The 144,179-nt window shown below is 41.9% G+C and overlaps 3 protein-coding genes across 6 annotated transcripts; all 3 read left to right on the plus strand.

Annotated features, from left to right (window-relative positions):
• The first annotated feature begins 11,500 nt into the window (after window positions 1–11,500).
• Window positions 11,501–94,744, plus strand: FLT3 (fms related receptor tyrosine kinase 3). 3 transcript variants are annotated; one of them, XM_004435287.3, is made up of 24 exons: window positions 11,501–11,574; window positions 36,261–36,382; window positions 48,888–49,090; window positions 52,494–52,609; window positions 57,146–57,275; window positions 59,314–59,441; window positions 59,760–59,899; window positions 59,997–60,150; window positions 61,423–61,591; window positions 69,878–69,981; window positions 70,667–70,775; window positions 71,040–71,218; window positions 72,008–72,111; window positions 72,198–72,330; window positions 72,420–72,524; window positions 76,078–76,188; window positions 77,090–77,243; window positions 79,102–79,184; window positions 80,020–80,147; window positions 83,216–83,338; window positions 85,692–85,803; window positions 87,472–87,571; window positions 88,048–88,153; window positions 94,192–94,744. In XM_004435287.3, the coding sequence occupies exons 1-24, from the start codon at window positions 11,532–11,534 to the stop codon at window positions 94,312–94,314; spliced, it is 2,979 nt and encodes a 992-aa protein (XP_004435344.2). In that variant the 5' UTR covers window positions 11,501–11,531; the 3' UTR covers window positions 94,315–94,744. The 3 variants fall into 3 exon arrangements, with proteins under 3 accessions (XP_004435344.2, XP_087292373.1, XP_087292374.1); XM_087436247.1 differs by lacking the exons at window positions 11,501–11,574; window positions 36,261–36,382; window positions 48,888–49,090 and adding an exon at window positions 51,270–51,464; XM_087436248.1 differs by lacking the exons at window positions 11,501–11,574; window positions 36,261–36,382; window positions 48,888–49,090 and having other exon boundaries at window positions 52,537–52,596.
• A 9,961-nt stretch (window positions 94,745–104,705) lies between these two features.
• On the plus strand, window positions 104,706–112,756 carry URAD (ureidoimidazoline (2-oxo-4-hydroxy-4-carboxy-5-) decarboxylase). Its single transcript, XM_004435286.3, has 2 exons — window positions 104,706–104,883; window positions 112,410–112,756. Exons 1-2 carry the CDS (start codon window positions 104,709–104,711, stop codon window positions 112,754–112,756), a joined length of 522 nt encoding a protein of 173 aa, XP_004435343.1. The 5' UTR covers window positions 104,706–104,708.
• Window positions 112,757–121,124: 8,368 nt separating this feature from the next.
• On the plus strand, window positions 121,125–130,090 carry CDX2 (caudal type homeobox 2). Of its 2 annotated transcripts, none has more exons than XM_004435285.2 (3): window positions 121,125–121,804; window positions 125,334–125,479; window positions 126,335–130,090. In XM_004435285.2, exons 1-3 carry the CDS (start codon window positions 121,270–121,272, stop codon window positions 126,587–126,589), a joined length of 936 nt encoding a protein of 311 aa, XP_004435342.1. In that variant the 5' UTR covers window positions 121,125–121,269; the 3' UTR covers window positions 126,590–130,090. The 2 variants fall into 2 exon arrangements, with proteins under 2 accessions (XP_004435342.1, XP_087292375.1); XM_087436249.1 differs by having other exon boundaries at window positions 125,334–125,475.
• Window positions 130,091–144,179: the final 14,089 nt, after the last annotated feature.

A 144,179-nucleotide genomic window follows, 5' to 3' on the forward strand; every position in this document is an offset into this window, starting at 1 on the left:
GCAGTTTCCCTGAGGTAAAGCTAGGGTTCTCAGGCCCAGAGGTGGAGGGAATGTCTTGTGAGGAATAGACCACACTTTCCTTCGTGACCCTGTTAGGCCTGGCATTTGTTTCTATCAAAGGCCCTATCACACTTCTGGTGCAAGTATTTGCTTATGTGTCTGTCAAGCCACATTAGATTACACGCCTCTTTGAATATAGGAATGGTCTTCCTCACCTATGTAACCCCAGGGCCTAGCACATAGCAGGCATTTAATAAATACTGGTTGAAAGAGGGAATGAAAGATAACTTTTTATTTCTCTTATCACCTCTCCACTTGAAAATGCAGGCTCTAATTTGAAGACTCGCTCCTGCCGCAAAAACCAACCTGCTCCAAAATATCTCCTTACCAGCTTGCCACAGTGGTTGAAATTCTCCCCACTGAAGTAACCTTTTTTAGTTAAAGCACTATATCCAAAGACTCTACTCTTGAAACTCTATGCATTCCCAAGAATGTCAAAATGATCATGATTTTTGAAACTGAGTGATAGATAACGTCCATGATTATATTGTTCCCTCTACTTTCGTGTATGTTTGAAAATTTCTATGTTAAAAAGTGTTTTAGAAACCTGTCAAAAAATTCAACAAGTCCTGCAGCAAATATTTAATGATTTATGAGAGCATACCATATGCTAGTCATTGTGTTAAGGTCTAGGAATACAAGTGTGAATAAATGTTAGGGGTGTGAGTAGGAGTGGGACAAACATACAGTGCTCTGTACACACATGAGAAACAAGAGGATAGGGCCGGCCCCGTGGCTTAGCGGTTAAGGGCACGCGCTCCGCTACTGGCGGACGGGGTTCGGATCCCGGACGCACACTGACGCACCACTTCTCTGGCCGTGCTGCTTCGCTGGCCGTGCTGAGGCTGCGTCTCACATGCAGCAACTAGAAGGATGTGCAACTACAACATACAACTATCTACTGGGGCTTTGGGGAAAAAAAGGAGGAGGATTGGCAATAGATGTTAGCTCAGAGCAGGTCTTCCTCAGCAAAAAGAGGATTAGCATGGATGTTAGCTCAGGGCTTATCTTCCTCACAAAAAAAAAAAAAAAGAAACGAGGATATAGCTAACTCACAGTTGGGGCACTGATACAGTGGTCCAGGACAAATCTAGAAAGTAATAAGAGTTAGGCCCACTGGAACGAGCAAGAGAAATGGTGAGAAGGGAGAATGGGTCATTCCAGACACAAACAACATCAAGTATCAAAACATGGAAACTAGGTAGAACACAATGAGTTTGGAGTTCTAGTTCACTATGACTCTAACTTTGAATTTATATGGAGAAGTCATGGGAATAAAAACAGTCAGGGTACAGGCTAAGCTATTTTTACAAAGAGACCCCAAGTTACAATGGATTAAATAGGATCCAAGTTTATTTCTCTCAAGTAGCAGTCTAGAGGTAAGGGTAGTCCAGGCTTTTGGGATTGCTCGTTTAAATCCTAAGTGCCTTCCATATTATTGCTCCACCATACCCTAGGATATTGTCCTTGTCTGCATCATCAAAAGAGGATTACTGTCATGTCCATCTTACAGCTCAGAGGAAAGAAAAAGCGTAGATGGAAGGCAAGAAATTTCCTTTAAAAAATATTTTTTTTGAAATAATTTCAAATTTACAGAAACATTTTCCAAACAGTAAAAAAAAAAAATCCCATATCTCTATTACCTAGATTTTCCAATTAACATTTTATTTTATTTTATTGCATTTCTTCTCTTATATTCATGCTCTCATTATATATACACACACATAGAGACAGACATGTCCCTAAACACTCTGGTTTGTATTTCCCCCGAGCAAAGATACTCTACCATATAAATAGGATACAAACTCTCCAAATGAGGAAATCAACATTAGTACAAACACTATCTAGTTCACAGATATCATTCAAATTTTGTCTACAACAATGTCTCTTTTCCTTCCTGGTCTAGGATCCTATTCAGGAATATGTGTTACATTTCATTGTTATATTTCTTCAGACTATTTAGTTGTGGAACAATTCCTCAGTCTTTGACAGTTAAGAGTACAGGCCTTACATTGTGTAGAATGACCCTCAACTTTAGTCTGTCTCATGTTTGCTCATAACCAGACTCTGGTAATGCATTCTTGGAAGGAATACCACAGAAATGACACTGTGCTCTTCTTAGTGCATACTATCAAGAGACATTCCACGTTGTTTGGTCCTGTGGGTGATATTAACTTTGATCACCTGGTCAAGTTAGTGTCTGCTGGTTTACTCTAGTATAGAGTTATCATTTTCCACTTTGTAATTGATTAGTATATTGTAGGGAGGTATTCCGAGATTGCACCAATATTCCATTCTTCATCAAACATCCACTACCTGCCTTAGACATTCATTGATGACTTCTGTCTGAATCAACCACCTCTATGAAGGGTGCCAAATATAGCACTTTATAGCATGAAATGTGGCATCATTATAGGCTTTACTGAAAAACTGTTGTGATCCGACTTGTGTTTTAGAGAGGCCATTCTACTCTCAGTGTGAAGTGGACAGTGATGATGGTAGTGTAATAATCTAGGCAAGACAGCTGGCAATTGAGGGTAGAATAGAAGGAGGGAGTATATTAAAAAGATATTTAAGATATAGTTCCTAATCTAGACCTGATGAAGAATTGAATGTGGAAATTTAAGAGAAGGAGAAGTTAATAAGAGGGTGAATAGTGACCAGGACAGTGTGCTTCAGGAGGAGCACGTTTTGGTTATTTTAGAGAAAATGAGTGTGTAGTTGGTGAGAGAGGTATAAACTGTAGATAGAGAACTTGGAATCTGTGGCATCGAGATGGTACTGGGAGTAGATGAGATCACTAGAAGGGCTAAAAGGAGAGGAAACAGCAGAATTTAACCACGGAGAATGCCAGTGTTTTAGGAGAGGAAGAGGAGGTGGAGCCAGCAAAGAAGAATGAGAAGGTATGATTAGAGAGGTAGGACAGGACAATTAGAAGAGGACGGTTGTAGTTAACAAGACATTAGCAAATTAGCTGGCTACCACCTAAGAGAAATCTGAAGGAATATAAACATAAGACTTAAAAGCTTTGCTGGGAGCGGAGAGGAGTAGACAAAGATAAATCCACAAAAGCCCTGGGTAGTCAAGAAACAGCATGAAGACCCTAAGTGAACAGGTTTGTGCAGGAAGAATGTGCAACCTATAGCTAACTAGCATTCCCTTTTCCTCCATCAACTTCTTGGTCCTGAGCTGGGGCCACTCTATTTTTATTCCTCCATAGGCCCTAAAGATTGTTTCCTTTCTTTCATCATGGTTTACTCTCCCCACTCACCACCCAGATCCACTGAGAAACAGAAAACATTACCAGCTTTACTTTTATTATCCTGTTACCAAACACAAACACATTTTTATATTTTTAAATATTTTACTTTAAGAAACTGTAAGAGAAATAAAGAGAACAAAACAAAAAGTGAGTGAAATAGAATCACAAGAACTCTGCAAAAATAGTAGTAGAGCAGTTCTTTAGTTACTGTTTCCTTGAAATGTAAGTGGGTCTAGGACAGCTCTCTCTCAGCCCTCTTCTCTGAGGACCCTATGAGATGCCTGGGGTAGTTTCCTTAGGTTGGGTCCTGAATCAAATGATTCCTTTTTTAAACCCAAAGTTACTTCTGCTGCTGAGTCTTGAACGTATACAATTCTCAGTTTCTTTCTTCCTTTTTTTTTTTTTTTGTTGAAACATATATTTATTGAGACATAATTCACATACCACCAAAGGTACCCATTTAAAATGTAAAATTCAGTAGTTATAGTATATACATAGAGTTGTGCAACCATCACCATGATCTAAGTTAAGAAAATTTTATCACCCCAAAAAGAAACCTCAGACCCATTAGCAGTCACTCCTCATATGCACCCCCCTCCACATCCACCAGCCCTAGGAAACCACTAATCTACTTTCTGTCTCTATTGATTTGCTTATTCTGGACATTTCCTATAAATGGAATCATATTATATGTGGTCTTTTGTGACTGACTTCTTTCACTTATCAGAATATTTTTAAGGTTCACCATGTTATAGCATCTTTCTTTCCTTTTTATGGCCAAATAATATTTCATTGTATGGATATGCCAAATTTTGTTTTTCCATTCATCAGTTGATGGTTATTGGGTTGTTTCCACTTTTTGGCTATTATGAATAAAGTTGCTAAGAACATTCCTGTACAAGTTTTTGTGTGGTCGTATGTTTTCATTTCTCTTGGGTATATACCTAGGAGTGGAACTGCTGGGTCATTTTAAGTTAAGGTTTAACCTTGTGAGGAACTGCCAGCCTGTTTTCCAAAGCAGCTGCACCATTTTACATTCGCACCAGCAAAGTATGAGGGTTGTGATTTCCCTACAACCTCACCAACACATCATCTGTCTTTTTGATTTTCAGTTTCTTTTGATCAGTACTTTCTGCTCCTCTCTCTGGGTAGGGTATAGTCCCCAGCTAAACTGCCCTTCTACGCTTTAGCAGCCTCTGGTACTTTTGAGCCCTGTGGACAAGAAAAGCAAGTCCTTTTTTAGTCCCTAAAAATTCCACTCCTAGGCTTTGGGCCAAGCTGCACTGACCTGGCATGCCTGACTTCACCCTTCCTGAAGTCCTCTTTCTCTGGCTCCCTGTGGGAATAAGAGGCTAGGATGCTATGTTACCCCACCACCTTCCCCATCAGTCTTCTTATTTCCCTTGCCCCCTCAGTGCTGTGGCTCCTCCAAGTCCTTTCCCCTTTGCTGGATTCCAGGATAGTAAGTGTCACTTATGGTCTTCCTTTAAATGTAAATGGGTGTAGGTTGGTTCTCTCAATCCGCTTATCATAGGCCCACTCTTTCTCTTCCATTTGAATGGTGTATTAATTAGCTGGGTGTTAAGGCTTTCTTGATTTGCTAAAACTCTACCCTTTCCTTTCAGTTTTGTTTTTATTTTCATTGTTTTATATGTTGCTAGTAACTGAATTCATGATTTCTTCCTTGAGCCCAATATTAGCAGAATGTTTATAAGCTTCCAAGATTTTGGATTTAAATTTATGTTTTTAATTTTTGGCTTTACTCTAGTGTGATATGCTTTCTGAGATTTATTTCTGTGGCCCAGTATATGACCAATATTTATAAAGTGTCCTAGAAGTCCAAAAAGGAGATATTTTCTCTGTTTGTAGGATACAAATTCAATACAGACATGTTAACTGTTTCCTTGTTAATTATGTAGTTCAAATCCTCTATGTCCACAGTTTCTTTTAACAATTTAAGATGGGTCAAGTAGTTGTTACAACAGATGCCACCATCTTCATGTCTTCCTTTTGTGAACTCCTTCCTTTGCCTCTTGGATCATCTATCTCTCTCTGCTTCAAAGTTTATGCTCTGATCACACTTCTTTGGGATGGGAATAATAATACCTAATCTATAGGATTATTATTAGGATTAAATGAGATAATAGTTGTAAAGTGATTAGTATAATGTTTGGCACATTGTAGGCACTCAAATGGTAGCAATTATTATGCTGAGGCATCATGGTCAAAAGCATAGGCTATGGATGCAAGCTGATAGGAATTCCAATCCCATTCAGACTCTGCCAGCTGAAAGACCTCGGGTGTGCCACCTCACAGCTGTAAGCCTTAGATTTCTAAGTGGAGGAAACAGTTCCATCTCACTGCTAAGGCCACAAATCAGAGATAACCAGTTTGCATTTTGGTGTACATGTGCTGCTTTTCAGTCATTTTGGTATGCATATATATATATAATTTTTAAAAATCTAAACAGGTCATACTACATAGTTCTGTTTCTTTTTTTACCTTAAACTCTTTGAAAGCATAATTTTCAATGGCCCCCATTTTTGTGTTAACTTCTAAAAGTTACCCATATTATATTTCTTTGTAAAAACAAAATATCAAATTGAAATCTATTATATAGCAATTAACAACTTTTTTCTAGAGGAATCATATGGATTAATTTCTTGTTACTTATTTTGAAACCTATCTGTTACGGGTTGAATTGTGTCCTCCTCCAAAAAAAGATATTTTAGAATCCTAACCCCCTGTACCTCAGAATGTGAACTTATATGGAGACAGGGTCTTTACAAAGGTAATCAAGTTACAATGAGGTCATTAAGGTGGGCCCTAATCCAATATGACTGGTGTCCTTGTAAAAAGGTGAAATTTGGACACGGAAACAGCACACTCACAGGGAGAACGCCATGTGAAGATGAAGACGGAGATCTGGGTGAACAGCAGAAGCTGAGGAATGCCAAAGATTGCCAGCAAACCACCAGAAGCTAGGAGTGAGGCACGGAACAGGTTCTCCTGCACAGCTCTTAGAAAGAAAGAACCCTCACCTAGATCTCGAATTTCTAGCCTCCAGAACTGTGAGACAATAAATTTCTGTTGTTTAAGCCTCTCAGTTTGTGGTACTTGGTTATAGCAGCCTTAACAAACTAATACGCTATCTGTTGCCAAGAATTCTAAGGAGATGATTATTTTGAAATCATCTTAGACATACACAAAGAACTGTCAGTTGTCACAAAGTTCTGCAGTAGGTGTTTTGCAGTTCACCTGTGTGCCACCGAGTTTGCATCTTGGAGACAGTTTCCAGGGTCATGCTATAGTTCATCTCATTTAGGTAGGTTAGTAAAACGACAGTAAAGAGCAGCTGATGATGTCTAAGGGAGGATAGTTATCTTCCGCAATTCAGGATGACTTCACTAATTCACTATTTCGGTCTTTTGTTTCTGAAAATCTTTTTATTATAGAAAATTTCTAAGAAAAATACAATGAGGTTATTTAACTATGGCTCAAGTTCAATACTAGTCACACATGGTCAATTTTGATTCTTCCACTCAAACCTCCCACATCAAATTATTTTGAAGACAGTCTCAGACTTTATATGATTTTGTAACAGCTTTATTGAGATCTAATTTACATGCCATATAGTTCACCTATTTAGTGTACAATTTAATGGTTTTTAGTACATTTATAGAGTTTTGAAACCATCACCATAATCTAATTTTAGAACATTTTCTTCATTCCAAACAGAAACATTGTACTCATTGGCTGTCATTCCGTATTCCCCTCTCAACCTTCCCATTTCATATCATTTTATCTGTAAATATTTCATATGCGCTTCTAGAAAGATAGGAACTATTTAAAAAATACATAACAATATCCTTAAACACATAATTTTTTAAAATAATAATTATTTAATGTCAGAGATAAAATTAGTGGTCACATTTCCCAATTCTTTTATATAGTATTTTTTTTCAGTATGTTTGCTTGCATCAGGACCCAAATAAAATCCTTACATTGCACATTGCAATTTCTTGATATATCTGTTAGGTTTCTTTTACTCTCTCTGTTATCCCTCCAACTGTCTCTCTTTTTTTTTTTTTCTTTTTGAGGAAGATTAGCCCTGAGCTAACATCTGTTGCCAATTCTCCTCTTTTTTGCTGAGGAAGATTGGCCCTGGGCTAACATCTATGCCTGTCTTCCTCTACTTTATATGGGACACCACCACAGCATGGCTTGATAAATGGTGTGTGGGTCCATGCCTGGGATCTGAACCTGCAAACCCCAGGCTGGCGAAGTGGAGCATGCAAACTTAACTGCTATGCCACCAGGCTGGCCCTTCTCTTTTTTTTCTTACAAATTTTTGTTGAAGAAATTAGGTATATGTTCTATGCAGTTTCTTAGGGTCTGGAATTTATGATTGTATTCTTGTGTCATTGTTTACCATGTTCTACTGTCTCATATATTTCCTATAAATTGATAGTTGGATCTGGGATCTTAATCAGATTAAATGTTGTTTGTTTGGATTAGACTACTTCATAGGTGGAAGTGTTGTGTCACCTTCCTTTTCTTTTACTGTGAAATACATCATTTAGCAGTGTATAAAAATAATTATATTTTTTAAAGAATAATAATAAAATGAACATCCAGCACTCACCTCACAGGTTAAAAAACAATAGAGTATTGCCAATACCTTAGAAATCCTGTTTGCCTTCTCCAAGTAAATCTCCTTCTCTTCCCACCCAATACTAGATATAAGCACTAAGCTGAGTATCGTGATAATTATTCCTTCACTTTCTTTATACCCCTTATGAATATTTTCCTAAAGAGAATATTGTTTGGTTTTGCCTCTATGTCTACTACTCTATGCCTTTTTTTTTCCACCACCACATTATGTTTTTGAGATTCTTCCATGTTGTTTCAGGTAACTGCAGCTCATTCATTTTCACTGTTATACTGTATAGTATTTCATTGTATGAATATACTACAGTTTATCTATTTTGTTAGTGAACATTTAGATTGTCCTCAGTTTTTTAATATTACAAATGATAATGCTATGTACATTCTTGTATGTGTCTTATGGTGCATATGTGTAGAGTTTCTCTAAGGTATATATATATATCTATATCTATCTATCTATCTATCTAGGGGTGAAACCGCTGAATGCAGGGTATGCACATGTTCAACTTCAGTAAGTAATTTCAAATTATTTTCCAAAGTGCTTATACCTATTTAGATTCCCACTAGCAGGAGATGAGAGTTATTCATTGCTCTGAATTCTTGCAACACTTAGTATTGGCAGATTTTGCCAGTTGGTGGGTTCAAACTCTCTATTAATAAAAGATGTGTAAAATTGCACTAATAGTTGATATTTAAACTGAATTTACAGGAATCTTATTCAAATATTCCTTTTGCTTCTCTCTTATTTTCAGGAAAACTTAAAGCTTTGTATTTTAAAAATGAGATTAAAGCATTTCACCTATAGGTTGTCATTGAAAATACGTCACAATGTTTGAAGTGGGAGGGGGGATATTTATGTAATTTAAGGTCTAGAAAGATGTTCATAAGATGCATGACCACTTACAGCTATGTAGCAGCTAAGCATTATGGTGGTAAAAATCTAGATAAAATATATCCTTTGTAGGGCCGGCCCCGTGGCTTGGCGGTTAAGTGCGTGCGCTCTGCTGCTGGCGGCCCGGGTTCGGATCCCGGGCGTGCACTGACGCACCGCTTGTCCGGCCATGCTGAGGCCGCGTCCCACATACAGCAACTGGAAGGATGTGCAACTATGACGTACAACTATCTACTGGGGCTTTGGGGGAAAAAATAAATAAATAAAATTATTAAAAAAATATATATATATCCTTTGTAGAGTTAATGCAAGACACTCCATTCAACCCAAAAACAAACACAGTAGCTCTACATTATCTAGAGCTAATAATGTAGAGATAATGTGTTGCCTGGAGGAATAAATTAGGTATCATATTATCATATTAGATATGACTCTTGGCACACTTTAAAGAATGATGGGCATTATCTCACCTTCTAAATGTTAGCCTATACCTTATAGTTCAAAATATTTCAGTCCATAAAGTTTGCTCTTTCTAGAATTATTTTTATCCACCATTTTCCAGGGAAAATCAAATGTACGTAGAAACCATTCCTAATTTCTCCCTTCTTACCGCCTCTTCTCCCAGAGATTTCTGCCTTGTGTCTAAGATTTTCTCAAAAAGCAGCAATATCTTCATGATTTTGTGTCCTTGAACAGTGCTCCATGCAAGCTGATATTTTGCAAACTTGTAATCATCGGTTTCTTTTAAAGCTTGCAGTCATCAAGCTATACATAAAAGGTAATGCATTAGATCTTAGCAATTGGAAGGCTTACTAGCCCCCTTTTCCCCCCATTACCAGCCTGCTCCACTGCTTTTATCTCTTCATGTCTCACTTAATTCAGGCCTCATCCTCTAGTTCTGTGGCTGACCTAAGGCAGACACTTAAAAATTTTTAAAACTTTTAATTGTGGTAAAATGCACATAACATAAACTTTACCATCTTAACCATTTCTAAGTGTACAGTTCAGTAGCGTTAAGTACATGCACATTGTTGTGCAACCAATCTCCAGAACTCTTTTCATCTTGCAAAACTGAAACTCTGTGCCCATTAAACTACAATTCGCCGTTCCCCATTCCCCAAACCCAAGGCAACCACCACTCTACTTTCTCTCTCGTTGAATTTGACTACTCTAAGTCAGTCACATAAGTGGAATCATACAGTATTTCTTTTTTTGTTCACTTAGCATGTCCTCAAGGTTCATCTATGTTGTAGCATGTGTCAGAATTTCCTTCCTTTTTAAGGCTGAATAATAGTCCATTGTATGTATATACCATACTTTGTTTATGCATTCTTCTGTGAATGGACATGTGGATTGCTTCTACCTTTTAGCTATTGTGATTAATGCTGCTACGAATGTGGGTGTACAAATATCTCTTCATGACCCTGCTTTCAATTCTTTTGGGTATATATCCAGAAGTGGAACTGCTGGATCATGAAATAATTTTTTAAAAAAATTTTTGAGAAACTGCCCTACTGTTTTCCATAGTGGCTGCATCATGGTAGACAATTTTACAGTTTCTGTCATGCTCTGGAGGGGAAAAATGATTGTACTATAGACTATAGCCAAGGAAAAGGATTGTATGGCCAAGAATGAACACTGTCAATTATCATGCTTTATTAGAAAATTATTAAAAATAATTGAAAGAACGGAATTCCTAGAATTTGGAGACATTACAAACCATTTGATCCACTCCTTTCATTTACTTGTGAGGGCAAGTGGCTTGTGGCTTGTGAAGGTCAACGGGCTAGTTAAGGGAAGAATCAGAACAGGCATCCAGGGCTTTCCAATCTTCAACTTATCGCAAAGAAAATAATTTTCAACTTGAAATATTATGTGATGAAGAACAAGGATTATGGAGTGTGTAATTCAAAAGATCCTCTGGGATGCACTGTTTTGCTTTTGTTTCTATGGCTGGTTTTTCGCCTCCCAAATTGCCTTGGTTGACATCGAAACCGGGCCTGTTTTTCTTGCTAGCGCTGCAGACTGGGTGCTGGGCCTCCTAGGAGATGGAGGGGGAGACAAAGAAATCTAGTCCGCAATTAGGATCCACCGAGCGTGGAATGCGACCCTCTGCTCGCCCGCGCGCTGGCCAGAGCCGCCGGTCTGTAGCGCGGATTTAGCTCCCATCATAGGGCCTCAAAGACCCCCGCGCGCGAGGAGGACGGTTTCTGGCTCTCTGCTGTCCCTACACTGGATCCAAACGAGAGAGTTCGGGGACTCCCGGAGGCAAGGCAGCTCCTCTCCTCAGCCAGAGCTGCGGAACCCATGCGACTTCCCCCGCGGAACCGCGCCCAGTCTCCCCCGCCACAGTCGGGGAGCCCCGGGCGCCGCGGAGCGCGGGCTGCGGACCACGGCGGGCACGTGGGCTCGGCCGCAGCGCTGCGCCAGGCACCGGCTCCCCGGCTCGGCCCAACCTCTCCGCTCCCGCCTCGGCCCCTGGCGGTGGGGAGAGGGATCCTCCCCCCTTCCACTTTGCACCAGTCCGAGGGAATTTGCGGTCGGTGACGCGCATCCTTAAGCGAGCCACCTGCAGCGCGGGGCGCGCCGCTCTGGGCGGCATCGCAGGGCTGGGCCGGCGCGGCCTGGGGACCCCGGGCTCCGGAGGCCATGCCGGCGTTGGCGCGCCGTGGCGGCCGGCTGCCGCTGCTCGGTAAGGCCCTGCTCGCCCGCTCGCAGCCCCGCAGCCCCCGGCGCGGCCCTCGGCCCCCATCCCGCACTGTGGACCCGGGCGCGCGCCTTCTCCGTCCCCGCCGCCTCGCTCCTCCCCGCGCTCGCTCCTTCCCTCGCTCCCGCGCCCCTCCCCTCATTCGCGCCCTCCCGACTCGCCCAGAACTTGCCCGAGGCCCCTGCTCGTCCCACCCCACGTCCTGCTAGCCTGGTTCTCTATCGTTGCTGTTCGGGCTCGGGCCGCGGTCCCGAACGGCGGCCCGGACTCCGCGGGCGGCCTCGCCGAAGCGGGGCCCGGGGCCCGGGGCGGCACCGCCCGCCTGCCGTCCCCGCTCACTCGGCCCGCGCGCTCTGCGCCCCGAGGTTGGCGCCAGGTGCCGGACCTCGCCTCGCCCGACCCTGCATACCGTAGACTCCTGGGTGGCGTCTAGAACTCTTCTTTTGAGGTTTTGATTTATGGAGTGAACTTTGATGGGGAAATGCGCCCGCGTTCTCCCCCAAAGCGAGTCATCCTGAATAACGACCCTCACCCCGGCCGAATTTCGCTTGGATCAAAGAAAAGTTACTTTGGAAATGTTATGCAAACAGGATTTACATATTAAAATACTGGCTGCCCCTTCCGCCTAGACTCGATTTTTATCCTGGCATTAAATCCCAAGAGATTTTGCAAGGACTCGGAGGACTGTACCCAAATAATCTACTGGGTACCATAGTTGTTACTGCAAAAAAAAAAAAAAAAAAAAAAAAAAGGATCTCTATTAGATCCAGTTCTTTTATTGGAAAGATGAAAGGGTTGATTAGAATTTGGGGTGAAGGAGACAAAGTTCAGGGAGCCCGGGAGTCTCAGGTCCCTGTCCTAGTTCTGCAACCTTGGGACCGGCACTCACTGCCCCTGCCTCGGTGTCCTCCTCTGTCCAGTGAGGGCATCCGGCTGTGTCTCCACCAGCTCCAAAATTCCTGTGGTAAATAGAGAAAATATTTGCAATATCGATGTGCGGGAATTATTTCCAATAGTTTTTGTTACAAATAGTTCGGAAATATAGAGTAAGAAATGTAGGGGGAAAATGAGTGGGAAAACAAGACATTTTGCATTTCTTAAACTTTATCTTTACTAGTTGGTAAATAGGTCCATTTCAAATGTATGGTACAATATGTTTTTCAGAGTCTATTAATACAATAAAGTTAGCTTTCTGTTATGTATGACATTAAGTAGTAAGTGAATTTTTCAGTAGCATACAAAAGCTTTCTAAAAGTATAAAAATCAGTACTTGCAACTATATTTAAGCTGCATTTGAATTCTTTTATATTTAGGAATGATGTCAGAAATTTCTACATCTCTTCAGATTTTTCTTGAAGTATAATTTGTATACAGCAAATATGCACACATCTTAATACAACTCCATTACTTTTTACATATGTGTATACCCACATAACCATTATCAGATCAAGATATAGAGCAATTCTAGCTACACTCCCCCTTAGTCGATACCCGCCAAAGGTAGCCACCATTCTGACTTCTATTACCATAGTTTTGCCTGTTTTTGAACTTCATGTAAACCAGACCATCACTATGTACTCTTTTATGTCCATCTTCTTTCACTCAATGTTGTGATTATGAGATTCAACCTTGTTCTCAGCAGCAGTGGTTTTTTTTTTTTAATTGTTGGGTGCTATTCTTTAGTATGAATATACTATTCAATTTTTCCATTCTATTGTTGAAGAACATATAGGTTGCATCCAATTTTGTGTCATTATGAATAATACTGCTGTGAACATTCTTTTACATGTTTTTTTGGCAGACATAACCACCCATTTCTCTTAGGATTATACCCATGAGTACAATTCCTGGATCACAGGGGAAGGCATATGTTCAGTTTTGATAGATCCTGTCAGTTTTCCAAAGTGGTTATACCAATTTACATTCCCGCTGGCAGTGTATGGAAGTTCCAGTTCCTCACATCTTTGCCAATACTTGGTATTACTGATTTTCTTGAGTAAACAAGCATAAAGCGAGAAGCTTAAGAATGAGGACTTTAAAATGTTTAAAAGCTTTAAATTCCTTGAATTATAAGATGCAAGCCCCATTTCCCTTATATTGTGAGCTCTACCTTTCATGAATAATGATGAAGCGTTCTGAGTAGTATTTAAAGAGTGGAAACATATTCTCCATGGCCTTAATTGCATTCAGTGATGATATTGGCTAGGAGGAGGAGAATTTCAATATTTCCGTAACTATGATAATACCTCGTTCACTGGTGTCAGAAAATTCATATTCAGAGCCTTGGATTACACATTTCAGTTGCCATCCTTTGCCCTGTTGCTTATCTTACTTTATTTACCTTCTTGTATACTGCTAGACTAAGGGGGAATGGTTCAGGAGGAGGTGGAGGGAAGGGATGCTAGGTAAAGATTGTTTTGGATTGAATAGGACACTAGACCTGGTGACCTGATGTTAAGGTCTCCTTCGATTTTAAAAGTCTAGTTCTAATCTTTGCCATCATCCAAGTATAGATTGCCTATTCATTTCTTCTTAGGTACTTCACGTCTATCTATAGCAAATTATCCTCCTAGGCTTGCTTGTGAACTACTTGCCTTCCATTAAAGAATAACTCTACTTTTTATAACTAAAAAGGCACTTTCAGTAACTTAGTTATCAGTAAAGATTTTGTTGTTATTGAATTCTTCTGTTGTTTAACTAAAAAAATACCAGGTAATGAGACATTAAATGTGGGAGAGAAGATCTGCCCATATTCCAGGGAAGACTTCAGATAAGAAAAATGAAGAGGAAGCATATATGAGAAAGAAAAAAATTTTTATTTGAAAAACTGTGGTTGAATATTTATTTCTGTGCTAGACACAGGGGTACAAAGATGAAAGAGATGGGGATGGGGGAACTTACATATAAATAGCTAATTACATTGTGTTTAAGAAATCCAAGCTCATGGTCTTTGCCTTTCCCCAGGAAAAGCATTTCAACACAAAGCTTGCTTTCAGTTAAACCTTCCAACACAGTTATTATAATCACTAAATATCTATAGATGAAAAATAGCATGCTTCAATGAAGGGAGCTTCAACCAGGTCAGAATAGGAATCCCAGATTTTTTGTCCCCTAAAACTGCTTAAACATGGATATACTGAATTTAATAGTTGTGGGAAAGAAACTGCTCTTCTATTTAAAATAAAACAAACAGACTGTTTCAGAGTTAAATATGACCATCTTTTATGTCTTGTGAAGAAGTAATTTTCTACATGGTTCTTTGAACAAACTTGTTGACTACATTTTCCTCCCAAAGAGCATTCCTGCTCACCTGAGAAGCCCACAGGATGGCTCAGCTTCATCCCTTTCTTCACAGTTCTTTTTGTTTCTCTCCTCTTGTCATTCTCTAATGAAACTCAGAAAGCAGTGCGACAAGAGCCCTTATCGATAAATTCAATGTTCTAGATTACAATCTTGCTGACTTCCCGAATACCCACCAGATATTGCCTTAATCTTTGGGTAAAGATTCTGATTTGACAAAAAGCAGATAATCTCAGAAGTATTGTATTTTATCATTTTTCTTGATTTTAAGAGGAGCTTGCAGAGAATAAGAGTAAGAATTTGGAGAGAGGAAGTTGAAGGGCTGAAAATTAGCTTAGCTGCTTTATAATTTGCTTCGGTTGGTCTTGGTACTGTGCTCTATCCTTCATCTACTCTGAAATAGCACATTCTTATGAATCTCACAGTAGGTGTTTGAGTAGAGCTTTTTGGTTTTCATCAGATGACTTTGTGATCTTAAGATTTTTAGCCTGACTTCCAACAAAAGTTTAGCCACTTCTCAGGTAGCCATAGTTATGTGGCTGAAGATTTTTCTGTCTTTTTGGGGTCTATGAGCTTTATATCTAGATGGTTTAATTACCTTTGGTTGATACCTTCTATTTCTATATCATCAGTGGTCCTCAAGTGATGAAAGCTTTTGTTGAACTCGCTGATGGTCGTTAATTTGAATCATGCAACTCTGTTTTATGGGTACCAACACATGTGGAGGAAATTTAAAAATAATATAAAGTGCACACACACACTGTTCTTTTGTGGCTAGAGGAATTGCATAAGATCTTAAAAGAGGAACTATTGTTATTTTTTAGGTTAAACAGTAAAAATATTTTTTCACTGCTGTCATTATAAGGTCAATTGGTAGCCAAGAATCCTCTAAGGAATTATTTACAGTCTACACTAAAACTGGATATTGTCATTATTTCTTTAAATGACTGTGTTTTGATTAAGATATCCACTGAATTCAGTCTTCAAATACTTTGCTATTTGAGTTACGATGTTCCTAATGTTAGAGATTCAGTTCTTGGGGGCAATGTGGAGAGATATGTTAGGGCTAACAACACAGTCAGGAAACATGTGTTCTCTACTCTGGCATGGAATTTCTCTGCACTCAAGTTCCTCATTTGTAAAAAGGAGATAAGCAGTATCTTACCCCTTCATCAGATAATACCTGTAAAGTACAGCTGCATTTCTTGTTAGGTGCTTTGCAGAAAGAGCTGTCTAAAATCTGAAGAAATCATTAGGATTTAGAGTCACAGGACTTTTCTCCCTCTCTCCCGCCCGTCCTAGACACTTGTGAGCGCTGTCTATGTCCAAGACTTGTGTGACGTGCCACATAGTGCTGGCTCCTGCCCTCTAAGAGCTCAAAGTCTAATGTTGGGGGTGTCAGCAAGAAAGGGTCAGGCATACAAAAGGAAAATTGCATTGCAATTTATAAATATGCACAGAGGTTGAGCCTCTAGCCCTCACAGAAAATAAGACAAGGCTTCCAAGAGGAGGTGAAGCCAGAGCCATGACTAGAAAGATAAGTAAGAGTTGACAGGGAAAGGAGAGGATCAGAACATTCCAGGCAAAAAGGACAGCAAAGAACAAGGTACAGAGATAGAAACATGGAAGAGATGGAAAACTCTTACATTCCGGGTTGCTAGAGCACAGTGGATAAGGCCTCCAGGATTAGAGTAACTATCATTTAAAAAGTTGTAACTCAGAAAGTTGTTTGAAGACTGTTCAATAGAGAGTTTTAAAAAATTCAAGGTTGCCAGAGGCACAGTGTGTAATGTGTAAGGAGTGTTTTGGTGATGTGGTAAGGGACTTCGACTTGATCATGTAGACCAGGAGACTCTGGATGGAATTCAGGGGGTCCATGGTATCCCTTAGGGTGCATGTGCATTGTGCACACGCACATGCATGGTATTTTTATTTTTTTGGAGAGAGGATTAATTGTGTTCATCAGATTTTCTTTTTTTTTTTTTTAATTTTTTGTTTATTGCAGTAACATTGGTTTATAACATTGTAAAAATTTCAGGTGTACATCATTGTACTTCTATTTCTGCATAGATTACATCATGTTCACCACCAAAATACTAATTACAACCCATCACCACGCACGTGTACCCAATTATCCCTTTCACCCTCCTCCCTCCCCCCTTCCCCTCTGGTAACCACCAATCCAATCTCTGTCTCTATGTGTTTGTTTATTGTTGTTATTATCTACTACTTAATGAAGGAAATCATGCGGTATTTGACCTTCTCCCTCTGACTTATTTCACTTTGCATTATACCCTCAATGTCCATCCATGATGTCACAAATGGCTGCATTTCATCGTTTCTTATGGCTGAGTAGTATTCCATTGTGTATATATACCACATCTTCTTTATCCATTCGTCCCTTGATGGGCACTTAAGTTGCTTCCAAGTCTTGGCTATTGTGAATAACGCTGCAATGAACACATGGGTGCATGTACCTTTACAAATTGGTGTTTTCAAGTTCTTTGGATAAATACCCAGCAGTGGGATGGCTGGATCATATGGTAGTTCTATCCTTGATTTTTTGAGGAATCTCCATACTGTTTTCCATAGTGGCTGCACCAGTTTGCACTCTCACCAGCAGTGTATGAGAGTTCCCTTCTCTCCACATCCTCTCCAACACATGTTGTTTCCTGTCTTGTTAATTATAGCCATTCTGACGGGCGTCAGGTGATATCTCATTGTAGTTTTGATTTGCATTTCCCTGATAGTTAATGATTTTGAACATCTTTTCATGTGTCTGTTGGCCATCTGTATATCTTCTTTGGAGAAATGTCTGTTCAGGTCCTTTGCCCATTTTTTAATTGGGTTGGTAGTTTTTTTGTTGGTAAGATGCATGAGTTCTTTATATATTTTGGAGATTAAGCCCTTATCAGAAGTATGGTTTGCAAATATCTTCTCCCAATTGTTAGGTTGTCTTTTCGTTTTGTTGATGATTTCCTTTGCTGTGCAGAAGCTTTTTAGTTTGATGTAGTCCCATTTGTTTATTTTTTCTATTGTTTCTCTTGCCCGGTCAGACGTGGCGTTTGAGAAGATGTTGCTAAGACTGATGTCGAAGAGCGTACTGCCTATGTTTTCTTCTAGAAGTTTCACAGTTTCAGGTCTTACATTCAAGTCTTTAATCCATTTGGAGTTAATTTTTGTGTATGGTGTAAGGTAAGGGTCTACTTTCATTTTTTTGCATATGGCTATCCAGTTTTCCCAACACCATTTGTTGAAGAGACTTTCTTTTCCCCATTGTATGTTCTTGGCTCCTTTGTCAAAGAGTAGCTGTCCATAGATGTGTGGGTTTATTTCTGGGCTTTCGATTCTATTCCATTGATCTGTGTGTCTGTTTTTGTGCCAGTACCATGCTGTTTTGGTTACTACAGCTTTGTAGTATATTTTGAAATCAGGGAGTGTGATACCTCCAGCTTTGTTCTTTTTTCTCAGGATTCCTTTAGCTATTCGGGGTCTTTTGTTGTTCCATATAAATTTTAGGATTCTTTGTTCTATTTCTGTGAAAAGATTTTCAAAGGGGTCTGTGACTCCAGAAAGGGTGAGGACCATTGCTGTAGGTTGTTGAGAGGTTTTAAGCAGAGGAGTGACACGCTCTGGTAGTATTTTAGAAAGACAATTCTGGTGTCGGCATGGAGGATGGATGTCAGGCCGACAGGATCATGGCAGGGAGGCCAGCTAGGAAGGCATTAGCAGTAGTCCAGGCGAGAGACGATGAGGGCTTGAATAAGGGCAATGATAATAGAGATGCAGAGCTGTGGATAGAATTGGAAATTGGCAAGAGGATAAAATGTCAAGGCTTGGCAACTGCCAGGATAATGGGAAATGAGGGAGAGAGAGGACTCAAAAATGACTTCTGCGTTTCTGGCTTTGGTGACAGTGGATGTGTTACCACTAACTGAGAAAGAGAGAAGATAGAGGTGGCAGTAGGTTTAGGAAAGAAAAAGTGGAGTTCAGTCTGGGTTTAAGGTTCCAGGGGGGCCATCCAGATACATAGCTGTACACAGAGGAGGTATGAATTTGGAACTCAGGAGCAAATAGATGGTAATTAAAATCATGAGACTTTACAGAAAAAGAGCATAGAATGGAGTGGAGAGGATAAGACCTTAGAGCTACCCAGTTCTAAGAAAAAACACACTCATGTATGTCTCCTCTCTACTCACACTGAATACTTCTGGCACTTCTGGCCACAAAATGTGTGTGTGTGTGTGTGTGTGTGTGTTTCCCCACACCAAGCAATTCTCAGACACCAGCTGAGTGTCCTACAATTTATTTCAATTCTGACATTATCTTCCTGGAGATAGCATCAGATCCCACAGGCTAAGAATTCAGGATCCCCCTGCCCCCACTTCAGACACCAATTGCAAGTCGAGGTTGTCGCCTGAGCTTCTGTCCACAGGCTGAAAATCAGAGGTTCCCATGACCCTCTCTTCAAGTTTGATTAATTTGCTAGAGCAGCTCACAGAACTCAGGAAACATTTTACTTACTAGATTATCAGTTTATTATGAAAGGATATAACTCAAGAACAGCCAGATGGAAGAGATGCGTTAGGGCAGGTATGTGGGAAGGGATGTGGAACTTCCATGCCCTCTCTAGGCAGCCACTCTCCCAGCAACTCTTCATATTCACCGACCTAGAAGCTCATCAAATCTCTCTGTTGGAGAATTTTTGTAGAGTTTAATCTGTAGCCCCTGCCTTTTCCCAGTGGTCAATGGCTGGGGCTGAAACCTCCCACCCTCTAATCACTTGGTTTTTCTGATGATCAGCCCCATCCTGAGGCTTTCTAGGGGCCCCACCCTAAGTCACCTCATTAATGTAAACTCAGGTGTGCTCAAAAGGGACCCCTTTTAAGTAACAAAAGACACTCCATCACTCAGGAAATCCTAAGGGTTTTAGAAGCTTTGTGCCAGGAATGGGACTAAGACTAACTATATATTTATTATACCACACCAGTCTACTGCTCTCTTTCACCAGATAAAGAAAAGGGGGCCCAAAGAGGTTAAATGACTTGCTGAAATTCAAGGTTATCAAAATGGGTAACTCAGAAGAGAGACTTGGAACTCAGGTCTCCAAGTCTTAGCCAGTTCTCTTTGCCTCATAGGACACCTTACTTGGAGGATTTGAAAATGAGGTGCCCTGAATTTCTCTGATTTGTTTTATAATGTCTAAATCCATCACACTTTCAGTGGAGTAGATTTTACTTTTACCTAAAATTTATTTTAAATTGATGCCAAATTTTTTTCTCCACCAAACCTCACCCCCACCCCAGTCCTGTCCCTTCAAAGTAGACCACTTAGGGAGCCATTTTCCGATTCCAAAGGTGTCCTCCTTGCTCAGAATGTTTTTGAAACTGGACTCTAGGAAATGCCACTAGGGTTTTGGAATGCATTCTCAGAAAAAACCTTAATATTGATGATAGCAAATTCTTTCTTTGACTTCTTTAAAAGTCAGGTTTATTGAGGTACAACTTTTCATATAGTAAATTTCACACTTTTTAGTGTATGGTTCCATGCATTTAACTAACACATACAGTCACATAACTGCTACCACTACCAAGTTATAGAATATTTCCATTCCCCGTAAAACTTCCCTTATGCCCATTTGTAGTCAACCCCAGTGCCCATCCCCAACCCCTGACAACCAGTAATCTCTTTTCCATCCCTATCATTTTTCCTTTTCCAGAATGTCATATAAGTGGAATTTTATATTTTTTTATTTTATATTAAAAAATTTTATATTATATATTTTATATTAAAATTTATTTTATATTATATTTATTATATTATAAAATATGTAGCCTTTTGAGTCTGTTTCTTTCACATAGCGTAATTATTTGAGATTCATCCATGTTGTTATGTATATCAGTACTTTCTTCCTTTCTATGGCTGAGTAGTATTCCATTGTATGGATGTGTCACAGTTTGTTTATCCATTAACCATCATTTGTTTGCTTTTAGTTTCTGGCAATTATGAATAAAGCAGCTATAATATTTGAATATAGATTTTGGTGAGAGCATAGGTTTTAATTTCTCTTGGATAAATACCTAGGAGTGGAATTGTATTGCTGGATTGTGTGCTTAGTGAATGTTCAACTTTATAAGAAACTGCCAGTTTTTCAGAGTGAAATTACTATTTTTCATCCCCACAAACAATGTATGAGAGTTGTAGTTACTCAGCATCATTATCAGCACTTGGTATGGTCAGTTTTTTGTTTTTGTTTTTTAACCACTCTAATAAGGGTGTAGCAATATCTCATTGTAGTTTTAATTTGCATTTTTCTAATCACTAATGATGCTGATCGTCTCTTTGTATGCTTAATTGCCATCCTGTATTTTGTTTGGTGAAGTGTCTCCTAAAATCTTTTGCCCATGTTTTTATTAGGATGTTTGTTTTCTTATTATTAGGTTTTAAGTGTTCTTTGTGTATTCTGGGTATAAGTCCTTTATCAGATATGTGTTGTGGAGATATTTTTATCCCAGTCTATGGCTTATCTTTTCATTTTTTTAGTGGTATCTTTTGAAGAGCATAAGTTATTATTTTTTTTTTTCTTTTGATACTTTTTTTCCCAGTAACTTTATTGAGATAATAATGGTTTATAACATTGTGAAAATTCGGTTGTACGTATTGTTTATCATTTTCTGAGTAGACTTCATCGTGGTCACCCCAAGTAGTCTAATTATTAGATTTTGATGAAGTCCACTAGTGGAAAAAAATTAGCCTTAGGCAAAATACTGCTCTGGTCCCACCTAACCAAGCTTAAAAGCAAGACCTGAAAGGAACAAAGCGTTTACAATGAACTTAACTGCGTCCCAGAAAAAAGTTCGAGAATATTTAACAGACTACAAAAACATCTGACACCAGGTAAATTCACAATGTCTGGCATCCAATTACAGGTTAACAGACAAACAGAGAATAAAAATTCATCCCGTAATAAGGAGAAAAATCAATCATCCAAAAGGGACCCAAAAGTGATATAGAATATAGAATTAGTAGGCAACAATATTAAAATAGGTGTTATAACTCTATTCCATATATTCCTGAAGCTAGAGGAAAGACTGTGCCTGTTAAGCAGGGACATAGTAGATATAAAAAGTCACACAAATTGAACTTCTAGAAATCAAAATTACAATTACACTGGATGGGATTGGTAGCAGATTAGACATTGCAGAAGAAAAGATTAGTTAACTTGAAGACATAGCAATAGAAGCTATCCAAAATGAACAGATTAAAAAAATGAAATAAAATGAACAGAGAATGAGTTACAGGAGAACTTTGGGTGGTCAAATATACATGTAAGTCTGTGAATGTATCTTTTTTCTCTGCATGCTTTTAGGATTTTTTTTTTTTTTTTATCATTGGCTTTAACCAATTTGATTATAAAGTACCTTTTGTAGTTTTCTTCCTGAGTCATGTGCTTGGGTTTTGTTGGGCTTCTTGGATCTGTAGGTTTATCATTTATATCAGATTTCGAAAATTTTCCTCCATTATTTCATCCAATATTTTTTCTGCCTTCTTTTCCCCCATTCTCTCCTTAAAAGACTCTAATTACATGTATACTTGGCCACCCAAAGTGAGTATACTTTTTTTATTGTTTAACTTTAAAAGATAATTGACTGTTTAAAGCAAAAATAAAAACAGTGACTTGTTGGGTTTATAACTTATGTAGAAGTACAATGTATGACAGCAATAGCACAAAGCCCAGGAGGGATGAAATGGAAATATACTATTGTAAGGTTCTTATATTATACACTTAAAAGTAGACTGTGCACTTAAAAGTAGACTGTGTTACAATGAAGATGTGTACAGTCATGCATCACTTAACGACTGAGATACGTTCTGAGAAATGCACTGTTAGGCAATTTCATAACAATCATATGATGTGCGAACATCATAAACTGTACTTACACAAGGCTAGATGGTATAGCCTACTACACACCTAGGCTATATGGTACTAATCTTATGGGACCACCGTCATATATACAGTTTGTTGACTGAAATGTCCTTATGTGGCACATGACTGTACTATAAACCTTAAAGCAACTGCTAAAATAACAAAACAAAGCATTATAGCTAATAATCCAAGAAAAGAGATGAAGTGGAATAATGAGAAATACTCAATTATTCCCAAAGAACGCAGAAAAAGAGGAAAAGGGAATAAAGAACAGATGGGATGGGGGGAGGGAGGAGGGCGAAAGGGAATAGAGCACATGTGTATGGTGAAGGATGGTAATTAGTCTTTAGGTGGTGAACATGATATAGTCTACACCGAAATGGAAATATAATGATGTACACCTAAAATTTATATAATGTTATAAACCAATGTTACCTCAATTAAAAAAAAAGAACAGAGGGGACAAATAGAAAACAAAGAATTATATGGTGAGTTTAAACCTAATCATATATAATAATCTCATTAAATTTGAATGATCTATATATCACAATTAAAAGGCAGAGGTTGGCAGACTTGGTTAAAAAAAAGCTAGACCCAACTATATGGTGCATAAATGAAACCAACTTTGGATATGAAGACACAAATAAGTTAAAAGTAAAAGGATGGGGAAAAAACATCCTATGCAAACACTAATCAAAAGAAAGCTGGAGAGGCTAAAATATCAGACAAACTATATTTCAGAGCAAAGAAGCATATTACTAGGAACAAAGAGTCATTTTATAATGCTATAAGACTTGATTCATCAAAAGGACATACAAATCCTATACATTTATGCATCTAATAACAGAGCTTGAAAATAAATGGAGCAAAATCTGATTGAACTGTAAGGAGAAATGGACACATCCACAATTATATACAGAGAGTTCAAAACTCCTTCTTCAAGAATTGACAGAAGATGGAGAAAGAAATCAGTAAGATATAGAAGACCTGAACAACAATGTCCACCAAACTGACCTAATTCATGATTATAAAATATTTCACTCAACAACTACTGAATATACATTCTTCTCAAGTGCACACAATATGCTTATCAAGTTAGACCATTTTCTGGACCATAAAACAAGCTTCAATAAATGTTAAAAGATTCAAGACATACAAAGTATATCCTGTGGTTATGATGGTATTAAATTAGAAATTAACAACAGAAAGATATCTGGAAAATTGTCAAATATTTGGAAACCAAATAACATATTTCTAAATAATCCATGGGTCAAAGAAGAAACAAAACGATAAATGAGAATGTATATTAAACTGAATGAAAATAAAACTCAATAAGAATTTGTGGGATGGCCCTAAAGCAGTACTTAAGAGGAAATTTATAGTATTGAATTATTAATTAGTAAATGATTAGTAGCATTCAATCATAATGCTACAAATTAAACTAGTAAAGATCAAATCAATGATCTTGAATTCAAGCACAAGCAAGCAGGGAAAAATAACAAATTAAACCCCATGTCAGCAAAAGAAAGGAAACAAACATGATCAGAGTGAAAATCAATGAAATAGAAAACAAAACAAAACAAAAAATGGAGAAAACCAATTCAGCTAAGAGCAATAAAGATCAATAAAATTGCTAAACCTGTAGCCAAACTGATAAGGAAAAAAAGAGAGAAGACACAAATTTCCAATATCAAGAATAAGAGAGGCAACATCACTATAGAATCTATAGTTATTAAAAAGGATAATATGGAAATATTATTAACAACTTTATGCCTGTACTTTGACAGCTTCCATTTAATGGAAAAAATTTCTTGAAAGACACCACCAAAGCTCACCCAAGAAAAATTGATAACCTAAATAATGCTATGTCTGTTAAAGAAATTGAATTTGTGGTTAAAAATGTTCCCACAATGGAAACTACTGGAGCAGATGGCTTCACTGTGGAATCCACCAAATATTTAAAGAGGAAATACCAGTTCTGCACAAACTCTTCCAGAAAATTTAAGAGAATATAACACTTCTCAACTCATTCTGTGAGGCCAGCTTTACTCTGATGCCAAAACCAGACAAAGATGTTAAAAGCAGAAAACAAAAACAAATCTACAGACCAATAATTGCCAGGAATATAAGTCAAAAATTCTTAGTGATACTTTAACAAATTGAATTTAACGATACATAAAAAAGATGATACATTGTATCCAACTGGTGTTTATTCCAGGAAGGCAAGGTTGGTTAACATTTGCGAATCAGTCAATGTGTTCACCATATTAGCAGAACAAAAAAGAAAAGCTGCTAAAAAACAAAAACAAACCTGTATGATCATCTCAATAGATACAGAAGAAGCATTTCACAAAATTCAGCATCCACTTCTGGTAAAATTTCCCAGCAAACTAGGAATAGAAATGATTCTCCTTAAACTAAGTAAGAGCATCTATGAAAAACCTTTAGCTAACATCATAGTTAATGTCAAATGGCTAAATATTTTCTCGTGAGATCAGAAATAAGTCATGGTTGTCCATTTTCACTACTTGTCTTCAATATTGTACTGGAGAGTCTAGCCTGTGTAATAAGGCAATGAAAAGAAATGAAAGGCATCCAGATGGGAAAGGAAGAAGTAAAACTGTCTTTATTTGCAGATGACATGATCATCAATGTAGAAAATCCTATGGAACCTACAAAAAAGTAACTACAACTAATAAGTAAGTTCTGTACATTTGCAGTATACAAGATCAGTGTAGAAAAATCAGTTACGTGTCTATAACTAACAATCAGAAATTGAAGTAAAAAATACAAAATATTTTCCATAAAAAATATGAAATAGGGATAAAAGACAAGATCTGTATACAGAAAACTATAAAACATTGCTAAGGGAAATTAAAGAAGACTGAAATAAAAGGAATTATATCATGTTTATATATTACAAGATTGAATATTGTTAAAATGTCAGTTTTGCACAAATTAGTCTAGTGATGCAATATAATTCCTATCAAAATCCCTGCAGACCTTTTTGCAGAAATTGACATGCTGATTCTAAAATTTATATGGAAATGAAAGAGACGTGGAATACCCAAAACAACTTTGAAAAGAAGAACAAGTTGGAAAACTTAAAATACTTGATTTCAAGGTTTATTATAAAGCAATAATAATCAAGACAATGTGGAATTGGCATCCAGATAGACAAATAGATCAATGGAAAACTATAGGGATTCCAGAAATATGCAGTCAATTTATTTTTGATGAAGGTATAGAGGTAGTTCAGTGGATAAATCATAATCTTTCAATAAATGGTGCTGAAACAATTAGATATTCATATGTAAATATATTTATATGACAAACATTGATTCTTATGTCATATAAAAAGTTTACCATATAAAATGTTTACTCAAAATGGATCATAGACCTAAATGTAAAACTAAAATGTAAATGTAAAACCTAAAACCATAAAACTTCTAAAAGAAAACTTTTCTAACTTTAGATTAGACAAAGATTTTTTAGATACAAAACCAAAAGCATGATCCATAAAAGGAAAATTGATAAATTGGACATCTTCAAGATTAAGAATTTCTGGTCTTCAAAAGATGAGTCACAGATTGACAGAAATATTTGTCAATTACATACCTGATAAAGGACTTATATCCAGGATATATTTTTAAAACAAGTCTCAAAGGTGGCTGGCCCCATGGCGTATTGGTTAAGTGCGTGCGCTCTGCTGCTGGCGGCCCGGGTTCGGATCCCGGGTGCACCCCCGATGCACCTCTTGTCAGGCCATGCTGTGGCGGCGTCCCATATACAGTGGAGGAAGATAGGCACAGATGTTAGCCCAGGGCCAGTCTTCCTCAGCAAAAAGAGGACGATTGGCATGGATGTTAGCTCAGGGCTGATCTTCCTCACAAATACAAACAAACAAAAACTCTCAACACTCAAAGATGGCCATGTGGGAGGCTCCTGAACTCACCTCCTCCCATGGACACACCAAATCTACAGCTACACATGGAAGAGTTCCCTCTGAAAGAAATTCAGAAAATAGCTGAGTGACTCCTACACATCAGGCTAATGAGAAAAAAGCCACATTGAAACAGATGGAAAAGACTGAGACAGAATCTTGCCATAACCCCACCCCTGCCACAGTAACCTACAATCAAGAGGGAACTCACAACTCACAGCTTCTCCCTGAGGAGTGAAGGGTTTTGACCCAACATCTAGCATTCCTACTGTTAAGACTTCCACCTGAGAGACAGGCTCCCAGAACACCTGGCTCTGAAAGCCAGTGGGTCTTGTGTCCATGAGACCCACCAAATTATAGCAAACAAAGAAAAAGTTCTTATTAGGCTTTCAAGGACTCACTATGGTTATACCCCCAGGACTCAGTGCAGTGGCAACAGACAGGAAATGCACATCTCTCAGTCTTTCCCTTAAAGAGAACTATTTGCAGCCTGAGGGTCAGGCTCCTGATTTAACATTCATCTAGGAATTGACTGCGGTCCTGCTCGAGACTGGGGATGCTGGCAAGCACCATCTCCACATTCTCCTTCTGTCTATATCTCACTGAAAGGAGCTTCTGCACATGTCTGGAGCCCTGGCTTTTGTGGCTGCCACTCAGAAGACACACCCCTTGATTGTCTGGCTCTGGTGGCCAGCAGGGCTTGCATTTATGGGTCCCACAGGACTGTGGCAAACAAAGAAACAGTTCTTAACTGGCTATGGCCCAGGGCTCAGTGCAGAGGGAGCGGACAGAAATGCCCCGCTCTCAGTCTTTCCCTGAAAGAGTTTGTTATTTAAAGTTATATATTTGTTGTTTAAAGTTATACTTTAAAGGCTACTCCCTGAAGGTCCAGCTTCCAATTACTCTGCATCTAGGTGCTGACTGAGATCCTCTCCTTTGTGGCACTGACAGGTCCTGGCACACCCTCACTACTGGAAGCCAATAAGAACAAAGAAGGTAGCTTGGACAATCACAAAGATTTGAGAGACAACTAAGACCTAAGCCTGGGCTGAATGATAAGGTTCATCTGCTAAATGAGACCACACTGTGAAGACTGGGAGAGGTGGCTGTTTTATCCAATTCACAGAAACCAACACAAAAAGTCAAGGAAAATGAAGAAACAAAGTAGTATGTTCCAAACAAAAGAACAAGGTAAAACTCCAAAAACAAACCTTAATGAAATGGAGTTAAGTGATTTACCTAAAGAATTCAAAATAATGGTCATAAAGATGCTCACTGAGGTCAGGAGAACAATGCATGAATAAAGTGAAAATTTCAACAAAGAGATAGATGACTTAAGAACGTACTAAACAGAAATCACGGAGCTGAAGAAGAATACAGTAATTGTACTGAAAAATTCAAAAAAGGTGTTCTATATCAGACTAGATGAAGTGGAAGAAAGGATCCTTGAACTCGACAGAGCAGTGAAATTCATCTAATCAGAGGAGCAAAAAGAAAAAAAATGAAAGAGTGAAGATAGCTTAAGGGACTTATGGGACACCATCAAGCAGACCAATATGTGCATTATAGGGGATCCAGAAGGAGAAGAGAAAGAGAAAGTGGCAGAAAGCTTATTCAAAGAGATAATGGCTGAAAAATTCCCTAACCTGGGGAAAGAAACAGACATCCAGTTCCAGGAAGTCCAGAAAGTTCCAAAAAAGAAGAATCCAAAGAGACTTACACCAAGACATATTATAATTAAATTATCAAAAGTTAAAGATAAAGAGAGAATTTAAAAGCAACAAGAGAAAACTTGTTATGTACAAGAGAACCCCTATAACCCCTATCAGCAAGTTTTTCAGGAGAAAGTTTGCAGGCAGAAGGGAATGACATTATATATTGAAAGTGCTGAAAGGAAAAAACTGCTAACCAAGAATACTCTACCTGGCAAATTGTCCTTCAGAATTGAAGGAGAGATAAAGAGTTTTCTAGACAAGCAAAAGCTGAAGGAGTTCATTACCATTAGGCCAGCTTTACAAGAACTGTTTAAGGGACTTCTTCAAGCTGAAACAAAAGGATACTAGTTAGTAACAGGAAAACATATGCAAGTATAAATTTCACTGGTAAAGGTAAATATATAGTTAGATTCAGAATATGCTAGTGTTGTAATGGTGATGGGTAAACCATTTATAAATTTAATAAATATATTATTTATTATATATTTATTTATATATTATATATTATTATATTATATATATAACAAATATATAACAGATTTATAAATTTGTGTGAAAGTTAAAAGACAAAAGAAGTAAAAATAACTATAACTGCAATAATTTATTAATGGATATACAAGGTAAAAAGATGTAAATTGTGACATCAAAAACATAAAATGTGTGTGAGAATAAAAATGTAGAGCTTTAGTATGCATTTGAACTTAAGTTCTTATTAGCTTAAAATAGATTGTGATAAATATAAGATGTTTTATATAAGCATCACAGTAACCACAAAGCAAAAACCTGTAAAAGATACACAATACATAAAGAGAAAGGAGTCTAAGCATACATACAGAAAAGCATCAAATCAACAAAGGAAGAGACAAAGACAAGAAGAAAGGATCAAAGGAGTTACAAAAGAGCCAGAAAACAATTAATAAAATGGCAGTAATAATCCTATACCTACCAATAATTACTTTAAGTTATAAATGGACTAAATTCTCCAATCAAAAGACAGAGTGACTAAATGGATAAAAATCAAGAACTATATGCTGCCTACAAGAGACTCACTCAGCTTTAAAGACACACATAGACTGAAAGTAAAGGAATAGAAAAAGATATTCTATCTTTTTCATGCAAATGAAAACCAAAATAAAGCAGGGGTAGCTACACTTAGATAAAATAGACTTTAAGTTAAAGACTGTGATAAGAGACAAAGGAGATCATTATATAATGATAAAGGGGTCATCCAAGAAGAGGATCCAACATTTGTAAATATTGATGCACCAAACACAGGAACACCTAAATATATAAAGTGAAGATTAACAGACCTGAAGGGAGAAATAGACAGCAATACAATAATAGTAAGGGTAATATACTTCAATACCCAACTTTCAAGAAAGGATAGATCATCCAGACATAAAGTCAATAAGGAAACATTGGACTTAAACTACATGTTAGACCAGGTGGACTTAAAAGACATTTATAGAACATTCCATCTAACAGTAGTGGAATACATATTCTTCTCAAGCTCATGTGGAACAGTCTCCAGATAGATTATATGTGAGGACACAAAACAAGTCTTAATAAGTTAAAGAAGATTGAAATCATATCAAGCATCTTTTCTGTCCACAATGGTATGAAACTAGAAATCAATTACAAAACGAAAACTGGAAAATTCAAAAATGTGTGAAGCTAAAACAACATGCTACTGAACAGCCAATGGATCAAAAGAGAAATAAAAAAATATCTTGAGACAAATGAAAATGGAAATACAACATACTAAAACTTATAGGAAGTAGCAAAAGCAGTTCTAAGATGTAAGCTCATAGCAATAAATGTCTACATTAAGAAAAAATAATGAGCTCAAATACATAACCTAACTTTACCAGAAAAACAAAACAAAACAAAACTAAGCTCAAAATTACTAGGAAGAAGGAACTAAGAAAGATCAGAGCAGAAATAAATGAAATAGAGACTAAAAAGACAATAAAAAAGATCAATGAAACTGAGGTGTTTTTTTGAAAAGATAAACAAAATAGACAAGCCTTTAGCTAGACTTACCAATAAAATAAGAGAGAGGACTCAAATAAAATTAGAAACAAAAAAGGAGACATTACAACTGATACCACAGAAATACAAAGGATCATAGGAGACTTCTAGAAACAATTATATGCCAACACATTGGACAACCTAGAAGAAATGGATAAACTTCTAAAAACGTAAAACCTGCCAATACTGAATCATGAAGAAAGGGAAAATTTGAACAGAATTACTAGTAAGGAAATTGAATCAGTAATGAAAAACCTCCCAACAAAGAAAATCCAGGATCAGATGGTTTCACTGGTGAATTCTACCAAACATTTAAAGAAGAATTAATACCAATCCTTCTCAAACTCTCAAAAAATAGAAGAGGAGGGAATGCTTCCAAACTCATTTTATGAAGCCAGCATTACCCTGATACCAAAACCAGACAAGGACACTACAAGAAAAGAAAATTACAGGCCAATATCCTTGATGAACATAGCTGCAAAAATCCTCAAGAAAATATCAGCAATCCAAATTCAGCAATATATTAAAAGGATCATACACCATGATCAAGTGGCATTTATTCCAAGGATGCAAAGACGGTTCAACATCCACAAACCAATCAATGTGGTACACCACATTAACAAAATGAAGGGTAAAAATCATGTGATCTTCTCAATAGATGCAGAAAATGCATTTGACAAAATTCAATATCCATTTGTGATAAAAACTTTCAACAAAGTAGTTACAGAGGGAACGTATTTCAACATAATAAAGGCCATATATGACAAGCTGACAGCTAACATCACATTCGATGATGAAAAGCTGAGAGTTTTTTTTCTAAGATCAGGAACAAGACAAGGATGCCTGCTCTTGCCATTGTTATTCAACATGGTACTGGAAGTCCTAGCCCGTGCAATTAAGCAAGAAGAAGAAATAAAAGGCATCCAAATCAGAAAGAAAGAAAACTGACTCTATTTGCAGATGACATGATATCATATATAGAAAACCCCAAAGACGTCACCAAAAAACTGTTAGAACTAATCAACAAATTCAGTAAAATTGTAGGATACAAAATCAATATACAAAAATCAGTTGTGGTTCTATACATTAACAACAAGCTATCAAAAAGAGAAATTAAAAAAACAATCCCATTTACAATTGGATCATAAAGAATAAAATCCCTAGGAATAAATATAACCAAGGAGGCGAAAAATCTGTATACTGAAAAGTATAAGACATTGATGGAAGAAATTGCCTAAGACACAAATAAATGGAATTTCCGTGTTCATGGATGGGAAGAATTAATATTATTAAATTGTCCATACTATCAAAGCAATCTACAGATTCAATGCAATCTCTATCAAAGTTCCAATGACATTTTTCACAGAAGTAGGAAAAACAATTCTAAAATTTATATGGAACCACAAAAGACCCTAAATAGCCAAAGCAATCTTGAGAGAGAAGAACCAAGTGGGAGGTATCACACTTCCTGATTTCAAACACTATTACAAAGCTATAGTAATCAAAACAGTATGATGTTGGCTTAAAAATAGACATATAGATCAATGGAACAGAATAGACAGCCCAGAAATAAACCCATGCACATATGGTTAACTTATGATAAAAGAGTCAAGTATATACAATGGGAAAATGATATTCTTTTCAATAAATGGTGTTGGTAAAACTGGACAGCCACATGCAAAAGAATGAAACTGGACACCTATCTTATACCTTACACAAAAATAAAAATTGATTAAAGATTTGAATGGAAGATGGGCCTGCTCCGTGGCTTAGCGGTTAAGTGCGCGCGCTCTGATGCTGGCGGCCCGGGTTCGGATCCCGGGAGCGCCCCGAGGCACCACTTCTCCGTCCAACGCGAGGCCGAGTCCCACGTACAGCAACTAGAAGGATGTGAACCTATGACATACAACTATCTACTGGGGCTTTGGGGGGAAAAAACTGAATAAATAAAATCTTTAAAAAAAAAAAAAAGATTTGAATGGAAGACCAGAAACCATAAAAATCCTAGGAGAAAACATAGGGGATAAGCTCCATGACGTCTGTCTTTTTTGGATATGAAACCAAAAGCAAAGGCAAGAAGAGCAAAAATAAATAAGTGGGACTATATCAAACTAAAAATTTTTTGCACAGCAAAGGAAACCATCAACAAAATGAAAAGGTAACCTACAGAACTGGAGAAAACATTTGCAAATCATATATCTGATAAGGGATTAATATCCAAAATATATAGAGAACTTATACAACTCAATAGCAAAAAACAAACAATCTGGTTTAAAAAATGGGGAGAGGAATTGAATAGACGTTTTGCCAAAGAAGACATACAAATTGCCACCAAACAGGTAGATGAAAAAGTGCTCAACATCACTAATCATCAGGGAAATGCAAATCAAAACCACGATGAGATATCACCTCACACCTGTTATAATGGCTATTATCAAAAAGACAAGAGACAATAAGTTTTGGTGAGGATATGGAAAAAAGGAAACCCTTGTGTGCTGTTGGTGGGAATGTAAATTGGTGCAGCTACTATGGAAAACAGTGTAGAGGTCCCTCAAAAAATCAAAAATAGAACTACCATATGATCCAGCAATTCTTCTTCTGTGTTTATATCTGAAGGAAATAAAATCACTGTCTTGAAGAGACATCTACACCCCTATGTTCATAGCAGCATTATTTACAGTAGCCAAGACGTGGAAACAACTTAAGTTGTTCATTGATAGAAAAATGGCTAAAGAAAATGTGGTACATACACACACACACACACACACACACACACACAGGGATATTATTCAGCCATGAGAAAGAAAGAAATCCTGCCATTTGTGACAACATGGATGAAACTTGATGGCCTTATGCTAAGTGAAATAAGTCAGATAGAGAAAGACAAATACTATATGATTTCACTTATATGTGGAATCTGAAAAAAACGAACTAATAGAAACAGAGAGGAGATTGGTGGTTGACAGAGGTGGGGGTAGCACGTGGGAGAAATGGGTGAAGGTAGTCAAAAGTTACAAACTTCCAGTTGTAAGATAAATAAGTTCTGCGGATGTAGTGTACAACATGCTGACCATAGTTACCAATGCTCTATTATATATTTGAAGGTTGCTAAGAAAGTAGATCTTAAAAGTTCTCATCACAAGAAAAAAATTTGTAACTATGTGAGGTGATGAACGTTAACTAAACTTATATGCAAATTAAAACCACAATGAGATATGATACACCTAGTAGAATGGCTAAAATTAAAAATTCTCATCATACCAAGTGTTGGTGAGGATGTGGCACAACTGGAATTCCCATACACTGCCAATAGGAATATAAAATGATACAACCTCTTTGGAGAACAGTTTGGCACTTAAAAAGTTACACAGATACCTCCCATATGACCTAGGTATTCCAATCCTTGGTATCTACCCAAGAAAAATGAAAGCATATGTCCATACCAAGACTTTAATACAAATGTTCAAAGCAGCTTTATTTGTAAAAGCCCAAAAGTAGAAACAATCCAAATTCTATTAATAGATGAATGAATTAAAATTGTGTTATATCTATATAATAGACTACTACTCAGCAACTAAAAGGAATGCACTACTGATATATGCTACAATATGGATGAATCTCAAAAAAATACAGTGAAAGAAGCCAGACAAAAAAAGAAAAAGTTCAAAGTATGTGATTCCACTTGTATGAAATTCTAGAAAATTCAAACTAATCTATAGTGACAGAAAGGAGATCAGAGGTTGCTTGGCATGCAGGAGTGGGGCGGCTAGGAGGATTACCAAGAGGCATGTGGAGACTTTTGCGGGTAATGGATAAATTCACTGTCTTGACTGTGATGGTGGTTTTACATATGGATATATATATGTATGTATTTATGTGAAAACTTATCAAATGATGCACTTTATTTTATACAATTTATTGTATGTTAATTATACTGAATAAAACTTTAAAAAAAGAGTAGGGAGGAAAAAAACATTAGGGAATAGGGCAGGAAAAGTTCTAAAACTCTCTTTAATCTTCTTTGTTTGTTTTTTTTTTCTTCCCTTGCCCTTGCAGTTGTGCTCATTTAGTTTCCTTTAAAAGACTAGGGGCTACATTAAGGAAATAAAAAATACATAATGACTAAATGCTGACTAGGTTGTAGTAAAACTATGACATTCTCACCTTACACATGGCAACATAAAATGGTACAGCACCTCTGCGAAACAAGGTGGCAATCACATCAAGAACCTTTTAAATATGTTTATATCCTTTGATCCACTAACTCCACTTCCAGAAATTTATACTAAGGAAATAATATTTTAAAAGTGAAAGGCTTAGTGAAGTATTTTAAATGGCAGGGGAAAAAATGTAAAATGTGTAATAGCAAGGGAATGATTAAGTCATTTTTGTTATGTCCAGAAAAAGAATGCAGATCAATTATATGTAGTATCATAAGAAATGCTTATGATATGTTATGCTCAAAATCAGAGTATAAAATATAAAATGATTTCTATTCTATCAATACAATTAGTTGAAAACTGTGTATACAGATGGGAAAGGTTCTAGAGAAATGAAAATAGTTTATTTGTTAGGGTGGCAGGATTTAGAGTGAATTTTCACTTATAGTTCCACTTGTATTGCTATAATGTGGCTTATTTAATAAAGAATAAAATAATAAAGACAGATTAAAACAAACCAGTGCATGTGTCTTAATATGTATTTCCCATAGCTGGAATACTGAGATTTTTAAGAAGATTACAAGATAGAAAGATGGTTGAACACACACATTTACCTCCTGTCTACCACTAGTCCACTCAAATGACAGTAAAATAATGTTTTTAAAGACATAAACATATAAGGGCAAAGACAATGAAGAGGGAGAAAATAAAACTTTGAGAGCGTTAAAGCACATGAAGAAAGCTAAATCATAAGGTGGAGGTTGAGAAAGCTGAGAAGCGGCGTGATTTCCACTGCAGGAATTTTGGGGAAATCTTCTACCCAGAAGAGTATAAATTGCCAGCACCAGCTCCCAGAACATGGGCAGCAGGCAAGAGAGAGAAGACTCTTCTCCGGGGAATCTGACCAGCTCCTGAGAAAACCTAAAGACAACCATACAGAGAAGATGGGGCAGCAGTTCCAACAATGTGCACAGAGCTTATGATGAACATTTCATGTTTCATTCTTATATTATATATGAGCAGACTGTCAAGGATCATCAGTCATTTGGGAAAAACATCCAAATATTAGGAGAACAGAAAGTGAAGGAGACAGAAGGAATCAAATAATTCAAGAAAACTTCTCCAAAGAGAAAAATATGAATTTCTAGATTGAAAAGGCCAACCGAGTATCCAGCACAATGGATGAAAATAAACCCTCAACAGGCACATAATTTTGAAAATTTTAGTGCACAAAGAAAAGATTATACAAGCATCCATAAAGAAGAAAAAATGGCTGTATACAAATAATCACTTTTTCAGCTGCACCAGCCTCATTTCAAATGGTTAATGGCCACATGTAGCTAATGACTATCATATTGGACAGCACAGATAAAGAATATTTGCATCACTACAGAGTGCTCTGTTGGACAGCACTGCTCTAAGTACCTCTGCTCCTGATTTACAGTACCACTTGCTTTTTATGAAATTATATTTCCCACATACTTTCCTCTTGGCTACTTTTCCTTGATTACATTTTGTTTTGTTGTAAGATGAATACATATTTTCTTTTTAAGGTATGCGTGTATAAACATCATCATCTTTATTTTGTTTTGCAGTCGTTTTTGCAGCAATGATATTTGAGACTATTACAAATCAAGATCTGCCTGTGATCAAGTGTGTTTTAATCAATCACAAGGACAATGATTCATCAGTGGGGATATCATCATCATATCCCACGGTAAAGTAATATTAAAATTACAACTTTAGCTACTTTCTCTAGAGACCATACTTTGTAAGCTACTGAGACCTATCATGGCAATATGGGCTTTTCTTTTTATGTATTTAAGTATATTATGTACTCATATCTGGTGCACATGAGCATCTATACTCATTGCTACCTGGCACTCCATTCCATCAAGATTCATGTTCTCTTTGGGTTTGGATTCAGGAAGGACACTGATACTGAGCATAAATAAGTAACAGGAATTTCCCTTTCTCCGTAAAGAGAATCCAGGCTTCTCTCTCAAGCCTGAGTATCTAATTTCCAACTGCCTCCTGGATATAGATAAATAGATTTTCCATTTACTCCTTAAAATAAGCCTGTGTAATTTCATTTCTATTTCCCCAAACCTGCTGCTATTCTTGTATTAATTAATTTCTATTTATGGCCCTGTCTAGTTCTCAGGCTTGAAAGCTGCGTCTCAGCATCATTTTGGACTGCTTCCTTGTCTTCACACTTGGTCAGTTACCAAGTCTTGTCAATTTCATTTCTTTAATAGTTCTCATATAATCACCTCATATTGTCTAGTCTCACTGCCACTTCCCTAATTCAACCCCTCATTAACTCCCTCATAATCACAATAATATTGTAAGTGGCTTCTTCCTTCTACAGTTCATCTCAGGTAGGGCTGCCAGACTATGCTTGCTGAGGCACAGCTACATCCTTTACTGCCTGCTTGCAACCTATAGTGACTCCGTGTTACTTAAACTGACAAATTGCTCCATAATCTGGCTCTAGCTCCTTCAGGTTCCAACTTGTTTTTCATTACTCTTCTTCTTCATGCTTCATCTAACACAACCTAGGTATTTACTCGAATAAAGGAAGCTTAGTGATAGAGAACTGAAAATATTAGAAGTCAATATACAACAAAAAGTTAACATAAATTAGCCAATTCTATGGACATTTGCAGTTAAGGATTTGTACAAATATATAGTTATTCTTTTTCTTTTACGTAAGTATAATACATAGACACGTGACATGATACCCTGGACCACTGCCCCCCCGAATCAGACATATTAAAAATATTCTCAAATTTTAAAAAGAGTATGAAATAGGTTTCAATAACAACATTCTACATGAATATAAAACTTCCAACTTAATACATGATTTTTTTATGCCATAAGCATGGTTTGTTTTAATTTTTTAACAGATATTGGTATCATAACACATTGACTTATTAATAATTAAGGCATTTTGCCTACACACAGTATTTCAGTGTGGACAAAAAATGAATAATATTATTTGCTAATATGTTTTAAACTTTTAATGTCTTTTCAACTTAAGAAAATAACTGCACACGTTTAAGTGTTTTCTTATAAAACACAATGTTAAAAAAGTTAAGGGAGCCAGCCCTGATGGCTTAGTGGTTAAAGTTTGGCGCTCACTGCTTTGGTGGCCCGGGGTTTGCTTCCTGGTTGTGGAACCACACTACTCGTCTGTCAGCAGCCATGCTGTGGTGGCGGCTCACATAGAAGAACTAGAATGACTTACAACTAGGATATACAACCATGTACTGGGGCTTTGGGGAGGAGGAAAAAAAAAAAGAGGAATATTGGCAACAGATGTTAGCTCAGGGCAAATATTTCCCTGCCAAAAAAAAAAAAAGAAAAGTTAATGATGATTGGTCTTGGTTCCTGGTATTAAGTCCTGCATTATTTTTTCATGTAGTGTAAATTACATTCTTATGCAACATTCAGGATTGTATTAAGACTGAGCAGTTCTTAAACAACTTTAAACAGACAACTGAACAAATGCTAATGCTGCAAAGGTGAGCAGTCTTCATAGTGCACTTTCACTTTCCTGCAGTGGAAGCTACTCCTTTTGGATATTTTCCCACATCAGTGTGAAGTGGATTGTTAGGTTGTCAGTAGCTTTTTTAAAAAATGGTTTTCATTTCTCGTATAGTTTACAGTTCTCAGATGAGACATCTTTCTGGAAATGCTGTAGTTCAGGGGTGTTGTGAATAACCAAGCACTCTGGAGTAGACAAACCTTGTCAACACAACGCTAATAAGTCAGCAGCTACATCTTTAGCTGCCTCACCAGTATATCCTGGAACCAAAATAAGACGGTTTTACTGTCTTCACAATCCACTGAATTATTGTTTAAAATCTGAATATTTCCATTAGTTATCATTTCTGTTTGAAGACTAAGATGGCATGTGCTGTATTTCTCCTCTGCAAAGTTACTATTTTTCCTTTGTAATTAACGGGTATTTTGGAGGAGATGCAAATATCCTGTCTCTCTTCCGATTTTGAGCTACTGATTTTAGCATCCATTAGCAGATCTTGCCTTCAACAATTATTACTGTGGTGTTTGCCTAATGGTGATTTTCTTTTTCCCTCATTCCCTCTACGTTTATTAATTGGAATTTTTCTGTGAGGAAGAGCTATCCCTTCTCTCTATTTTATTTATTTATTCAATTATTTATTTATATCAGTATGGACTCATAGATATTTATTTTATTCAATGGGTTATAACCTGAAACTATCATTTTTATTTTGTTGCTCACATTTTCCCAGTGTTGGCCATTAGGAGCTGCTTCAAGTCGGCTCCAGTGTCCTTTCGACACGTCCCTATCTTTTTTCAAGCACTTCCATACTTTCTGGCACTACAACATAGGTCAGTGTCGTCTTGTACTTTTCCTGCCTCAGCCTTGGAATTAACCACTTCTCCAAGAAGCACGGGTTTCTTGGAGAACATATTTAGAAACCAAGATCTGAGGGCTAGGTGTGCTAATTGCTACTGGTATGTCATTTCTTCTAAGCCCTCTCAGCAGGCAGAGCTAGGAAATGTATGTATGTGTACTAACTGTATTTCTCTCTCTCTATCATCTGTCTTCTCTCTCTCTCTCTTTCTATCCCTCATCACCATAAGTTCATGCTGATAACTCTGTTTCAATTCAGCACCAATGTTTTCATTCTAGCTTTCTCTCTTTCCTTATTTGTACTTCTCTCTCTGACAGTAAGAAATCTGGCTTTCAATATCTATAATAATTCACTTATTTATTCAATCTGAGTCTATACATAAACTGGTTTCAGAATTGCTAACCCACATCCCAGTGAGAAACAAATTTACTAACTAGAGTACTGTATTTGTGTGCAGTTCTTTTTATCTTTAGCCTTATAGCATCCAAAGTATTATTTTCCAAAGTTACTCAGATTAGTTCTGTTCTTTCCCACTCCTTTCACTATGTTATGTTATTTATTTGTAACACAATTAAGTTCATTTGGTTTGTATTCCATTTTGAGTTCCCCCCATATCCTGGTTGGTTTTAATTATTTATTTTTTGAGTATATGAAACCTGATTATGGTCCTAAAAGCCAAAGCTATATAAAAAGATATACTTAGAGAAGTATCACTCTCTCCTCATCCCTACTACCAAGTTTCCATTCTTTTCCCACCTACCTCCTGTAATTAACCAACCCCTTTAAATTGTTGATATTATTCCTGAATTTCTTGTGCACAAATGAGCAGATTCATGTGTATTTTCTTAACCCAGTACTTTCTCACATGAACTGTAGCATACTTGAAAGTAGATGCTTTTTGCGCTTAGTTTCTTCATTTAACAGTATGTCCAGGAAATCACTCCAAAGCAGTTCATAGAGATTGTCCTCATTCTTCTTTATAGCTGCATAGTACTCCATTGTGTGGATGTACCATAGTTTATTCTACCACTCTCCTATGTATGAGCATTTAGGTGGTTTCCAATATTTTGTAATTACAAATGATGCTGCAATTAATTATTGGAGGCATAGTCCTCGAAGTGGGATTCCCAGCTCCAAGGGTGAGTGCATATGTAGTTTTATCAGATATTGCCAAATTCCCCTCCAGAAGGGTTGCACCAGTTTGCATTCTCCCAGCAATGTATGAGAGTAGCTGTTTCCTCACAGCCTCACCAACAAAGTGTGTTGTTAAACTTTAAAATTTTTGCCAGTCTGAGAGATAAGAAGAGATATCTCAGGGTTGTTTTAATTTATGTTTTTCTTTTTTTGTGCACAAACACATTTTATTTGTTTATTGCAGTAACATTGGTTTATAACATTGTATAAATTTCAGGTGTATATCATTATACTTCTATTTCTGCATAGATTACATCATGTTCACCACCCAAATACTAATTACAACCCATCACCACACACATATGCCGAATTATCCCTTTCGCCCTCCTCCCTCCCCCCTTCCCCTCTGGTAACCACCAATCCAATCTCTGTCTCTATGTGTTTGTTTGTTGTTGTTGTTGTTATCTACTACTTAATGAGGGAAATCATACGGTATTTGACCTTCTCCCTCTGACTTATTTCACTTTGCATAATACCCTCAATGTCCATCCATGTTGTCACAAATGGCTGGATTTCATCATTTCTTATGGCTGAGTAGTATTCCATTGTGTATATATACCACAGCTTCTTTATCCATTCGTCCCTTGATGGGCACTTAGGTTGCTTCCAAGTCTTGGCTATTGTGAATAACGCTGCAATGAACACAGGGGTGCATGTATCTTTACACATTGGTGTTTTCAAGTTCTTTGGATAAATACCCAGCAGTGGAATAGCTGGATCATATGGTAGTTCTATCCTTGATTTTTTGAGGACTCTCCATACTGTTTTCCATAGTGGCTGCACCAGTTTGCACTCCCACCAGCAGTGTATGAGAGTTCCCTTCTCTCCACATCCTCTCCAACAGATGTTGTTTCCTGTCTTGTTAATTATAGCCATTCTGACGGGCGTGAGGTGATATCTCACTGTAGTTTTGATTTGCATTTCCCTGATAGTTAATGATTTTGAACATCTTTTCATGTGTCTGTTGGCCATCTGTATATCTTCTTTGGAGAAATGTCTGTTTAGGTCTTTTGCCCATTTTTTTAATTGGGTTGTTAGATTTTTGGTGTTGAGATGCGTGAGTTCTTTGTATATTTTGGAGATTAACCCCTTATCATATGTATGGTTTGCAAATATCTTCTCCCAATTGTTAGTTTGTCTTTTCGTTTTGTTGATGGTTTCCTTTGCTGTGCAGAAGCTTTTTAGTTTGATGTAGTCCCATTTGCTTATTTTTTCTGTTGCTTCTCTTGCCTGGTCAGACATGGTGCTTGACCATATGTTGCTAAGACTGATGTGGAAGAGCGTACTGCCTATGTTTTCTTCTAGAAGTTTCATGGTTTCAGGTCTTACATTCAAGTCGTTAATCCATTTTGAGTTAATTTTTGTGTATGGTGTAAGGTGAGGGCTACTTTCATTTTTTTGCATGTGGCTGTCCAGTTTCCCAACACCATTTGTTGAAGAGACTTTCTTTTCTCCATTGTATGGTCTTGGCTCCTTTGTCGAAGATTAGCTGTCGGTAGATATGTGAGTTTATTTCTGGGCTTTCGATTCTATTCCATTGATCTGTGTGTCTGTTTTTGTGCCCAAACCATGCTGTTTTGGTTACTACAGCTTTGTAGTATATTTTTTTTTTAAAGATTTTATTTATTTATTTTTCCCCCCAAAGCCCCAGTAGATAGTTGTGTGTCATAGCTGCACCACCTTCTAGTTGCTGTATGTGGGACGCGGCCTCAGCATGGCCGGAGAAACAGCGCGTCGGTGCGAGCCCGGGATCCGAACCCGGGTCACCAGCAGTGGAGCGCGCTCACTTAACCACTAAGCCACGGGGCCGGCCCCTGTAGTATATTTTGAAATCAGGGAGTGTGATACCTCCAGCTTTGTTCTTTTTTCTCAGGATTTCTGTAGCTATTCGGGGTCTTTTGTTGTTCCATATAAATTTTAGGATTCTTTGTTCTATTTCTGTGAAAAATGTTGTTGGAACTTTGATAGGGATTGCATTGAATCTATAGATGGCTTTAGGAAGTATGGACATCTTAACTATGTTAATTCTTCCAATCCAAGAGCATGGAATATCTTTCCATTTCTTTGTGTCTTCTTCAATTTCTTTCAGCAGTGTTTTATAGTTTTCGGTGTACAGATCTTTCACCTCTTTGGTTAAGTTTATTCCTAGGTATTTTATTCTTTTTGTTGCAATTGTAAATGGGATTGTATTCTTAATGTCTCTTTCTGCTACCTCATTGTTAGTGTCTAGAAATGCAACTGACTTTTGTATGTTGATTTTGTATCCTGCAACTTTACCGTATTTGTTTATTACTTCTAAAAGTTTTTTGGTGGATTCTTTAGGGTTTTCTATATATAAAATCATGTCATCTGCAAATAGTGACAGTTTCACTTCTTCTTTTCCAATTTGGATCCCTTTTATTTCTTTTTCTTGCCTGATTGCTCTGGCTAGGACTTCCAGTACTATGTTAAATAGGAGTGGTGAGAGTGGGCATCCTTGTCTGGTTCCTGTTCTTAGAGGGATAGCATTCAGTTTTTCACCATTGAGCATGATATTAGCTGTTGTCATATGTGGCCTTTATTATATTGAGGTACTTTCCTTCTATATGCATTTTATTAAGAGTTTTTATCATAAATGGATGCTGTATCTTGTCAAATGCTTTCTCTGCATCTATTGAGATGATCGTGTGGTTTTTATTCTTCATTTTATTAATGTGGTGTATTACATTGATTGATTTGCAAATGTTGAACCATCCCTGCATCCCTGGAATAAATCCCACTTGATCACAGTGTATAATCTTTTTAACGTATTGTTGTATGCGATTTGCTAGTATTTTGTTGAGGATTTTTGCATCGATGTTCATCAGTGATATTGGCCTGTAATTTTCTTTTTTTTTGTTGTCCTTGTCTGGTTTTGGTATCAGGGTAATGTCGGCTTCGTAGAATGAGTTAGGAAGCTTCCCCGCCTCCTCAATTTTTTGGAAGAGTTTGAGAAGGATAGCTATTAAATCTTCTTTGAATGTTTGGTAGAATTCACCAGGGAAGCTGTCTGGTCCTGGACTTTTATTTTTGGGGAGGTTTGTGATTACTGTTTCGATCTCCTCACTGGTGATTGGTCCATTCAAATTCTCTATTTCTTCTTGATCCAGTTTTGGAAGGTTGTATGATTCTAAGAATTTATCCATTTCTTCCAGATTGTCGAATTCGTTGGCATATAGCTTTTCATAGTATTCTCTTATAATCTTTTGTATTTCTGAGGTGTCTGTTGTAATTTCTCCTCTTTCGTTTCGATTTTACTTATTTGTGCCTTCTCTCTTTTTTCCTTGGTGAGTCTAGCTAAAGGTTTGTCAATTTTTTTTTATCTTTTTGAAGAAGCAGCTTTTGGTTTTATTAATTTTTTCTATTGTTTTTAGTCTCTCTTTCATTTATTTCTGCTCTGATTTTTATTATTTCCCTTCTTCTACTGATTTTGGGCTTTGTTTGTTCTTCTTTTTCCAGTTCCTTTAGGTGCGTTGTTAGATTGTTTATTTGAGATTTTTCTTGTTTGTTGAGATAGGCCTGTATTGCTATAAACTTCCCTCTTAGAACCGCTTTTGCTGTGTCCCATAAATTGTGGCATGTCGTATTTTCATTTTCATTTGTCTCCAGGTATTTTTTGATTTCCCCTTTGATTTCTTCATTGACCCAATCATTGTTCAGTAGCATTTGGTTTAATCTCCACGTATTTGTGGCTTTTCTGATTTTCTTCCTATAGTTGATTTCTAGTTTCATACCGTTGTGGTCAGAAAAGATGCTTGGTATAATTTCAATCTTCTTAAATCTATGGAGACTTGTTTTGTGGCCTAATATGTGATCAATCCTGGAGAATGTTCCATGTGCATTTGAAAAGAACGTGTATTCTTTGGTTTTTGGATGGAATGCTCTGTATATATCTACTAGGTCCATCTGTTCTAGTGTGTCGTTTAAGGCCAATGTTTCCTTATTGATCTTCTGTTTGGATGATCTATCCGTTGGTGTAAGTGGAGTGTTAGAGTCCCCTACTATTGTTGTGTTACTGTCTATTTCTGTTTTTATGTCTGTTAATAATTGCTTTATATATTTAGGTGCACCGACATTGGGTGCGTAGATATTTCCAAGTGTTACATCCTCTTGTTGGATTGTTCCCTTGATCATTATGTAATGCCCTTCTTTGTCTCTTTTTACAGTTTTTGTTTTAAAGTCTATTTTGTCTGATATGAGTGTTGCTACCCCAGCTTTCTTTTCATTGCCATTTGCGTGGAGTATCTTTTTCCATCCCTCACTTTCAGTTTGTGGGTGTCTTTAGGTCTGAAGTGTGTCTCTTGTATGCAGCATATATATGGGTCTTGTTGTTTTATCCAATCAGCCACCCTATGCCTTTTAATTGGAGCATTTAGTCCATTGATGTTTAATGTAGCTATTGATAAGTATGTACTTACTGCCATTTTTTAACTTTTTTTTTTCTCAGTGTTTTAGTAGTCGTCTGTTCCTTTCTCCTTCTATACAGAATTGATGGTCTCTTTAGTTTGACCTCTGTCTGAAAGCTCTACTCTTTAGCTCCCCTCCTCCCTCATTTTATGTTTTTGATATCATATCTAACCTCTTTTTTGTGCATTTCTATCCATTATCCTCTTATCATGGAAATAGATAATTTTTCCTATTTGTGGTCTTTATTCCCCTTAAATCAGTCCCTTTAACATTTCTTGTAGCACTGGTTTCTTGGTGACAAACTCCTTTCATTTTTGCTTGTCTGGGAAATTTTTGATCTCTCCTTCCGTTTTGAATGATAATCTTGTGGGTAGAGTATTCTTGGCTGTAAGTTTTTTCCTTTTAGCACTTTAAATATATCGTGCCACTCTCTTCTAGTCTGTAAGGTTTCTGCTGAGAAGTCAGCTGATAGCCTTATGGGGTTTCCTTTGTATGTAACTTGTCTTTCTCTTGTGGCTTTTAGGATTCTCTCTTTATCTTTAATTGTGGACATTTTGATTATGATGTGTCTTGGTGTGGGCCTCTTTGGGTTTATCTTGTTTGGGGCTCTCTGTGCTTCCTGTACCTGGATGTCTGTTTCCTTCCTTAGGTTAGGGAAGTTTTCATCTATTATTTCTTGAAATAGATTCTCTGCCCCTTTGTCTTACTCTTCTCCTTCCAGGACACCTATAACACGGATGTTAGTGCGCTTGATGTTGTCCCAGAGGTCCCTTAGACTGTCCTCACTCTTTTTAATTCTTTTTTCTTTTACCTGTTCAGCTTGGGTAATTTCTTGTAGTCTTTCATCCAGCTCGCAGATCCGTTGTTCTGTATCCTCTACTCTGCTTTTGAGTCCCTCTAGTGAGTTTTTCATTTCCAGTATTGTATTCTTCATTTCTGATTGATTCTTTTTTATATCTTCCATTTCTTTGTTGACATTCTCACTGAATTCATCTATTCTTCTCCCCAGATCAGTGAGCATCCTTAACACTCTTTGTTTGAACTCTCTGTCGGGTAGGTTGCTCATTTCTGTTTCACTTAGTTCCTTTTCTGGGGTTTTGTCCTGTTCCCTTACTTGGAATGTATTCTTTTGCCTCCTCATTTTGCCTCTTTCCCTGTGCTTGTGTCTATGTATTAGGTAGGTCAGCTACGTCTCCTGCTCTTGAATAGGTGACCTTATATAAGTGACGCCTTAGGAGGCCTGCAGTGTGCTTCCCTCAGTTCTCAATGTTCCAGGGGTGACCCCTATGTGGGCTACGTGTGTCCTTCTGTTGTGGCCTGTTTGCTTTCCCTGTAGGTGCCCAGGGAGGCTGAGCTATGCCCCTGGTCAGCTGTTTTAATGCTAAGCTGCTTGTAGTTGTTGTGGGTCCTTCAGCCTCTTTGTCAGATGTGGGGAGCCCCAGCACAGTTGGCTGCAAGTTCTAATACCACATTTGTGTTGCAGTATTTCTTTTAAGTGAGTAGGCCCCAGCGTGGCAGGTTGTTAGGCTCAGGGGCTTACAATTGCTGTAAACCTCCAGCCTTTAGGTCTCTTATCAGCTCTCTGAGGATTCCAGCTGGGTGGGGCTGGCCTCAGGCACAGGAGCACCCAATTGTTTCAGGCTTTGGAAGGTGGGGCAAACCCCCTATGTGGGTCTTTGAGAAGCACAAGTTTTCTGCAGCTGACAAGCCCTGCCGCCCACAGGTCCACACACACAGTCAACACAGTCCTGCCCGGTGTGCATGCTCCGACCTCCTGAAGTAGACTCAATCTCTCCACGGCGGGAGCCCCACACACTCCACCCGCTCCTTGTGCACGCCCTGCCCCACTGAAGTGGGCTCAGTTGCCAGGCTGCAGAGAATCCAGTCACCAATCTGTGCAGGCCCACAAGTTGCCTGAGGGCTTGTTGTTGGGTGGGGCCAGTCTCTAGGGTGGGCTGCCTGCCCTGGCTGAGCTGGATTAAATGGGTGCTCTAGTGGGTGGGGCAGACCTGGGCTAGCAGGCCCCAGGGAGAACTCCAATGGCATCTGTGTCAGCATGCCCACACCAGGCCACAACAATGGCCACTGCCAATGTCCCAGTCCCTGGAGAGGTCTCACCTCTCACTGCAGTGCACTCAGAGCCTATCAGGTGAGTCTCTTTTCACTAAAGCACTGTGCACCTTTCTTTCTGGTGATTTTAGGTTGCTTTCTGAACCAGGTGAGTTTGCGTGTGGGCCCTTTAAGAGCCGGTTTTAATTTCTTTGTGAACCAGCTTTTCTGGGTGGTACACCCCAATGTTTCAGTAGCAGGCAAAGTCACATACTCTGCCACTCGTCTCGATTGTGCTGGGTTCACAAAATGCCCACAGCGGGAGCGCTCACCTGGCTCAGGGCCCCGCTCTGCCAGGGAGGGCTGCGGACCTGTGGGCTGCTCCCGGGTGGCCGTGAGGCGCTGCGGCTTGTGAAGGCAGCGTTTTTCCTCTCCAGAAGGGAGTTTCTGCCTCTTCCACCTCGATTAGGATTGTCCTTTGTTGCAGGAGTTCCTCGTATCCCATTATCAGTTCTCTCTCAGGGGTAATTTTTCTACAAGTAGTTGTAAAATGGCTGTGTCCGCAGGAGGAGCTGAGTTCAGAGTCTGCTTACACTGCCATCTTGACTTCTCCCTCCTATGTTTTTCTAATTATAAGTGAATTTGAACATTTTCTCATATGTTCAAGGGCCATCCTTTGTATCTTTTTTTGTGAATTGTCTCTTCATTACTTTTTCCCATTTTTCTACAGTGTTTTGGTCCTGTGTCCCTCAATTTAAAAAGATTCTTTATATATTAGGGGTATTAGCCCTTTACTTGTAATATATATTGCAAATATTTTCTTCTTTTTACTTTATTCTATGCCCATCTTTTAAGATCCAGCTCAAATGCACTGAAGCATCCCCATCCCCACCATCTCAGCTTGGAAGTCACTTCTCCCTCCTCTGAAGTTCCAGAGCACTTAAATTTATCTTTCAGAGTAGTTGGCATCTTTTTATGGGGCACATCATGTCACCTTGTGTTTTAGTTATTTCTTCCTATAGACTCAAAACTCTTTAAGGACAAGATCAGTATCTTTTCTTTCTAGTCCCATGGAACCCAGCAGATGGTCTAGCACTTACCAGATGTTGACTAAATGAACTTATCAGATACTAACTGAATAAATGAACAAATAAGACCAGAAATATGGCTTATGATCAGTAGCAGAAGAGCTATCCTGCTCTACATCTGAAGAAGCTTGTGTGCGTGTACATACATGTGTGCGTGTGCTATGCTACATGTAGGAGGGGATGGAGGTGAGGGGTTTACTGACAGAAGTTGCTACCACACCCTCCTCTCAATATATTTCAATACTTTAAAGAAGGGAAGGAGTGTGGTGGGGGCAATGAGCCTGTGGGGCTATATGTCCAGAAAATATTTTGGTTTTTAAATTCCCTCTAACACAGATACCAACTTACTATTACTGTGTAGATTCTTATCTACATACCAGTAATCACAAAAACATTTACCTATGTATTATGAATTTTATGATTACTGTCTATATATTAGTTTGCTAGAGCTGCCATAACAAAGTATCACAGACTGAGTGACTTAAACAACAGAAATTTGTTGTCTTACAGTTTTGGAGGCTGGAGATCTGAAATCTAGATGTTAGTAGGGTTGGTTCCTTCTGAGGGCTGTGAGGGAAGGATCTGTGCCAGGCCTCTCTCCTTGGCTTGTTGTAGAGGGCCATCTTCATGTTCCCATGGCATTCTCCCTGTGTGCATGTCTTCCAAATTTCCCCTTCTTATAAGGGCACCAATCATGTTGGATTAGAGCCCACCCTAATGGCCTCATTTTAACTTGATTACCTATCTCCAAATAAGGTCACATTCTGAGGTACTGGGGGGTTAGGAACTTCAACATGTGAATTTGGGGGGAAGGGACACAATTCAACCCATAGCTGTCTGCAAAACATTTTAGAAATGCAGCCTAAAGTTACCTATCTTTTCTTTAGAGAATTATAATTAATAGAATTTTCAGTCAGCAATATGTTCTCAATGGGTTACGACATTCTTGGGTGTTGTGCACTATATCAACATGTATGTGTTTGGTAGAGGTTCCAGCTAAGAAGAGGATGCATTGAACTTGTGCTTTTAGTAAATTCACATTGTTTCATCCACAACATAGGCGTCAGAATCCCTGGAAGACCTCGGGTGCGCCTTGCGGCCTGAGAGCACAGAGGCAGTCTACGAGGCAGCCACCGTGGAAGTGGCCGCATCTGCCTCCATCACACTGCAAGTGCTGGTCAACACCCCGGGGAACATTTCCTGTCTCTGGGTCTTTAAACACAGCTCCCTGAACTGCCAGCCACACTTTGATTTACAAAACAGGTAAGGGGTGTGGTATGTGTGTGTGTGCAACCTCAGGATTTTTGGAGGAATACTTTCTTGCCATAAAATGTGCATCATTTGGGGTTTTTTTTTTTCATATTTCTGTCCATGTTCATCATAACTCTTACCTCCAGTGAAATAATGAACCAAAAATATAGTTAGTGCATGGATACATGACATTATATATTTGTCAAAACCCATTGGGTGTGCAATGCAAAAAGTGAGCCCTGATGTAAACTATGGACTTAAATTAATATCAATATTGGTTCATCAGTTGTAACAAATATACCACACCTGGGCAAGATGTTAATAATAAAGAAAACTGTGTGTATGTATGTGTGTGTGTGTGAGGGGGGAAGAGTGTATATGGGATCTCTGTACTTTCTGTTCAATTTTTCTGTAAATCTAAAATTCCTCTAAAAAATAAAGGCTATGAATTAAAAAAATTATATATATAGATATGTACATATAGTTAAGGCCTAAGAAAGCATTGAGTGGCTGGCAAAATGTAAAACAAATAGTGAAAAGAAGATTTGAGGTTTTAAGATGTCTTGTTTTTTAATTGGATTTTGTCTTAAAGATAAAAAGTTAGAAAGTTTTCATTACATTCTAGTTAAAGTAGCAAGAAGCTTACTAGTTAAAGTAGTAAGAAGCTTCTTTCTGGGAAATGCTTGGGGAATGAACATTTGGTTTTATCTATTTTGTTTCACAGTATAGTGAGCAGAATTGCAATGATATGTCGTATTCATAAAATATTTTAGTAAGAAATTGATCTGTGTATGAGGAACACGGGTCTCATGATCCAGAAAAATATCTTAGCCAAGATTTGTGGATTAACGTCCAGGCCTGTGTCTAACTCTGGGCTGATTGCTACCCTCCGCTGTCCCCTCCTCTCGCTGAGACCAGATAGGGGCAGGAAGCAAGGGGCACAGGCCATTTAAATGCCCACTTAATAATTCCAAGGCCTCTTTTCTCTCTAATTCTTGGGGGTGTTCTGGTGCCCCGTAGCTGTAGAAGAGGCATTGTCTTTTCAGGAACAATGCAGTAAATGGCGTCCAGATGGCCTGAAGGGGTACCGTGTTGTTGACTGAGGTATGGGAGAACATCTCTGTGACTGACTTGTACCAACTATTTGTATTTGTTTCTTTAAGGTCAAACTCTCAAGTAATTTTCAGGACAATGACTATAATTCTGAAGTTTGGTTCTAAATCTTGGAACACATTCATTTTCCTTTCCTCTTTTGAGACTGTATTACTCACTTCTGTTTTTCAGTTACTTTTATCTTGAGTTTAAACCAAAACACTCTTCTATTAAGAATTTGGCTTAAAGAAATGTTCTGGTAATCTTATTAAAATTTGATGCCACAACAGTTCTTACTGAATTGAGACCAAAAAGCGAAGTAAAAAAGTAGGGTTCTTTTCACTCCAGGAGAGTTTGCCTTTTTTGCTTTAGGATAGGCAGCCTAGTTTGTTAGCCAAAGACATAGGTCTTATGTGGATTAGTTAACTTAGTACCGAAACATTTTTAGTGATTTTTCACAGTAGAGAATTACAGAAATTCCTACCTGGACTCAGATTCATAGCCAGAAAGATTGAACACCTAAGCTTTGATAACTGTCTTATAGTTTTGTATGACGGCCCAAGAGTTCACAAATGATACTGAGAGAGTGAATGATTCAGAGAAAGAGGATGCGTAACCAAAATATTGCAGAAGCAAATCAAATATTTATCCTACTAATTTACTGTCGATATGAATGCAAGCGCATGTACTCTTGAACTGTGCTGCTTGGAGCTCTAAAGCAGTGCTTTTCTAATAGATAGGAGTCTCCCCTTTTCCGCGGGGGGGTACATGCCAAGACCCCGGTGGGTGACTAAAACCACAGATAGTACCAAACTCTATATAGACTATGTTTTTTCCTATACATACATATCTATGATAAAGTTTAATTTATAAATTAGGCACGGTAAGACATTAACAACAACAACTGGTAATAAAATAGAACAATTATAACAATATACTGTAATAAAGTTACCATAGCTCTTTAGCGACCTTAGAGTATGATTTTTTTTCTTTCCTTATCAAGTTGAGAACTTTCCCCTTTTCACTTAAAGGAAGCACTTTACAGCTTCTCTTTGGCATATCTGAATTGTCAGCATCACTACTCTTGCACTTTGGGGCCTTTATTAAGTAAAATAAGTCTTACTTGAACACAAGCATTGTGATACCAAGACAGTCGGTCTGATAATGGAGACAGCTACTAAGTGACTAATGGTGGGTAGCATATACTTCGTGGATCCACTGGACAAAGGGACGATTCCTGCCCCAGGCAGGAGGGAGCCGGATGGCAGGAGATTTCATCACACTACTCAGAATGGTATGCAGTTTAAAACTTATACATTGTTTATTTCTGGAATTTTCCATTTAATATTTTTGGACCGTGGTTAAATGCGGGTAAGTGAAACCTTGGAAAGCAAAACCACAGATAAGGGGGGACTACTGTAATATGCAATTGCATTGCCTGGCAGTCTTGTTAAAATGCAAATTCTAATTCAGTAGGTCTGGGTGGGGCTGAGATTCTGCATCTCCGTCAACTCCCAGCTGTTGCTAACATTGTTGGAGAAAGATGGCACTTTGAGTAGTAAGGGTCCAAAGGTCAGAAAGTGTAAATTTAAATCCAACATTACTCAGCAAACTGCTAGAGAGTATTTTAAGCTTTAATGAGAATGGTTATCACCAAACACACATCAAAGTTGCTTCTTTGAAGAGAATGCCGCTAGCCAAATTTATCTTCACCAAGTATCTGAAAAGTTAAAAATACTAACATTGAGACGTCTTCCTCCTTACATCTCTGTGATATGTCAGTGTAATTATTACTTCAGAGGAAAATGCCTTATGTCAGATTTTGCTTGAATTCTTTCATCTAGAGAGAGAGGCACAAACCGGACTGTTCTTTATCTCAGTGTATCTTGCTTGCACAGTAATGTGGTTCTGCAAATAGGGAACTGAGGCTGGCTGCCAGGTGACTGGGCAGATATGACTGTGGCGGGTGCTTTGTTGTTGGAGGGAATGGTCCACCACTGCCGATGGGAGCGTACCACCAGGCCTGTACTTTTTTGGGTGGGAGTTTTTTCTCCAAGGGGCTCAGGTAGCATGAGGTGAAGGTACTGGAATGGAGGTCCCTTGCTCTCAAGAGAGGGAGTGGTTAACAGTCAAGGTCAAACTCACAAGGCTCAGGCTGAGTGTTGGGCACGTGACAGAGCTGTGTGCTCCTCAGAGCAGCCCTCCCTGCCAGTCAGAGATGGAACGCAGGAGCCACCAAACTGCCTTCTGACTCAGTATGAAATTTTATGTTTTTAGTTTCGCACATTTTCCAAAATAACCAGTTCTCTTTCTTGTTTTTCAGAGGAGTTGTTTCCATGGTCATTTTGAAAATGACAGAAACCCAAGCTGGAGAATACCTACTCTTTATTCAGAGTGAAGCTGCCAATTACACAATATTGTTTACAGTGAGTATAAGAAGTAAGTGCAGTTTGCTACTAGGTATTCACAGTATCCCAAAGGAGTGGTCTAGAACCCATGAGCTTTTTACCAGCTGCTCTGGACACGTCATTCAGGTTTCTCTCAACATGTAGTCAAATTGATTGAATTCACTTTGAGTATCCATATAACTTACTGAGATTATCTGACATGACCCGAGGACTATCAGAATGAATGCTCTTAAAAACCCAGGACATGCTCTGTTCAGGCCTCCCATTTTTTCAGCGACAGATGGCTGACAGGGAAGAAATGGAAAACGTTTTGACCGTGAAGTCAGAAGACCTGGGTTCTTATTCTGGATCTGATACTGTCACCTTTGGCAGGTCACTTAATCTCTCTGAGCCTCAATTTTCTTATCCATAAAAGGGGGGTAAAGATACATACCTCACAAGATTGTAAGATCCCAGCACTGTCCAGTGGAGCTCTCTGGGATGAGGAAGACGTCTGCGTCTGCTCTGTCCAACAGGGGAGCCACTGGCCACATGTCGCCGTTGAACACTTGAAATGTGGTCAGTGTGACTGAGGAACCAAAGTTGTAATTTTATGAAATTAAAAATTAAATTAAAATAGCCACATAGGGCCGGCCCCCTGGCTTAGCGGTTAAGTGCGCGCGCTCCGCTGCTGGTGGCCCGGGTTCGGATCCCAGGCGCGCACCGACGCACCGCTTCTCCGGCCATGCTGAGGCCGCGTCCCACGTACAGCAACTAGAAGGATGTGCAGCTATGACATACAACTGTCTACTGGGGCTTTGTGGGGGAAAATTAAAATAAATAAAATCTTCAAAAAAAAAAGGGGGACAAAACAGAGTAGCCTTAAAAAAAAAAAATAGCCATATATAGCTAGTGGCTACAGTATTTATGCAAATGCAAGATGACTATGCAAACTGCAAGGCACAATTCAAACATTCTTACCCGGGGAGGCAGCTGTGCAGTTGGCAGAACTACCACCTGCGTGTGTCCTCGGCTTCTGCTTGTTTCCTCCCGATGATGCGCAGGCCTAGCGATTGCACAGATTCACTGCTGCACACACTGAACACTTTACCTCCCGTGGCCAGCAAGGACCAGAGGTGGGTGCATTCACATAGGTCCTACTGCCTGTAGGGGCCAGCGCCGTGCTGCAGAAACTCCAAGTTTATACCATTTTACTTTTATTTTTGTGACATTTAAAAAACTAATTAAATTTAATTTTACTCAAATTTATTTTTTTATTATTTATTTATTTAATTGAGGTAACATTCGTTTATAACATTATATAAATATATGCCATTTTTTAAAATAATTTTTCTTTTTTTTTTTGTGAGGAAGATTAGCCCTGAGCTAACATCCAATGCCAATCCTCCTCTTTTTTGCTGAGGAAGATTGGCCCTGGGCTAACATCCATGCCCATCTTCCTCTACTTTATATGGGACGCCGCCACAGCATGGCTTGAGAAGCAGTGCATCGGTGCTTGCCTGGGATCCGAACCTGGGCCGAAGCAGAGCGTGAGCACTTAACCGCTAGCCACCGGGCCGACCCCTATGCCATTTTAAATTAGATTCCCTGGCTAGACACTGGTCTGACTTGCTGGGCCCCCCTCTTCCTTGTCAGTGACTTGAAGGCAGAAAGCCTGGGTGTGGTGCATGGCATCCAGCCCACAGAGCGATAACCACGACTACCCTTTGCTGGGGGTGTTCCGCATGTACCATCTCACATCCTCCCAGCGATCCTGCCTTCACGTAGGTGAGAGGTGGTGATGGGCACAGCTCGAGGCCCAGTTTAGATAGGTCTATGCTTTCGGCACCACACTGCACTGTGTCTTGCAGTCAAAGCTGCTAACAGAAAGAGCACTGGTGGCCATTTAGGTTCCCAGAAGTGCCATCTTACTGGGGTTGAGAGTGGGAAGGCAAAAATCAGGTAAAATCAAAATTGGTCCTGAAAAGCCCTTTAATTACTCTGAAATTTATAGGACCAGAGCTCTAGAAGCTCAAAAGTCAAGAGGTACCTTGTGTTGCTCTTTCATTTTGGTCTTTTCCCTGCCCGCTCCCCAGGCCCCAACCCCCCTCTGAGGGACAGTAAGTCTGTGCACCTCAGGTTGGAGGAGAATAAGAGATTTCTTGTTTGCTCTCTCTTTCTCTCACTTTTTTGCCAAGTGTTTGTAGTTGAATTTGTATAAGGTAAGTGGGCATCTACTTTGTCTCTATTATATTTAGGGTACCTTCTTTTCACTTAAGATTTACAATGTAGAAATATAACTACAATCATTCAAGTAAATTGTAACATGTTTTTAGCGTTCTGCTGGGTGGTGGGGTTTAAAAAAATCAGGTGGAGGAGACTTGGCAACTGTCAATGTGAAAAAGAGGAAAGGGTTTAGTGAACCACAAGTTCAGTATTAACCAACAGTGTGGCGTGGTTACTAAAAAAGGAAATCTGAACCTTGGTAGCGTTCATGAAAATATAATGTCTAGGTTAAGGAAATTAATGGAAGATTATTATTTTCAGTTCTACATTTTTTCAGAAGAATATTGACAAAACAGAACAACCAGGATAGTGAAGAACTTGGAATTCTTTAAATTAGGAGAAGCTGAAGGAATTGGGAATGTTTATTTTGGAAAGGAAATATTTTGAGAAGAGAAGATTGATTGCAGGGTAATGTAGAGGAAATTCTTCTGGCATATGAGTTGGGAAACCTGGGTGAACTAGTTAAAACACCTTGGGTGGTAATTATCTCCCTTGATCTCCGTTTCTGATTTTAAATATTTGAAAGATTTTCATGTGGGAGCAAAGCTACACTTTAATAAAAGTGGCTCTAGAGGGTAGAATTGGGACCAATGGTTAGAAATTACAGGGAGAGAAAGTAAAAACCACCACAAAAATGGGAAAAGATATTTGCAGTTCACATAATCAAAAAAGGATTAATAGTCACAGTAGGTAAAGAGCTTCTATAAATCAGTAAGAAAGAAAAAACTAGTAGAAAAATGAATGGAAGACGAGTGGGCATTTCACTTTCAGAACATGAAACCTAAATGGTTAATAAACATATTAAATTAATAATTGAAAAACACAAATTAAGACTACAATGAGATAACATTTTATACCCACTAGATTGTTGAAAATTAAGAAGTCTTGGTGAATATATAGAGCAATGGTGAATCTCATCCTGCTGTGTAAGTGGAAATTAGTATAACCACTTTGGAAAACAGGTTGTCATTATGTGTAAAGCTGAACGTGTTCATACCATATAAATCATCAATTCCGCTCCTAGGTATATCATTAAAGAAACTTACACACTTGCCTCAGTAGAAATGTACAAAATGTTAATAGCACCATTGTTGGTAATACAAAAGACTGCAAACAACTCAAATGTCCACTGCAAGAAAGTGGAATAATAAGATGGTGTAATATTCACCAATGGAATACTATGTAGCAGTAAAAAAAATGAATGAAGTATAACTACATGCAAAACCATGGATGAATCTTAAAAACATAAGGTTGGATGAAAAATGAAATTATGGAAGGCTACATATTAAATGATACCATACATTGAAGCTCGAAAACAGACAAAACAAACCAATATATTGTTTAGGGCCACATATCTATGTGGTGAAAACATTTTTAAAAGCACAGGAATGGTAAACACAAAATTCAGAATAAAAGTTACCTAGGGTTGAGAGACGAGAAGAAGCACAAAAGTAGATTCAAATGTATTTATTAATATTCTGGTTATTAAGTTGGGTATGGGTCCATAGGTATTCGTTTTTATTATTATGCTTCAAAATTTACACTTCATATATTCTTTTGTGTGTGTGTGTATATATATATATTACATATATATATACATATATATTACATAATATTTTTAAACAAAATTTATTATAAGGAGGGAGATTGGAATTCAGTATAGGGAAACTTTCTTTAAAAAAAAAATGGTTTGTTGAAAAATGGAACAGTTCACCGTGGGAGGTAGTGAACTGTCCCTAGAGGGGTCCAGCAGAAGTAGAAGGAAAGTTTGTAAGTTAGGCGTTGTGGGGTGAGGAGTGAGGTGTGATGGTCCAATGTGACTAGGAAGCTAAACTAAGCCTCTAAATTCTGTTCCAATTCTAACTCCATTCTGCTATATTTCTGTATCTCTAAATCAATATATTTCTGCCTAGTTCTAATAAAATTATGGGAAGAAAGTTGTGTCTTAAACTATATGAGTTTTAAACTTTATGTTATTTCTCGTTTTCTTTCTCCTATGCGCGTCAATATTTGTATTTTTACATGGCTTCACTCCACTTACTTTAGTTGTCTGTGGATTTATGAAATACCCAAGGAAATTGGCTAAGAGGATAAATGCTAAAGTTGTCATTTCAGCCAGTGTTGAATTTAATATACTGGTGAGGAGAAGATATATTATTATGTATATTTGGAGAGGAGCAGAAGACACTGCTATGGTATAAAATAGTAACTTTTCTTAGTGATGTAGAGTTCTTTTTTTGAGGGGGCTGCTAAGACAATTATTTTTAAAATATTAAAATGTTAATAATTTATGATGCTTTAGATTCACTGCTTTACACATTAAGGAGACCTTACTTTAGAAAAATGGAAAATCAGGACGCCCTGGTCTGCATATCTGAGAGCATTCCAAAACCAACCGTGGAATGGGTGTTCTGCGATTCACAGAGTGAAAGGTATGACGTGTAAAGATAACTGCTGTTACTTTAGTTTTTTGGTCTTTTTCTAATATAGTTGACATCAGGTTACCAAATGATATGAACGTGATCCCAAATTTTAGAGGAAAAAGAAAAAGAGATTACTTAGAGATACTGTATGTACAATTTAATTTATCACTTTTTAACAGGAAACTTTGGCTCCTTAAACAGTGAGTGGATGGGGCCGGCCCCGTGGCTTAGCGGTTAAGTGCGCGTGCTCCGCTGCTGGCGGCCCGGGTTTGGATCCCGGGCGCGCACCCACGCACCGCTTCTCCGGCCATGCTGAGGCCGCGCCCCACATACAGCAACTAGAAGGATGTGCAGCTATGACACACAACTATCTACTGGGGCTTTGGGGGGAAAAAAATAAAAATAAATAAATAAATAAATAAAAAAGAACATTGTCAAAAAAAAAGTCATTAAAAAAAAAAAAGAGTGAGTGGATGGACTTCTCTGGGAGGGTGATGGGGGATGTTTACTATAGCGAGGAGCCCTTGTGGAACTCCTCAAATCTCACGTCACTTAACTGCAGGGTCCTCCCTGGACACTACACTACACAAGTAAAAGCCCTTTTCAGTTACAGAATTCTTGGCTCCCTGAGCATCTTGTTGAGGAAAAAGAAAGGTATTGGTTTTAGTGTATAATTTCCATAAGTAAGAAATTCCCTGTGAATAAATGTTTAATTTGTGATGATTCTGTTTATTCTGGAAAAGCAGTTTAATATGGTTGTTTAAAGATATGGAATCTAGCCCCATTTGAACGCTGCTTTGCTTCCTACCTGTGTGGCCTTGGGCAAGTTGCTTAACCTCTCCTGTCTCATCAGGAGTGCTGTGAGGATGAAAGGAAGTAACATGTGTGAAGCACAAGGAGCAGTACCTGGCAGAGAGGAAGTACCGGATAAACGTTTGCTCTGTTTTTTGTGTGTGTCATAGCTAAGTTCTTACAAAGTAAGAATTTATTTAGTTTGAACTAATTAAAATTTACTAAACAACTTTTATCAAAAAATGGGACTACATAGAAGGAGAAAAGGTGAAAAATCAGGTTACCAAATGATATGAATGTGAGTTAGAGGAAAAAGAAAGAGATTACCTGCAGATATATATGTAACATGTGCATTAAAAAAAAGTTGGAAAGCTACACATCGAAATAATAGCAGTTGTTATCTCAGGGCAGTAGGAATATGGGCAATTTAAAATTAAAATTAAAATTTAAAAATTTAATTAAAAACATTCTTTTCCTTGGGGTTTTCTGTATTTCCCAAAATTTCTGCAATGAACCCAATTATTGTTGTCTTATAATAAGGAAAAAACCCTCAAGGAATGATACATGAACAAAGAAAAGAATACACTTGTGTAAAGCGATAAAGAGAAGAGTGGCTATACACAGACTCTGAAAGCGGCGTCTGCTTTGGGAAAGGTCATGGTCAGGGAAGCTCTCAGGAGGCACTGAGGTCCGTCTTCTGCTGAGGCGAGGAGAAGGGAGGGTGCAGCCTGAGATGTGGCTGACTGCCCTCTTGAGTGACACCTCCGCTTCCCTCTCTTAGCTCTGGGGACTCAGGGGACTTGTGCAACTTGAGCTTCTCTCCTCTCGTTGGTTGTCATCTTCCATACTTCAAGATACCTACCTTGTTAGGCTGTATTACACCTAATCATGCCTTCCTTTTCTCTCCCCGCCTTCTGTCTCCTTCTGTCTTCTTTCTCAATTCTTCCTTTCTTTCTCTCTCTTTAAACAACAACTAAAAAAGAGGTCACCAAACACAAAAACTTGTACACTGTTTTGTTATGTAGTTCTGTCTAGTGTTATTCTAATTGGTTGAGGTAATGAGTAACTAACTGGTTCCCTTATGAACTCTTTGCAGAAACCATTGATTTGGGTTTGTTTACCTTTTGACCTGCCCCGTCTTTGTACTCTTAAACAGGCTCTTAAAACAGGCTCTAGAGACTTTGTTCTTGTCCTGAACCTTCATTTGTAATTTTAAAACATGTTAACTCAAATGACATTTATTTTCTGATTGCAGCTGTAAAGGAGAAAGTCCAGCTGTTGTTACAAAGGAGGAAAGTGTACTTCATGAATTATTTGGAACAGACATAAGGTGCTGTGCAAGAAATGAGCTGGGCAGGGAATGTACCAAGCTGTTCACAATAGGTAAGACCATAATATCATGTACTTCTGTTTTCAGTGACTATTCCTTAGAAACCATCTGGGACTAACCGTGACTGCTTAGGTAATCATTCAACTTCAGAAATTCTGTAATTCCTTTATACCATTTTAAATGGAATATTATGGATTCTGTAACTGATGATTTCTTCATAAGAGAGTAGTCAATCTCTAAAAGATTCTTTTATTAAAGTGGTTCCTAACTTTTGAGATGACATTAAAATCTTTGTTCTTCAGTGTTCAGGATATATTTTGTGATGAGGGAAAATCACTTTTTTTCTTACTTGGGATATTTTCATCTTCTAGATCTAAATCAAACTCCTCAGACCACACTGCCACAATTATTTCTTAAAGTGGGGGAACCCCTATGGATAAGGTGCAAAGCTGTTCATGTAAACCATGGCTTCGGGCTCACCTGGGAATTAGAAAATAAAGCCCTGGAGGAGGTAATATGGAGAATTTGCATTCTGAAAATGCAGAAACAGTGAACTAATAGTACAGGTTGAAATCATTAAATTCAAACTCTGTTTTATTAAAATCTAGGGCAGCTACTTTGAGATGAGTACCTATTCCACAAACAGAACTATGATACGGATTCTGTTTGCTTTTGTGTCATCAGTGGGAAGAAACGACACTGGATATTACACTTGTTCCTCCTCAAAGCATCCCAGTAAATCTGCTTTGGTTACCATCATAGGTAATGCAGTCCGCTCATGCAATCTTTATTCATATTTTTAGTTGCTTTCGAGTGGAATGTAAGGTATGTACTGCAAATTCTATTTTCTTTTTTAACTTTTTTTTTTATAATTTTATTTATTTATTTTTCCCCCCAAAGCCCCAGTAGATAGTTGTATGCCATAGCTGCACATCCTTCCAGTCGCTGTATGTGGGACGCGGCCTCAGCATGGCCGTAGAAGCGGCGGGTCAGTGCGCGCCCGGGATCCGAACCTGGGCCGCCAGCAGTGGAGTGCGTGCACTTAACCGCTAAGCCACGGGGCCGGCCCTCTATTTTCAGTATAATGTTAGTATCAAAAAGCTGAGAAAGAAGCTGAAGTAGAATAGCTTTGCAAATAGAATCTGCCCACCCCCTTCCTTTTCCAGTTAAACCGTGCCCCCTTGAGTGCCGCTTCAGTGCAGTCTTTACACTGACCACGCTGTAATGTCACCATCTGTTTGTGGATTTTTGTCTTCCCATAGACAGTAAGTTTCCTGAGGACAAGGATAACCCCTTCTATCCTTGTAGTCCCAGAGCCCAGCAGAGAGCCTGACACAAAATAGGCACACAATAAATACTTGTTTTAGAACTAACTGAGAGGGCAGTGAGCAATGACTGAGAGAACTGGACAAGCACTTAGATGCATTGAAATTTGGGTGGACTGTGTAGGATTTGAAAATAACCATGCTTGAATAATCTCAGATTAGGTGGTAGCCTTCAGCCATAATGAAAATGCTAAGAAATGAAGTGATTCTCTTATCAAACTAATAAGGAAGTGGACAATAAGGAAATCTTGTGAATATTGCTGGCTAGATTGTTCTTTTATTTGTGCCCTGGATTATTTTATGTGGGATGTATCACCGAGAGGCATTCCGGCTGAGAACAAGGGGCTCCCAGACTCTGTCAGTGGACCCCTACTATGTGCATGGTTGGCTAGGCTGGGGGAGCCCTTCAACCTCGTGTAAACATTTGCAAAATTGGTAGGTTTATTTATCCATTTCTTTGGGAAGAGAGTCAATTATTTACATCCATTTCTTAGAGGAATCTTGACTCCAGAGTGATGAGGCTTATAACTGGGAATAGGACTCCTGTATTTCTTGTTGGACTATCACATCTGACCTGCAGCATGCCCACATCTGAATTTTCTTCTGATAAAATGATGAATAAAAATTTACCTTCTCAATATATTTCCATATGAATCTCATTATCTAATATATGAGTGCTTTTTTCTTTCTTTTTTTTTTTTTTTTACAGAAAAGGGATTTATAAACGCTTCCAAATCAAGTGAAGATTATGAAATTGACCAGTATGAAGAGTTTTGTTTTTCTGTCAGGTTTAAAGCATACCCACAAATCAGATGTACATGGACCTTCTCTCAAAAATCATTTCCTTGTGAGCAAACTGGCCTCGATGATGGGTACAGGTGAGACAACAAAGAGCTCCGGGACTCATGATCATTCGTAGCGCAACTCTTCCCGTTGCCCATGAGAAGAGCAGTTTTGTATTATGAGTTTATATATTATTGAGTTAACATTGAAGACAAGAAAACAAACAGCAGATGTGAGGGCATAGTAACAATTTTATAATCAGTTCAGATAGTGTAACCCACCGCATGAAAAACGGAAAGAATCATATTAGTTTGAGTGTGGTTCTGTGGCGTTTTCTGAGTCACCACATTGTTACTTCCTAGTTGAGAGTATGTGCTACAGCACACCGAGTCTCCCTGAGCACACTGCAGATGACTGAGGAAGTAAAACCCCTTAAAAACAGGAAAACATTACCTATAGGTGTATTGACTTAAGTTTTCAAAAAATAAATACAGAAATAGCCCAATAATAAATGCTGAAGGAAAACTTCATTTTCCTGGGGATTTGTAAAACTGTTCTCAAGGTTCTCTTATGGGAGAAATCCTTCATTCCCTCTTTGGAAAACAAAAAACAACCTTTTTCTTGTATTTTCTATGGCTATGACACCTCTTATCTCTTCAAACTAATCCTATGTAACATAGTTTCAGGCTGAACTACGAGGGTCTGAGAGGCACTTATGCTCTCTCAAGCAAGTCAACAGTCTAGAATAAATTCTTGTTTCTCAACATGTGGTTCTTAAACCACATGTATAGGAATCATCTGGGCAAATTCCAGACATGCCAAACCCAAATTGGGGCAAAATGCCCAGATTCTACATTTTTCATGAGGATCTCTGGAAATTCCTATCACAGGTCTAGATCTGTGCTGTACAATACAGTAGCTACCAGCCACGTATGGCTATTGTGAACTCGAAATGTGGCTGGTCCAAATTGAGATATGCTGTAACTGTAAAATACACACTAGATTTTGAAGACTTATATGGAAAAAAATGTAAAATATCTCACTAATAATTTTTATATTGATTATATATTCAAATCGCAGTATTTTGGATATATTGAATTAAATAAAATCTATTATTACTTTTTACTTTTTTTATGTAGGTAACTGGAAATTTAATTTTGCATTATATTTTATTGGATAGCACTGGTTGAGATGAAGAATAGGAGTTAAGCTTTTTTCACCTTGATTCTTCTCAGTGTTTGTTTCACAATTAATGTGCTGTTCTTCACACCGAAAAGTGACTTGTAATTGATCCTTGTTTGCATTTTACAAGAGTGGTGTAACACAGAGTTTGCATGGAACCATCTTCCTGCTCTCACCCAAACCTCCTACTGTTCAAAGCATTCATTTTTCAGGTCATTAAGAATGCAGCCTTTGGTCTGTGAGTTGACTGATACACACTCCTCTAACTCATGATTTCTCAACAGCAGCACTGTTGACATCTTGGGCTGGATAATTCTTTGTTTTGGGGGGCTCTCCTACACTTTGTAAGATGTGTAGCAGCATCCCTGGCCTCCACCCAATGGATGTCAGTAGCACCACCACCCCCATGGTGACAACCAAAAATATCTCCAGACACTGCCAAATGTCCCCTGGTGAGGAAAAATTGCCTGTGGTGGAGAACCACTGCCTTGGAGGAATCACTCCATTGCCATAAGCCCTTATTCCGAATCATCAAACTTCGAAAACAGAAGGCCGAGGAGTCAGCTCCTGTCTTCCTAGTTGAATTGATTACCACAGGCCTGTGTTCAGAAGGCTATCAGTGGTGTCATCATCCCCTCCCTTCTTTGTATTGTGACCCAGTGTCAGAGAAGCTCCTAGCACTATGAGATTCTCTTTTGAACCTGATTCAAAGAGATAGAGGATCAGTTCAGTTTAGTTCAACAGATATTCCTTTAACATCTTCTTGATCAGTTTGATGCTGTGAGGGGCTACAAGAGTGAATAAGGTAATATCTCTCCCTCCACCCCAAATTTATACAGGCACATTTAAGTGCCAGAGGCCACCCAAGAGATTATTGCTTCTGTGCTGGTGACATCTGACACAACTTCTTGAGATTTTACAGAATTACTGATTAGAGGACCATGTCTCTGATATATGGGTCACGGGCCAATCTAGTGGGCTAGTTAATTTGGTTTCATTCCATGGCCACAATCTGTACCAAGGTAGTTCTCCTGTGGAGGTAGCCAAATGAATAAATCAGGGAAGATCCTGATTCCTGTAGTGTTTTGTACCTCTGTTTTCCGTAATTACCTGGTAATATAGTTAACCTCTTTGTGTGTTGAATCTTACCAGTGAGTTTATAAGCTCTATAAGAATAGACGCTCTGTCATTTTTCTATTTTTGTACAATGCCTCGTTCAGTCAACAGGTGTTAATAAATTAATGAATTCATCATCACCCCTGGAAAGCAACTCAAAGTGCATAGCCCAAGCCCAAGATGAGTCAGTGGTATTTTCTTTGCACTGCAAGGACCACACACAAGGCCCTTACCACAACACCCAACACTCAGTGTTTATTTTATTTAAAAAGTTCTTGAAGAGCTACATTGTGTGTTGGTGATAATGATACACTGGGTGTGATGAGCCACTTAATACACAAGGCAAAGGGAAGATGGAGCCTCCTTCTTCTTGAAAAAGATGCTTAAAATATTGGACAAAAAATGAACAATGAAAAATTTGAACACACCTCCAAATGCTCTAAATGTCTTTTGCTCTCCACATGAGGCTCTGTGTTGAGATGGGGGTGCAGATTAAATTATAATCTGAGTTCTTTTCAACTTTTTATTATAAAAGATTTCAAATTGACTAATAAACTAAAGAAATAGTACAGTGAGCATCCTTTACCCACCACCTAGATTCAGCAGTTTAATCAAACTGGATTTTGTTTGTGAAGTACAGTATTTTAATCATGTTGCAAGAGATGACTTTATAAGCGTGACATGATTTTTTTATATGTAACTGAAAGGTCTATGTTATAACACTGCTCCTGAAAAAGATTTAGTGTGGTCATAGTGTATGTGCCAGAAGTCTTTCAGCTTCCCCACCTTCTCAGCTTCATTTCCCCAATTTACTTCCTCAAATATTACACCAAAGTTTATTAGGGCTTGCCTTTATGTGTTTACATTTTATTAAATTATAACTTTGCAGCAGTCCTGATATCCTGGTCTTGAGAAAAGATTCTAGGATATTTCATCAGTTAGTTTCCATAATTTCCTATCTTTATAGACTTCATTATAAACACCAGATCTACTTTAGCTTTTCCCAGTTTCATGGTAGAAAAAAAAAAGACAACTTATTAGGATGTTATAATTATTTAGTAATTTCTTCTGAAAGACTCTCCTTAGGCTTGACAAATCCTTGTGTTTTTCTTTTCCCTGAAATATTTAATTTCCCAAATCTACGAGTCTAAGTTCTGCTCATAGCAAGTAACTGAACACTTATGGTAAACAGCAGTGTGCTGGTCGTCTGGGTTCTGGGTGGTGAGACACATCCTTCTCAGGAACAGACAGACGGAAAAGCAGGCTCTCAAATCAATAAATGATATGTAATTACAGAAGTGTATTGAACCTCTTTGGGAGGATTTTTTTTTTTCTGAAGGAGATGAGCCTGAGCATCCATATACAGAAAGGAGGGAAAAGGAAGAGAAAAAATTGGATCGTGAAATACCAAGAGCCCCCAACCACATCTTGCCCCCCTCGGTTGTAAGGTATTAACCACATCATATGAAGCGACTCACTGAGAATAAAAGAAACTTCTTTGAGCTCTTACCATGTGCCAGACAATGTGCAAAATCCTTTATATGGATTACCTCCTTTAATCCTCATAATCCCATTTTATGAAATGTGGAAACAGGATAAGTTACTTGCCCAATCACTTAGGGCAAAGTCAGTACCCTTCATTCACTCTCGTTTTCTAAAATTGCCTTTAAAAAAAATAGAGATAACACCCATAATTCCACCTCCAGAGATTATATTTCGGACTTTTTCTATGTAACCACCATGATAGAAACATATAAGTATAGATTTTTGTACAAACATGAAATTAATTGTGTCATTTGTAACCTGATTTTTCATTTAAAAATACCATATCTTTCTATGTTAATAAGTATATTATTATATCTTACTTTGTTTACATTATCATTTTATTTATTTTTTAATTATTATTTTTGTGTGTGTGAGGAGACCAGCCATGTGCTAACATCTGCCAGTCCTCCTCTTTTTCTGCTGAGGAAGACTGGCCCTGGACTAACATCCGTGCCCATCTTCCTCCACTTTATATGGGACACCGCCACAGCATGGCCTGCCAAGCAGTGCGTCGGCGCGCACCCGGGATCCGAACTGGCGAACCCCGGACCGCCGCGGCGGAGTGCACGAACCTAACTGCTTGCGCCACTGGGCCGGCCCCTACATTATCATTTTAATGGCTGTATAGTATTCCATTTTTAGAAAATTTATTTTCATTAACTCCTATTGATAGGCATTTACTTTAGTTTTTTTTTCTTTGCATCTTTCTTTTTATTTTAATATGATTTTCTCACTTACTGTATACCCCAGAGTAAAGCTTCTAAATGTCCTTCTTATTCAAAATGATTACTGGACTTAATAAGCCTCATAGTAATGATAATCTAACACATATATTGTGTTTACTACATGCTAGGCACTGTTATAGGCACTTTATACAAAACTGCTTTAATAAAAACTTCACACAAAGTTCTGCTCCAACAACCATATGAGGCAGATACTATTACTATCTTCATTTTACAGATGAGGATAACTGAGGTGGAGAGAGGTTAAGCGACCTGCCCATGGTCACACCACTGAGCGATGACGGAGTTGGGATTCCAGCAAAAACAGCTGACTTCAAAGCCTGTGTTTTTAACCACATCGCTATACTGCCTCTTGACACCCACTCATTTCAGAAGTGTGAGATTCTCAAACCCAGTGTGTAAGGAAGCAAAATACAAGCATGCTCTTTGGTTATTTGAAAATAAAAGTGTGCCTCCTGGTGAGATGTGCCACACTTTGCTATTGAGTTTTTAATGGTCGTACTCCCCGAGGCTTGTTGGCCCTCCTGAAATAAAATAAAAACGAGCATGGTATTATATAGTCTAATGTAAAATCATCAGCATCTCTCTCCCGCCCCCCGACTATCTTGATCTAACTCAGGGCAGAAATTTGAACAGATCAGATTCAACTTGAGTGGGGCTCAAGCCAGCCGAAACCGCGGGCTGAGGGAGACAGGATTGTGGACGTCCTGTTGGGGTGACTGTTGGCCCCGCGTAAAGCACTTCAGTCTAGTCAGCTCTTCGCTTTCCAGTTTCAGAAGCTCCCAGTATCTCCAGGACATGCCTGATTGTTCTCTGCATTCTGATTTGACTTTGATGATCCCTTGCTCTTTGCAAAAAGCATCCTTTATAGTAAAATTACTCCCTGAGTCACTGGAAAGAGCCTGCCCTTTCTCAACTCCTCCCCTCTCGGCACTAAATGGAAAATAAAAATGACCTGCATTTTGATTGTACAGAGGAGAGAACTCTTTTCATAGTTGTAATGAGACTACATCTTCTTTGTCACCAAGGTATTATTTCTCTGTAAACTCCAATTTCCTGATCTCTTGTCTCCTGACAGCTGGCCCTTTTTAGAAAAACCCTAGGGGAGAGAGGAAGCTTTGAATCTCTTGATCACCTAATTGGTTAGTCCCCTTGGAATTTCCAGAGGAGGCTCAGCGACGCAGTTGCTATTGCTGGGGTTAACTGTCATAAACAAGGGCACGGGCAATTTAAAACAACGTGGATATTCACTTACATGTTCAGTCTACTTATGTGGCCAATTTCCTACCTGGAAGAGTGAGACCATTTCAGATGCTCTCTTGTCTAAACCCTGGCAACTCCTGCTCCATTAAGACAGCACAAAAGACTTAGGAGGGAAAGAGTTTACAAAACATTTTGCTTTGGTGCATGATAGTCAATAGTTGTATTGGAAATTTCTTTTCCTATTAAATTGATCGGTGCTTTTGGCATGGTCCATGGCTAGCCACACTGGCTTCTTTTTTATCTCCTCTGTTCTCCCTTTTTAGGGTCTTTGCTATTGTCCAGTGAGAATTACATTTTCCCTTTTAGAAGCTCACTTCTTTCTCTTCTTGGACCACTTAAATGCTGCCTTCCTAAAGTCTGGAAATCGCACATAGCCATATTTACTCTTCTCCCTAGGTTATAATTTGGCTTTCCCCAATCTTTCTGTCACTTCCGCTTCACCAACCATTTCCTTCTTGCTGTCCAGAAGTAGGTCAGGATAAGAAATTCCCCTTTTTATGTCTTCAGCCTTCTTGTTAATGAGGCAAACAAAAAACTTGTTAAATGCTCACTTGATAGGCCAGAGAAATAAATTCTCTCATCACTATGTACAGTCAGAATTACCTTTTAGCTTCCGACTTAAGGGCACAGAACATCGGAGTCAGATAAACATGGGCTCAAAAGCTGTTCTATCAGTTGCTAGGTGGTGTTTTGAATCTTAGGGATCAATTGGGATTCTGTTCTCTCCTTCATCTTCCATATCCAATCCAGCACCTGCTGTTCCCTTTTTCCTGGTGCCTTTTGGGTTTGCTCTCTCCTCTCCTTTCTCATTTTCCCATCTTAGACAACACTCATCTTTTCAGGCTCTGAACTCTTGTCTGAACTTTTACTTCTCCTCTCATAGGACTTCCCACATTATACTGTAACTGCTTATTTACTGGCCTGCCTTCACCAAACCGTAAATTCTGGGAGAACGGAAACCTAATTTTTCTAACTCATGTTGTATTCCTGATTCCTCCACAATTAGGCTCTACCACTGACAGTAGAATGAATGAATGAATGAATTCCTGGGTTACTACAATAACTGCCTCCAGACTTCTCTCCAATAAACTTTTCCTGCTACCATCACTCTAAACTAAGATGCTGTTCATGGTATTCTCTCCTGCTCAGGAGTCCACAGCATCTGATTCCTGCTTTCTCCTTCAGGTCTAAATAATTAGGCCTGTTTTTCAAGGTCCCTGATCAGCCTCCCCACCCTATCCACTGAGCCCTCTTTGCTGCTACATCCCACATGCACCTCTGCTCCAGTGAAGAGCTTTCCCATCACTCTCCTTCGTGGCCTGAGGAATTCCTGCCTCATGTTTTAAGTCCTGCTGTTGCCTCCTCCTTGAATGTCCTTTTCTTTTGCCCTCATTAAAACCAGCTTATCCAGTGAAGACCTCACTCAAGTCCTGCTTCTGTGAGGCTCTCTGAACTTTTCTCACTTACACTGGCCTCTGCCTTCTTTCGTCCTCTACTGGCCTTCAGTTTAATGCTTTAACTGTTCTACTTATGCAGGTTTTGTCCACCCACCTGGATTGTGATATCTTTGAGGGCAGGAGCTGTATATTCTAGGTGTTTTGCCTCCTACATAGCTCCTAGTTTAAGGCTGGCTTCCACTCCAGGTCCTCCTGTTTACATTTCTACCCTGCCCATACGTAGTCTTTTTTTTTTTTAGGCTATACGGAGATGGCCCAATTAAATATTTTGTGAACAAGACTGAGATTTTTTATTCTTATTCTAAGGGAAATTTTTTTCTATTTCTTCAATGCATGAAGGCATATTCAACAGCTCCTTGCTCTCCTACCTCTCCTACACTATCCGACATCCCACTACAATATCCAGCGTCCCATTTACTTGGTAGGCATGGTGGATAATCCCCAATATCAAGTTATCCATATCAAAATGTATTGAGTGGGTGATGAGCACTCCAAGTAGATCTAGAGCCTGCTGAGACCACCCAAAGATTTCTGTACCAACTCAGTGGATTTGAGCCCTCATCATTGTTAATTGCTATATAAGTCAAGGGTTTGTCATAGATCCTGCCTTGGACTGACATCAGAGAGCCATCCTTTCAGGAAGCAGGGGGGTTATGGGTTCCTCCACTTCAGAGGTTCTTCTATATTTCTGGGAAGTCAGACTAGTCCGGAATGTATAGAACAGTAGGGGCAGAAACCTTCTTGTCTCACTGAGGAACCCCAGACTGGATCAGTACTTCTCAACCTTCAATGTGGGCATGAATCACACGGAGATCATCTTAAAATACAGACTCTGAGTCAGTAGGTTTGGGGTGGGGTATTTGTATTTCTAACAAGCTCCCAGATAATCCCAATGCTGATGCCTGTCCATGGGCCGTATTCTGAGTAGCGAAGGCCTAGCATACAGACACCTTCTTGTCCACTGAACTTTAGGGAGTGAACGTCTCAAGGAAGACTTGTCCCATGCACACCGCCATTCATTTCAGCATCTCCTGTAAGAATCTTGCTAAGTCTGCCTTTAATTCTTTTCAAACAGCATATCTAAGTTTTGCAACCATAAACACCAGCCAGGAGAATATATATTCCATGCAGAAAATGATGACGCCCAGTTCACAAAAATGTTCACACTGAATATAAGAAGTAAGTTAAATTGTCAAGAAATTTAATTTTAATCTTGTAACTCCTTAATTATTTATTAACTATGGCCAGAAAGAGCTAACTAATGGCATAGAAGGAATGCTATAAAACTGTTTTTATATGCTGAAGTGTTTTGAAATTTTACTTTCATATCTACTGGCTTTGTTTATATATAGCTTTTTCTGTGTTCATCCTTTGAAGCCGAGAGACTTATTCCATGTCCTCTCTGACTGTGCTTTAGTGTTGTGACTTTTTTGACTTTAGTACTTTGAAAGATCATGTTAAGGAAAGGCTGAAAGTCATATTGCCTACCATTTATTTGTTTTAATAATTTTTGTTTCTTTGGTGTATAAAAAGATGAGAGTACACTTCATTGGACTTCTTGCAGATATTTCTGAAGCTTAAAATCATTTTGAGGTGTATGGGTAGATAGAGATCTACACCTCAGCTCTCTCCAGGAGTCTAGCAGTGGAAAAGTGCTATAGGTGGTAGGGCTGCTTGTACATAAGGTTACATAACAAGGGGGAGAGAGGGAATAACCAGAGACCTTGAGTCATCCTGCATGAGACACCCTCCCAGAAGTACAAACTGCTTGGAGTAAATGGGCAGCCTATTTGAAGCCAACTTTGAAACCATTTCTGGAAAGTACCATACTACATGAGCTTATTTTTCATGTTATTTTCTTCAGGGAAACCTCAAGTGCTGGCCGAGGCATCAGCAAGTCAGGCTTCTTGCTCCTCTGATGGATACCCATTACCATCTTGGACCTGGAAGAAGTGTTCAGACAAGTCTCTCAAGTAATAAGGATGTCTTTTGTGTTGGAAGAGCGTAAAACTCACACTCTGACATGTTGACTCTTTCTCATGAAGTCAGTTTAAGAAGATATGATGAAGTATTTAAAATGCTTACCTTCTGAGTCAACCGTAATTCTAAATGGTCACCAATTGTTTCTGATAACTTATAATAGATGAATGTCTTTTAGAGTTCACTAGAGAAACCCTAACTTCCAATCTGATGACAGCCCCACCTATCTAACCTCTCTGTCTGCCATTTCTTTTCAGCTGCACAGAAGAAATCACAGAAGGAATTTGGAATAAAAAGGCTAAAAGAAAAGTATTTGGAAAGTGGATCTCGAGCAGTACTCTTAACATGAGTGAGGCCGTAAAAGGGTTCCTGGTGAAGTGCTGTGCATACAATTCCCTTGGCACATCTTGTGAAACAATCCTTTTAAACTCACCAGGTATACAGCAGTTGCTGTTGTAATGCACCACCTTCAGGAATTCCCCACTAGAAGTTAGTCCCTGTCGTTGGCTTTTATTTGGGGAATTTTACAAGAGCAGATAGATTCAGTGTGTGAGACAAGAAGGCTTTTTGAGTCGGGCGAGAATCCCCACTGAATCTCTACGGTTTTGGAGTTTGGGAGCAGAGTGACTTCTGCTTAGGTTGTTATGACTCACGGATTTGAGTGATGTAGGTAGAACTTTAAACGCCCAGTAGAGTGAATATCTACCGGAAGAGCCAACTCTAGTGACACGGATTTAGTAATCTGGAGTCTCTCCCATTTTCCCTTTGGCTTAATCTTATTTGCCTTTAGCCTGCTGTTTTATAATTTTTAGTTTGTTTTTTAGAGCCCTCCTAAGTTAAACAATTCTGAAACCTGTCCGTCTATGCTAATAGCTTAGAATCACCAGCATCCCCAAACTAACTTCTCCACATTCATATGATATCTTCGTAGGAGAAACACAAACTTTTTTTATCTGACTTATATATCCTGTGGGTTTAAATAGATGTAATTCTTATAACCCTAGTAAGTGATTTTTTAAAAATGGGTTCAGAATCACTTAAAATTTTCTAGGAAGGAAACTTGTCCTTTATATGAACATTGCCTGATTTTCTGTGGGGAGTAGAGTATTTGTGGAGTGCTTGTAAGGACTGCAAATAATGGTTACTCAAACAGGATGTGAGATAATCTACTATACTATCAGCCAGGAATTCTAACTCATCGCTCAGTGACTCTCTTTCCTTGCAGGCCCCTTCCCTTTCATCCAGGACAACATCTTCTATGCAACAATTGGGATTTGTCTGCCCTTCATTGCCATTTTAACCATGCTAATTTGTCACAAGTACAAAAAGGTAAAAGCAAAGGTAAAAATTAACCATTGTTTCCTAATTCTGAAGAACTGCCTATTGCTAATTGACTCATTATTTTATCTCTGAAGCAATTTAGGTATGAAAGCCAGCTGCAAATGGTGCAGGTGACCGGTTCTTTGGATAATGAGTACTTCTACATTGATTTCAGAGAATATGAATATGATCTCAAATGGGAGTTTCCAAGAGAAAATTTAGAATTTGGTAAGAATCAAATGTTCCAAATGTTTCTGTAGCGTTTCCTTTCTGTTGGAAAATCTTTAACATGCACTCACTCACCATTTATCTTGCAGGGAAGGTACTAGGATCGGGTGCTTTTGGAAAAGTGATGAATGCAACAGCTTATGGAATTAGTAAAACAGGAGTCTCAATCCAGGTTGCAGTCAAAATGCTGAAAGGTACAGTAAAGGGGAATGATGTCCACAAAGATGGGAGGCGCAGTCTCCCACCGCCCCTTCTTCTCTTTTCCATCATTTTTATGGTTACTGCTTGCCATGTCTCAAGCCTAAAAAGGGAGTGAGTTGGGGTTAGTGTCAACCAAGTCATGAATATAAAATGCAAGTCATGGGCGGGTCACATGGCTTAGCGGTTAAGTGCTCGCGCTCCGCTACTGGTGGCCCGGGTTTGGATCCCTGGCGCGCACCCACGCACCGCTTCTGGGGCCATGCTGAGGCCGCGTCCCACGTACAGCAACTAGAAGGATGTGCAACTATGACGTACAGCTATCTACTGGGGCTTTGGGGGAAAAAAAAAGGAGGAGGATTGGCAATAGATGTTAGCTCAGAGCCGGTCTTCCTCAGCAAAAAGAGGAGGATTAGCACGGATGTTACCTCAGGGCTGATCTTCCTCATTAAATAAATAAATAAATAAATAAATAAATAAATAAATAAATAAATAAAAAACAAGTCATGAATACGAGACTCCACCTCTTCTTCCTCTTCTCTGTTTAGTGGTTTTTTTTGTGTTTGAATATTTGGGGATACTGTTGCTACAGGTAGATGTTGTTTCTTATTATTTGACACAGACTCTAGGTAGAAGAGCAAATTGGAGCCCTCTGTACCACTTCACACTCATTGCTCCAACCACTCCCATCTGGCATCCACTGCCATCCCTCCCCCTTAGCATCACTCACTAAGCAAGGGCCCGCCCAGCTGTTTGGAGGTCACTGATCACCGACAAACTAAGTCTAATGGGCATTTCTTAGTCCTCATGTTACTTGAATTTTCACCATAAATTGGCATGATTGACTATTCTCTCCATCTTTAAATGCTTTCTTCCTTTCGTTTCCACATCACCATATTCTTCTGGTTTTCCTCCTACCTCTCTGACTGCTTCACAGTCCTCTGCTGGCTCATTATCTTCTACCCAGCTGTTTATCTGGAGCTCCTAAAGGCCTGCTCCTGGACCTCCTTCCATTTTCACTCCACATGCTCATCATAGGTTATCTCAACCACACCTGTGACTTCATCCTATGTACCAAAGGTTCTCATGGTTGTGTCTCCCTTCTGAGCTTCAGGTTCATATGTCCAAATGCTTGGATATCTCAAAAGTTCCTTTAATTCAGCTTATCCAAACCAGACTCCTCCAACCCTGACCCTCCATCAATGCTCCCTCTCTCAGTGATTGGTTATGAGTACTAAAGACTAACATTCCACACAACCGGGCAAATCAGAAATCTAGGACTCATCCTTGCAATTGTCCTCATTCTAACACCCAGTAAGCTCTTCCTATCAGGTTTCCTGCTTAGTGTCTCTTGCGTTCATCCTCTTCTCTCTTATCTCTATTACTACCACTCTAGTCCACGTCCATATCTTCCGAATGGCTGCAATAACCTTTGGATTCTCTATACTGAAGTGCAAGGGATGGTTATGAAATGCAAAGCAGATCATATCATTTTCCTGCTTAACATTTCCGGTTGCTTTCAATTACTCTTGAAATAGTCTACACAGCCCTGGATGATTTGGCTGCTGCTCACTTCTCCACCTCCCACTCTCAGCACAGCGGCACACTGGTCTCCTTTCAGTTCCTCCAAGCAGTGTGCTCCCTCCCATCTCAGGGCCTTTGCACAGGCTGATCCTTCTGCTTACCCTTCCCCTTTCACGTAGTCATCTTTGACTCCTTTGGATCTCAGCTTAAATATCACTTCCTCAGGGAAGCCTCCTCTCACACCACAGACGAGATCAAGTTCCTTGCTATATGCTATCCTTAGCTCTCTGTAGGCTTTTTTTCCATAGAATTTATCACAATTATAATTACATATTTGTTTAATTATTCAATTAATGTCTTATCTGCCGCATTAGTCTGTAAGCCTCATGAGGGCTGGGTCTGTATCTGTTTTGCACTACTCTCTTCTTTCTTGATCTTTGCCCACCCTGTTTCTTCAGTATGGAATGTTCTTCTTCCTCTCTCCTCACGTGAATTCACCTGGTTAACTCCTGTTTTTCCTCAGGTCTCAGTATAGCCATTTCGTGTCCCCTTCCCCACCCCTCCTGAGGCTAGGTTAGGTATCCCTCTTGTGTGACCCCACAGCACCCCTACATTCATTTGCCATGTTGCATTTATCACACTATATTGTAATTGTTTATTTATTTGTTTCCCTTTTCCAAGAGACTCTAAACTCCAGGAAGACAGGGGTTGTGTCTTGTCTATCATTCATTCCCTCAATGCCTGGCACTTTGCCTCATACATAGTAGGCACTCAAGAAATACTTGTTCAATGCATGAATGAATGAATGAATGAATGAAAATCAGATAATGGTATATGAAAGTGCTTTGAAAAAGTTAAGCACACCATAAAATGTGTTATTTTGGTCATGAAGAACAAGACACGGACAATTGAAAGCTACAAATCCCTATAAAATGTGAAGCAGTGGAAGACATGAGGTGCTAGTGGGTCACAGGACACACAGTGAAGGATCTCACTCCCAAGCCAAGGTGTCGGAAATAAGGATACCCCTGAGAGCTCGCTCAAGACAAAATAGATGGCATCAATGTTCTGGAAAAACCACTATAAAAGCTAGGATGTCTTCCAGGACAAAATAATGAGACCTGGAAATACCTAATCAAATGTTCATTGAATGTAAAGAAAAGTTTTTATGTCTGTAAGAGAGAATATGTTAACAGAGGGCTGGGTGCCTGGTGCCTGGAGCCTGGAGCCTGGAGGGGACAGTCCAAAGACCCTGCCCTTGCCTCTAGGGCTCTAGCACCTGCCTGGGCAGGGGTGCCCGGACCAACTGGAACATCGGTCTCAATGAAACGAGACCTTGGAGTTCATCAATAACTACCCTGATGCTATGCTTCTAAGCAAGATGATGAGTACATTTTGCCAAGCTATCTATACTTGTCTCCAGGGAGAGAATGCATTGGCCAGTGAATACATTCTAGCCTACGCATCAGTTACATTTCTCATTATCAATTAATGAGTCTCTGGAGAACTTGGTTAGTGAGAATTGGTCCTTTTGGACCTCTCACCACTGGACCCACTGGCAAACTGAATGTTGTAGACCTGAGGGCCCCAGACTGGAGCCAACCATCCTCACTGACATTCCTGTCTTGTCTGTCTATGACTTTAACAAATGCAAGAGTCAAAAAAAAAGAAATGTATGTTTCATTTCTTCAGCATATGTATTAACTTCTACTATGGAGGAAAATCACGTATTATTATTATTTTGTTTTATTTTGTTTTTTGAGGGTCAATTATAAGGATTTTATTTTGGTAGACAGAGGAACATCCACTAGAAAGGCACATTATTAGATTCAACTTTTCTACTACAGTCTTTGAAATTCTGTCTTAAAACACAAGATATTGTTATTCAAAATTCATGGATTATTTTACGTATTTTAAAATTTTTATGCAAATCTGCTCTAAATTGAGGAAAGTTTTAATTTATTAAATAACCTAAAATGCCTATTTTATTTTAGTTTTACATTTTTTATGCTCTTCCGTTGACAGAAAAAGCAGACAGTTCTGAAAGAGAGGCTCTCATGTCTGAACTCAAAATGATGACTCACCTGGGAAACCATGAGAACATTGTGAATCTGCTGGGGGCGTGCACGCTGTCAGGTAACCAGTTCCCACTAAGAACACCTCATCAAAAATATGTCAGCCTGAAGACAAAGAGGGCAATTGTTCTCATTTTTTTCTTCTTTTTCCATCACAGTGTGGGCCCTCAAACCTAAGGGGGCTTAGACATTGAGCGCTCTGTAATCAGATGGGTCACTGTGGAGAATGCCTCTCTTTATGGAGAAGTGCCACGTAGTTGTAACCTACTGAACAACAATGACAGCACTGCAGGCACATTTTGTGGTGTCTCAGGCTGGCTGCTCAGAGGGTGCTTCTCCCCTGGCTGTGAAGCTGGCATCTGTAGTGGTGAGAACGGCTGCAGAGCTTGGCCACTGCCCTAGTTGGGCTGCTTCAAATAAGGCACAGCCGGGGTGGAATTTCAAACTCTTTCCCAGAATTCAATGGAGCATGTACTCTGATTCTCTCACTTCCCCCTAGAAATATCTGAATGATGTGCCCAAGGGTCATTCTTGCTGGAACAGCCAGCCTGGGACTGGGACTAAATGAAGAGAAAAAAAGAAAACGGATCTACAAGGAGATTGGGGATATATTTCTCCCTCTTCAGGCAAACAAGTCACCGTATATTTACCAAGTGCTCACAGTGCAGCTGGCATATTGTGCCCAGGTGCAAACTGGAGAGTCCAGGTGGCCAGTGGTTATTGTTGAGGCCACACGCACAAGGGCCAAAGTGGAAGGCAAGAAGACACTGCTTTCCAAAGGAATTTCAGCAAAAAGCTAAAATTGAGTTTAAAGTATAAGAAGAGATAGGCTCAGAAAAAGTTGTACTCTGCCAACGTCAGAGGAGAAGTGAGCTCTCGTAGACAATGTTCTCTGCTACACAGACGTCTGAAAAAATTGTTTGGTATTTGTATACCTGTAATTAAAACTGTCATTATTTCAGGACCAATTTACTTGATTTTTGAATATTGTTGCTATGGTGATCTTCTCAACTATCTAAGAAATAAAAGAGAAAAATTTCACAGGACGTGGACGGAGATTTTCAAGGAACACAATTTCAGTTTTTACCCCACTTTCCAATCACATCCAAATTCCAGGTAAGAGACTGAGTCAAGGTTTCATAATTATACATTGTAGAACACAGACAAGGTATGGCAGTTAAACACCCCCACGGGCCAGTCTCTAAAGCCATAGTCCAGCACTGTGTGGTCTGCGGGCTCTAAGACCTAGAAAGGTCACTTACCTTTGCTCTAGTTTCCCTGTTGATTTGCAGCAATGAGACCGTTCCCTTCCTACAGTTCAGGTCCTACAGTTGAGCCAGTCTCTGTCCACCTGGGCCTAAATCACACCCTAGACACAGAGTCAATTTTGGGAAAGGTGTGTTATTCGATCTTTCAGGCCTCCAGGTTAACACATAGGTATTGGTAGAAAGAATGAACACTTTTTCCAAAGTCCTTGACATAGTCACAGAAAGTAGTTCAGATCCTTGGAGTATTGCACAAAAGAGCCTTAAACTCATAAATTGGATTTTAAAAAATTAGGGTGGATTGATTGACATAATGTGGTGTGGACAAAATAAAGTAGTGGTAACATTCGTCTCTATGCTCTGCATTGTGTAGCCTGCCATCCGTGGGGTCCTGAGTGATTCTCAGTCCTGACGGGATTTCCTGTTTTAGCATGCAATAACGACGGCTCTAGGAGTTTGGTGGGACGCTCGTCCTCATCTTTGGAAATTTCTTGCTAGTTGCTTGAATATCGTAGCTCTGTGACGCCTTTCTCTGAATGAATTCACAGGCATTCTAATAGAATGATTCCTCAGCCCACAGTGCATTCCTATTTTCCCGCAGATGTGAAAGCTCTCCCTTATTCTATAGGCAGGTTTGTTAGAGACTTATATCTTTGCTGGGGGACTTTTGGAGGATGTGTTTGAGATTCCAGCCTTGGTTTCCTAGCATGTAAGTTTCAGTGCAGGCCTCTGGCCTTCTAGGATCTGAGACAGAGACCCAGCATGTTGAAGCCGGAAGGCCCCGTGGAGATCCCCACGCACGTCTTTGTGTGGCTGCCCTTAACTGATTCATACTATCACACCAATCTTCCCTTTACACTCATTTCTCAGTTCATATTCTAAAGTTGAAAAAGTTCTATAACATCATCTGTATTCTAGAATAGAGTCTATCCTAGTCAGTCAGATGCATGTAATCAGCCCTCCATGGTTAGTAACAACTGGTGCTGGTAAACTTAGCGCCTTTGATTCATTCTAGTCACTGGGATATTAAATATACTGAAGCAATTACTTTTGGAATATTTGTGGTCTGAACGCATGGAGTGATTTTCCAAAGATATGGAAATTGTAAATTGGGCTAAACTTGTATGCTGGAATAAATGGAATCTTTTTCTGTATATAATGCATACAAAATTTCTCAGTGATGAGTTCTATTTTATATACCATAAAGGAGATTTTCATTATTACTATTTATTAATTTTACAAGAAAAGGAAATAGAACACATAGGTCTCTATAGAAGATCTGTATTACATGCGCTTTTATAGGGAAAGTGGACTGAGTTTAGAAACAGAAGAATGAGGTGTGAGTCCTAGTTGCACTCTGTGTTAGCTTTGTGGTTTCAGCAAATCATATTTATCTCACCAAGCCAAATTTCTCTTTTATAAAATGTGACTTTGACGACCAGCTTGTAGAGTTGTAAGGATTGTGTGGGGTCTTCTTTGAACTGTAAGGCTCCGTACAGGTAACGGGATAAGTCCTATCTGAGTTAGACTGGTGAGCTTATCACACAGATGCTTTTAAAGTCCACAAAAAAGGACAAGTTGATGCTGTGCTTTTAATTTAAAAGCCCATTTGTAATTAGAATTCATTTCTCTGATGAACTGTATTTTTTTTTTATAAAATGTCTACTCAGAAGAACATAAATAATGAAATAGCAATTTTTTTTTAATAGTATGCCTGGTTCAAGAGAAGTTCAAATACACCAGGAGTTGGATCATATCTCAGGGTTCAATGGGAATTCATTTCAATCTGAAGGTAATATTTTATTCTAATTAGTAGCACTTTAAAATAGAAACAGATACAAGGATTCTGTATTAGCTATTTTTAAAAATTGTGTAAATACAAGAGCATGTTTTTCTTGCTAATGTCATCTATAGGCTTTATTAATGCATATTTGCTTTAAAGGTAGTTAAAGCCAACAGTTAATATATTATGAATTTTATGTCAATGATCAGCTAATAAGCACTGAGAGCTATTTTATTTGGTCAGGTTATTCTTTTTAAAGTCATAAATTAATTAGAGCTGTCCTATTACCTGCTAAGTGGAAAAGATGATGAGTTCTGGAGTCAGACAGAAGTTGGGTTAACCTCTGGTTCCTTCACTTTCTGGCTGGATGACTTTGGACAAGTTATTTAACCAACTGAGACACAATTTTCTCATTTGTAAAATGGGCCTAATAATACTTTCCTCATAGGACTATTAGAAGGATTAAATGGAAGAACATTAAGTGCACAATACGATTCATAAAATGTGGTAGATTAGTGTTAATTCTTTTCCCAACATGACAAAACTACCTAGTGCGAAAGAAGAGCATATGAAATTCCTAACTAGTCGGGAGGCTGTGCATGCATCACCAAAACAGCTAGAGAATTGATTCCTCTAACCAAAGACAATCTTCAGATGCATCTTCGTAGGCTGCACTGTTAGCACACATGGGTGGGCCCCCATGCCACCAGGAAAATGATGGGACAGCTTCATTTGTGTGTCTTAGCACCTCACCTAACTGTAGCTTTAATAACCTCCTCTTAGAGATTTAATCAGGCAATTTTGTAGAGTTTTGGCAAAAATGAGGACCAGTTCTATTTTATAGATGAAATTGAATATGAAAACCAAAAAAGGCTGGAGGAAGAAGAGGACTTGAATGTGCTTACATTTGAAGATCTTCTTTGCTTTGCATATCAAGTTGCCAAAGGAATGGAATTTCTGGAATTTAAGTCGGTAAGCTCCTTTAAAAGAGAAACTAACAACAAAAAAAGATAATTTTGAAAAAGAGATGTGCTTTTTTTTTCTTGTTTATTTTAACGCGTATCCCTTAAAGTCTGTCTTTCCCCCCTCACTGTTCACTGTGGGAGTCACCTCGAATGTTACCTCAGCTCTTGGCTGATGATAGTATAGAGGCCTGGGATCCGTCATTAGACAATGGTTATCACAGCCCTCCCGGGCTGTCCAGAGTCCCCTGAAGCCTCCAGATAGAAGTCCTGGGGGATCCCTCCTCAAAACCAGATGGAGCAGTGTCAGCCCTTCCTTGGACAGTCAGTTCCAGTTGTTCAGGCTATGCCCTGCTCATGGGCATTTGACCCAGGGGGTAGTGGAGGCTCAGATCCAGTGTGCTCTGCTTGCCAAGCCAGCCATCCTGGGCACCTTTGTCTAATCCACACCGTCATGCTGTCGGCCAGCAGCAGCCCTGTAGGCCTACTGCCCCCACTGCTAAATGCCGGATCCCCTGGCGTGTGACGCCGAGGCCGTGGAGCCTGCCTCAGACCATGGACTCGACCTCAGTTTTGCATTCTTCCTAAATTGCCTTTCTGCCCTGCTGTGCTCTGACATTTCAAATGTCTCCTGCGTATAAGCAGATTAAAGCCTTCCTCTGGCTACTTCCTGTCCTCATTCTCGTACCTTCCATCACCTTCTCTTTATTTCCCAAACTTTTCCCTCCTCTTTTTTCTTTGAGTCTCCTGGTCTTTTCCTCCCTCTCTCCTCCACTTCTCTCCCTTTGCCTCCTCTCTCCTCCTTCTCCATGAATTTGGAAAGACTAATTTCCACTGCATTCTTTTTTTCTTTAAAATGTTACTGTCTCGGGGCGGCCTGGTAGCGTAGCGGTTAAGTGCGCGTGCTCTGCTTCCGCGGGCCCGGAGTTTGCAAGTTCGGAGCCCTGGTGCACACCTACGCACCGCTTGTCAAGCCATGTGGTGGCGGCATCCCATATAAAGTAGAGGAAGACGGGCATGGATGTTAGCCCAGGGCCAATCTTCCTCAGCAAAAAAAAATAAGCGGGGAGGAAGGATTGGCAACAGATGTTAGGTCAGGGCTGATCTTCCTCACAAAAAAAAAAAAGGTGTTACTCTCATTATATTTTCCCACCCCTCATCTCTGAGGCACATTCTTCTCTTCATCTTTGCTACCTGCTGCTGGAGGCCCATCTTCTCAAGTTTCTTTAATATAGTTCGTTCACCTACACATGTATAGTAGAGCTTTCACAAGTATCTTCATAGACATTGGAGGGCAGCTACCTAGATCATCTGGCTGTTTGCTGCCTATAGTTAAGTAAACAAACTACCCACAATTGGAGGTCAAGGAGCACTGCCTTTTTTCCCCTGGGCTTCTAATAACGTGAATTTTTTGAAGACTATCCAGTTTCTTAGACCCCTCCCTTGTTTCTCCTCTGAATCATCATGTCTCCCTACTTCTCCCTACTTCTCTGGTTGCTCCTCAGTCTCCTCCACGGGCTCTTTGATGCCATCAGTTATTACTTGAGCACTGCCTACATGCCAAGCACTGTGCTAGGTGCTGAGACACAGAGTCAGATCTTATCATTGATGGGGAGAAAGAGACAAGCAGACATGCAAATCAAAGATTGTGCTGCAGTGTGATAAATATTGTGTTCAAGTAAGTTCTGGGAACCCAGGAACATCAGACCTGAGGGAGGGGAGGCGGTGCAGAAAAGGCTTTCTGAAGAAGTTCATGCTTGCACTGCAGGAGATTTTTGAAGGAAAAGATTTTGAAGGAAAACCAGCAGGGAACATGGGATAGAGTAAAGAACATGGAATCAGGAGGAAGTTTTTTGAGAAAAGTGATGAGTTAAACATGTTGAATGTTAGGTTCATTGGGCAACAAAGTAGAGCTTAGTCCAGCAGATATTTGGATATTCCTATCTGAAGCTCAAGAGAAATGTTTGGGTGGGAAGTAGAAATTTGGTGATGGTAGTTGCATCCCTGGCTTTGGATGACTCGGGGGAGGATGTGGAATGAGAGGGTGTGGCCCTGGGGATGAGAGCAGGCTCATGCACAGAGCCACGGGAGGAAACAGGAACCACCGGAGCAGTAGGAAGAAAACAGGGGTGAGTGGTGGGCAGAATTCACAGAAGGAGGGACCTGAAGGAGGAGGAGCTGCAAACAGTACCGGATACCGTGGAGCGGTCAAATCAAATCTCTACTGGACTGGTGTCGTGCAGGTCTTCTCCGGGCTTAGCCAGAGCAGCTTGGGCAGATGAGTGGGAGGTGGAAGGCAGGTTGCAGGGACCCAGAAGTAAAGTGGATGAAATGTAAATGGAGCTTGCAAGTGACAACACTCTCAGAAAACTGGGTAGGGAGGGAGGAGAGCTAGAGGGGTTTTAGTCTTTGTGGTTTTGGCTTTTATTTTTTCAAGAATGAACAGAGGCCTTTGGACCTTTGCTACTAGTGCTCTGTTCCTTTTAAAATTTTCCTTCATAGAGTTAATTTTCTTGCCCGACCGCTCAGATTAATGTCATGTCATCTCTCAATTCCAAGGGTTCCTTCGAATTCTACTTTAGTCAACCTTCCCAAATTTATTTTATTTTTTTCTGAATATTTTCTTTGATATTACTCCATTTTATTGCTAAAGCTATTTTCCAGTCACGAACGAGATTGTTTTCTACACCCCATTATAACAGTCCTGGAAGAAGTCCTCTGAAAATCCCTTTGAGAGCTCAGCTGAGGGCCCTGTTGCTCATCTCTTATTTATAACAAGAGACAACATCCAGCTAGGTTTGAGCTCCTTTCTAAGAACCCGTTCCCTTTGGCCTCTGGAATGTTCCATAAGCAGCACAAGTGACTGTAGCCACAGTAGCTGAAGAATGGGGTCACCCGTGTTCACTCAGTTTGTTATACATCATGATGACTGTTCATAGCCGGGTATAGATAAGACACCTTCAAGAACTATACATTTCTGGCATCTGTAACTCTTACTGAACTTGAAACTACAAGAAAGATTGCACTCTGTGATAACATACATCATAGTAAATAACACTCCAATTTCATTCTTTCTAGTGTGTTCACAGAGACCTGGCAGCCAGGAATGTGCTTGTGACTCACGGGAAGGTGGTGAAGATATGTGATTTTGGATTGGCTCGAGATATTATGAGTGACTCCAACTATGTTATCAGGGGCAATGTGAGGCTGCTATTTCTTACATATTTTTATACTGCTATTTTCTGTTCTGTCATTGTGACGGTAAACATCTGTACTCACAGTCGTACATTTTTGATTTATGGTAACATCAAAAAACTCCCTCACAGCAGTTTGCTTTTTTATGCTTAAAAGGTTTTTCTGCAGCTTCAAGGAATATTCCATCTGTAATAAAAGCTGAGCAAAATAGCATCTCATCTATCCTTGGGCTAGTCAGAATAGAGCAATTGGGGGCTTTTGAGTACAATCCACACTCTGAAAAAAAAAACCCATTACTTGCTTTTATTTCAGTTCCCTTAGCTATAAAGTGACTATTGAGTTATGTTTCCAATTATGAGAATAGGTAATAGTTGTAGTAGCCAGCTGTGGTGGTCTAGTGGTTAAGATTTGGCGCTCTCACTGCCATGGTCCTGGTTCATTTCCCGGCCACGGAACCACACCACCCATCTGTCATTTGTCATACTGTGGCAGCTGTGTGGTGCTGTGATGCTGAAAGCTATGCCACTAGTATTTCAAATACCAGCAGGGTCACCCATGGTGGATGGGTTTCAATGGAGCTTCCAGACTAAGACAGACTAGGGAGACAGACCTGGCCACCCACTTCTGAAAAAACTGACCATGAAGACCCTATGAACAGTAGCAGAGCATTGTCTGATATAGCGCCGGAAAGTGAGGGGATGGAGTAAAAAGACCAGGCAGGGCCCCACTCTGCTGTCCACAGGGTCACTAGGAGTCAGAATCGACTCAACAGCACTAACAACAATAGTTATAATAAAGCATTTTTAAAAATACAACTTAAAAAATTAAATATTACATATAAGTTTTTAAAAGGTACAATATTTAAATTAAATATTAGTTAATGAATATTTGTCATCCTATTAGTTACACAAGGAAACCTAAGACATGACTTAATCGATTTGTTAAAAAAAAACTAAGGGCAGATGTATTTACAAGGGAACTATTAGAGATACTAGATAACAAAATTGTGTGGATGAAAGAATATGGTTTTAAGAATTACAGCACCTAGATTTAAACCCTTATTCTTCTTTTTGGCTGTTCATTTTTGGGATTTCTCTCTGCTTTATTGTCCCTACTTGTGAAATAATAACAATAAATGCTGATGCAGTGCTTATGGTATGCTAAGCACTATTCTAAGTGCTTTACGTATATTAACTCATTTAGTCCTCAGTATACCCATTTGTGGGTGAGGAAGCTGACTGAGGCACAGAAACATAACTTGCCCATGGTGACACAGCACATGGATTAGAACATGAATGGTCTGAGCCCCAAGTTTGTGCATAACCACTATGATACAGTGTTTCCCATCAGAATTATATACTTACCTCATAGCGTTGCTGTGAGAATAAACCATTAAACCAACTTGGAAGCGCCCGTCCAGGGTAAATGTCCAATAAATGTTAAAAATCAAATTAAACTGTATTATGGGATACATAAACTACTAGAATCAAAGAATCATCTTAGCTGATTTTAGATCTGTGCCTCAGTCATTGTAGCTGAGGTCAGAAATATGATGAATGCTCATATATGGCTATGTACTTTCTCCCCTACTAGCTGGTGGTCTCTTAGGTGGGAAGGTGAATTCTATTTGGAACCATAATTAATTCCTTTAATTAATCAAATTAACCAGACCAACCTGCTTGATTCAATCAGCTCATCAGTTTGTATAGGATTTAAAATAAAGTTTCTTTCTTGAGCTTTGATTTTACTTGGGAGATTAAACATGCCATGTGAAGGACTCCTCAACCCATGAAAGAGAAACTACTACAAAATGCTCTGCCCCACAACCTATCTGTCCCTGTGTCTTGATTCTAACCTGAGGCTGTACTAATTCAAAACCCCCCTTTCATGCTACTGGAAATTATTGAAGCCACAGATGCCAGCCTGGTATCATTTCTGAAAGTGATGACATATGCTCCCCTCACCACATTCTTGTGGATGGCATTTACACCAAAGTTCTTCCAAGAAATGCTTTAACAAAATATTTCACTAATTCACTAGTATTCACTTACTTCTGGGCAACTGACTGGCTACTCCTTAATGGAAAGTGAGTATCTGTTGTTAAACTTATTAATTCCAAGCACAAGCTTTTGTTCAAGATGAGTTTTAAAGAAATATGGGTTGTTGTTTTTTAAGGCTACTATGTGAGAATGTTAATTTGAAAGTGAAAAACTTCCATTTGAGGAATATGATTTTCTCAAATAAGCATTAATAGTGGCCTTAGGAAGATAATAAATTTTATCATCTAGCTAACAAGAGAAAAGAAGTAATGTTGTACATGGAAAATACACCGTTTGATCTCCTCTTGGGTTTCACACAGGCCCGTTTGCCTGTCAAATGGATGGCTCCTGAAAGCTTATTTGAAGGGATCTACACTATTAAGAGTGATGTCTGGTCATACGGAATATTACTCTGGGAAATATTCTCACTTGGTAAGTTTGCTGCCCCCATCAATACATTCTGCTCCCTCTGCACCCCTACCCCCCTCTTCTACCCGCTAAGTCAGAGTGGGTGAAATGCTACCTCAAATGCTCCCAGAGCTCCCTAGTCTTACTTCTGTTGAGGCATGTGCCACTTTATTTATTTATTGAGATATAAATGACATGTAACATTATATTAGTTTCAGGTGTACAACATAATGATTCGATATTGCAAGATGATCAACACAATAAGTCTAGTTAACATCCATCACCACACATTGTTACAAAATTTGTTTTTCCTGTTAAGATTTACTCTCTTAGCAATTTTCAAATATACAATACAGTATTGTTGACTATAGTCATCATGCTGTACATTACATCCTCATGACTTATTTATTTTATAACTGGAAGTTTGTTCCTTTTGACCCCCTTCACTCATTTCAGCCACCCCTCACCTCCTGCCTCTGGCAACCACCAATCTGTTCTCTGTATCTATGAGCTTGGGTTTTTTATTTTATTTTTAGATTCCACATATAAGTGAGATCACACAGTATTTGTCTTTCTCTGTCTGAGTTATTTAACTTAGCATAATGCCCTCAAGTTCTATCCATGTTGTTGCAAATGGCAAAATTTCATTCTTTTATATGGCTAAATAATATTCTATTTTATATATATATACATATATACATATGCTTTTTGATGCATTTGTAAATAGGATTGTTTTTTTAATTTCTCTTTCCAATAGTTTGTTATTAGTGTATAGAAATGCAACAGATTTTTGTATATTGATTTTGTATCCTACAACTTTACTGAATTCATTTATTAGTTCTAATAGTTTTGTGGGTGGAGTCATAGGGTTTTCTATATATAATATCATGTCATCTGCAAATAGTGACAGTGTTACTTCTTCCTTTCCAATCTGGATGCTTTTTAATTTCTTTTTCTTGCCCAATTGCTCTGGCTAGGACTTCTAAGACTACGTTGAATAAAAGTGGTGTGGTGATAGTGGGCATCTTTGTCTTGTCCTTGATCTTTAAGGAAAAGACAGGAAAAGCTTTTAGCTTTTCACTATTGAGTAGGATATTAGCTGTGGGCTTGTCATATATGGCCTTTATTATGTTGAGGTACATTCCCTCTATACCCACTTTGTTGGAAGTTAGTATCATAAATGGATGTTGAATTTTGTGAAATGCTTTTTCCACATCTATTGAGATGATCGTGTGATTTTTATCCTTCATTTTGTTAATGTGGTGCATCACATTGATTTGTGGATGCTGAACCATCCTTGCATCCCTGGAATAAATCTCATATGATCATGCTGTATGATCCTTTTAATGTATTGTTGAATTTGGATTCCTAATATTTTGTTGAGGACTTTTGCATCTATGTTCATCAGGCGTATTGGCCCATAATTTTCTTTTATTGTGGTGTCCTTGTCTGGTTTTGGTATCAGAGTAATGCTGGGTACTATATGTTTTATTTGCTGTAGTCTATAGGTCTGTCTTCCCCACTGACCTATAACCTGCTTGAGAGCAGGAACCATGACTTTTCCCAGTTGCAGCCCTAGCACCAAGCAGTGTCTGGCCCCTGGGAGCTCTCAGTACATGTTTGTAAATTGAATAAATAAATAAACAAATGAAGAATGAATGAATGGTTATACTTCTCTAACATTTTTCTCAGGTGTCAATCCTTACCCTGGTATTCCAGTTGATGCTAACTTCTATAAACTCATTCAGAGTGGATTTAAGATGGATCAGCCATTTTATGCTACAGAAGAAATGTAAGTTCAAATCAGACTGTAAATTGGCTGAAATCAGAAATTTACAATCTGTCTAGTTCCAAATGCACAACAAAAAAAGTAAAAACTCCTTAATATGATTTCTCTTAAAAAAAGAAAAGAAAAGAAAACTCTTCCTTTTTTGGGGGGAGGATTTCTGAACAAAACTGAACCTTTCCTGCCCTAAGAGGCTCTTACTTCTGCCTTTCAAATCCTTTGCTTGAAGGATCCATGAGGGTGATAAGACTCCACCTCCTAAATTCTGGTCCACATCGTGTTTCTTTAAATGCATTTCTGTCCAGCATCTAATTTGTCCTTTCTAATATGAGTTCAAAATCTAGTTGAGTACTTGCCACAAAACAAACATGCCGTAGATGAGTAGCTCCACAGCAATAAATGGTGCTTTATTATGTGGAAAATGATCCATTTTGCTTCACTCAGATTTCCTCATCTTGCTCCTTGTTCTGATGCTTTTACAGATACTTTATAATGCAATCCTGCTGGGCTTTTGACTCAAGGAAACGGCCGTCCTTCCCTAATCTGACTTCATTTTTAGAGTGTCAGCTGGCAGATGCAGAAGAAGCGGTATGTAGCTGCAGAGTGCTTTGTAAAGCATTGCTATAAAGGAAAGCAATTACGCAGAACACTTGTTGCTGATTTCTTAAGAACTGAAGATCCCAAGTTGTCTTTCTCACCACAATTTGTCTTAGTTGCCCTTTAAAAGTTGCATGGGTTAGATATATTTATTTATAAGTGTTTTTAGGGAAAAAAAGCTTTTCCTGAAGATTTCAGCCAACTGATTACGAAATTAAATGCTTTTAAGTGTCCAATGAAGAGGACTAGACAACTAAATAAAACTTAATCCCTGACCTCCAGAAGCCACTGACTTTTCCTAATTCAACATGAAGCTTTAGTATAGAATAATCACACAACTCAGTCATGTGATATAGTAGAGTGGAAAGAGCATTGACATGGAGCCATGAGAGTCTAAAACCAGCTCAGCTGCTCTACCTCCTAATAGCTGTGTCAATTATGGCAGGTCACTTAACTTTTCTGGGCCTCAGTTTTCCCACCTGTAAAATAGGTTGCTAAACTTGAGTGTTGGGAACTTGGAATTACTTTGCTGACTCTTCCCTCATGAACACCACCTGGTGTCATGAAAGGAGCCATCCCTAGATAAAGTGGAGAAGGATGGGACCTTGAACTCCCAGTACCTAGATTCAAATCTCGGCTCCATCATTTGCTTCTTATGTGACTTGATTAAGTCACTTAATCTTTTTTGGGGTCTCAGTTTCCTTATCTGAAATATGGGATTAATAAATCTTACTTCATGGAGTTATGAGGAGTAAATAAGATGATGTATGTGAAAAGACCTAGCACATACTGGGCACTTAGTGGTTACTCAATAAATGTTAGTTAAATATGAATCTGATTCTTTAAATGGATTGTCTGTCCTCTTTTCTAAATTATTAAGAGTCCATTTTCAATTCTGTATTCTCTCCAGAGACCTGCATAGATGGTGTGTGTCCTCTCCTCCTGTTATGGTTTTTTTTTAAATCACATATGGAAACTAAGTTATTGTCAGCGAGTTGGGTCAAAAAGGTTGAGGGAGATGACAAGCCCCCAAGAGACTTATAGGCTATTGGGCTGATGACCTGTAAACAGTTAATGACACTATAAGATAAACTGAAAGAAGAGTTGTAGAAAGAAACAAGAAATGAACTGTTGGAGTAAAGAAAAAGGATTGAGTAATTTTTACTTGAGGGGCAGTTGTGTGTCGATTCACAGAGGGGTTGTTTGAGCTACGCTGTGGAGAATGAGTAGTATTTTGGATGTTGGGGGAAGGGGGCTTAGTAGGGTGTTCCAGGCTGAATGAGTAAGATAAATAAAGGTTCAAAGTTGAGAACGTTGCCTGGAAGATAAATGGTGTGGCTAAAATATAGGGTGAGTGGGGTAATATGGAAGAAAACAACACCATGAAGGTGGTGCTGCCTAAGAACACTTGGCTTTGTTCAGGACCACCTTGGGGTTGGTATTTGGTTCTCCTTTCATGTCTCTTTACCTACAGGATGTCCAAATCCCCTTCCTTCTGCTCAGGGGGCCTTAGAGGTATCAGGAATTGTTGAATGGCAAGCTCTCAGTGGATGATGATTCAGCTCAGGGTATCCATGCTCAAGGACAGTTCTCCAGCTTTTCCCCCATCTCTCCCACTCCGCCCCTGCCCCTATGTGACTGAAGGCTCTTTCCCCTTTTGGTATCAGAGCCACAGGTAGCAAGCTGTAGCTTCTTTAGTTAAGTTAGAGAATGGCGCCCCCTCTGGGCGGGATGAATACACCAAGAGGAACGCCTACCTCCTGTCGGGTGCAGTGGGCTCCAATCTAGAAGCCTGGGGAGTAGAGCATAGGTTGGATCCCACTTGCCTGCTTTGGCTGGGCTCATTTGAGCAAGACATAATCTACACAACCATACCAAGCAGCTCTGCCCATGATAAGCAAACCTCATTCCTCCTCTGGTGCCACTCCATGTTTTCTCCTCACATCTCCTAAGCACAGTCATATCCAGTCTCTTGGATGGGAAAACAGGCCTTGCCAGCATGTCTGGGGTTATCTTTCCTAGTATGTATGTGAATGGTTTTTGTAGCATCTCTGTTTCTGCTTCATCATGGACTAGGGAAGGAAAATGGCCCTCGGAGAACAAGAACAAGGGAAACACGTAGAGAAAACACAGGCTAATACTTTTAGATATACCCCAACCTCAATGGTATGGAGTTAGATCAGGGAGATTATTGAATAACATGCTAAAACACTATTTAGACAATGGCGAACCAATGAAGATTTTTAGAATGGACAAACTTGCTTCAATATTTGACTTAAAGACCCAGAGCGAATATTCTTTCCTCTCCAAAGAGTCCCCTAACTCCCTTAGTGACACTTCAGTCTCCTTCTTCTGAATCCCATAATACTTTATATTTAACTCTATGTGAGACTCAAATCATGTTATATGATAATTTTGCATTATGGGTCTGTCTTTCTCATCACTAGACTTGATTCATGAGGGCAAGGATGATACACTGCTCATCTTATATCACCTGGCATAGTCCCATAGACAGGGGGCAATAACTGGTTATTAAATAAATGCATGAATGTCGGCATGAAACTAGGTTAGAGACCACAGCTGTCTTGTTCACCGTTATATACCCAGCTGCTAGCATAATGCTTTGCATATGAAAGAAGCTAAGCAAATATTTCTGGAAGGAAGGAACGGAAGGAAGCATAAAAGTAAGTTTGGGAAAGCAAAGGCAAAAGTTGAAAATTAAGGACATCAGTTAAGAGGTGACTACAGCAATAGAGAGCAGCAAAGATGAGGGGGTGAACTAGGCGGTGGCAGTGGGGATGATGGAAGGAAGGGACACCCACGCCTCCTGTTTCAAGAAAGGGGCCTGAACTCACATCATCTCTCCTCTCATATCAGCCCCCATAAATTACGGTAAGTATATATAGTTTTAAAAAGAAGTGAGGCCATAATTGTCTTTGAAAGCAAGAAAGAGCTCTTTGTGGACCAGAAACTGTGGAAAATCCCTGAGACAATGACAGCAGTTAAGATTGGACTGAAGAGGGAAAACCCACAACAGAGGATGCTTTGAAAAAACAAGGGAAAGTGCTTTCATAAAAGGGGAGGAAGAGGTCTAGTGAGATTCTGCAGAAGTTCTGCAGTGGGGGCAGCCACCCTGTTAAATAAACATAAGAATAATATGGGTGTTAAAAAGGTAAGTATAACCACTGGTAGAATAGAGAGAGAGAGATATATGACCTCAGGTTTAGTATAGAAGAAAAAAAGGACCACAGAAAACATGATCAATCCAACAAAATGGGGAAGAGAGAAACAAAGAGAATTCATGGAAATAGAAAACACAAAATGGCAAGAATTAGTAAACCCACTTAAGAAAGAGAATTTCAAAATAAAATTGTTATCATACAGGCCACATCCACTAACCTCGATGCAGTGAAATGAGAAATCACCAATAGCAGCCAGAAAAGCCCCCAAAGTCGTATATCTGAAATTAAAAATCATGCTTCTTACAGAAGTCTTAGTTAAGATGAAGGAGGAGGAGGAAGAGGAGGGAAAAGAAATTAAAATGGACACTGCTTATTAAAACCTGTGGGAGTTGGCCAAATATATAACTCTAAATTCGTTTGTTAGGAAAAAAAAAGAGAATGAAAATAGGTGACTAAGCTTTCAACTCAAGAAGCAAAGAAAAAACAAAAGCAATGAAGAAAAGGGAAAAGGGAGAGAAGGAAGAGAATGAACAAAGCAGAAGGAAGGAATTAATAGAGACAACAGCAGAATTCATTAAACTGAGGACAGCAGCAAAAATAAAATAATAGTGATGATCAGGAAAACCAGAAGTTGTTTTTTGAGCAAATAATACTAATAATGTAATAGCTAACATTTTCTGAGTGTTTATCAAGCACTCTACCACTGTATTACCAATAATAACTCCTTTAATCCTCGCATCAATCTCACGAAGTAGGTTCTATTATAATCTCTTTTGCAGGTTAGTAAATTGACATACAGAGAGATTAAGTAATTTGCCCAAGGTAACACAGTAAGTTTCAGACTTAGGATTTGAATACAGCAGTCTGGCTCTAGTCTACATTGTATATTAATACTGTATGTTAACAAAGTACTATACAAATATGCCACTGAAGCATACTGACTGAAGAGAACAGTGAAGAAAAAAAGAGAAAAAACAAACAACATTCGGAACGAAAAGGAGAATGTAACTAAGAATAGAAAAAGCATTTTAATAAGTATAAGAAAATCTTACATACCTCTCTATATTGATACATTTGAAAACCTAAGGGTTCAAACTTTTGTAAGAAGAATGTACTCATGTATTACTTATGCAATTAAAAAATTCATTTAAAAATCACCTACAGAAATGGAAAGGATGACATTAAAAGAAGTGATGTATCAGAACTAGACCCAGTAACCAATTGGCTATGGCAGTAGAGAGAGCTTGGGATGGTTCTAAAACTTTTACAATGTGGGACTGGATGAATGGTAGCGTGTTAAGTGAAATTGTAAATACGGGAAGAAGAGAAGGTTTGGAGGTCAAAGAGAATGAATTTAGGTGTGGAGATGTTGCATTTGAAGTGTTATTGGTATTTATGTCACAGGCTTTATTAGATGGTTAGAAATTCACTGTGAGAGATGTACATTTGGATTCAACCAGTCCAACACATCGTAACCAACTGCTGTGTCCACTTCACAAAAAAGATGTGTTGTTACTGTCCATTCTTAAGGTACTGTCATTATGCAGACCGGGTTCAAAAGGATATGTATTTTTCGTTTTCTAGAAAGAAAAATTAAGAATAGGGGACAGTCCAGTCAGTTAACACTATAACTGATTGTCAAAAACTAACAAAAAGAAATAAACAGTAGCAAGGGGTGGGGGAAGGGAGGGAGTCTGTCAAACAAAGAAGGCATGATCCCTATGTCACAAAGAGTCCTTATAAATAACAAGAAAAACATGTATAGCCCAATATAAAAGGGCAAAAGAGATGAGCAGGCTATTCACAATGAAATGCAAATGGCCATTGAATATAGAAAAAGATGCTCAACTTTGCTTATCATGAAACATATGCAGGTAAGGAGGTAATAAAACATTTGGCTTGACAAGGGGCTAGAGATGTGAAAGACTGTTAATACCCACTGTCAGTGAGGCTCTGGAGAAAATAGTGTTCCCAGACACAGGTGATAGGAGTAAAAGTAAGTAAACTTTTCTGCAGGGCAGCCTGGTGACATGTATCACAATTCAAATAGGCATCCCCTTTGAACCAGCAATTCCACTGCCCTCATTTATCCCAAAGACAGGCAAGGTCACGAGTGCATTTTTCAGTTTATATTATATAACCAATCCATCAAAAGGTTAATTATGGTACATCACTACTATGGAACCCTAGGCTGCCATTAAAAAGATATGTACTCATGTTTAGTGAATAATGAAAATATGTAACATATGAACAACATAATAACAATATATTAGTAATTCACAATAAGGTTCTTAAACAGAATTTACAGTCTGAGCCTACTGACAGAAAATTGTGTGTACATGTGTACATAGCAAGCTATCCATAATGGTGGGTTCCTCTGATGATTTTAGCTTTTTTCTGTATATCTTTCTATATTGCTTAATCATCTATATCAATGTGTCTTAAATTTGTAATCAGAAAATAAAAAGTAAAGCTGTTTTCATTTTGGAAAAAAATTAAAAAGTCACTAAACTCCCAAGTGAAAACTCAAAAATCAGTCTCTTGTATTAATTGCATAATGAACAGATCTCTTTTTGTGGCCTTTCTCTTTTATGGTTTTTCTGCATGGCTTTAGAATTTCTAGATTGAGATTTTATATCTAAGGGTAGAAACAATAATGAAATAAAATATTTGACTATGACTTGATTTCTCCATTAATAAAAGGACCAAAATTGCTCTGTCAATTAATATGTAGAATATCTTCTAAGACCTGTGGGTAGTGAAAGTTGGTAACAATTTGCAATATAGGCAGATGACATGTAAGTCTTAATCAGATGGTGATCAATGTTCTGTCTCTTTCTGTATCAGATGTATCAGAACATGGATGGTCGTGTTTTGGAACATCCTTCTGTCTATCAAAACAGGCGACCTTACAGCAGAGAGGTGGACTCAGGGCTGCCCTCTCCACAGGCTCACGGTGAAGATTCATAGAGAAACCATTTAGTCTTAAGGACTTCATCCCCCCTGCCTTCCTTAAACAGGCTGTAGATTACCAAAACAAGATTAATTTCATCACTAAAAGAAAATATATTCTCAACTGCTGCTTTGCTGGACTTTTCTCTAGAAGCTCTCTGTATTTACTCTTGTTTTCAAAGGAACTTTTGTAAAATCGAATCATCCTTTGCACAAGGCAGGAAGAGCTGATAATTAACTTTATTGGAGCACCACCTACATCCAAAGACCTTCTCAGACTGGCTTGAGTGAAAATTGTGTACCTGAAGGATAGTATATTCTTGTAAATATATAAAACAAAAGCATTTTGCTAAGGAGAAGCTAATATGATTTTTTTAAATCTATGTTTTAAAATAATATGTAACTTTTTCAGCTATTTAGTGATATATTTTATGAATGGAAATAAAATTTCTACTATAGAAATATTGGTTATTGAATTGTTTACATGGTATATTTAGGGAAAGACTTAACTGGAGTTTGTGAACCTAGTGGAATTGTGTTCAGTGTTTCATTTGTGCCTGTGTGTTTTTTTCCTCCTGAGAAGGCCCATTCTTTCATCAGATTCTTAAAAGGATCCATGACCCCTGTCCCCCAGACTAGGTGAAGAACAGCCGATTTTGGGCATCTGTTCTCTTCTCTGCAGCAACTCCTTTGATTTAGTCTCTTTTGTCCTTGAAGCTTAGCACCCTCCATCCCACAGGCTTATAAACTTGGATTTCTCCTCGTCCCCTTACATGCTGGGTTAGTTCTTGGTGAAGAACTTGGTGAAGTTGTCCCCTTTTCTTTCTTTTTCTCATCCTCTCTGCTAGTATAGTGGTTATAGATAAGAGCTCCCAAACCAGTCTCATCTGGAATGGAATTCTCTTTCCACCACCTCTTAGCTATGTGACATTGAGCAAATAACTCAACTTCTCTAAGCCTCAGTTTCTTCTTCTAGAAAATGGGATAATAACGGCATCTATCTTATAGGGTTGTTGTAAGAATTCAATGATTTACATATATAATATATGTGTGTTATAAATATATATATATAATTGAACAAAGAATCCTAAAATTTATGTGGAACAACAAAAGACCTCGAATAGCAAAGGCAATCCTGAGAAAAAAGAACAAAGCTGGAGGCATCACAATCCCTGACTTCAAAACATACTGCAAAGCTACAGTAATCAAAACAGCATGGTACTGGCACAAAAACAGACACACAGATCAATGGAACAGAAATGAAAGCCCAGAAATAAAACCACATATCTATGGACAGCTAATCTTTGACAAAGGAGCCGAGAACATATGGTGGAGAAAGGAAAGTCTCTTCAATAAATGGTGTTGGGAAAACTGGACAGCCACATGCAAAAGAATGAAAGTAGACCATTATCTTACACCATACACAAAAATTAACTCAACATGGATTAAAGACTTGAAGGTAAGACCTGAAACCATAAAACTCCTAGAAGAAAATATAGACAGTACACTCTTTGACATCAGTCTTGGCAGCATCTTTTCGAATACCATGTCTACTCAGACATGGCAAACAAAAGAAAAAATAAACAAATGGGACTACATCAAACTAAAGAGCTTCTGGAAGGCAAAGGAAACCATGAACGAAACGAAAAGACAACCCACCAACTGGGAGAAAATATTTGCAAACCATATATCCCACAAGGGGTTAATCTCCAGAGTATATAAAGAACACATACAACTCAACAACAAAAAACCAAACAACCGGATCAAAAAATGGGCAGAGGACATGAACAGACACTTCTCCAAAGAAGATACACAGATGGCCAACAGGCACATGAAAAGATGTTCAACATCACTATTCATCAGAGAAATGTAAATCAAAACTACAATGAGATATCACCTCACACCAGTCAGAATGATTATAATTACGAAGACAAAAAATAACAAACGTCGGAGAGGCTGTGGAGAAAAGGGAACCTGCATACACTGCCGGTGGGAATGCAAACTGGTACAGCCACTATGGAAGACAGTATGGAGATCTCTCAAAAAATTAAGAATAGAAATACCATATGATTTAGCTATCCCACTACTGGGTATTTACCCAAAGAACTTGAAATCAACGATTCAGAGACTTATGCACCCTTATGTTCATTGCAGCATTATTCACAGTAGCCAAGATGTGGAAGCAACCGAAGTGCCCATCAACTGATGAATGGGTAAAGAAGATGTGGTATATATACACAATGGAATACTACTCACCATAAAAAAAGACAAAATCATCCCATCTGCAACAACATGGATAGACTTTGAAGGTATTATATCAAGTGAAATAAGCCAGACAAAGACAAACACCACATGAGTTCACTCATATGTAGAAGATAAACAAACACATGGACAAAGAGAACAGATTAGTGGTCACCAGAGGGGAAGGGGGTTGGGGGCTGGGCGAAAGGGGTAAAGGGGCACATATATATGGTGACAGATAAAAAGTAGACTACTGGTGGTGAGCTTGATGCAGTCTATACAGAATACTGATAAATAATAATGTACACCTGAAATTTCACAATGTTATAAACCATTATGACCTCAATAAAATAAAATAAAATATCTATCTATCTATCTATATATATATATATACATATATTACATAAACATATAAATCACTTAGATCAATGCCTGGCCCATAAATATAACCTAATATTGTCATTCGTGCTTTCCTTTCTGGTTTTAATCCTTTGTTTTAGACCAGGCCACCATAAATCACTTAGATTACACCAATCCTGTCTTCATTTAACTCGTCTCCCAGTCTCTCCGCCATCCAAAGTTTTCTCTGAGCCACTGACAGATTTGTCTTCCTAAAGTGTTGATTTGCATATATCACTCCTCAGCTGGAGAGCTTTCAGTGGCTCCTGGTGTCTATCAGCTAAAGCCAAATTCTCTTCCCAGTACTCAGGGCCCACGACAGCCATGCTCCACTGCATTTCTCAGTATTAGTCTACATGACGCTGTCTCTCTAGCCAAAACCACCTACTCATGTTCGTTGGGTGTGTCTTGGGCATTCCTATCTCCAGTTTTTCTTTTCTTTACCCTCCTCCACCTGGGATGCCAACACCCTTCTCTCCCTGTTTAAGTCCTTGCTTTGTGACCAGACTTGAGCTCTGTCTTCTCCTTCATTCTTTCTCAACTCCACCAGCCAATAGTGATGGCTTCCTCCACTGAAATCTTGTACGGGCTTCTTATCTATACCATCTGACTGGCTCTTAACAGAGAGTCTACCTACCTCATGTTATCTTCTTAAGTAAACACCCTTTCTTTTTACTTGGAATTTAATAAGTTTGAAAGTAGATGGGATTTATGCTAAGTTGTGTGCCTAACTTATTTGTATACATAGACAGGACACAATAAGTATATGTATTCAATTATTTTTTACCTACTCAACTTAGAGCATAGAATATGCTTGCTGTTAAAAATTCAAATAATTTTGTCTTTTTACTTATAGTAATAAGTGAAATTTCCCCTCTATGCACTCAAATCCCAAAATGCTTCTTCAGGGGAACTACTGTTAAAGTTTCAGTTATTTTTTCCCCATCTTCTTGTTTAAATACATTTACATTGCTCAGACATATTTACACACACAAACACACACACAGGGTTCTTTGTTTTCGACATAAATGGAATTACACTAGCCATATTGTTAAACGTGCTTTTTGTTCTTCATAATGTGTCAGTATTTTCCCAACTTTTTGTGAGGCACTGGTTATGTGCTAAACATTTTGCTAAGAACTACATTTGCATCATCTCATTTAATCTTCATAACTACCTTCTGAAGTAGGTACTAAAATTATTCCAATTTTTGTCCTGAGGAAATTGAAACTTAGGTTAATAACTTGAGGTCTTCAAGCCCCTGTTAACGCTTACCTTGTGATCACTCTTGGGTTCTACTATTATTTTATTTATTGCATTTATTTATTGTTTCTTTTTAATTGTGGTAAAGAAACATATACCATAAAACTTACCATCTTAACCATTTTTAAGTATACAGTTCAGTAGTGTTAAGTATATTCACTTGGTTGTGAAACAGACCTCCAGACCTTTTTCATCTTGCAAATCTGAAACTCTATACCCACTAAACAATAACTCCCCTCTCCCACTCCCCCAAGCCCCTGGTAACCATCATTCTACTTTCCGTTTCTATGAATTTGACTACCTCATATAAGTGCAATCGTACAGCATTTGTCTTTTTGTGACTGGCTTACCTCATTTAGCATAATGTCCTCAAAGTTCATCCACGTTGTAGCATGTGACAGGATTTCCTTCCTTTTTAAGGCTGAATAATATTCCATGGTATGTATATAACACATTTTGTTTATTCATTTGTCTGTCGAAGATCCTGTTGTAGTGATCATGTGTGTCTTTGGCTGTCCAGGATCAATCCCCGTTGCATTCGGGAACAGCATCGTGATTTGTGGTGTTACTTCTCCCTATGGTATGCAGTGCAGTGGACTTCAGTCAGGGGACCTTGCCTTCCAGCCAAGGAGAGTCCTTGACTCAAGCTAGGCAGTAAACTTCCTCTCTTGTTCCGGAATTTATACCTTGGCTGGATTCAGGCAAGGATGAAAAAAGGAGTTAGAGGTGATTATTTATACAGTACCAGCCTCTGACGAGAGTGACAAGCAGTTCCCACTTCCTAGATCCCTGGAGCCGCTCTAGTCCCTCTTCTTGCCCAGCCTTGGTCTCCAGCCTTCCTGTGAGGCCTGTGAGCCACCCAGCATCCTTTCAGTAAATCCTCATGTGATGCAGTGAGCCCAAGGCTGCCTCTGTGACAGCCCGATAACCTTGGTGCACACACCTGCACTGACTCGCAGTCTCCTTGGCTGAATTGAATTTTATCTGCTTCACCTTTTCTAGGAAGTTCTCTCCATTTTGGTTAGCCAATAGTCTTCTTTCTAGCTTCGAGGGCTATGCTGATTTATCTTCATTTGTATATTCTTCTGTAATCTTGATAGGATTTGAGGAGGGAGTAGAGCAATTGGTAAGCCCTCTTTTTTTTTTTTGCTGAGGAAAATTTGCCCTGAGCTAACATCTGTGCCAGTCTTCTTCTATTTTGTATATGAGGTGCTGCTACAGCATGGCCACTGATAGATGAGTGGTGTAGGTCTGTGCTTGGGAACTGAACCCGGACCGCTGGAGCATGCCAAACTTAACCACTAGGCCACCAGGGCCGGCCCTTGGTAAGCCCTCTTGAACTCCTTGTCAAAACATGTTTGTTGGTGATCATAGGGAGAAAAATAAAAGTGAGTTAACATTTATTGGAATGTTCTCCATTTCCTTCTGCCAAAGTGGTTTTCGTCAGGACACAAGTACATTCTAAACATGACTTCACTGTGGATGGAGCCAAACGAGTGTGTTTATATGTGGACTCACCTACACAGCACACCCCTTGTTGTTACAGTATCAAAGGCACCAAAGAATTTGATTTCCTTGAAAATGAGTATTCTCTTGTTCATGAACTTTGTAAAAATTGTATCATACACTATGCAGACTTCCAGATCCTATTTTCTTAAAAAAAAAGTCAAGATTATCCTCCTAAGAGTCGCTCATGGTATTACATGGAGCTGAAGTTATTTCATTTCACCAGTGTAACGTACAATTACGACTATTTGTTTTCACACTGATGACATTTGAAGCTTTTTGGGTTGGATGGGGTAATTGGTTCACAGGAGTTCATTATATTATTGTATTGAGTAACATAACTTCTGCATATACCAAACACGGTATTTAAAAGGCAACATTCTCTGAGTTGGGATGGTGTTTAAAATCCACCTTGGGGAAAACGAAATTAGACCGTTAAACCCAGCTTTTACCACAGATTCGATTTTAGTTTGAGTCAAGTTGTGTCCTTGACATAACTACACATTTTTAACTCATGTAAGAACACAACTTACAAGCACTGATTTTAGGGAAGTGCGGCGGTTACTGCTCTGACAGCCCCTCCCACTGGGCCTTTGCAGTGATCTTGCCAGCAGGTGGTGCCCTAGGACCGCTGTGTTTCATGACTGCAGCCTGATGAGTACTACACCATGTCTCCGGAAGGGCAAATTTAAGAAACAAATGTAAAGAAAAGGTCAGTCAGTTGATTAGAAGGAAAAACAACCCTCTATGCAGATAACTTCATTTATTCACTGACTATGGTAATGATTGATTGTGCATTTTATGTGCATTATTTACACATTCCCAACCTTCACTCAGCAGCCTGATGTCAGATTCTTTTATAAGACCTGGTTTTTACCACTCTCTTCTCTACAATGCATTCATCTGCAAAAGAAATTGACTTTTGAACTTATTCTTCTTGGAGCACCTTCTGTGCTTAGTGTTGTCTGAGCCTGGACTGGCTCCCTATATTGAAAACGAAGAGTCTGTTTCCCAGAGATCTTTAGGTGTAAGAAAAACACCCAGGGGTGTTTGGCCTCCAGCAGGAAGATGTCCTGGGTGACCTCTTATCACAGTTCCAGCCCTTCCATTATCCACCTCCCTTTCTGTTCCTCCTTCCCCCCCCACTGCCACTTGTGTTTCTTCCTGATCTTCCTTCTCTCTCCTTAGCTCATCATGAAGGACTTTCTCCGTAACAGACTTATCTGAACTCCTCTGCCACTCCCACTGTCATTTTTGTCAAAAATAAATGACATATCAGTATTCACCTTTGTTTCTGTCTATGCCACAATTAACATCAGCAATAGAAAAAAAAAGGGAGGAGGAGTTATCTGAAAAAAACACATCTTTTTTGCTCCTAGGGGTCCAACATGTATTAAATTCCAAATTGTCTTAATGAGGCAGAAAGGGCTTTGATGAATTTTTTTATGGTAAAGTATACATGATGTAAAATGTACCATTTTGGCCATTTTTAAGTGTACAGCTTAGTGACAGTAAGTACAGTCACGTTGCTGTGCAGCCATCACCACCATCCATCTCTAGAACTTTTTCATCTTCTCAAACTGAAATGCTGTCTCATTCCACCCCCCCGCCCCACCTTCTGGCAACCACCATTCTACTTTCTGCTTCTATGAATTTGATTACTCTAGGAACTTTATATAAGTGGAATTATACAGTATTTGTCTTTTGTAAGTGGCTTATTTCCTCTAGCATAATGTCTTCAAGGTTCGCTTTGATGAACTCTTTATATTAACATTTATTGATAACATACGGTGTTCTAGAGCTGTGCTGAATGCTTCACATGGGTTGTCCCATTTAACAAATTGTGAGGTAGGAGCTTGTTCTGTGGCAGTTTAACAGACAGCGAGACCAAGGCTTAAGAAGGTTAAGTCACTTAGACACACGGAGGCACTAAGTGCAGGTGGCCTGGAACCCACTCCTGCTCGCCTCCCCACAGCCACACCCACCCCTGCGGCTACCTGGGCTCCTTCTGCCAGAGCTTCATCTCTCTTTGGCTCAGTCCTCAGCCAATGAAAGGGGTCTGGTAACAGCAAGAGTATATGAGTTCCAGCTCCCAATTTGCCTCAAATTAAAAATGTATATGTAGGAAAGCAATTTGTCTTTCTGGTATCTTATTGAGAAAATACTTCTGCATGAGCTCCATTCATGAAATGTTAACATCTGTAGTTGAAGGGAGCAGACGCATGAAATGTTTCAACTAAAAAAATGAAATAAAAATTTGTGCCTATTTAAGAATTTTCTCTACGTACTGCTAAAAATCTATCTTAAAAGAAAAATTATAATAAAGTCATATATACTATATTCAGCAACCAGAACATAAGAATCATATCTTTTATGGGCAAACACAAATTATGAGGCTACATCTATATATAAATTAACTTTAAAAACATCAGCTTTATTGATATGTAATTCGTATAGTATAGAATTCACCTAGTTATAGTGTACAATTCAATAACTTAGCTTTTTGCTTGGATGAAAATTGCCTTACCTTCTGACCACCTTACATTTGTTTGAATGATTTGATTGGTGAGAGTCAAAATGGGACAAGTGAAGCTCCAGTGTGCTTCTGTAGCACAGGTTGCCGAGTTCCATTGTAGTGATCTGTTTGGCTTTTTTGTGGATGTTGTTTCTATATCCATCTATTTAATTCCTCAACCTTTTGTGTCTTAAAGGTTCATATGTTAGTAGATTATTTGGAGTTCCATTATTATGCAATAGATATAACAAAATAAAAGGAGGTTAGGTCTCCAGTCTCTGCCAGAAATGCAATAATATCAGTAGCTGGGCCCTTCCCCCCACGTGCACCAGCATTTCCACGAGCTGAAGGAGTTTCTGTTTGCAAATTCAGATGTCTATCTCCTGATGCTCTCAGAGGAACTGAGAACCCCCAGGCTCCCAGCCCAGGGCAGGAGCACTCTGGCTGGGGGGAGCCTCTCACCGTGCAGAGGTAAGAGAAGGAAGTGGTAAGGGGTCACGCAAAACGCGCGGGGGACGAAGAGCAGTGGAGCCAGGACCCTCTTCTTCCTCAGCTTCTGCTCCACCTTCTTTTCCATTCGCTCGGAACCCGGGGCGGAAGGTGAGAATTAGGCTGGGGAGCGTGGACAAACCAATCGTGGGCCCCTAGACAGCCCACACCTTCCCTTTTCCCACAGTCTTGTTCTGACGTGCGGAGGCTGCCCGCGCGTCAGCACTAGAACGCCCCGCGGCCGAGGGCGGTGGTGGAGCGAGACGGGGAAGAAATGGATATCGGGCTGTCAAATGGGTCTGCGGCAAACTTGCAGGGACAAGGGAAAGACTGTGTGCCTCTGGTGGCAGAAGGGAAAAGAGAAAATTCCGTGGTTGCTCCCACGGGGAGGGTGTGCACGGGAAATGTTATGTTTGCCAGCACCTACAGAGTGCTATGCAACAGGCACCGTGTAAAGCACTTTGGTATACTAATTCACTTAATCTTTGCAAAAATCCCATAAGGTAAATACTATTATTATCCCCATTTTACAGACAAAGAAGCCAGGTTCAGAAAAGTTCAATGACTTGCCGATGTCAGATGGTAGGTGGCAGAGCCAGGGTCAGAACTCTCTCGGGTCCCTGCACTCTGCACCGTGCCGTGTGCCTGAAACTGCACACACACGACAGGGTCTGGTGTGTTTTCACATATACAAGCTACATGACATGTAAGTGTTAATCGTATAGATCTTCCTTCATATTTGAAGACAAGGCCAGTAATGGTGGTACTTCTGGCCCCCGATTTACCCTCTCTGAAAAGCAAACTTCATCGCCTTCTTTTCAAGGGATGGGGGCTCGGTCAGTCAGTCACTCATGACCCTTTGGCCCAGGTAGTCAGGGTGACACCCCAGCTGGGAAACGCCTACAGACAGAGTTAGGATAAAATCTGTGGCTGCTGATAGGTTGTCACGGGCACTATTATCACCTGCCTCTCACAGACCACGGGGCAAGTGTGACTGATTTATTAACGCTAATGAGGCTGCTCTCTCACTGAATTTTGGTTCAGATGGAAGCAAACGCGTAGCTAGTACGACTATTGGAAATATGTTTGCATTTTTAGTTCTAAAGGGAAATAGCAGCAATATCTTTATTTTTAAATTCTGACCTCTCCTTTTCTTTGACTTTATCTTCTACAGTATTTTTGTTTTGAGTATATGTGAAAGATAGTAGGGTGAGAAATTTAATCTATGTGGTCATTTGGTCTACTAATTCACCCCACGGTGTTCACTATGGGCCTACCGTGGGCACGCTGCTAGGCACTCAGGACGTGGAAGCAAACAAGACACACTGTGTCTAGGCTCATGGAATAAGTCAGGCTGAAAGATAATATGCAGATAAATAAATACAATAAGCAAGGTGATTTCAGATAGGGAAAGACATATTCAGGAAGGAAACACATAATAGTGTTGGAGAGACAACTGAGAGTGGGGCAGAATTATTCTTCAGATGAGGCATCCTGTTTAGTGAACATTTATTAAGTACATACTGTGCTATGCGTTTGAGATGCAGAGAAAGAGTGAGACATACCGCCTGTCCTCGACAGCAGCAACAACAGATGGGAAATCAAGTTCTGAGTGCGTTGACTTTTATGCTCCGCTTTTGAGTTGTTGGAGAAAACTTCCCTGGGATAACGCTGACATTAAGACAATAATAACACCAAAAGTATATCTGGCTTGAATGTTGAGTGAAATACAGCCCCTACCGGCTTTGATAATGGGTTTGATTGGAAACGTTTACAGTGCAGAGATCTCGCTCCCTGGATTTGGACCTTAAGCCTGTGTTTGTTCATTACACAAGTATTCTGGGTCTGCTTCTCCCAGAGGCATTTTAAAACATGCCAAGCTGCTGTTGCATAAAAAACAAGCTTGGGTGTTCAGCAAATATAACCTGGTGAGCAGACCCGGTGTCACTCACTCACCGAGAGGGGAGCCGGCGTCTGCTGCCTCTGTTGAATACAAGCAATGGACATGGAGAAGGTCAACTCTATGGACTTTGGAGAATTTGTGGATGTGTTTGGGAATGTCATTGAGAGATGTCCTCTGATTGCAGCCGCTGTCTGGTCCCAGAGGCCGTTTTCTGACTTGGAAGATTTAGAGAAGCACTTTTTCGCGTTGATTGATGCTCTTCCGCAGTCAGGTGAGGCTCCAGTATTAGACACTGGGATTCTCTGCAGAGGGATTCCAAACATGCTTATCAAAATATTTTGAGACATGTTAGCCTGCTTGCTTATAACTGATACATTTATTTAGCTATTTTTATCGTAAGGTTCAGTAGTTTCCTCAGACTTAGTAAACGAGAGTCAAGCACTTACAAGGTGTTAAGCCAAAAGTGGAATGGAAGAACGTATATTGGCTCAGGTCAAGTGGCTGTTAAATATTAAAGCTATGAGGTCACGAGGGCAGAGGAACAGGCGCTGGTCTCCTCGGGCCTCACAGCAGCTCGGAGGCCAAAGGGCAGGCTGAGGGCCCGCCCTCTCTCAGCTGAGTGTGTTCACTTTGGGAATGTCCTGTATGCAAGAGAGGAGACAGCTCGATATCAGAATATCTCAGGAGCCCAGGGGAAAGCAGAAATGGCTGACATTTTTACCAGAAAGGGCCAGTGTGGACCAGAATGCTGAGGAAAGTAAACTCATTCAGATCAGGGACTCCCTGGGGGAGTTTGAGGGAAAAGACGAAAATCCGAAGGAATTCCTCTGGAGAAAGGGAAAGAAATTGTTGATTTCCTCTGGGTAGACAGAGAAAAGGAGGCGCTTCTGGATGTGGGGTGGGAGAGGTGGAGGTGGAGGCTGCCTCCTGGGCCGTCCTCATACTCTTCAGAGAAGCCTCGACGGAGCTGAAGGGACACAGGGTGGGGCCGCCTTCTCAAAGGGCCTTCTACAGGGATCTGGGGCCGGAGGGAGAACTGCCCCTCTCTTCTCTTCCATAATGAGGCCAACACATAGATGTCTTGCTTTGAATCCAGGGCTTTGACATCAGGATGGTTTCTGATTGTCAGATGAACGTGTCCCAAATAAGGATCTCATTTTAGGCACCTCTAGGAAGAGTGGAGGACGGTGTTATAAAAGCAAACTGACAGAAATGTGGGGGCCACGTTAACACTCGCTCACTTCTCAGGGCCTCCAGCTTGGCTGGGCTCTGCCACAGGGGCAGCTGGCAGACCTGAGCCTTCTGACTGACGACTCACAGGCACAGCCAGCCCCTGCTCCACGAGGGAGGCGTCTCAGGCTGCCAGCCCAAAGCCTGCAGAGCAAGCTGGAGCCAGCAAGAGGCCCGGGAGCCCGTGGTCAAAATGTCTGACAGGAAAATGGAAGAGGCCCAATGGAAGCCTGCTAAGCCAGAGGGGAAATAATTGTTAAAGGGTGTGAATGCCTTCTGAATGACATTTTTCTCTATGGGATGAGGGGGGAGGAAAATCCCATGATCTGTCTCAATCCCCAAAGGGGTGGTGGGGCTGGGGAGGGAATATATTGAGAGAAAGCTATGACAGCATGGATAATTTAAACCTAGCATTCATTGGTTTATCTAGTTATTCAACAAACATTTATTTGGGGTTACTCCATGCCAGGAACTTAGATAATAAAATAAAAATTTCCCTATTTCTGTCTTTCCCACCAGCAGTCGCCCCAACAAGTTTGACCAGAAGTTCTAGTTAAAGTTGGTTAAGGCCTAGTTAAGGTTAAATCCAATCACAGTCCTGAGCAAAGTGGGATTTGGGGCAGGATAGGCTTGTATTTGATCCCCCTCCAAACTTGATGGAACCTTTGTGTTCTGGCCAGTGTCAGAATCCTACGTTACTCAGGGAATAGAATATTGGGACTTAATAAAGGTTTGCTTAATGAATGAATTTGTTCCTTAGATGACTTTGAAAGATGACAGATCCTGGTATTACCCCTTCCCCACACATTTTAACTGGGGTGACTTTAGTGGCAGGTATGTGGGACAAAATGACTGGAGAGAGTTCGGGCCACCTGCACAGTTGTTTGCTTCTGAGCTAGGCACACTTCTCTGAAGGGGCCTCCCTGCTGGTAGGGCCTGCTTCTCAGCCCTATGCTGGTGTCCATGCTTCTCTTAGACAGGCAGCTGGGAGCAGAGCCTCACCGCTGTCTGAGGGGTTGTTCCATAGCTAATCACTTTAATGACATTAGCTAGGTGATGTTAGCAATAGGAATAATGATAACAGTAGCTAAAATGTATTTAACCCTTACTGTTGGTGTGTTTGAGGCACTTTTCCAAACACTTTGCATTTGTTAACTCATTTAATCCTCATAATAATCCTATAAAACAAGCATTGTCATTATTATCTCCATTTTACAGATGAGGAAACTGAGGACCAGAGAGATTTAAGTAACTTGATCAGGGATACACAGCTAGAAAGTGGCAGAACTGGGATTCAAACCCTGATAGTCAACGCAACAGCTTTTGAAGGATTTTCCAGAGAATTAGAAGTAAAGTCTAGAAACAACTTCTAGGGGTTTCATTTATTCATTTGCTAATTTATTCAGTTAACATTAATGCTTGATGTCCCAGATCCTATGTTTGGTTGTTTAAGTAATCAAATAAAATGGCATTTACTGCATAGTCTAACTTTGCTCCTTGGATAGTAAAGAACAAACTGGGTGTAATGGAGCCTTTGAATCCTGAAAGTAAAAAGTTCCTAAAACTTAAAGAGCTGTTCAGGATGTGGGTATGGATTTGTTTTGAACGATGATCTAAGAAAACCCTCTACCATTAACAGAAAACTGAAAATCCTGTTTCTAGAGGAAACCTAGGCAGAGGATCCATGTTGGTTATGCCATGATGACCATTGGCCAGTAGGTGGCAGTCCAGGATTAACATTCAGCTCCTGCACTGCTTGGCAAAGAGCCCTTTCCAGACAATTAGTTCCTGGTTTCCAGGCAAGGGGAGTGGCACTAGTAAAAGCAAGAAGGTTGAAACACACCCCACACACATACACACACCACACACACACACACACCACACGCATACACCAAACACACACACACGCCACTCACCACACACACACCCACACACACCCACCCACACACACACACACACATACACACACACGGCCAACAACAAACCAATTCAGCACTGACGTGTTAAAAATAAAAGAGCAAAAGAACTGTCATAACGGAGTTAATCATGCATCCCGTTGTGGCATTTCAGAATGGCAATAACGCCATAATTCATTATTTAATACTTATTTCAGAACATAGTTGTTGAATAAATGAATGAGTTAGGTACTAATAATTCCCTTAAATGCAGGCTATAATGTATTTAGATGAGGCTATTAAAATGTGTTTAGTCAAAAATATATCACCCTCCTTCCCAAGAGTGACGTGTTGGTCAGTAAATACCTATCGATTGCCCACTCTACTCCAGGAACTGTCCTGGGCACTGGGGATAGAGCAGCGAACAAGCCAAGTCCCTGACTTCAAGGAGTTTACATTCTAGTGAAGGCAGACAGGATTAACTTAAATAAATAAGATAATTTCAGATTTTAGAAACTATTAGAAGAAAATAGGTAATATTGTAGAAAATATGTAATAAAAGCAGTCTTTCTTAGTAAGTGACATTTGAGTTTAAAACCAAAAGAGGAGAAGGAAGTAGTCAAAGATCTAGCAGAAGGCCACTCTAAGAAAAGGAAACTGAGACTTTGGACATTTTAGAGGCACAGAAAGACCAAGGTGGTTGGAGAATAGTGAAGAGTGGAAGGATACGAACAAAGAGAGGTCGGGAGAGTGGTGGTTGTAGTAGTAACAGAGAGAAGTGATGGTCGTTTGGACAAATGTTGGAGCAGGAGAGACGCAGAGATGTGGCTGGATTCTCAAAATAGATTTTAGAGTTAGAGCTAACAGGTTTTTTTGATGGATTTGTTGGGGGAAGGCAAGTCAGAAACAAAGAGAAATTAAGGATAACTCCTAAGTTTTTAGTCTGAGCAACTGGGTGGGTGGTGGTGCTGTTTTCTACAATGAGGAAGACTTTAGAATTGAGAGGACAGGAAGGAGAATGGGGGCTCATTAAGGCTGAGATGCCTAATAATCATCCAAGTGAAAGTATTGAGCGTTCAGCTGTTTCTTCATAACGAAGGAACTCAGTGGAAAGCTGTGGGCTAGACTAGACCATGGTGTCATCAAAGAATTGATGACATTTAAAGCCATGGGACTAGAGGAGAACACTTAGGGCATCAGTGTAAATACAGAAGGGAAGAGATGTGAGTATTGAATCCTAGGGTACTTCAGTGTTAGTGATCTGGCAAAGCAAGAACCATGATGAAAGCAGGGAAGCTTTGCTAATCTTCCAAGGAGAGGGGGCCAACCATGTGACGTGCTCCCAAGAGATTGAGAGAGGAGGATGGAGCACCGGTTACTGGGCTTGGGCAAAATGTCCATCGTCTCTGACCTTGAGGAGCACAGATTGGTTGGTGGGTGAGGCTGAAAGCTTGATAGAGTGAAGCTGGAATGGGAGGTGAGGAAGGGAGACACTGGGTAGACAACTCCTTTGAGGAGTTTTCCTGTAGGGAGGAGCGGAGACAAAGGGAGACACTAGAGGACAATAGGGAATTAAGGGAGGGTGTGAATTTTGTTTACGGGATGAGTAATTCTAAGGTACATTTGTGGGTTGATGAAGATAAGCAGTGGTGGGGGAGAGAAATTTGAAATTGTGGTCTTTGAGATGGAAAGGGGCTGGCTTCAAGAACACATGTGGAGAGCTTGGTCTTCGACAGGAGGGACAGATGATCCATTGTACCAGAAGCACACTAGTTGGTACAGATGTAGGGACACTGGTGGACTGTAATGGGGTTCTAGGCCAATTGTCTGCTCTTCAGTGGCCACCATTGCCTGCCCTGTTCTTCTCCTATTGAATCGAGTGTCAGCTCTGTGCCGGGAACTCTTCTGGGTGCAAAGATTCATGACTTGTGGTGGCAGCAAATAATGTCCACACATATCTCTAGATGGGACATGCCAATGGCACAGGCAGTAGCTCTAAGATTTTAGGAAAGACTGAAGAACAGGCAGCATTGAAATGGCCCTGGGAATCATGGGATGTCTGACCTGGCCAGCGCTTGGGCATTTCAGGTGGGAGGACCCAACAAGACTGGAGGCGGGGAGGTGGGAAGTCCGCCCGAAGACTCCAGCCTCCTGCGAGGGTTTAAGGGCAGGCTGGGAGTGCCTTTTGGAAGCAGCACTGGATGGGGAACTAGGGCTTTGCTGCAGGCCAGTGGGGCCGGGTCAGCGTCACCCTGGGCAGTACTGAAGGGGGCAGTGGTTTGGGGCAATAAAGATAGAGTCTTTGGCTGGATGGGATCAGGTTCTATTGCTTCCCTCCACCAGGCTCCCTGCACCTTTTTCTTTTTATCTGCAGCTGAGGGTGTGTGTGAGCGCGTGTGCGTGTGTGTTTAAATTCCAGTTCCTCTGTTTTAGTCTCTTTTCTTCTCTTTGCTCTGCCCTTTCCTCGGCCTCCCTTCTTTCCCTTTACCTCTCTCCTCCCCGCACACAGTGGAAAACACACGCTCAATCCTAGGCAAACATTAACCCCAGGCGATGTTTTCAAGAGGGGAGACAAACTCAGGGGAGTGAGAACTGAGCGGCAAGGGCAAGAAGGAAAGAGGCAGGTCTGGGGCGCAGGGAGCCCAGTGGGGCGGTAGGGGGGCAGACGTACCCCGCGCTAGGGTCTCCCACCGGTAACTACTTCCTTCCAAGCTCGTGCTGGGCCTCTAGAGAGTCAGAAATTGGGCGAAGGGAAGCCGAGAGAGAGGGAATCCTGTGAGAAGACTGAGTCTCGGCCCCCCTCGCCTCGAGGCTGCTTTGAAAATCCGAGTACGCAAAGTAGGGAGCTCCGGCGGTCCTCCCAGGTCCGGACCGAAGGGCGGTCCGGGACTCGCGTTGCTCCCACTCCCCAGCCGCGGTCGTTCGCGGGGCTCAGGGCTGAGTGGGCGCGGGGCGGATTCGGGCGCGGCTCCGCGTCAGGCCTGGCAAGCGGCCGCTCGGCACAGCCAACCCCCGGCCCAGGGCTGGGGGGCCCCCTGCGAGGGAATTTCACACCCACCACCTACATTTTCGCACCACCCGGGCAGGGCTGGACGCAGGAAACGGGAAAGAACCACCTCATGTTTGTAGTGCCCCGGGGACAGGGCCCATGAGACTGGTTTTGAAACAGTGGTGTTACAGAGATGGGATTATTGGTGACACGAGTTTCGTTTTAAACTCCCTTTAACTTTGTAGGAGCAGCCAGTGCCTGTGATTTGGAGTCCAGGATCCAGGCACAGTCAGCTGTTGGCTAAGTGACCTTGCACAGGTCACCTAATCCTTTCTGAGCCTCCATTGAATCCTCTCAGATGTTCTGCCCAGTTCTCCCTACTTCTCAGGACACTGGTCTATGGGTTACATGGCACAATCCCAATCATCCTTTGAGTAAGGGGAGGCTTATACCACAATTAGAGGGGGTTTTAAATTATCCCCCCCAACAGAGCCCAATGCCTATTCCCAGCCTCGGAGTCAGATGCTTCCAGCCGCACCCACTCCAGTTACACAGAGTTTACTGCAACTAATAATAAAGGCTGTTTATTGAAGATTTGCTAGCATTAGGCGCTGTGTTTTAGGTAACTGAATTGTCTCTGATCCTCACGACTACTCAAGGAGTCAGGTGTCACTGCCCTGGGTGCACGGATTATGGCTCCCTGCTTACCATATCTATCTTGCCCAGCCTGAGGATCTTCTTTTCTCTTTAGGGAGAAGCAGAATGATTGGCCAGGGCTCAGGGAAACCCTGGATTAGGATATTTACAAGCCCAGGGATGATGCCAGGGGTTCCAATTTTAGGCCTAGGAGATTATGAGACGCTATCTTCAAAGAAAACATTCTCTGCGGTCTCTTAGGGACCTACAGTCGGAGGAGGGGAATGAACCTCAGACAGGACGGGTGATGAGTGTGTGCTATTTTCCTGAAAGGGGGAAAGCCACTTTCATTCAGAGGGCTGTGGAATTCCGGCTGGAAATGGGCTTCTTTGCAGTTAATCATCTGCAAGTCTCTTTGGATGCCTGATTCCAGAAGCCCAGAATTCACACTTAGGGTCACAAAATCCTGGGCATTTATTTGTCAAGCACCATGGATGTTATGCCTATGGGCTCTCCCGCCTCTTCTCCTTTGGAACAGAACGAAACCCATTCCGTGGCTTTTGCAGGAAGTCTTCAGGCCCTTGCGTCCGGCACTCTTTGACATCAAAGCCCCTCTGAGAGCAAAGGACTTTGAAAAGATAGAAATGCTCGGGCTTCTTATCGCGTCCCAGCTCCCTCCCGAGCAAGTCGTAAATTCCGAGCCTCAGCGGCCTCTCCCCTCCGCTCTTCTTGCCCCAAGGTCTCAAAGGACAAACTTGTCACTTCCCGCCCCGCCCCTGGGTCCTGGCCGAGGCCGAATGAAGCCGGGACCGAGGGGCGCAAGGTTCGGGACGTGTTTGAGAGGCGGGTGCAATGGGCGCCCCAGCGCCTCCAGGAGACCCCTTGTTGCCCCTCATCACCTCCTGGGGACCCTGCTTCCTGCTCGAAGCTGTCTTTGGGGCGGGGCAGGAGGCCGGGCTCGGCCTGCGCGCAGCCCTCTGCGCCCTGTCCGCGGAGGGGAGCAGGCGCGGTAACCCGCTCCCGCCGTGTGTCTGTGCTTCTCCGCAGGCCAAGAGGGCATCCTGCGCTGCCACCCGGACCTGGCGGGCCGCGAGCTGCAGCGGGGCACGCTCACAGCCGAGTCGCAGCGGGAGCAGAGCGGCGCGGGCCTGACGAGCCTGGGCGCGGACGAGCGGCTCCGGCTGGCCGAGCTCAACGCGCAGTACCGCGCGCGCTTCGGCTTCCCCTTCGTGCTCGCCGCACGCCTCACCGACCCGGCTGCGATGCCGCGCGAGCTAGCTCGCAGGCTGCACTGCCCGCCCGCGCAGGAGCTGCGCACCGCCCTCGGCGAGGTGAAGAAGATCGGCCACTTGCGTCTCGCGGACCTCCTCTGCGTGGACCCCTCGGGGCCGTAGCGGCTGCGCGAGCCTGGGCCCGGGACGCACGTCGGGATGCGCGGGGGCCGCGGTCCGGTGCTGTGCGCCCGGGGCTGGAGGTTGTCGCAAGCCTGGAACAGCGTCCACACAATCGCACAAACGAAGGGGAGAATTGAGGCAATCATACGAATAACGAGCCCTTTTGTTCACCCACCCACACGTGCACGCTTTGCCAAAATATCTATATAGTTTCGTGCTTTGCCCCCGATTTATCCAGCTCACTGCTTCAATTCTTCACTCACTTTGCAGCCCGTTGACACTACCAGCCTTTGTGGATTCCAAAGCGCTTATCCAGGCTTGTTGGCTCCCCACCCTCTCCTGCTAAGCCTGAGTTGCAAAGCAAAGCGGACGGAAAAGGAATCTTTTATTTCACAGCGGTTTGCCTATTTTTCTTCTCCCACCTCATTTGCTGCACCCGCCATCTACATGTGAGCGGAAGCGGCTTTCTCACTCGGGGGCTTCTACAGGAGCCGAGCGACGAAAGCAAAGCGCTGGTCTTGGGCCGCGGCGCCGGGGAAGCCGCGTGTGGGGGACGGTGGGCCGGACAGAGCCCCAGGATGGGCCAGCGTTGGGAAGCGCCCCGTGGGGGCAGGCAGAGTAGCTGCTACAGGTGCTCCGAAGAGACGGGTGGGCGTGGGGGCGTCTCCAAGTTGGACCAGCCTGAAGTCAGGGGCGGCGGCCTCCCGTCTCTCCCAGAGGTCGGTCCATGAGAGTTGGCTCCTCAGAACCTCAGACTGCCCCGGGAAACCCATCAGTTATTTAAAAAATAAAAAATAATGCTCATTGAGTAGTGCTGGATATTGTAGCCCCCGGGGGATGAAAATGGGACCCCATTTCATGGGACCCGCTGTTAAAGCGGGTAATGAAGGAAAGTCGGTGCCCATAGAAATCTTTTGGGCTAGAGTAGGCCGGCTCTGGGGAGCTTGTCAACCCTGGGGCTCCAGAACCTTAGTGGACTGGGCAGCTCCCTGCCCTGGTGGCCAGAATGTCCCCTCATCCAGGAGGAGCCCATCACATTCTCTCTCAGCCACATAGACTGGAAAGTCTAGGACCCAACAGATACGACTTAGGCTTCTGTTGGCAAAGGAGAAACAAGCCATTCGTTGTCTCCTCAGTGCAGAGTAAGAGGTGAAGACAGAGCTGGCCCTTTTGAAGACAAGAACCTCCATTAGTGACCAACCTGGGTCTGGGTTAGCAGCAGCAACAGCAGCAAGAAAACCTTTCAGTGAAAAGCTGTGTGGTCGCCCCTTGGCTGGGGGCTGAATTCCATAGAAAGAAGCCACTGTGGCAGCACCAGGAATTTTAATCAAGGAACTTCGCTTCTCTTTCCCTTCTTACAGGTGTTCCCTGCTAGTGGTAAGGGTGAAGGCCAGAAGCTGGGTGGGGGGAGGTAGGTGGGAGTGCCAGGGAGATGAGCTGTGGCCACCAGAGTCCCTGTAGACCGCAGCCAGGGCCTCCTCTGCCTGGGCCTGGGCCAGATGCCTTCTCTGGGTGTAGGAGCACCAGGTGCAAGCCACAAAGGGAGCTCGATGACTCAATTTCTGTGCTCTGGAACCCCGAGGCAATGGTGGGGCCCTTGGGCCTGGAGCTAGACGCCTGTCTCCCTCTAGTCAGGGTAACTTGGGGGCTTTCCTGACACACAAGAAACCTGCTGCTTGGTAAAGAGGGTGTTCTGGCCCAGGATACAAGTGCCACAGGCTGGGTGGGAGACTCAGAATAATGCACTATATTCAAGGCACCCTGTCCAACCCTGGAGTGAGTCCAGGTCTTAGACAGATGGGCCACAAAATGCAGAGTCTGGGCTCTTTATGTAAATGTGCTCAACCTAGGAAATGTGCTCAATCGGCAGGAATCCCCAGGGCGAAGAATCTCGGCGGTATTTTTAGGAGTGTAGATGTGATCTGGACGTCTCCAATTACGCAGTTACATTTCAACGGTTCAAAGCGTGTCGGGGAAATTGTTTATTTCTGCAGGTGAGGGTACGGGTGGGGGAAGACGCTGGGTCCGCCCCTTCAAAGGAGCTGGGGGGTGAGGGGAGAGGAAGAGCTGGTTGCGCAGCGCCTGTTCCGTAGATGCCTGAGCACTTGCAGCCGCGAGGCCGGGCGCGGGACGTGGACGCCAGGCTGGGAGGGGCCCTGGCAAAAGCTGCTGGTTCTTGCTTTCTTCTTCGGTAGCCAAGAAGCGGAGGCCGTTCCTCGCGCCGGAGGCTCACCTGTGGCTGCCGAGGTCTGGCAAGGCAGATTTCTCCGGCCACATTTTGGCTCAAATAGCGACACGCCCTGGGCTTCTGCCAGCCTCGGCCTGGCGGAGACGTTTTCTCGTTTCCACGCGCCAGTGCGCAGGATGCGGGAGACAAACCCCGACAACAGGGACCGCGGCCGCCGAGTTGGACCTCAGCGTGCGCACCAGCCCCGGCGGCGGGGTGGCCCGGAGGGCGCCCAGCGAGCGTCGGGGCGCGCAGAATTGGTTGGTGCAGGTTCCAGGGTGAATAATTAATACTTTGCTTACTAATTCGTTAAAAAGCACAATGGCAACGCTAAGAAGAGTTGGAGGTCATAGAGCTGATTTCAGTTTCCATCACCCTTCAACCTCTCCATGCACACTCCTTTCCGAGGTGGGGGGCTGCTTGGCCGTATTTCACTTCCGCTTAAAATGTCCAAGCCCAGCCTGGCAAGTGCTCTGAGTAAAGGGACCCCAGAGCGCTCCCGCTAGGAATTCACGAGCCCAATCCCAGCGAGGCGTTTACCTATGTAACCGGGAAACTGAATGGAGGCCTTCTTTTATTTATCCAGAAAGGTAGGCTTTTTGGTCTGGGTGTCCAAAAGATGTCCAAGGACACCGATACGGGAAGAAGGGAAGGGGAAAAAGACAACAGGATTTCTTTGCATAATCTTTATTCATTTTAAATTTGACAGATTTCCAGAGATCAGCCACAGGATATTGGTGATTCTGATTCAAAACAGAGAAGAGCTCTTTTCAGAAAGTATTTCCTGTGGGACAAAAGCAGATGGATACCTTCTTTGGCCATTGGAGAAAAGTCTGGGATGGAATTTATGGAAAATTCACCATTCAATAAACTAATAAACCACAGTTAGCAGGTGCTTGTGAAAAGGAGAAATAGGATGTGGAAAGTAGTCAGAGCTGTCACCACAGCAGAGTCTGATTGTTCTGGCACTATTTGGTGTGTGGCGTGGGGGTGGAGAGTTTGGATTCCAGGAATCATGCTAGCATGCTAGTGGGTTTTGTGTTGGGGAGGCAGTGTTTCCAGGGTGGCACCAGCAGCCTTAGTAATAATTAACATCTGTACAGAGTGCTGTGGGTTGCAAAGAATGCACCTGTAGTGGCTCATTTAATTTTAGTTACTGGAATAGCTGGCTGTGCAACCTTAGGAAAGTCACCCAACTTCTCTGGGCCTCAGATTTCTCCCTTGTAAAATGGAAAGGCTACATAGATACTAAGTCCATGTCTCCTCTCTGGGGAGAGTAGATTCCCAGTGGGCCTAGTGACTCAAGGAGAGCTGACCCTCTATCTAAATGAGCCCCTTCCCTCAGCCACATAAATCCTATTGTGTAGGGCTTCCTAGGAACATATTTTCATGTGATAAACAAAGGTCACTCCAGGCATGAGATGTTGGTGAGTAAATAAATGGTAACTGAAGGTCCTCCACGTCAAAGCCACAGGATAACATTTAGCTGTTGCTGGTCTGAGAGCCTGGTTCTCCCCAGCATCAAAGGTTTTCCTTTGGGGTGAGACCCGAAGTCCCTCCCCGTCCGGGCTTTAAATCAGTCTCTGTGCTCATCCATTCCACAGAATTAGAGTGCATTATACAGTACCAACACGATGTCCACAGACTAATTTCAGAAGAAAGGAAGAAAATGGGCAACCACCATTTATTTCCATAACTTTCACCCAGTGAGCAAAATTCAGATTTCTGCACCTAAATATCACCCCCTCTCCTGAGGCTGTTTAGTTTCCAAGATCTCCTGGCTTTGAGAATATATTTCAGATAGAAGAGCAGGAAAAAAATGTATTCCTAGCCTTGGATCAGAAAGCATGGTGGTCTCTCCACAAGAGAAGCAAGGCCGCTGTCTTCCCCACACTCCTGCTCCCTGGTCTCCAACTAGTAAAGCTCTAGTCCACCAGTCACTTCCCACAAATGCAGCAACTTTCCCTGAGGTAGAGAGGACCAGACACTCCACTAGCTTTCAGGGAAACATTCTTGACTCCACTGGGTGGGGACACATCTGCTCCTGTGTATGAAGCCTGGGCAGCTGTGGGCAGCTGCGGCCCCTCACTGCTGTTCAGGATGAACATGTTGGGCTCCACTGTGGCCGATGGGGCTAAGCAGGCCATGGAGCCTGGGAAGGCCCCACGGAAAGGACACTGCAATCGATTTCCTTTCCATAGATGTTAGCTGAGCGGGGTGTGGCAGGGCAGGGTGGGGTTGTTGGGGTCAAACCACCCATTACTGAGCCTTCCTTTGTGTGGGGGGATGGCTGATTGGGTGCAGTGGCTGAAGAACTCCTTAATTAAGGAGAGACTGAATCGTTTTCCACAGCGCTGTAGATTGCCCAGCTGAACAATTTTATCAGACAAAATTCCCTTCCTTCTCACTCTTCCTTAATTATCCTGGGAATTCAGGTCAGTGAGAGTAAGGGGTTTCCTGTGCAGGGGAGGAGAGGGAGTCTGGAAGGGCTGCACTATTTGGATCATTTCCTTGATCTAAAAGGGATTCAGAAAGTAGACTTGCATGCTAAGGTGGATAGAGACGGCCTGCCCTATCTGGGTTACAAGGGTCACAGGCTCCCCAGTTTCCAGGAGCCACAAATATGGGGGAAAGCAGGGTCCCCCAAGCTGGAGCAAACACTGGGGACCTTTGAGCAGGGAGGGAGCCCTGTCAATGATCTGTGGATTCAAGGAGTGTCTGCCTGGAGGAGCAGCCCTCCCCTTCCGGTGCCTCCTGCTCCCCACCCCTTCTGTGCCCTGCCCTTGCCACCAGCTGAGACCCTGGAAGCCCTGACCCTCTCCGAGGAATGTGGTATGGCCTCCACACTGTCAGTAACAAAGAGACGTCCCTTTGATAACCAGTCGTGGCTGCCCCTCTAGTCTTCCTGACACTTTATTTACCTGTGTCTCTCTCTTCCCACCCTCTCCTGCCCTTAAAACCTGCTCTAGCTCTGGATCCATGGGGTCACAGCCCCAGCCCAACCCCAGCCCCAAGCTTCCCGAACAAGTTTGCCTTCTCCAGAGTGATTTGCTGAAGGCTTCTCTGGCAGGGCAGCCAGTTGAGGACCAGAGGTACTGGCTGGAAGGGATCCTTGGGCAGCAGAGGTGGAGACGACCATCTGAAGTGTTCTTGGCTCACGCCAAAAGGCTCTAAGAAAGCTGCCATGCACCTTGGGTCTAGGAAAGAGAAAGCTCTGCTTGGGGTCCTGACGCAGGTGGCACTTGCATCCTTTGAGGCCACACAGCTGCACCCAGAGGCCAGAGGAGCCGCCCCCTATCCAGAGCAGGCCCCCAGAGGATAGGCGCCTGACAAAGACCTGCCAGAGGGTAAGCCATCAGGACAAAAAGACACTCAGGCTCCCTTCCCATCAGCCACCTTCCACCCTCTTTGACTGCTCTCATCACTCTGCCCCTGCAGGGACCAAGATGGGCCTTCTCTTGGCTGAGAGGGCTACCCGGATGTGAGGGGACAGTCCCACTATGAGGAGCTTGTCCAAGGACATCATTATTGGCTCCTTTCCCCTCGCCAAAAAGCCCAGACCCCAGGACCATAGGTGGGGCCATGCTACGGGCCGGGGGTGCGGGGGTGGGGGGCATTTTTTCACAAAGGAAACCGATTGGTTTTCACCACGATTTCCTATCTCCAGCCCTTGCACCCCAAGTGAGCCCCAGGCTTCCCTGTGGTCTGGTCAGCTCTGGACCTGGCGTGACCCCTGGGGCCAAAGCAACCCTGGCTGCTCCCAAAGCATTTGGGCGGGCAGGCCAGAGCCCTTTCTCCAGGGCAGAGCATAGAGACACAGCTGGAAAACCGGGACAATTAGCCAGCGGCCGGCGGCTGGGCCATAAAAACGCAGGAAGCAGCCACCACAGGGCGGAGGGGATGGCTGTCCCCAATAAAGTGATTGTTCCAAAGAATGCCCACATTCCGAAGACACAGGCTCGAGCCTGGGCCTCAGCTTCCAGAGCTTGGGGCTTCGGAGGGGGTGTGGGGGACGGAAGAGGGATTGTGTCTCCAGGAAGAGGAGGAAGATGTTTGCTAGATCAAAAGTCCGAAGTGCCCACTACTTAACCTCCCACATTCCCACCCCATCAGGACTGCAGACGCCCCACTCCCCCAGTGATTTGCGTTCTGTCATGGGGTTTGCAATTTATTTCCTATTTTAATTCTGGAGAGGTCCGATAACAGCTGTCTGGGCTAGGCCTGGGAGGTCCACATGGAGGATGCGCTCTGGTCTTCCATCTCTTGTGTGCTCAGCTTGCTGCCCCCCACCCGACCCCAATTTTCACCTTCTTCCTTAGGACACGCAAGGCCGGGAGGCCCCAGCCAGCAGGAGGTCCTGTAGCCCGGAGCTAGTTCTGATCTGCTCCAGCTCGGCTTCTCTGCACTTCGCACCTTGTTGGGCGTCATCTGCAAAATGGAGAGGATGACAGCACTAGCTTTGTTCCCAATCCAGGGAAATGTTAGGATCAAGGGAGATAAAGGACACTGGAAAGAGCTCCAGGGATGACAAGATGAAGCGACAAATACCGGAGAGCGCTTGACAATGAGAACCGACAAGTGCAGATCTGGAGGAGAGCGCGAGCGCCCGCTGGTTCCGGGAGCGCTCAAAGCCACCCAGTCAGCCTGCCCAGCCCGCCGGACCGGCCGCTGGGATCCTCAAACCCTAGCCTGGCAGCGCCGTCCGGGCTCGGGGGGAAGGCAGACGGCAACCGCGAGCCCACTCCCTGCGGGCGCAGAACGGAGACGGGCGCGGGCGGGAGCCGAATCCTGTCGCCCCGCGCTCCTCTCGCGGCGGTTGCCGAAACAGGCCGCACAGCACGGGTCCCCACGGCCGCCACTTCCAGCCCCGGGCCCTTTGGACACAGTGCTTCAAAAACCACGGAGGATCCTGTCTCAACCCTTCCCCACTCGTAGATTTTCAGAAGCCGTCATTAGTAACGGCCCGTGGTTCCCTTCCCATCCCCTGGAGATGAAGAACAATTTTCTTCGGAGGATATCTTACTTTGTAAAAGAGAAAGTGTTAAGACGTATAAATACCTAGGTATATATTAGGAGAAATTCTAGGCCCCTTTTCCTTGATTTTTAACCACATATTTAAGTATAATAGACATATAAGTGTAGCTCGCTGGATTTTCACGAACACCACACCGTGCAACGAGCACCCTGCTCAAGAAACAGGACACTACCAGCACTCGACCGATCCCCTCCCGCTCCCTTCCCTCACTGCCCTCCCCTAGCTGGGCTTCCACCACGGTTCCTTGGTTTGTAAAAACTTTTGAGTCTTGAATGTAAGTGCTTAAAAAAATTAATTGCCTTAATTTAACTTAAATCCCAAATGTGAGATGAACTCGGAGATGCAGCTTGAAGCTAGGGTCATACTTTATCTCGTGCGGAGAACGAGTGGCTTCCTTGGGGAAGAAAATAAATGATTAGCGGTGACAGTTGTTCGGCGCGCGCAGTCGTTCTGGCCAGGGGCACAGAGCGGGAAGGGACCGGCCCGTCTCTTCTGGCTCCGCTCGTCACCTCGGGTTGGCCAGAAACCTTGTCACCAGAGCAATGGCTTCCCTTTTCTTTTCTCTTTGGGATGGAAGGAGCGTCTTGACCGCCCATCTCCCATCCGTGCCAACGCATAAACACAACTCCTTACTCTCCAAACCCAGATTGCACCAAGATAGCTCTTTCCCCCTCTCTTTTTCAAGTCTCTTGATTTCATTCTTTGAACCTGTGATTGGAGGTTAAAGTGCACAGGTTGGAAGGAGGAAGCTCTTAACAATAAAGGTTTGAATATTTAGTTGGGATAGGGTCTCTGCCCTCTCGCAAGCTCCCCCCTTATCTTTTAAAATGCAAATCGTGTTTCGGGGGGTTGTGCGCAGGGTGCGCGCTGCGCCTCGACGTCTCCAGCCATTGGTGTCTGTGTCATTACTAATAGAGTCTTGTAAACACTCGTTAATCACGTAAGGCCGCCGACCTGGGGCTCCGCACGCCAGCCTGTGGCGGGTCTTCCCCGCCTCTGCAGCCTAGTGGGAAGGAGGTGGGAGGAAAGAAGGAAGAAAGGGAGGGAGGGAGGGAGGGAGGAGGCAGGCCAGAGGGAGGAACCGCCTCATAGGCAGAAGCGCCGCGAGGAGCCAGCCGAGCACCGCGGGCTGGGGCGCAGCCACCCGCTGCTCCTCACGCCCCCTCGCCTCTTTCCCCTCGCGCCCCCCGGCAGTCTCCAGCGTCCGTCCCCAGGCAGCATGGTGAGGTTTGCTGTCGGGCCCTCGCCACCATGTACGTGAGCTACCTCCTGGATAAGGACATGAGCATGTACCCCAGCTCCGTGCGCCACTCTGGCGGCCTCAACCTGGCCCCGCAGAACTTCGTCAGTCCCCCGCAGTACCCGGACTACGGCGGCTATCATGTGGCGGCTGCGGCGGCCGCAGCCGCGAACTTGGAGAGCGCGCAGTCCCCGGGGCCGTCCTGGCCCGCCGCGTACGGCGCTCCGCTCCGAGAGGACTGGAACGGCTACGCGCCGGGAGGTGCGGCAGCCAACGCCGTGGCGCACGGCCTCAACGGGGGCTCTCCGGCCGCAGCCATGGGCTACAGCAGCCCGGCCGACTACCACCCGCACCACCACCCGCACCACCACCCGCACCACCCGGCCGCCGCGCCTTCCTGTGCCTCGGGGTTGCTGCAGACGCTCAACCCCGGCCCTCCTGGGCCAGCTGCCACCGCCGCCGCCGAGCAGCTGTCCCCCGGCGGCCAGCGGCGGAACCTGTGCGAGTGGATGCGGAAGCCCGCGCAGCCGTCTCTCGGAAGCCAAGGTAAGCGGCGGCGGCCCGCAGGAGGGCGCCCTGGGAAGGCGCGGACGGCCGCCGGCTGCTGGGCGGGCCGTGTGTCCAGGGCGTCCTGGGGCATCAAGGCTGTCTGGGAGCTCCGCGCCAGGAGGGGCGGGGCGGGGAGACAAATTCAGGGGGCTTTGGCCCTCGGGCCCTCTCTAGCTACTGCGCCTGGTCTGGTGGGGGTCGAGAGTGAATATTTTTCTTTCGATCTGTGTTCAGTTTAGGGCAGAGTAGAGGCTTCCTCTTTCCAAGGGCCCCTCATTCATAACGTCCGAGCACTCTCGGGAGACTCCCGGGAATGTCGGCGTAGCAGGGCTCTGCCCGAGCGGTATTGCGTCCTCCCCACTTGCTGCCTTTCGCATTCGGCGCGCAGCTTCGAGCCGCGGGAAATGGGGAGCCTGGAACTCCACCAGGCCCGGCTCTAGACCATTTCTCTCCACGCCCTCCTGCCCCGTCTGAGCCATTCAAGAAGAGTGGTAGCCCGGGGGGCCAGGAAGGCGGCGAGGCGGCGCTTGGGGCCAGGTTTGGCCATTCTGGCCAACTCAAGGGATCGAAGCTACAGCGAGTAGGGAGATCCGGCAAAGCTGCTGTAGCTGGAAAGAAGGTGTTGGCCCCAGGAGGTAAGGGGAAGGGGGCGCGCCCCGGTCTTGGAACCTTTGATCTGCAAAGGGGTTATTTCAATTAAAAGCTGGAGGGCTAAGGGCAAGAATCCCTGGGAGTCCTCTCGTGTCTGCAGAGGGAAAAAGGGAGGAAAACTTGCTGGGGGTTCAGCCGCTGCTCCAGACAGGAGCCTTTTCTCCGGAACCTTCCTTTCAAGGGTCTCGGGGTTGTGTGTTTGTGTGTGTGTGTACACGCGTGCATACGTTCAAGAAGTTTGCTCAGGAGATGTCCCTGCAAAGATCCCCCGCAGTCCGGTTTGCCGGACTATGGGGGCTCACTGGTTCCGGGTCTGCCCCTTCTGGTGTCAGGATGTATGTCAAGGTGGAAAGGAAGTGCAAATAAGTGTTGTGGGGAGAGTCCTGTTGGCGTCCCCTTTTTACTCCGTGAAGTCTTTTCCCAGTTCTCTGCACTTCCGCTTTTTTCTCTTCGCTCCTTTCTGGCCCAGCCCGGCCCGCATGCATGCAGGTTATGGTCACTTTGCAGCGGTTTATAGCCAATTACAGCCGTATAAATCAAGAGCAGCCGTTGGGGGCTGTCTCTGGGCATCGGTTTTTGCGTCACTGGGCACATGCCTGGGATCGTCCGGGTGGGAAATGCGGCCGCCTACGGAGAAGACCACAGGGCCAGCCTCGGAACCTCGGCTTGGTCCCTTCCCCAAGAGCAGGCGCCCTCGTCTGATGAGAGCACGCTCCCAAAGAAGGCTCTCTGCTACAGAGCCTGCTTGGGGCGCAACTGGCAGTGACTGGAACGGCCTACAGGAGACCTTTGGCGTGTCCCGGGAGAGTGGCCGCGGGGCAGGAGCCCGGGTCGGGGAAGTGGGGGGGGGGCATAGGAGCCCAGGCCGCGGGGTCAGCAGATGAGAGGACGCTGTGAAGTCCCGCGCGGAGGTGGCAAGGCCGCAGTCGGCGCCGGGCGCCTTGTGATGTTAATGTGGGGAGGCCGCAGCCCGCGGGCCGGAGCCCCACTCCTCTGCGGAGCGTCATCTGTCAAGGGGCGAGGGGGGCTGGTACTTGGCCCGGCCTGCTTTGATATACACCTTCCCAGCCCTGCCATTGTCTCTTTTAGGGCCCGGAAAGAGGGTGGTGACTTTCACAGTCAATAATGAATTCTGACAAGTCCCTCTCATCTCTCCCCTCCTCCAGCCCCCTCCTCGGTTCCCAGGGGGTGCGGGGCACCTCCATGACCCTTGGGGCGTAGGCTGCAGAACACACAGGGGTCCTGGTCACAGCGTTCCCCGGCCCGTCCAGGATACTGAAGGGGCAGCACCCAAGAAATAGCTGCTCCTAAGCACCCCAAGGCGAGTATCGCTACTGGGGAGTTCGGCTCCGAGAAGTCCTTAGCGCCGCTCCGCAGCCCTGGAGGTGTCCTTTGTGGCTCCAGTGCCAGCCTCGCCTTGTACGATTTGCGAGACCTAGTCGATTCTCAGTCTCCTCGTCTGTAAAAAGGGGTGACTCTCTCTGCAGCCTCGAGCGGTCTGAGGCGGTGACGCGTGTAACGCGCCCACTCCTGGAAGGCTCTCGGACGTGTTAGTTGACTGTACTTTCTCAGGCGCGGGTTCGGGCCGCTGCGCCCATTCAGATGCGCCTGCCGGCCGTGTTTATGTTAATGCGCCTGGCGGGGAGGGGGATGAAAGCTGGGGCCGCCATTTGCTCAGTAGTGGTAATTCAAACAGAATGCGGTTGTTATTAAGGCATTGAAAGGGCTTTTCTTTGATAAGATCGCCTTGTCCTGCATTGTTTGCAACTGTGTTCCCCTTTCAGCGGCTCGGGGGAGCTCCCTCTGATCCGGCCTGTATCTTCCCAGGGCGCTTTTGTTGTGGTTTGCAAAGGGTTTTACCTGAACAAAGTCGGCCTGCGGGGCATTAAACACCTCCAACGACTCCCAGACCCTTCAGATCTTCCTGTAGGACTGGGCACTGGGCAATTGAACCTGTTTTGCTGCAACAAGACCCTGACCGGGGGCCACCGGGAGAGAACATCTCCTGGCCTGGGTTCTGCCAAGGGACTGCCCCGGCGCAGCCGCCAGGCTGGGCCTCCCCGGCTGCGTCGGCACTATTTGTCAAGGCTCTTAAGTAAAACAATCAATCCGAGGTTTAATATGTTGACTCAATCCAATGAGCATAGATCACCGGTCAGGATAGCTCTGGCAGGGTTTGCAGCAGAAATGGATGGGGGGATTCAAAAAGAAAAAGTGCCAAATGCCAAACCAGGTTCGGCCCGGTATACCATGTCCCCAGTGTGTGTGTGGTGGTGGTGGTTGTGGTGGTGGGGTGGTTCTGCCTGCCAGACCCCAGCTCAGAATTCCACCAAATGGGCCTGGTGTGCCTGGGGGATGATTCTGGTGACTTGAGGGAACCTGTCAGCCCCTGCACCCCTTTTCCACTTCTAATAAAGCAAACAGAAAGTAACACCCCCCTCCGACGAACCAACGTATACCCACAGTCCCAGCTGCCTTCGGGCCATCTTCCATCTCTGGTAGTCCTGGAAATCTGTATATGTCCGGGACTCAGACCTTCCCCCTTTCCCTTTGGGCCTAGCTGGCTTCAGTACTATTTTGGTGTACCAAAAGGGTATCTAGGTTCTGCTATCTTCTGTGTGTAGGAGGTTTTAGTTTTTCTTAATTCTAAAAAACCACTTAACCCCAAGGTTGATTTAGTTGTCAGGAATAGCCCCACACCTTCCTCCCAGGACCCTCTGGGGGGTCTTGTCAGACCGGGCAGGAACCAACCAAACCGCGGCCCCCCAGGGTGGTGGAGGAAGAGAAATGGCCCTTGGGTTAGGGAGGTTTGTCATTACCCATGACTGATGGGCCTCCTTGCGGTGCTCAGCCCTAACTTCTCCTTCCTCCACAGTGAAAACCAGGACGAAAGACAAATACCGAGTTGTGTACACGGACCACCAGCGGCTGGAGCTGGAGAAGGAATTTCACTATAGTCGCTACATCACTATCCGGAGGAAGGCGGAGCTGGCCGCCACGCTGGGGCTCTCCGAGAGGCAGGTGGGCACCGCCTCACTCCCTCTGGGGCCTGGTCACCGTTTGGGGGGGGTCCTGCCGGGAGAGTTAGAAGCCAGGCCCCAGAACCCACCTAGTTCTGTGGGCAGATTAAAGCAAGAGGATGGAGAGCATTTGCCTTCTGAATGCTTTTTTACAAAGCCTCCTTCTGCCTCTTTTTTTGATGTTGAATATTTTTTTCTATTTTGGGGGATCCGGGAGGTACGGAGTATTAGTTTAATCCAGAATTCTATTTGGGTCAATAAAGACTTAAAGATCTTTTCTCTTTGTGCCCAGCACTGTACCTGGGGAAAGAATTAATATAAAACCCCAATTCCTGCCCATGAAAACTAGAGGGGTGAGGCTTGGCTCATGAACACTCTACACGGTCTAGAAAAAACAGGCCAAATTCACAGCTAGGAAGCACCACAGTAAGTCTCATTCTCAGCTCCAGGGTGAGGAATATTACATTTCAGTTTAGCTTTGAGAGGCCAAAGGTTGCCATTCTGAAGTACCTCCGGCACTGGCCTCCTCTTGCTTGGTGTGGAAAGGGCCTTACACTTTCTGTTTCCCTTGGTTCTGAGACTGAACTTTTCCAGTAAAGTTGTAGATAAAGTTGCTTTGGAAAGAAACCTGGGGAACAAGGAAGGAGGAAAGCTCTTCTCTCATGAGGCTGAGTTGGGCTTGGGAAGGGCTCCAGCGCTGGGCTGTGGTGGGGATACCCAATGGAAGGCTGTTGGAAGGCTTTCGGGTCCTCTATCTTTAGTTGGAGAGGGAGATATTGGTGCTAGTGCTGAATGCTGTTCCTTTTTTCCCTCACTTCTTCACCACTTTCTGTTTTTCTCCGCTTCCCCTGTCTAGGTTAAAATTTGGTTTCAGAACCGCAGAGCGAAGGAAAGGAAAATCAACAAGAAGAAGTTGCAGCAGCAGCAGCAGCAGCAGCAACAGCAGCCGCCGCCGCCTGCGCCACAACCTGCCCAGCCACAGCCAGGTCCTCTGAGAAGTGTCCCGGAGCCCCTGAGTCCTGTGTCTTCCCTGCAAGGCTCAGTGCCTGGCTCTGTCCCGGGGGTTCTGGGACCAACTGGGGGGGTGTTAAACCCCACTGTCACCCAGTGACCTACAGTGGCCTGCAGCAGCAGAGCAATTCCAGGCTGAGCCATGAGGAGCATGGACTCTGCTAGAATCTTCAGGAGAAACCGCTCCCCTCCCAGCCACAAATGTACACCAACTTACCTAGCTCTCAGAGAAAAAATGGGGGCCGGGATAAAGACAAGTGGGGTTGGAGGCCTCAAGGAAGACATTCTCCCAGATTTTGACTTTTTCTGGTCTGACTCTTTCTGCCTATGAGGAGATGGGAAATGACCGGGGCTTCTTTGGTACTGGCAGAAGCATTGCCTAGACTGACTAAACACACCAGGCGTTCAACCCCCTCCTCCCTAGCTCTTTGCCTCCAAAATCTGCAGGATGCATCTCCGGTTGGAGCTGAGGGGAGAGGGACTCAAGGGAACGCCAGTCCTTGGAGCCAAGATGGCTACTGCCCACTCACTGCGTCGAAGGACCAGCTGGCTCCTCCTGCCTCAAGGGCAGGCAAGATTTAAACTGCAGAAGCCAGAGGCAGCTAAGATAGAAATCTGGACTGGCCAAGGACTGCAGAACCCCCAGATCTTTGTCTTTCTTCTCTTCCCTTCCCAGACCAGGAAAGGCTTGGCTGGTGTATGTGCCCTGTATGGTGTGAGGGGGGTGGTTATTGGATTCCAGGCCTGACAAGGGGGCCCGGGACAGGGCCTTGTTTAGAAAGCCTGTCACCAGTGCTTCTCTGGGCTGAATGTATGTCAGTGCTATAAATGCCAGAGCCAACCTGGACTTCCTGTCATTTTCTCAATCTTGGGGCTGATGAAGAAGGGGAGTTTTTGTTGTTGTTGTTGCTGCTGTTTGGGTTGTTGGTCTGTGTAACATCCAAGCCAGCATTTAAAAAGCCTCTGGATCCATGGGGAGAGAAGTGGTATGGTAAAGGGAAGTGGGGAGTATTTGAACATAGCTGAATTTTTTCTAAAAAGAAAAAAAAGAGACAAATGAGCTTTCCAGATTTCAGATTCTGTATTTATTGTCTTCAGATTTTGTCTGGAATTATTTTTTTTAAGAAATGAACTATCTTCTCTACTTGCAAGCTAGAATTAAAAAAATCAGGGAGGGGACGAAGAAGGTTATCTAGACAACCTCATTTTACCCCAGAGCGTCAGAAGCCTGAGGGAGCAGGTTCTGAGACCTTCCCTGCCCCCAAGCCTGAGCCCAGCCTTGGACTGTGGAATGTGTGGTTCTCCTGGGGGTGCCTTTGGGCAAAATGCACATCTGAATGGTCAGCTGCTTCCCAGCTGCCGGGGGAATTATGGGGGGTGGGGGTGAGAGAGCCCCCTCACAGCATCTCCTCAAATCCACACTGAGGAGATTGCAAACTTTCCCTTCAGCAGTGATTCCCTCCTCCCTAGGGATGCCCCACAATCCAGCGAGTTAAACATAAGCATTAAGTAAAAATATTTTATTTTCTGTTTTCTCAAGGCCACAGTTCCATGAACGTAGTCTTCTATAAATCGCTGGGCGTTTCCGTGAGCCCTTTCTGCTTCCACCCTTTGCCCTGTCCCTCGCCCTTTCCTTGTCCCATCCCCTCCCGCCCACCTACCCCCACAGACAAGAATTCAAGGGCCAGTACAGGGAGATCCTTTTAGTGATGGTTGCTTGTTGTCTGGCTGATCCGCTGGGGACCGGGCTGCTGCCCTTGAGGTTTTTGGTCCTGGAAGCCGCCGAGGTGGACGCTGTCGTCAGGGCTCAAGGAGAGAGGGCTTTGCCCTCCATTTCCGTCTCCCCACAAGCGCCTTTGAGCCCTAATCAGCGCCTCAGCAGAGCGAGGAGGTGCCCCGAGGGCTGCGGAGGATGAGCGAAGCTGCGAGGCACAAACGCCGCCTGCAGCCTCTCCCGGATTCCGCGGCCTTCCGCGTGGCGCGTCACGCCGGGGCTTGAGACAGGGGCCCTGATGCTGCGCCCCGGGCGCCCGGCCTCTGCGCTGGAGGGAGAGGGCCCGGCCCGCCTCTCGCGGCCGGAGGCTGCCCCCGAGGGGAAGCCGTGTTGGGTCCGCTGAGGAGCGGGTCCCGATTCACGACTGCTGTGATCCCTCTGTCCCCTTTGGGGTGTCCGGGCGCCGGGAGGGGAGCGCGCACCCCGCGCCCGGCCGCGCCCACCGGCCCGCCCCCAGCTGCTGCCGCGGTTGCTATGCGTTGCTGTGAAACGCCTGTCAATAAACCCTGTTTGGACAGTGGAGCGAGAGCACAAGGGTTGTTTGCTTAGTGGTTAGAGGTTCAAAAGTCGGCATTGTCCTGCTGCAAGCGATTACAAGTCCTTCCCCTTCCCGGGGCTCGGCCCCCTGCACTGCCGCCCGCCGCGGGCCCGCGCGCGCGCGCGCATCTGGGGCGAGGAGGGGCGGTGGGCTTACCTCTGAAATGCAAGGACCCGGACCTGGGCTGCGAGCTGCCGGGCGATCTCCCAGGCCACGGAAACGGCAAGAAATGAGGGCCCTCGCCGGCAAGTGAGGCCACCGCACTGCCCACGCCAAGACACCACCCCTGGAGCAAGCCTGAGGGGACACGGGGACATGGCGCGAGTGGGCAGCGCAGCCTGAGGAGGCTTGGGAGGTCGGCGCCGGGACGCCCGGGTTGATTTTTGACAGGATGACTTCGGGGCTCCGAGCGGCCCCCGCACTGGGCGCTTGGTGTGGGTCCCCGGCAATCACTCGGCCCTTCCGGCGCCCAGTCCTTGGTTCGGCCGCCAGGGGGCGCGCGCGCTCTGGGAAGAGCTGGGGCAAGAGCCCGCGCTCCTCGTTACCGCTGGGGCCGACCGGGAAGGGGACATAGTTCTCACCCAGCTGGAAGGCTGCAAGCTCCAGCCTCTCCCACCTCGGCTGCTCCCAAAATGGGACAGGGCGAAATTTCCCCACCAGGACCATGGGCCTGTTGAGACTAAGTTCAAAGTAAGGCGCAGGAGATTCTTGGATCTGTCGAACGTTTAAGAAAAACAAATTTGGGGGAGGGGAGCTATCCACCATTCTAAAAGGGTGTTTTTGCACAAGATGTTTCTTCTAAAAAATTACAGAACTATGGTGGCCGGCTCGGTGGCGCAGCGGTCAAGTTCCCACGTGCCGCTTCGGCGGCCCGGCGTTTGCGCGTTCGGAACCTAGGCGCGGCGATTCTCACCGCTCATCAAGCCATGCCAAGGTGGCATCCCATAAAGAAGAACTGCAACTCTACAACTATGATACACAACTATGTACTGAGGCTTTGGGGATAAAAAAAAAAAAAAAAAGAGGAAGATTGGCAACAGATGTTAGTGCAGGGTCAATCTTCCTCAAAAAAAAAATTACAGTAATATGGGTGCAATATTAATGTATGGAAAGACTGAGAACTTAGGACAAATATGGGGAAAAAATGTACCAGTATTGTGGAACTCATGTCGAAAAAGGTATATGTGGAGGAAAAACAGCCTGTTTTTTTTTTTCCATAAGCAATTCATGGCTTTATTATGCTCATCCAATAAAATTAACAAGATGGACTGGTAATGAAAGCAATGAAAGTTTCAACGAGTTTCACTTCTTTCTGATAATGTCTAGGAAGATGCCCTCATAGTCAAGAAAACTAATCTTAAGCAGAAATCTAAATATATAAACAGCAATATTCTTGCTGTTGTTATTCACAACCACTCAGAAAAAAATAAGAAGGCAACAAGCAGAAATAAAGAAATCTTAGCTACAGAATCTTAAGAAGAGATTTTATGTTTTATAGGGGCACTATTTTTACCTCGTTTTAGAGACAGGCTACTATTTCCCAGTATAATGACCTTGGGGAGATCACAACCTCTGGGCCACCACTTCCTCATCCCTAACATGGGGATCAAATGAGGTAATGTAAGTGAATGCAAGCTACAGCAAACACTGATGATTAGACCCCAATAATGTAATGGACTGCTGCTTCTTTTTATCAAGAACTATCTTGTGCAAAGTGATCTAGGATCCTTACAAAGAGCCTTTGAACAAGAATAATTGCTCAAGTCACAATAGAATAACCCCTTCCCAGAAGTTTTTCCTAATGCATTCAGCTTTGCTTACTTTGTCAAAATAGCCTCAAGTCTGTTGTCTCCTGATTTCCACTGCCCAGACATCTGCATAAAATCTCAAGTGTCAAAGCACGAACTAACATTCCAGAGGCGAAGCCGAGTTAGTGATACACGTAGCTCACTTGCCCTTTCATCTACCAGAAAGGATACACCCAAACGCTTCTAGCTGTATTTAGGAGACTCAGATTAGTTGAGGACATAGTCAGGAACCTCTTTATATGTAATCCATTGGCTCACTTTTAACCAAAAGAGGCAGAGAGGCAGATACTCTAACTAGATAGCATTAAAAGTTTCCTATCTTGAAACAATTTTCATCCCAACATCTCAATATCAATTCTGTACTCTTCCGAGAGAGACCCCAAAAAGCTGCTGTGGATTTAATTCTTCAAAGCGTATTCAGCCCTGGAAGTCATTTTAAGGTAAACATTTTACTCTAGTCCCCATGATCTTCCCTTACATTGAAACTACAGCAACAGGTCTTGTGTTAAATTAGTTTTGCTTTGAAGGATAAGGAAAACATTCATAGCTAAATAATGTAGATTAACTTGTAAATATTTAAAATTAACATTTAAATTATTTTCCTAAATCACGTTTAGACTATACAAACTTCCAACCCCTATAATTCTTACATTTTCCTTTAACCTCCTACCCTTCTTCAGAAGGATGACTATGATTTCAGGAAACCAGGCAGATTTTATTGATAACTGTGGGACGAGGGCCCAATCACTAAATGTCTTGTTTACTTAGCAACAAACCAGAAGGAATATATGCTTCTCATATCGTTACTTTCTTGAAGGTTATGAAATTAGATCTAGGAAATAAACCTCTCAAATTTCGAATCAGGAGAGTAGAATCTGTCAGTTCCAGAGCTATACCAGCATTTACCTTCACATTCTTTTTGGAAGAACCAGTTTAGAGAAGGTGGGGACCGCACACAGGTGACCTTTTGGCTACCAAATGTTACATTTGTTTTAACAACAGCTTTTCCAAATTGGAATTTGTCATTAACCTCAGTGGATATAGATAATATCAACTAAATTGCCAGAGCCCCAAAGTTAAATGACTAGTTTGTTCTGCTTTCTGCAGGATCCTGGCGATTCTGTGCTAGAGATCTAATCCATAAACCAGAACACAACCAATTTTGATTCGTGAAGAAGAATTTCCTGAGATTACATGATAAACAAACCGTCCCTTCACATTCACACACTTTTACGTAAAAAATAATATTCAGGTCACATATTAGGTTTATGTGTCTGATATTTTATTGGTAAATAGGACCCCAGGCATGTCACGAATTTCAGTATTTGCGTTTTAATTTCTAGGAAAGGAATCCTTTTCTAATTGTTCACGTGTTATCTCAGAACTTTCAGGATTGACAGTCTGCTATCATAACACATTGTATCTGCAGTATGACAATAATAGGTTTTACACAAGTAGGAGTTGATAAATTCCTCTCCAACCTCAGAAAAGCAAACAATGTAAAACAATGTAGGAGCTAAAGTCATTGTAGTACAAACATACAATTGCTTGTTGTGTGGCACTTAAATAATTATAACTTATTGACGATTCGTTGACTCAGTGACAAAGATTAAGTACCTAAACCACAGATAGGAGTTGTTAAAAATGACCTGGGCAGGCTCTTTTACTCATGAAAGACACTTAGTGTGTTGTTCTTTCACTCTGTGTATCTAATGTATTAAAAACAACAACTACAACAAAACTCAACAGGTTCTATTTTCAACCCCACTCTCCCTTTTCTGGGCAGAATTATGGTAGAGTGAATGTGTATTGCCAGAAACAGAAGAAAGACATAATTAAGCAAGAACCAGGGACCGTTGTCCAATAAGTAGCAATACAGAAGCATGCAAGAACAAAAAGAGACTGCCTGGAAGCCACACGTATAAAAAATTAAAATGTAATTTTTTTCCCCTCAAATCACTTTATTAGAAATAATGCAGGGCGGGCCCTGTGGCTTAGCGGTTAAGTGCGGCGCTCCGCTACTGGCGGCCCTGGGTTCAGATCCGGGCACGCACCAACGCACCACTTGTCCCACCATGCTGAGGTGGCATCCCACATACAGCAACTAGAAGGATGTGCAACTATGACTTACAACTATCTACTGGGGCTTAGGGGGAAAAAAAGGAGGAGGATTGGCAATAGATGTTAGCTCAGAGCCGGTCTTCCTCAGCAAAAAGAGGAGGATTGGCATGGATATTAGCTCAGGGCTGATCTTCCTCACACACACCCAAAAATAATAATAATGCAAATTTCAGAAATCCAAATTCCTCTATTTTCATTTGTTCCTGTTATAATTTTCATCACACCTATGAATTTTATATAACCGTCTTATATACTTTTAGATATGTTAGTGACATACTGTTATACACATTAGACGCTGACTCAGAAAGACAGTTCTTGGTCACGATCTTAAGTCCACGGAAAACCATTTATTTCTCATTTCTAGGGTTAGAGTCTTGAAATGTTATGTTTGCTCCCCTTGGGTGGACATTTGGCCAGAACTGAGAACTAAAAGCCCAAATGACCAAATGAATTAAATGACCAAACGATCGTGCTGTCTGAAGCTGTTCAGTGAGTACATTTTTAGATGGACTTAATATTACTGAATAAAGCTGGGTGCTACTTCTGCACATGTAAAGCTGGACAAAACAGACCAGAAGGAAGCAGTTTCCTTAATGGGAACTTCTAGTTTATTTCCACCTGCCGCCCTACCTCAGACAAATTACTGTCTGGATTTGAGTCTTTGAATGTTTTAGACAGAGAAATGGGAGAAAACTTTGCTCATGCCCAAATAGGCCAGTTGCTTAGAATCGGCTTGGGAGAAGCATTCGGCCTGGTGTTAAGCATCCGAGCCCGGCCTCAGCCATTAGGGAAGCTGCAGCGCAAGTGGCGGCGGCCTCGCCCCTTCCCCTGCAGCCCGGAGGGACAGTCAGCCTTCCTCTCGCCCCGTCGGGGCCACGGCCACCACAGCGCACCGCCCCAGCGCCACGTGCCTGCTCGAGCTCTCCGCGCGCGCTGGGGCGCAGGTGTTCCGGTCTTTCCCGCCCCTGGACGCCGCGGCCGTCTGGCGCCCCAGAAGGCCGAGCTCTTGGTCTGCCGGTGTGGGACAGAAGCCCCCTCCCACCCACGGCGGCCTGGGGGCTCCCCGGGGAGTTCCGGCGTCTCCTCGAGGAGCGGGAGCGCAGCGTGGGTACAGGCGAGGTGCCGGGCCGCAGGCCTCCCCTTGTGGCCACGCCAGCCCGGCGGGAAGCCCTGGGAAGGCCTCCCCGTCGAGCCCTGCCGCCACCTGCGCCCCCAGAGGTCGCGCCTCTAGACTCCAGGCACTTTCTCTTTGTTCTTTGCATCGGCTTGGTTTCAACGGCTGCTTTTGTCATTATAGCGAAACGTACAATAAGTTTTAAACGGCGCGCCCCGCCACGGGGCGCAGGTGCCAGGAACCCGGGCCGCGGGCGCCGACGGGACCCCGGCGAGGAGCGCCAGGAGAGGCCTCCATCCTCGGAGCGGAGCGCCCCGGGCGGGCGGCGGCGGCCGAGCCGCAGGGACTTTATTTTGAGGGAGGGGACGGGAGCGTTGGTGCGTTCAGCCCTGCGGAGAGCGGCCCCCGCCCGCGGCCTCGCCGAATCGCCTGCGCCGCGGCCAAGCTAGCGCGAGGTCCCCGGCAGGCGGCGCTGCTGCTCCGGCTGAGCGGGCGGAAAGGCCGGGGCCCCGCGGCGGGCCTGGCGGGCGGTGTCCCCGACCTGGCCGCGGACCCGAGAGTCGGGGCGAGCGGGGCTGGGAGCGGGAGGGCTGAGCAAGGGCAGCCGGCGAAGGGCAGCTCGGCGGAGCCGCCGCAGGAGCGCCCGTGGAGACCCTTCCCGCCCCCTCGGCTGCTTCTCCGGGCAGAGGGCACGGGGCCAGGGATCCGTCGCTGGGGTGTCGTCTCGAACAGCGGGTGCGAACGGACCTGCACCGTTCCACCTTTCCCGGCCGCGCTGTTGCACTTGCGCCCCGGCTCCTTCACCGCCCCCGGAAGGCGCGGCCCGGGGCCTGGGGAGGCCATCTCCCCGAATCCGGCTGCGGCCCGGTGGGTGCCCGCCGCGCGCGCGTGTCCTCTCGGCGGAGAAAAGCCTTCCTGGTGTGCCCCTCGCCAGACTTCAGACATTTTCCAGCGTAAATGATTAGTGGCGGTTTGAGGGCTGATCCCCAACCTGGGCCCACTTTGGGGTGTGTGGGGGAGGGGGGAGGGCGGAATCACTCTTAATCTCGTTTCCCAGCTAAATAATTTACCCAAGGTCTTCTCTTCCTGCCAATTCCCTTGCCTGCGCCACTGCCCTTGACTTCCTGCTTCATGAAGCCCCGGGAGAGAAAGGCCAAGTCTTAATAAAAGTTAATATTAATAGTGGCGGAGGCGCGTGCATGTGCTTCTCCAACACCTCCTCTTCCCCTCTCGCCCCCTCCTCCTCCAAGCCAGGCCCACCTCCTCGGGATTTTTTTTTTTTTTAATTGGCGATGGGACTTGTACTTTGGGGTCCAGTTCGGAAATAAGGACGCTGGAATAAGGACACTTGGGCAACGAGCTTTGTAAACCACATCCTCCTCCAGTTCCCATGAGCGCGGAAAGTGGCAAAGGTCGAGCGTGCACACAGTAGCCGCCCCACAGCAGCAGCGCCCGCCCGCGCGGCTCTGGCTCTAAAGCCCGGAGTTAAGAGATAAGCGGGCAGGAGAGTCAGCAGGTTTGACAGGAGAGATACCTGCTCCTGCAGGAAGGGAACAGGCCAAGCAAACTAAGGAGAGGTGGGGGTGGGATGGAGGGGGGAGAAAAACTTACTGGTAACGGCCGTAAAGTGTTCAACAAACACTTGAATAAAAAAAGTGACAAACCAATACTATAAAAAAGAATACCTAATAGTGTCCAGGACACTTTTTCTTAACGTGTGGACAAAGGATTCAAACATGCTCTTTCCTAGAGCAAAGTCTGGTTTGGTTTAAGCTTTTATAATATAATACGAGCTAAAAAAAGCTTTCCTTTTTTTTTTTTTTAATGAAGTCACACTTTACTTTGTGACTTGCTTTTATCCCTTAGTAATATATCATGGGCATACTCCCAGGTCATTACATATGAATCCAAGTGATTCTTTTTAATGGCCACCACATTTTATAAATCCGGATATACCAGAATTTTAAGTCTGATCTTTGAATCAGGCAGACATTCTAAGTATAAAGGCAAAGTAAGAAATTATAAAGAAAACAATAGATAGCTATCAAAAACAAAGCAAAAAAAATGACAGAAAAGTATTTGCTACAAACATGATAGGATTATTATGCTTAGCATATAAAAAATTCAATGCAAAATGATAAGAAAAACACTAGACTTTCAAAGAAATATCATCAAATAAAAATTTTTAAAAATCCAATACTCAATGCTGGTGAGGTTATGATGAAACAGGCACTTCCTATACTGATAAGATTGTAAATTAATACATTTTTGGATGGCAATTTGGCATTATATTTTACATGTTTTAAAATACACTTAATAAGTTCAGTAATTCCACATCTAGGACTAATCTAAGGAAATAATCAGAAGTAGGAAGTTGGAAATGTGTCCAACGTTAAGATTTTGGATCACTAAATTATGGTATACCCATTCAATAGAATATTATATAACCATTAAAGCTGCTGTTTTCAGAGTATTTAATGATCTGGGGAATACTTGTTCCTTTTGGTTCATACATCAATAAAGGGAAGATACAAAAGAATATAGACAGTCTGATCTTTTGTAACTTTGCAGCTGTAGGCTGAGAAATGGCCCTCTAAAAGTTATCTACGTCTTAATCCCTGGAACTTGTGAATGTTACCTTGTATGGCAAAAAACCAAACAAGCCGAAAAACCAACACCAAAACCAAACACTAAACATCAGAAACTCCCCACCCCAAACAGTTTTTTCAGATATGATTAAATTAAGGATCTTGAGATGAAGAGGTTATCCTAGATTATTCACGTGGGCCCTAAATGCTACCACAAGCGTCCTTATGAGAGACAGAGGTAGATTTCCCTCTCTCTCTCTCTCTCTCTCTCTCTCTCTCTCTCACACACACACACACACACACACACACACACACGAAAGTGATATGAAGAAGGAGCAGTGAGAGTTTTGATGTTGGCCTTGGAGACTGAAGTGGTGCGGCCACAAGCTATGGCATGCCAGCAGCCACCAGAAGCTGGAAGAAGCTAAGAACAGATATTCCCCTACAGTTTCCAGAGTGTGGCTCTGCTCACACCTTGGTTTCAGCCCAGTGATACTAATTTTGGACTCTGGCCTCCAGAACTGTGAGAATAAATTTCTGTTGTTTTAAGCCACCAAGTTTGTGATAATGTGTTGCAGCAGCCACAGGAAACTAACACTGCAGTGTTTCTATTGCTGTATAACAAACAACTCCCAACTTAGTGTCATACAACAAGTGTTTCATCATGTTCATAGATTCTATGGGTCCAGAATGGGGATAGAGTACAGCAAGAATGACTTGTGTTCACTCCACAATGTCTGGACCCTCAGTTAGGAAGATTTGAGTGGCTGGGGCAGAAATCATCTAGAGGTGTCTTTACTCATGTATTTGGTGCCTAGGGTGAAATGAGTCAAAAGCTGGGCTCATTTTGGATTGTTACCAGAGTTCCTCTTCATGTGGCTTGGGCTTCCTCACAGAATGATAGCCTCAGGGTTGTCAGACTTTTTACATTGTGGTTCAAAGCTCCAAAAGTTTGTGTTCCCAGGGAGCAGGATGGAAACTGTCCGGCCTGTTATGACCTAGCTTCAGAAGTCACGTAGTGTCACGTTCACCACCCCTTTCCATCTGTTGATTGAAGCCATGACAAACCCTCTCTGATTCAAGAGGAGGGAAATGAATCCACCTCTCTAAGGGAGGATGATCACAGAATTTGCAGCCACGTTTTAAAACTGCCAAAGTTAGTCACATGCCCACACATTGTTTACATTCCTACACATCCAAGTTCTCTCCTCCTAAAGTTTCATCTTGTTAAAGCATTGGGCTGAGGCTCAGGGTCCAGGGTCTCATAATATAATTCAGGTCCAGGTGAATATTAGGCTCCTTGGGTTAAGTGCCTTGGGTGTGGTTCTGCTTGATCTGAAAATTTAGGAATTAAAGAGACAAGTTTTCTGCCACCTCTCCCTCACATAGACCCAGCGTACAATGGAGAGACAGGGATAGGATAACTGCTATAGACACTCTTGTTCTAAAGTGGAGAAAACGGAAACTTGTAGCAGTCACTGGGTTATATTAATTCTGGAATCCGTCTGAGCATATGTGGCCCATTTATCGATTAGGACTCCATCCTGTTCCCTGAGAATGACTATCTGGGATTTTTCCTCTGCCCTCTGGGCCTTTGTTCCCATTCTCTGAATCATCCTTCCTTTTTCCATAAAAAGTAGTCAGTGTTTGCAATTTTTTCATCCTGGTTTCTGCCTAGAAGTTTGGGGAGCCACAGGCCTCATTTCATTTTGTACTATCTCTATCCCCTTCAATTCAAGCCAAATATAATTCCTTTAAAATCTTTGTGGATTTCTTATGTTTTTAATTCATAAAAATCCATTCCATTAGATAAGCTACCCACAAATCTCTAAGATAAGCCCTTCCCTACCTCGAGCCCCGGTGTGTAACAATGCCTTTAAGATTTTTAGAAGCCCTATTGTTTAACAGAGATTGTTTGTAAGGCTTGCCCTAAATCCTTAGAAGGCTTGAAGAGGTTCAGAATATGCCATCTCAAAATATGCCACTTTGGCATAAAGATTATTTTGAGCTGAAGGCAATTGAGAGTCAGCAGATCTAGGGTGAGTATCTACCCTCCCCTTTCCTGCCTAAAAATAGGGCATAATTTTCCCTTTGTGAAGGTACGGTGTCCTGTACCAGGAAGAGGAGAGCAACTCTTATCACTGGAGGTGGAGAGTCAGCGCTAAGATGAGTCTGCCTAAACAGACCTTACTAAAATAACCTTAACCTTCCTTTAGTTTCCCTCATGTATTTCCTAGTCACTTCCCCACAATTTATCATCCCTTGAATCCAAACCCCCTTTCCTTTGTCAAAATGGCATATAAGCTCCTGAGTCTAGTCACTTTGAGTTTCATTTCTTTTCTGTGAACTTCCATGCAGATAAAATATTAATAAAATTTGTGTTCTTTTTCTCCTGTTAATCTATCTTTTGTCAGTTAAATTTGTTTTTTTTTTCATAATTTATTTATTTATTTATTTTTTCCCCAAAGCCCCAGCAGATAGTTGTATGTTATAGTTGCACATCCTTCTAGTTGCTGTATGTGGGACACGGCCTCAGTATGGCCGGAGAAGTGGTGCGTTGGTGCGTGCCCGGGATCTGAACCCGGGCCTCCAGAAGCGGAGCGTGCGCACTCAACCGCTAAGCCATGGGGCTGGCCCTGTCAGTTAAATTTGAACTCTCCCAGGTACTGAACCTAAGAGGGTAGACTAAAAAATTTTCTACCCTGACAAGACCTTTCGTTTAGTTGCAACAGTCTATGAAGCACCACCTTATACCTTTCTTAGATCCTAACAAAGAGCTTTAAAGTCACACACTTGCCTTCATCTTTATTCTGAAAACAGGTTTTCTTGACGGAGCCCTGGATTTGATCTTTGCTCAGAAGGCTTTACTTATTTTGAGAATCCTTTGCTGGGTATGTTCCAGCTGAGCCTCCCTCTACATTTCCTCTTAATTCTACTCAAAAACTGAATAGTGATTCTTTAGTTCATCTTTATCCTTCCTCATCTTACCTAGGCCGCTAGAATAAGTTGGTGGCACCTTTAATACCTTATCCAGAAATCTCCTCAGCTAAATTACTGAGTTTGTTAAGTAATCTAATTTCCTATTTTCCACATTACCTCAGATGACATTGTTGCCAAATGTTCTGCTGATACGTAACAAATACCTTCTTTCCTTCAGCTTCCAATAAAAATTTCCTCACTTTATTCAAGCCCTCACCATCAACTTCCCCAATGCCTGTCAGCTTCTTCCTGCCATCCAGTCCCCAAACAAATACCATGTTGTAGGAATTTTTATGGCAGCAACCTACTTCCAGGTACCCAAATCTGTCCCTATTATCTGTACTGTGTAGCAAATCACCTCGGACAGCAACTATTTCAATGTGTTCATGGGTCTGTGGGTCAGCAGTTCAGACAGGGAAGAGTAACTGTCTTTTCTCGCCCATGCGTGGGGCCTCACCTGGGAAGTCTTGGGTGGCTGGAGGCTGGAGTGCCTTGGAGGCTTCTTTATTCACGTATCCGGCACCTTGGTGAGATGACTCAGAGTCTAGGCTCAGCTGGAACTGTCAACTGGTGTCTCTGCACTTGGTCTCTGCATGTGGCTCGGGCTTCCTCACAGCTTGGCAGCCGCAGGGCAATCAGACTTCTTACTCGGTGGCTTAGGGCTCCAAGACCATGTGTCCCCAGCAAACACTGCAGAAGCTGCCTGGCGTTTAATGACCTAATCACACTGAGTCTCTTCCACTATGTTCTATTGGTCGAAGCAGCCACAAACCCAACAGTTTCAAGGAGGGAAGACGTACACTCCACTTCTTGATGGGAGGACTGTCAAAAACGTGAGGTCTTGCTTTAAAATAGACACATACACACACATGTATTTATACATATGTGCATAGAATGCAGACTGAAAGGAAATGTACCTAAATATGAGTGATTAAGAGATAATCACTGCTGCTGTATTAGGGGCAGTTTTTTCCCCCTTTTCTAGACTCTCCTATATTTTTCAAATTTTCTATAATTATATGTATTTTGTAATAAATATGTTTTAATTTTTATTATGACAAATTTCAAGGACATTCAAAAGACAAAGTTTAAGAAACTCCCATGTACCCATCACCCAGCTTCAAGGATGATCAACTCATAGCCAATCTTGCTTCATTCCCATCTCCCCAGTGTTCTGAAGAAAATGCAAAATATCATATCAATTCATCTCTTAATATTTTAGAATGTATCTTCAAAAGATAATACTTTTACCATTATCATACCTTAAAAATGGCACTTCTGCACAACAAAGGAAACTATCAACAAAATGAAAAGGCAACCTTCTGGGTGGGAGAAAATATTTGTAAATCATATATCTGAGAAGGGGTTAATATCCAAAATATATAAGGAACTCATACAACTCAATAGTGAAAAACCAAACAATTGATTTAAAAATGGGCAGAAGATCTGCATAGGCATTTTTCTAGAGAAGACATACAGATGGCCAATGGGTACATGAAAAGATGCTCAATATCACGAGTCATCAGAGAAATGCAAATCAAAACCACAATGAGATATCACTTCAAATCTGTTAGAATGGCTATTATCAAAAAGACAAGAAATAACAAATTCTGGCGAGGATGTGGAGAAAAGAGAACCCTCGTGCACTGTAGTAGGAATGTAAATTGGTGCAACCACTATGGAAAACAGTATAGAGGTTCCTCAAAAAATTACAAGTAGAACTACCATACAATCCAGCAATTCCACTTCTGGGCATTTATCCAAAGAAAACAAAAACACTAATTCCAAAAGATATATGCACCCCCGTGCTCATTGCAGCATTATTTACAACAGCCAAGATGTGGAAATAACCTAAATGTCCATCAGTGGATGAATGGATAAAGAAAATGTGGTATATATATATACAATGGAATATTATTGAGCCATAAAAAAGAATGAAATCTTGCCATTTGAAACAACAAGGATGGACCTTAAGGACATTATTCTCAGTGAAATAAGTCAGACAGAAAAAGATTAATACCATGTGATCTCACTTACATGTGGAATCTGAAAAAAAAAGGCAAAAATCAAAAAACAAAAGCTCATGGATATAGATAACAGATTGGTGGTTGCCTAAGGCGGGGAGTAGGGAGTGGGCAAATGGGTGAAGGAGGTCAAAAGGTACAAATTTCCAGTTATAAAATGAATAAGTCATGGGGATGTAATGTACAGCATGGTGACTATAGTCAACAATACTGTATTGCATATTTGGAAGTAGTTAAGAGAGTGGATCTTAAAAGTTCTCATTACAACAAAAAAATTTTTGTAACTATGTATGATGATGGATGTTAACTGGACTTATTGTGGTGATAATTTTGCAATATATACAAATATTGAATGATTATGTTGTTCACCTAAAACTAATATAATGTTATGTCAATTATACCTCAATTTAAAAAATAGCAATTATTCCGTAATATCATCGGATGTCTACTCTGTATTCAAAGTTACAATTGTCTCATAAGTCTTGCAAATGTTTTTATTTCATAGTTTTGTTTGTTTAAATTAGGATACACAAAAGTTTCACAAATTATGATTGGTTGATATGTCTTTTATGGCTTTATTAATCGATAGTAGAGATTAACTTAATTTCTTTGTTTTTTAAATATTACAATTTATTTGTTGAAGAAAACAGATTATTTGTCCCATGGGGGGTAGTCTATATTCTGATTTGTTGATTATGTTGTCATGGTATTTATATATTTTTTCATATTTCCCTTTTCTGAGATAAATGGTAGTATACCATCAATATAAGGAATTATTTTGAAAACATGATTGTAACTCTTAGCCAAAATGGGGAATCCAAAGAGGTCTCCTGAAATTTCACTAGGAACTGTACTAAAGAGGATCAGAGGGTAAAAGTGGTAGATAAAATGAAAAGTATAAAGAAATCCATGGAAGATATTGGCATCAGGGGAGGAAAAAGAAAGAAGGAGGCACATGTGTTGGAAAATTATAATCCAACAACGATAAAACAGTAAGAAGCATAAGTGACAGGCTGGGAAGAAGTGAGATGCTAGTTATATTGAATTCATTCATGTATTCATTCCTTTAATCAGTCATTCCCTATTCACTGAGCACCTGCCAAACACAAGACTCTATGTTGTGTATTATAGCGTTGATAAAACTATTAGAGGAAAAGTCAAAATGGAAAAAGGAAATATTTGGAAAAGAAGTATGGAAATTCTTTACGTAGTTCCCTGGACATTTGTTTGGCTTAGCATGTCCCCAAATTGTAGGTTGGAACACAGAAGAAGGGGTGGGATACAGCAGGCTTTCTTGGATGGTGGACCATGTCAGAGCTAATATGTCCATGGCTGGCCAACCCTCAGGGATGGAGTCTTCAGTTTTAGGGCTTGAAAACTGGCATTTACAATAAACAAATTTAAAGAATTTTTGCAAACTTTTACTAATTTATTTTTTGAATATGTCTATTTTTTTCTTCCAAATGTAACACAGTCACTGTGAAAAATACAAACCATCAGAAATACAAATTATTAGAAGTGAAAGCCCCCCCCTAAACCACTATTAAGGGTCTAATAAATTTTTCTAGATTCATATTATTCTTTTTTTCTACTTGTAAACATTTATAAAGCTCTGAACTTCTATGACAAAAAATAAGTTCTTCTTTGGAACTTAGGTAATGATAGTTTACATAGATTATAATATAAATTTTAATTTATTGAAGAAGTAAGTGATTTGCTTATGGTCACACAGCTAGTAATGGTGGATCAAGGATTCAAACCCAGACAGTCTAGCTTTAGAGCACATGTGATAAGGGCTTTCTAGGGCAGTGCTATCCAAGAGAAATATAATCTGAATCACATATGCAATTTTCGTTTTTTAGTACTGGTATTAAAAAGTAAAAAGAAACAGCTGGAATTGGTGTTAATATGTTTTATTTAACCAAATGTATCCAAATTATTATCATTTTAACAAGTAAACAATATGAAAATCATTAATGCGATATTTAACATTCTTCATTTCACACTAAGTCTTCTGAATTTGATGTGCACTGTACACTTCCAGCACATCTCAGTTTGGAATAGCCACATTTCAAGGGCTCAGTAGCCATGTGTGGCCAGTGGCTACTCTATTGGACAATGCAGGGCTAGGTGTTTGATTTGTTTGTTCAATAGATGTTTACTGTGGGCCCACTATGTGCCAAGCATCGTGCTAGGTGCTGGGGAATCAGCGATGAATGAGATTTGGAGCTTACATTGTAGTGGAGGAGGCAGAGGAAAAACAATAAATAAATAGAATAAATAAGTACACACTACATATGGATAATGTGAGATTGTGACCATTGTTATGAAACAAAAAATGAAACAGAGACATGTAGAGAATTACTAGAGGGATTACTTTAGATAGGGTGCCAGGAAAGATACTTTTGCAGAGGTGACATTGGAATAAAGACCTGGGTGACAAAAGCAACAATGACCACAACAACAACAAAGAGTAAGTTTTTGGGAGTGCTTATAATATTCCAGGTGCTGCTCTAAGTGTCTTCCATATATTAACTCATTTTATCTTCACAAAAACCTAATAAGCTGGGTCTATTATTACCCCACATTCCAGATGAGGAGACTGAAGTGCAAGAGGTTAAGTAACTTGCCCAGATTTACACAGTAGCGGTGGAGGAGTCCCTTAAGCACATCTCAGGAAGAAAGGCTGTCCAGAATTAGTGTGAAAGTCTCCAGGGGACTGCAGCTCGGTAGTTGCCCGACCA

This window comes from Ceratotherium simum, chromosome 10, assembly GCF_057802395.1.
Source record: "Ceratotherium simum simum isolate JZ-2026a chromosome 10, ASM5780239v1, whole genome shotgun sequence".
In the NCBI taxonomy this organism is placed as follows: domain Eukaryota; kingdom Metazoa; phylum Chordata; class Mammalia; order Perissodactyla; family Rhinocerotidae; genus Ceratotherium; species Ceratotherium simum.

What these genes read in the sequence shown, in the direction of transcription:
- CDX2 (XM_004435285.2), top strand. Translation starts at nt 121,270, where the DNA reads ATGTACGTGAGCTACCTCCTGGATAAGGACATGAGCATGTACCCCAGC. An exon ending in GCCGTCTCTCGGAAGCCAAG is followed by an intron (nt 121,805 to 125,333) that starts GTAAGCGGCGGC and finishes CTTCCTCCACAG; the next exon opens with TGAAAACCAGGACGAAAGAC. An exon ending in TGGGGCTCTCCGAGAGGCAG is followed by an intron (nt 125,480 to 126,334) that starts GTGGGCACCGCC and finishes TCCCCTGTCTAG; the next exon opens with GTTAAAATTTGGTTTCAGAA.
- FLT3 (XM_004435287.3), top strand. Translation starts at nt 11,532, where the DNA reads ATGCCGGCGTTGGCGCGCCGTGGCGGCCGGCTGCCGCTGCTCG. An exon ending in GGCCTCGATGATGGGTACAG is followed by an intron (nt 61,592 to 69,877) that starts GTGAGACAACAA and finishes CTTTTCAAACAG; the next exon opens with CATATCTAAGTTTTGCAACC. An exon ending in AAGAGAAAATTTAGAATTTG is followed by an intron (nt 72,331 to 72,419) that starts GTAAGAATCAAA and finishes TTTATCTTGCAG; the next exon opens with GGAAGGTACTAGGATCGGGT.
- URAD (XM_004435286.3), top strand. Translation starts at nt 104,709, where the DNA reads ATGGACATGGAGAAGGTCAACTCTATGGACTTTGGAGAATTTGTGGAT. An exon ending in TGATGCTCTTCCGCAGTCAG is followed by an intron (nt 104,884 to 112,409) that starts GTGAGGCTCCAG and finishes GCTTCTCCGCAG; the next exon opens with GCCAAGAGGGCATCCTGCGC.